The sequence below is a fragment of the Sturnira hondurensis genome, unplaced genomic scaffold (genome assembly GCF_014824575.4).
Source record: "Sturnira hondurensis isolate 20B ecotype Veracruz unplaced genomic scaffold, ASM1482457v3 Scaffold0008640, whole genome shotgun sequence".
NCBI lineage: Eukaryota > Metazoa > Chordata > Mammalia > Chiroptera > Phyllostomidae > Sturnira > Sturnira hondurensis.
The window spans coordinates 19985494-20129672 of record NW_028081271.1 but is presented as its reverse complement, the minus strand read 5'-3'; the positions used below and the strand labels follow the sequence as shown (position 1 = coordinate 20129672).

Sequence of the window (144179 nt, the reverse complement as noted above, 5' to 3'; positions counted from 1 at the left end):
TGTAATCATAAGTGTGAATGGTTGCAAAGGATGTATTCTGCACATTGTTCACCAGAGGAATTTTGAAAGAAACAGTTACATCACTCTTTCTCAATGTATCCAATAGAATCTAACTACCATAGTCATGTGACACCATCATCCCTCTTTCAAACTAAACAAGCAATTATTCGACAGTCAGAATGTTAAATCGTCCCCTTTCCCCTGATCTCTGTATTTGCATTCCACATCTCCTCAAGAATTGTATCCAAATGTCACATATTTTTATGACATCACTTATTATTTCATCATCTTTGGTTGATTACCCTATCATATATTCTGAAACAAAATGCATATGTAAATTGATTTCACAATTTAAAAAATATCTTGTGACTATACGCCTCCCGGTGTTCAAACAGTCTTTGAATCATCAGTACAATTATTAGTAACAAAATAAATATATATGTTATTGATCATTAAACATAAAACAGTAAAATGTTAGGCAGTAAAATATAAAATCTCAGTAAAATATAAAATCTCTTAATGAGATGAATGAGGACGGATTTTTAAATGTAATGTATTTATATATATATTTACCCATATATGTATTTACCCGTCCACCCATAGATACGTCCAACTCTCAATTAATATTCCTTTTTGCAAGAATGAGCATGTTACTGATGAATATCATCTTTATCTCTCATGAGAAACCTTGTTCAGCCCTGGCTGGTGTAGCTCAGTGGATTGAGCGCGGGCCTGTGAACCAGACGATCTCAGTTCAATTCCCAGTTAGGGCACGTGCCTGGGTTGCAGGCCAGTTCCCGGCAGGGGCCAGTTCCCAGCAGGGGATGCACGAGAAGCAACCATACATTGATGTTTCTCTTCCTCTCTCCTTCCCTTCCCCTCTAAAGATAAATAAATAAATAAATATTTTTAAAAAAAGAAACCTTGTTCACATTAATAAGTGAGTGGAGGGGGCTGTGGGAGTTTCATCATGACAATGTCCAGGGCTGATGAGAAAGGAGGGAAAACTGGGACGTGTTTCTGGGCTTATGGCTTCAGAGGGTCTGGCGCTGCCTATGAATATGATCCCTATGTGAAGACTTCTAGCCAGTCCACCTCTGCCAGGAAACTTGAATTTGTTTTTCAGCAGGGCTGAATGTGGCAATGTCCTTCCATTCTTTGAACTCCTTCAAGGTGTAGGTCAGATGCCACTTAGAGATCTTCCTTCAGAACTTATTCCAGGGGGAGGCTGTGTGCACGAAGGAACCCATGGGGACCCTCCGTCCTCTCTGCTCGGCTCTGCTGTGAGCCTGAAACGGATCTAAAGAACAAAGCCTATTTTGAAAAGACTATTGTACTGATCTATCAGTGGTCAGCTCAGTTAAGTGTTTCTCCAAGTTTTGTGAAACACCTTAAATTTGAAACTACCTAACTTGTGAAAATGATATGTATCTTTTAAAAAGCCTTTTGCTTTCTCAACATGAACCCAAATATTTCTGATTGCCCCTTGTGTTGGCCCTGGAAGCTTTTACAGCCAAAGGCAATGCCTTTCCCCCCTTTTTTAGAAGTGAGAAAGGGCTGGTGTGAAGGACAGGCAGGAGCAGAGAAGACCTGGTGTGAGCCCAGCTCTCCCTCCAACTCCATCATCCCCTGTGAGCATCTATCACTCAAATATCCCTGGAGTACGGCAATTTAAAAACTACCTCAAATGCACAGAATTGTGACGTCAGTTTTCCTTTAAATTTATTTGCTGCTTATCTGAAGTTCAACTTTGATGGGGTACCCAGTATCAAATCATTCTTTTGAACAGACGAGAAAGAACAAGATGAAAAAACAAGACCTGGAAAGACTGAAGTCCTGGAACAGGGAGCAGAGCCTTTTCTTTCTCCCCTACCTGGGTTTCAGATGTAGTAAGTGCTGCTTCCTCACTTCTCACCCCACGACACCCATCCTTACCTCTGTCCTGACATTTTCCCATTCCTCTTCCCCCAAAAGCAAAAGTATTAGCAAAAACAACCACCAAAATATGGGTGGACAATGTCCGTGAAAGAAGGGCAGCCTGGGAGGAACCAGGGCAAGGAAACGGGGTTGAGAGGAGCAGAGAGGGTGTGTGACTACAGTCTGGGCAAACCAGCTCAGCCGTCAGTCATCTCACGGGCAGAGGCTCATAGAAGGGGAGGGGCCGCCACCACTTCTTTCAGACCAGAAGCCAAATTTACATACAGTTTGTGAATATTCTCTCTTACACTCCAGCCCGTGGGTACACAATGGAAACATTATGCAAGTCCAGCTACATACCTCATACCATTTGGTGCTCCCCTGAGTTGTTCCTTAGGAAAGATACTGGTGGAGGCCTTCCGGTTTTCCTTCCCCCTTCAGTTCCTGCCCTCTCTCACTCCCCTCTCATCTCCCAAGCACCAAAAATAATTTGAATTTCAAGCCTTTTTTTGGCCTTCCTGTGGGTGTGGGAGGGCCTCCTTTGGGAATTGTTCTGGATCTAGTCGGCTCCATCTGTAATTTGGCAAAATCTCTGCCTGTACCCCGCCCCCATCTCTTTTTCTTAATACATGGGGAGTTCGGGTTCCCACCCCCCAAAAAACCTTCTCTACCCAACCTCCGGATAACAAAAGGGAAGGGAGCCCCCGGGGAGCCCCTGTGGGCCTGCAGCCTCCACTTACCCCTCCCGGCTGGGGAAGAACAGAGCTCTCTGCTTCAAAGGACAAGGTGACTTGAGAAGGAGGAAGCAAGATCTGTGCTCTTCGGTTCAGGAGACCCAAGGCGAGTTCCTGATTTAGAGACAGGGCTTTGAAAACTGATTCAGAGAAGGGGGAGTGTGTGGAGGCGTGTTTCCTTCTCCCCAGTTCCCCCACAGGGTCCCCTTGATCTCTCTCAGGGGGGACAACTGATCTACCTTAACAAAAACTCTAGACTTAGCCCCCTGCTCCCCACCCCAGTTCCTCTGCCTTCATCACCATTTCTTAGCTCCTGACTCAATACCCTGGTCAATTTGTTGTTATTGACGAGAAAAAGGAAAGGTAAATAAAAACAAGAAAGAGAAAGGACCACACATCTAAGAGTTTCCTGTGGTTGGAGACCGTTTTAGTTCAAGGTTCTCATGGCGTGTTTTCCCCTCGTCGTCGTCGTCCTTCCTCTCCACGCTGAAGGCAGAGCTCCAACCCACTGCGGGTGACCTAAGGAGCTGGCGGGAGGGGGAGAATGGGGGGCACCCGAGGATGAAGAGCTGGTTTTGGGCAGGATCTTCTGTGCCAGCCAGAGCCTCTGCCTTCAGTGCTGCAGACCACGGACTCCTGAGCCAGAAAGATGGGCGCCTGCCTGGCTGAAGAGGCACCGAAGAGGGATCTCGCCTCTCAGTTTTTTTTTTTAATTTTATTTATTTATTCACCTTTAGAGGGGAAGGGGAGAGGGAGAGAAACATCAATGTATGGTTGCCTTTTGTGCGTCCCCTGCTGGGAGTTGCCCTGCAGGGAGCTGGCCTGCAACCCAGGCATGTGCCCTGACTGGGAATCCAACCGTGATCCTCTGGTTCGCAGGCCTGAGCTCAGTCCACTGAGCCACACCAGCCAGGGTCGCCTCTCAGTTTTAACGGTGCTTGTATATTCCTCTACTGGGGCAGTTTCCTTATATTAAAATGGATATAATAATGCCTGACACAATGTTATTGTAAGGAATAAGTAAAGTCGAAGTGCCGCGTACAGTGCCTGGCATATAGTAGACATTAAGTTAATGTTTATTGAGCACGAAGTATGCGTATCACATTATGTTGTATTCGTTCACCTGTTTGTCTGCCCTGCTGGACTCTGAACATCTTACTCCTTTTTATTTCCTCTTTACCTACCATACCTCAGTGCCTAGAATGTAGTGAACTCTCAATACATATATTTTAATTAATTCATGAATTAATTAATACCTGGTCCCACCCTCAACCTGGACTCATTTCCCTTGCTGGTCAAGAGTGCAGTCTTTGCCCTCTCTAAATATGTGTTCTGGGTCAAGGTTCTGGAACCATCCATTGAGGACCAGCCACTATTTCAGGGAATCCCCCAACGTGAAAGCAAGGTCAGGACAAACAAGTCGGGGTAATATGGGGGGAACTTGGGAAAAACAGAGACAATCCAGAGAAAGAGAAAACTACTATCACACTGAGGTAAAAGAAGACACTGTGTTCATTTTTAAAAATGATGATCATCGAAACAAACACACCAAACAAGCAAAGCCAGGATGCTTTTTAAAGAAAGAGAAAGCATTAAAAGAAGGGGAAAGAACTCATGGAGAGTACAAATCTGTTGGAAACAAATTTCAATAGGAGGGTTGAAATGTAAAGTCAAGGGAAGCTACAAAAAAATAAAGTGGCTAAACTGAAAATGAGACGCAAATCCAGGAAGCTCAATATCTGCTAAACAAAAGTTGCATGAAGAGAAAATGGAGAAACTAATTCAAGATAGGATCCCAGAACTGAGCTGCATCAGTTTCCTATGAAAAGGGTCAATCAGTGCCCAGTGCAGTGAATGAAAAACAGACCCACACCGAAACACATCACTTTAAAATTTCAGAGACAGAGAAGAGGTCTCAGAGAGATCTTTTTCTCTTTTTCCAGAGAAAGAGAAACAGGTTATATTCACAGATGTCAAGGAATTGTAATGACCTCGTCCTCCTGAACAGCAAGACGGGGCTGTAAAAAACAAAGAAAGAGATCAGGGCTTTCAAACAACCTTGAAAAAGAAAAATGTTTTAGAACCTACCCTTCTATACCCAGCCAAAGTATAGCTCCATTATGAAGAAAAACTAAAGGTATTCTTTAGGCACACACTGTCTCAAAAAAAAAATTGTTTCCTATGTACCCAGTCTCAAGAAGCTACCAAAAGATATGCTCCTCTAACACACAGGAGGGGAAAAACTAAGAAGATCCCTGGAAAGGAGAGAAGGGGACGGGGGTGCCCAGGGTGAAGATGACATTTCAAAATAATAGTACATCCAAAGGAGGGAAGAGTCTCTACGTCAGAGCCAGAAGACAGAGAAATTCAGGATTGCTGGATCCCGGAGCTGTTCAAGGGAACGAATAAACTGGCAGATCACCTGATGTGTGTGAATGTTGACAGACCTTGTCATTCTCAATTCTTAGTAATAAAGTTATACTCTTAATTATAAAATTAAACATTGTATACTTCTTAAATTACCATAAGTTATGAAGTTGGGAGAATGAGTTAAGAGAGGTACATAGGAAACCACAGTTATTAATTCCAGGAAAACAGAAAGTTACACAGGAAAGAAAAGTGATCCCAGTGGGCTACGTGGCTTGTCTCTGAACCAGGTTTACATAAATGCTCATGTAAACGGTAGACATTGATTTGATAGAAAGTGTTATGTAACTGGAAGGGAGAGTAGAAAGAGAGCTAAAATCTCATTCCATAATAATAGAAAGAAAAAGCAAACGCTAGCAGCCTGAGTATGATATATGAAAACAAGCAGATAAAAACTGAGTTTAAAGTGAGTGCCTCTCAGGTGAGGGCAGCAATTAAGGCAAGGAGCTATTTTTTTTGTTACAAGCCTTATAGTACTAATTGCATTTTTAAATTGTGTTCATTGATTGCTTGGATCATGGTAATTTGAAAGTCGACAACACAGGCATTCCGAATTCTAGTCCTAGTTTCCTCCCGCCCACTCAATGGATCTGAGTCCACTGCATGCCGAACGCTAAACCAATGATGCCCAGCTCCCCCTTTTCCAAGGTGGGGCACTACTCAGAGCCCAGTGGGTGGAATCTCCTCTCGTTCTCTGAACTCTCCTCTCGTTCTCTGAACTCCTGTTGCTCAATGTCTATCCCTTCCCCACACTAATTGTAATATTATTCAGTGATTTGGGGCATATTTATGGAGATCGAGGAAAGCTTTTATAACATTTTCTTTTATATAAGATGATGATAAGATGCCAAGGGTAAGGGAAGTATCAGGAAGCTTGGTCTCTATCACCTGTTTGCATCTATCACCTGTCTGTGTTCTAACTTCATAGTCTGCTCTCTGGCGCCCTTGCATCCTAAACCTAATCAGGTATTTTTGGCCTCTCTCCCCAAATCATTGAAAACTTTCTGATGGTTGAGATCATAACTAACGTGGTTTTTGTTGTCTGATTGTTTGGTTCGTTGGCTTTGTTTTGTTTTGCTTTGTTTTTGCCTTCCCCACGGAGAGTAATAGTGACTCAATAGCTATCAGCCGAGTGAGCAGGGGGAGGCCTGTCCTGTCTAGCCACGAGGTCCTGCAGTGCATGTGTCCCTAATGGGGACAGACTTATTTTAAAAGAATAAAAAGAACAGGATCACAGCAGGGTATTTTTATCAGAGGGCCCAACGAACTGCTCATCTAGTTCTCTGCACCATCTCTGTTTCTACTTTTTCTTGGTTGCTTTGTCCAATTCCTGGAGACGTCACTGGGTTGGAAATCAGAAAACACGGAGACGTTAGCTATACTCTGCCGCTACTATGCTGGGGACCAGGCTGGAGCATTCAGCCTTATTGTTTCCCCCATAAGAAGAAAGGATTAACCCAGCTGATTACTGGAGGCCCTGCTAGTGCATAGGCTGCAGGAGTCAGGACTGTTTACAACCCGTGGACACACCAGCGGGGCTGCTGGGGGCCCCACGCTGCCCTGCCCAAAGGGAATGGCCTCCATGGTAATGTGTTGTTAGGTATCAGGAAGGGAGAATCATAGAAAACAGCAGGTGGTACAGGGCCAAGCCAGCAACAGATGTGAAAGGGGAAGTAAAATCATGGCCGAGTAAGCTGCAGGTGGAATAATTCATGAGGAAAAGAGCACCTCTGCCCATTTCACTTCAGGTGACTTTGGTCAGAAGGTGCTGTTTGCCTGCACAGTTTGTGCAAAGCTGAATAATTCCAGAAAACAGCAACGAAATTATTTCCATCAGAGTCACTGATTTTGAAGAGATCACTGGTGTAACTATTTGGGGAAAAGCCAGCGAGCATTTGGTGGGAGGGCTGGGAGGGGTGGAGGTGGGAGGCGGGGAGATCTGGAAAGCCGTTGTGTAATCACGGGTTGTGGAGAACGGTTATGGCATCTAGTCTGCCCTGTGTGTGCACACCTTCGTCTTCGGAAGAGGACCTCTCCCCCCGACCCTCCTGAAAAATGCTCCTTCTCCCTTCCCAGCTCCAGAGGGAAATTCTTCGTAACTCCACCTTCCTGGTAGGGCCACTAACTGGGCAGTGCACACCTGCTCTAATTTGAACTCATCATGGTGTCTCCCCCACCTGGCTCAGCTGATAGGTCCAGGGATGAATCTGTGACCCACATCTAGCCAATTTGTCAGTTTATTTGGAGGGTATCTCACATTAGAGCTGGGAAAATAAATCCAGATCCTCTGGCATGTGTTGAAGTTGGATGTGAGACAACCTATGGCTGGTAGAGAAAGTTGCTCTGAGAGAAAGAAGCCCACAGACAGGAAAACACAGAAAAGCCTGGAGAAAAATCACCTAGAAGGAAGAAAAGCCAACCTTAGTATTACTTTTAGAAAATTACTATTTATAGTCTCCTCTGTTTGTTAATGAGTTTAAACTGTTGTTATTTGAATGTGACTTACTCAAATAAACAAGTAAAAGGGACGTACAGAAATGGGCCTATGCACTCTGGTAGAATGTACTCCCACCGGGTAGCGCTGAGACTGAGGATTTGGTTGTCAGTCTCAAGTGCACTGACCACACTGATAAGTTCCCGCCCAAGTGGTAAGAGCAGGTTAAACGCCATGCTCTAGTTCATTCCTTAGCTGGCTTCCCGGGTGACTGAAACTTTTTGTTCTTTCCTTGGAGAGGCCAGGCAAGGGAAGGGGTCTCTCACGTGGCCCTCTGGAAACTCTTTCTTGAGTTCTGGCATCCTGGGCACCTGTGCAGCCAGCAGTGAAGTTTCGAGGAAGGCCTGCAGAGTAGTGACTGCCTGATGTCCCTGTCACCCACATGGACACATGTCCTTAGGAAGAACTGATGCTCATCTTTTGTTTCTCCCGTTCACACCCATACTCCTTCCTCGCCAAATTTAACTGATGCCTTTCCTGTGATTTCAGCTACCATGTGTGTTGACAACTCCTAAGTATGTGCCTGGGGCTTGGATTTTTCTCCTTTACTCTAGATTCCCTTGCTTCCTGATCTCCTATCTTGGAATGTCTGGAACTTTATATACCTGCAACTGACCTCATTGGTAATGCCTCATAAATCTCTCTCCTACTTCCCCTGTCTCTATAAAGGATAACCATCCACTCAGTTGCCCAAGCCAGAATCCCAAATGTCACTCTTTCTCTTACCACCCACATCCATTTAATCATCAAGCCAGATTGATTCTTGCTGCTTCACATCTTTTTTTTCTTTTAAGATTTTATTTATTTATCTTTAGAGGGGAAGAGAAGGAGAGAAGTATCAATGCATGGTTGCCTCTTGTGAGTCCCCTGCTGGGAACTGGCCTGCATCCCAGGCATATGCCCTGACTGGGAATCGAACCTCGATCATGTGGTTCGCAGGCCCGTGCTCAATCCACTGAGCTACGCCAGCCAGGGCTGCTTCACGTCTTCTTATTCCATTCCCTTATCCCCATCACAGTCTTAGTTCAGGCCCTTTTCATCTCTTACTTGATGTATTTATCGTTCATTCATTCACTCATTCAGTGTGTAGGGACATGTTGGTGAAAAAGACCAGGATGACCCCTTCCCTCATGAAGGATATTTGAGGGGGCAAAAGCCAATAATTATACAAACAGAAGAATCATATATTTATAATATAGTAAAGAGATAGGAGGGACATAGTGTCCTCTTGAAGGAGGTGAGATTAAAACTGAGAACTTCTGGTTGAGAAGGAGGAGTCTCGGGGACAGCCAAGGACAAGCACTCTAGGCAAGAGAAACAGAAAATAAATGCAAGGGTCCTGAGGTTAAAAAACCACCTTGTGATGTTTGAGAAGCCCTGTGGCTTTTTGAGTGTTCCTTTGAGAAGGCAGTGCTCTGTGATGGCTGGAGAAGTGAAAGGGGCCTTCTGGACAACCATGAGAAGCCTGGATTTCATTTTAATCTCTTGAAAGATTTTTATTATATTTTATATGAGGATTTTATTTATTCATCCCTAGAGAGAGAGGAAGGGAGGGAGAGAGAGAGGAAGAGAAACATCAATGTGCAGTTGCCTTTCACAAGACCCCCACCAGTGCGGGGAAGGACTTGGCCTGCAACCCAGGCATGTGCCCCAACCAGGAATCGAACCAGCCACCCTGTGGTTCACAGAAGGCTGACACTCAGTCCACTGAGCCACACTAGCCAGGGCTAATCTCTTGGGTGATTCTTTAAATATTGTATTTATTTATTTTTAGAGGGAAAGGGAAGGAGAGAGGAAGAGAAATATCAATGTATGGTTGCCTCTTATGCATCCCCTGCTGGGAACTGGCCTGCAACCCAGGCATGTGCCCTGACTGGGAATTGAACCTTGATCCTTTGGTTTGCAGGCCCGTGCTCAATCCGCTGAGCTACACAAGCCAGGGTGTTGGAAGATTTTTAAGCAGGTGAATGAGATGTCTTCCTGGGCCTACCCCTCCAACCCTCACTCATGGCTTCCGGGTTGATCTTTCTATAACAAAAATGTGGTTATGTGTTTCTGTGGTTTTAAAAACTTGTCCAGGGCTCCCATTTGCCTACAGAACAGCACCCACACTTCTTAGCCTGGTCTATATGGCCCTTCATGATCCTGCCCTGCATTTCTCTCCATTTTTATTTCTCCCTGTGTCTTCTTATCCCCTTTGCTTGGGTTGAGCAAAGTGACTTCCAGATCCCCTAGCAGATTCTGCTATTTCACTGCTATGTCTTTACTCGTGATTTGTTTCTGCTGGGCACCGTGTTCCCTACCGCATCATCAAACAAAAATTGACTCATCCTTCAAGACAAAGATTAAACATCACCTCATCGGCGTCACCTTTCCTGATCACCACCCTCAGCAGAATGGACCAGTCTCTGCTTTGCATCCTCAGTGTGTAGTGGATGAATGTCTGGCACAAGCCCTTTACCATTTATTGGCACTTCTCAGTTCACACGGATCTCTCCCTGGCCACATATGACCCTTTCTGATTCACATTTACTCCCTATCACTTAGAATTGGGCTTGGAATACTTTGGTGTACACAAAGAAAGATTTCCCTCCATTTTGCATATCTGGATTACACACGATTGTTCTGCCACGGGGGTGCTTGAAACTCAGTACGAATTTTAATAAAAATGTCAGGTGAGACTTATAGCAGCTTTACCTGTCTTTGAGCTAATAGTGGCCCCACCATTAGCGGCATCATCGTGTTGATCCCCACTGGTAAAGATGGAACTGGGAATCTGAGCAGGTAAAAATATCTGTGGGTACATGGGGTGCATTGATTTGAAACCTATTGGCTAGTCAAGCACCCCTCGGCATCTACAGCATCCCCATTACCCAACAGCTCTGCAGTGGGCGCTCACCAGTAACAGATGGTACAAGGAGACACACAGCTGGTGGATGCTGGAGACAGAACTCATCACTTCATAATTTCCTGCTAAGTGCTCAGCACCGTGGCATGTGGGCTGGGGAGAACAAAGAAGTAAATAACTCATTCCGCAGATGGGAGGAAGGGAGACCATGACTCTATCCACAGAAGACGCTAATTGATGTTTGTCAGTGGGCACACTGATAGGCAAGACGTAATTAGAAAGTGACCTGGGACGATACAATCAAGTGTTGGCTAGGATGTTACCGGTGGGAAATGCTGTCGACTTTTTTAGTCTCTTCACCTTGGTGTTGAAGGTCATCACGTGGCTTCCACCAGCATGTGTCTGCTTACATGGGGGTGGGCCACAAGTGGGGCTGAACTGGAAGAGGAACAGGCAATGACTCTGCCAAATGCTCACGGTAGCTTCTCTGCTGCTGGTTCAAAGTGCTTGTCATGGACTGAGAAATGCACGTGGATCCTTTGCCCACCCTGCCTCTTCAGTGGCTGCGTCTCAGAAAATCAGACAAAATCGACCTGGACTAGCAAAACGGTGGCAAAGTATGCCGAGCCCTGGGAAATGTGTATGGGACGAGCACTGTCTGTGTGTTCTGCTCTCCGGGGTCAAGAGAACTGTTACCACTGATTACCTTTCTATGAGTTCTCGCTGGAAAAATTCAGCGGGCCCCTCAGGGCACATGGAGGGCCTGTTCGTGAAGAAGACCAATGGCAGTAAATTTTCTCCTGGGCGAACAGCTGCAGCTGCAGAGGTCACACAGAGGTTTTGCCAGGAAGGCTTCATCGCCGGGGCCAGGATCACCACAAACAGGGCTGAGGACAGGGCAGCTGGAGGGAGTGCGGCTGCGATGTCATCATTACCAACGTCTGAAGAAAGATTTGAAAACTTTAAATCAAACCATAAATTGTGATGGCGCTCCCTTCCATAAATCCTAAGTGTGGTGATTTCATTCGGTCTTAAGCAATAAGCAATACGGGGCTTCTCAGTGAAGTTTAAGTCAGTGCATCTCCTCACTCAATGGCACAAAATTCCAGTTGACTCTTTCTCTCTCTTTTTCTTCGCTTTCTGTACATTTGTTTCTTGGCTCGCCGATCTAATTTGATACATAAGACATGTGTTCAGAGCAGGGACCCATGCAATTCACTGTACATAATGAACTTGTACTAAATAAATATCTGGTACTTGACTGACATATTGAAATTTAGCTTTTTCGGGGTAAGCAAGACATTTCATATTGATTAAATATCACCTAATCTGGAGTCCATATGCACATAGCTCCAACTGCACATGAAAAATCCTTTACAGCTATTTTTAGCTAGCTTTTGACCTCTAAACCTCTTAAACCAAGAGAATTTCTCATAGTTCCATTCACTTGTTCATAATCTTCTTTAATCATATTTTCTGCAGAGGTTGAACCTGTGTCCTCAAAGGCTAAGGAGGAGTTCAATTCTACAGCTCTTCTTTGTGGGCCAGAGCTGGCACAATTTGTCAGATCTATTGGGCGCTCAAGGCAATGTTCCGCCTCCAACACAGGTTCCAGGTGAGGTGCGGGAGGGGGAGGCAGGTGGCATTTCAAAGGTTTGCTCAGAAAACATCAGCTGTAAACACAAACTCACTCTGCAGCTAAGACCCTACACTGTGGTTTTGAAAGTAAAACAGAAATGTTAATAGCATTTGATGTTAATACAGGTGTGACCATGTCCCAATTAGCTAATTTGTTTTTTGTTTAGCTGCTTACATTGGCCACATGACCTGAAGCAACTTAGGTCTTTGCCTTCTAACATCAGCTTAGTAGTAGCCTTTCTGTAAGTCAATCAAAGTTTCACTTAAAATGTACCAAAAGACTCAATAATTAAAGACAGAATTAACCACACCAGGTCCAAAAATTATGTACCTCAAATTCAGCTTTTGTGAGTTCTCATCTCCCCACCCCCATCTTCCATATTTAAAATTTTTGAGTGTGTGTGTGTGTTCCAGATGACTCATCCAAGCTGCTCTGGAAGTTGTCTCTGCCGATGACAGTGAAGCCGATCCACCCTCTGCCCACCGCTCTGTCTGGTGAAAATGCAGAGTGTCAGTTCGGCAGCACTGTCCCCAGTGCGCGGTGGCCTTCTTTATTTAGGTACAATGCTCTTCAGCAGCGCACTCCCACGCGGAGCTTTTCATCTCCTGATCGCATTTCCCCATCACTTCCCTCTGCCTGCACCACTCACAGCGTGAGCGCCCTGCAAGAGGGTGAGGACGCAAAGATGCCCAGGGTCCTCAGAGCCCACAGGATGGGCCCCTCCAACAAGTGATGTCCTTGCTCCCTGGTCTGAGTATTTCAAGGGACTAGACACTAACCTATTTCCCAGCTTCCTCAGTACCGGAGCCCTGCTCCCTCTTCCTGCTTCTCTGCAATTCTCCACTGCAAAGGTGCCAGAAATATTTTCTTTGAACTTTCAGTAATTCTGATGCTGCCTATATTAACAGAAATCCTGAAACTCCTGGTGGTACCAGCTCCTAGATTTCTTTTTGCAACATTTAGGGGGCAGATTTGTGTGCCAAGGCGTTCAGGCTAACCAACCTAAAAACAACACGACTTGTGTGGGGATCGCCCTTCCCCCTCCCTTCCCCACTCCTCCATAAATTTTCACATTCTGCAAGAAAACCAGTCTATTTTTTTGTTTGTTTGTTTTAACTGTAGATCTTCAAGCTAGCTGTAGCAGGCTCCCAGCCCTGTCTCCCTCCTCCTTCTTTCTTTCCCCTCCTGGCTCCTGTTCAATGACTAAAGCTCTCCAGGAGTATTTATGGACCAGCGTATCTATTGTGACCTTGTGATTGCACTAATCCCTTGGCTTGAGGCTGCTCTGCTCTGACAGTCACAAGGGTGACGGGGGTGGGAGCGGGAAGGCAGTCGGCGCACCATCCAGGAGAGGAGCGTGTATTTATAGCACAGGCCTTTTCCTGTCCTTCCTAGAGCAGTCCGTTCGTGCCTCTGTGGCCATACCCTCAAACCCTGCCTCACAGAGATAGATGACGGAGGCCCAGCCCTCCAGGGGTAAAGGCTCGAGTCCTAGGACTGAGGATGCCAAGGGCCTGCTTCCTCCACCTTCAGGGGACAAATCCCAGGAGGCCCTGCTTCCCAGGGGTGGCTGACCACAGGACATTGTAACTTCCTCCAAGTCCCAGAGGGACAGCCAGCTGCTTTTGCCTGGGGACACCTTGGGGCAGTGGGAGGCGGGTTGGGGGTGGGGTGAAGGGGTGAATCAAATTTCTGGGACACTCTGACCTCACTCTTGCTGTATTTGGGGTCTGGTAGGACTGACCATCTTTAGGAGGTCTTTGAAAAGCATGCTGGGAAAGTGCTGTTAGAGTAAAAGGGAACGAAGATGAAAGGGGACCTGACTTTGTCTGGTAGAATGGAATTGCCACTATCTGGACTGAGAAAACAGAGAGAGAAAAACCAGGACTTTGGGGAAGGAGTGAGAACAAGGCTCTCTGAACAGAGCTAGAGGAGGGCTCCTGAACTGACAAGTCCTGCTTAGCCTCCTCACAACTCAGCACATGATCGTATCCACATCGGTGACTCTGATTGCTTCTTGTGCTCGATTTTTGACTCAACTAGACTGCAAATCACTTGATGGCAGGAACCTTAGGTCACAGAGCTGGGTGCAGAATTAGTGCTCAGTAAGCCCCGTGAGCTCTTACAAGTGACTGTTGTTAGCATCAAGAAACTTTTGATGACGGTGATGACGATGACTGCAGATTCTACTATAGGCAAGAACCCTACGCCCAGAGGGTGTGATGTGCATGGAAAGCTTTCAAAATGATTTGCTAGATTTTTATTAAATAAATAACTTAAAAGTTCCATGTCTGCCACGTGGACATTGTAACCTGCTTAGTGGTGGCTTTGAGTAGGCTTGAAGCTTTTCTCTCAAAAAACAAAACGAGATTCTCCTGAGCCCGATGTTCTGTTCTCCCAGATGGGCCCTCAGACTGTGATAGCGGAGGGTAGTGGTTCTCCAACTCGAGCCCCGCAGTGGAGCCACCGGGAGACTTGTGGGAACGCCGTAGCTGGGTGGAACTCAGGAATGAGTCCAAATGCACTCCGAAATGAGTACATTTCTTTTTTTTTTTTTAAGATTTTATTTATTTATTTATTTTTAGAAGGGAAGGAGAGAGGGAGAGAAACATCAATGTATGGTTGCCTTTTTGTGCATCCCCTGCTGGTAGTTAGCCTGCAAGAACAGGTTTGCAACCCAGGCATGTGCCCTGACTGGGAATCGAACCGCAATCGTCTGGTTCGCAGGCCCGTGCTCAATCCACTGAGCTATGCCAGCCAGGGCCTGAAATGAGTACATTTCTTATAGTTGGTAGTGTTGTAACAACTCTGCCTGGCATCAGGTGGGTCCTGGAGATACATGCTTTGTAAACTATATGATTATCTAACCACTGGGCTGCACACCTGAAACTAATACAAATAATATTGAATGTAGACTGTAACTGAAACACTTTTTAAAAATTTTTCTAAGAGCTAAAAGAAAAAGAAAGATGTTGTATACATTTACATTTAAAATTTAATTCGGACTTACACAAAATGAATTTGTATAGAGTTAAATCTTTTTTGGAAAGTTTGTTCTGCGAGACTCCTGAGCTGTAGGTGTACTAAAATGTGTATTTCAAAGTTATTAACAAAAATGTGTCCAAATGTATTTATAGCCTATAAAATACTCTTAAGTCCAGTAATAATTGCATCACCAAGAAAATCCTCTCAAAATTAAAAATGAGCAAAAAGTACTTGTGGTCTAGCATTTGCCAAGAAAGACTGAAAAAACTGATGTTGCTTTCAATTTTATCCACTAAAAATAAAGTTACTAGAAGCATAAATTTTGATGGTCTAAAACAAAATCCCTACAAAAGCAAGTCAGAAAAAATCATATGGCCACTCGAGATCCCATTAGTAAAGTGCTTTCATTTATTATATGATAGAAAAATTTGGCACCGAAGAACAGTGTCCTTTGCAAGTTGACATTGTTTTGTGCTCTGTATCTCACTGCTGATCCCCTCTGCTAGCCTCTGCCCTCCGAAGCGCTGCCTGGGCCTCTCTCCCCTGCTGGTCTCCAGTCCAGCCCCCTCCGCTGCCTGATCACCCACTGGGAACATCACCAGCTTTCGGACTCACACCTCCTCACACCTCTGTCTGACTTTGTCATTCAGTGAAGATCGCAGAGCACCTACCATGTGGCAGGCACTGTGTAGTACCTTGGGGTTTTATGGTGACAGACGATGGATTTCCTGCTTCCAAGGAATGCACAAATCCAGTAGGAGGAGACTGATAATGACCAGATAAAGAAATACTAATTGCAAAATATGACCTGTGTTTTTAGGAACACAGCAGGGTGCTGAAATAGAGACCAACGGGAATGAGAGAAAACATATTTCCTCTCTGAGGAAATGGCATTTCAGCCAAGACCTGAAGGATGAAAGAGAGCCAGTACTGTGTGAACAGGGACAAACATTTTGGGCAGAAGGAACAGCATGTACAAAGGCCTGACGGAGACCCTCATAGAGAGCTGTGCAGATTACTCCTGGTGCAAACAGGCCTGGCCCAAGGGTAAGAGGTGCTGAAGTCCAGCCTGTCTCTGCTCCCTCCACCTTGTACCTGGTGAGAGGAAAAGGAGCGGTTTGTTTTCTGATCCTCACAAACACCCCCTCCCCCAGGCTAGCAGTACCCCGTGGCCCTCGGGCACAAAGGGGAGGGCTCTTAGTGCTGTCCTCCCAGCCTGGGGCTCGGTTCACAGGCTGGGATCCTACTCCGCATCCAGATGGGTGTCCACATGCCTGCCCACCGCCCAGTCCATCTTTGCTTTCATCTGTCAAATGGGAACCATTCAAATTTCTGTGGCATTTTACATTTGCTTAAAATCTCATTCCATCTTCCAATATCTCCGTAAGGTAGCGAAGACAGGCGGTTTTTTCCTTAAATGTATGTATGATAAAATGGGTAGATTTTAAAGGTTTGGTTTGCTATGTTTCAATGACTGGAAGCACCTGCCGAAGCAACACCTGGATCAAACCTAGAATATTTCCAACACGCCTGAGAGTTTCCTCCTACACTTCCATCCCAACGCCCCCATCTTAGGCAGCCGCTGCTTTGATTTCCATCTCTGACTATTGGCCAGATCTACCCATTCTTGGTCTTTATAGAAATGTAGTTGTGCAATAAGTATGATATTGTGTTTGGCTTCTTCTTTTTTTTAAATCTTCCGAGGGCATGCTAATTGATGTTAGAGAGAGAGAAGAAGGGAGAAGAGAGAGAGAGAGAAACATCCATTGGTGGGACATGCCCTCTCGTACACGCCCCAACCAGGGACCGAACCCGCCGCCTAGGCGTGCGCCCGACAGGAATCAAACCCGCGACCCTTCAGTTTATGAAACAACCAACGAAGCCACACCAGCCAGGGCAAAGTCTGCCTCCTTTTGTTCAGTATACTGTTTTGGTCTTCTTTCTGAGATTGATTCAGTCACATTGTTATGTGCCTCCCTAGTTCATTCCTTTCGCTTATTGAGTAACGTTCCACTGAAGGAATATATTGCAGTTTGTTGATTTATTATCCTACTGATGACATTTGGACTGCTTCCAGATGGGCTATTTTGACCAAAACTCCTAAAAATATTCTTTTTTTTTTAAAGATTTTTATTTATTTATTTATTTATCTTTAGAGGGGAAGGAGAGAGGGAGAGAAACATCAATGTATGGTTGCCTTTTGTGCGTCCCCTGCTGGGAGTTGGCCTGCAGGGAACTGGCCTGCAACCCAGGCATGTGCCCTGACTGGGAATCGAACTGCGATCCTCTGGTTCGCAGGCCCGTGCTCAATCCACTGAGCTACACCAGCCAGGGCCCTAAAAATATTCTTGTACAAAACCAAACCAAACCAACCCAGCGCACATCTAAAGCTCTCACGGGCTGCTGCTGCTGCTGCTGAGGTGTGTTCAGAAGCAGACAAATGCAGCTTTAAAGGGAGAGCTTTAGGTACTGGCCCATACCCAGGGCAGGCAGTCGAAGGCTTTGCAGAAGAGGAAGGAGGAGGCTCCTGAAACTACAGCAGCTCCCTGCTGGGCCCTTGGCTCACGCCTGCCCAAGCTCCCCTAGCTTCCCTCCTCCCTGGCTGGCTGGCTGCACCTTTCTTGCTCCCTTCTGATCTGATGGCCTTAGATGGTCACAAGTTGTTTTGAGGTCTAGGATTCTGTGTGGCACCTGGGGACACCAGGCTTCTTGTCCTGCATTTACTATAGAAATCATCTTTGAAGCTATTTATAGACTTACAAGGTTGACTTACACTCGGTGGGAATGTTTATAATACAAGAACTAGACTGGGAATTGGGAAACCTGGTTCCTCTCTCTCCTCCCGAGATCAGCTACTTGCTTGCAGTCAGGCAGTTGTATTTTCAACTTCCTTCCGTGCTCAGGCAATGCTTACAAGGACTGCCCACTCAGATTTATGTATGACCCTTCCAAACTGACCGCATAGCTGTTTTCCATTCCTAAGACTGTGCCTTAGAAAACTTGGACCCATTTCCTAAGTCCCCTCAGTGATACGACTCCCTGTGAACTCTAATGGCCAGGAAAGGATGATAAACAAAAGCAACCCCAGAGGGAGTTTCTTAAGTTCCGAATGTTTGATCTCAAAATCTGACTGAATTTATCGGCCCAAAGCGCCACTGACAGACTATTTCTGGCTGACCTCCGTGCCCCCCACACCCACGGCCCCCATTCCGAACACTGAGCTTCTGGGCCCTCCTATTACCATCTGCACAGAACCCTCTCCTGGGGAAAGAGCCTACGCTCTTCCTGGCACCAATTTGAACCCAAAGGAGCCTTTAAAAAGTATATTTAATCGTTGGAGAGGATCCCTCTCCTTTTCACTTGTGAGCTCATTCCCCCTGGGAGCCAAGTGACATTTAGATTCCTGTCTGTGAGTTGTTTTTTCTTTAGATTAGCTTTTGTGTAAACATTCCTCTGCAAATTATTTTCACATTTTAAGGAAACTGCTTTTAAGTGTCCAGTCAGACTGATTCCTACTGTGTTCCCTCCACTCCCCCCACCTCGATTCTCACTCACCCACTTCCCCCTTTCTCAACAACTCAGATCCGAACTGATTCTACTGTTGGTTAAAACATTTCCCCAACCTTCTGGAATTTCCATTTTTAGAGGTTATCTCCCCCAGGCTGCAGCCAAAGGTTGGCCCCCTCAGATGAATGAAGCCAGTGTGGGTCACGAAGGCTGAGTCAGCCTTGTTCCACGCAGGTAGGGGCAGGTCAGCGGGAGGCCAGAGCTGCCCTGAGGAGGGGACTGAGGACCAGCAAGACAGGCTTGAGTGTGAGGCACGGGGCCAGCACCAGGGCCAGCCAGAGTGGGGAGCAGCTTTCTGACAACGAGACTCACAGGAGCCTGGCAGTCACGCACAGAAAAGCAGGCGAATTACATCTTCTTCCCCAGCCTAGAACTCGATAGCTGTTTGTAATCGGCCTACCCGAATAACCTCTCCCCTTGTCTTTTCTTCTCACATTGACGTTGTAAGCTGTGTCTAATTTGGGGCAATTTTCCTTAGAGAGATTCTCAATCTCTCAGTGTCAAAACACGGTTCTTCACCAGGTTACCATGAAAGTTAACCATGTTTCCAGGTTACCTTCTGAAGTTACTATGAATAGTCACGTGGGCTGGTCACAATTCTGGGGATCGCCATCCACATAGCCCACAATATAGTTATCAAAATAACAAGCCATGTCTAAAACTCGGAGCCATCTTTTGTTTTGCTTTCGTAGGTTAAGAAAGGTAAAATGGTTGGGGGAAAGAATACCTAAGGGGGTCTGCTACTGTCGTAAAATCAGCATGTGGCCCTGGACAGGTCACTTTGCTAAAAGCAGGCAGTGGGGACTACATCATCTCTGGCAATTATATTTTGTAATCAGCAGAAAGTGACATTTCTTTGATCAATAAGCTGCATGGTGGGAAGTTTCTGATGAGTCATTTTCTTACATCACCACTGCCACATTTGGAGTTGCTCAGCCTGATTCTGACTTTAGCTCGGGGCTACACTGTGGATTTTGAAGTCCAGTGAATGTGGACTTATCGTGCCCCTTCCCTTCCTTGATTTTCTGAGCTTGACTCTTTTCTGCACCATTAAATACAGAGGCCCTCATTTGAGGAATTAACTGAGGTGGTCACTTGAGGTCATATAGCAGCTGTGGCCCTTCAGGGTCTCACTTTTGCAAAGAAACAACTAAAAAAAGAAAAAGAGGAAAGAAGGTTGACGAGATAACTTGGGAAGCTTAGGAAACAAAGCGTTCCATTCTAAGTTTTTAGCTGTGGGGCCTGAATCACGGCTCCTGGGTTTTGTTCCCTATCAAATCACAACTTGGCTGACATCTGGCATAGGCCATCCCCGGTGCTGTGGAGGGCAGCAGAAAGACACGTACTTGACCGATCCCAGAGAAGTCCTATGATATCCCAATCCAGGAAGAATGTTGCAAAGAGAAGTCTCTTTTTAGTTGCCTGCATCCAACAAGCCTTTGTCAGGAGCTCTGGTTGTGAAGGCCCAAGTGTGGAAACACTACGCCTGAACCTTGAAATTGATCTGTAATCTAACACGTGAGCCAAATCAGAAAATGAGAGCAGTGCCTCTCAATCACTCGGAGCACACCGCAAGCAAGTTATTACTACTGAAACGTAGGGCACTAACGTTTAAAAGTAATTGTTTTGAAAACACGAATTAGAGTGAATTTAAGATCATCTTTCACTATCGAGATTTTTTTTTTCTTTTAAGTCCTCTGCTGGCATCTTTCTGCAGGATGGAATTGTTTTTGTTTAAGAGAATAACTTGAAGATATATGTAGGATTTAAAAGGTAGGACAGAGCCTGAAAAGACAGATCCAGTGGAGGAATTATTGAATTGCTCTGCATAATAAAGAGCAATGGAAAGCAATTTTTTTAGTGGTGGTTGTTTTTGTTGGAAAAGGGCATACCAAGAGATGAATGGCAGGGTGGCCTGAGCGATGTAACTGAAATGGGACCCCAGGGTCCGGTCACCCAGGTTCACATCTATGAAACCCACCACGATGCCTCTTGCAATGAAGCGATGTGGATGTTAGCGAAACGGGACCTGGCTTCCATCCTCTATTTGACTCCAATTCTCAACAAGGGTTGGACCAAGCTTCTTTAAAAAAAAATATATGGCAAAACATACATACAAGAAAATTTACTATTTTAGCCATTTTAAGTGTACGGTTCAGCAGCATTAAGTACATTGACGTTGTTGTGCTGGGCTGAGGTTCTTATTTTCTCTGAGAGAAGAGAATATGGAGGGAAAGGCGACAGAGGCATCCCCAGTGTTCCCCGAGCCCATCTCCTGGCATCGTCTACTGAGGACACTCCTGAGACTGCCACTGCCTTCCTGGAATCCAGCTAACCACAGGACAGCAGGCCGACCCTAACACCATCGAAGCCAGAGTGGATGGTGCCAAACCATAGACTGGAATCAGATAGCAGAGCTGGGCCTCTGGAACACGAGCCAGCAAGGTCCACAAGCTTANGGCGACAGAGGCATCCCCAGTGTTCCCCGAGCCCATCTCCTGGCACCGTCTACCGAGGACACTCCTGAGACTGCCACTGCCTTCCTGGAATCCAGCTAACCACAGGACAGCAGGCCGACCCTAACACCATCGAAGCCAGAGTGGATGGTGCCAAACCATAGACTGGAATCAGATAGCAGAGCTGGGCCTCTGGAACACGAGCCAGCAAGGTCCACAAGCTTATCCCAGTCACCTCATTCCCCTCACCATATGCAATCCTGCATTTTGGGGGAATGAAAATGTTGGACCCCATGTATGTCTCATGGACAGGTTTACTGTGTATACAAATACATAGGTAGTACCTATCCCATAAGCACTCATTAAGTACTAAATATTACCAGGCATGTCTAATATTCAAATTGAAGTTACTGCATGCCTGAGATAGCTTGTTCTGCAATAGTTCTACATCCACAGGACTTCTTTATTATTATTACTTTAGGGAAGATTAAAAAGAAGATGCCATGGTATATATTTGCATCAATGCAACTATAGAGATGTAAAAATAGACATGAGATTCAACGTGAAGAAGATGAATTCACCGGAGGAAGGAAGCTAGGTCCAAAGCTCACTGCAAGAAGGGGGAGCTCTGTGGAATTCTCGGTGATCGGAGGGGAGCACTGCTCTTCCCATGAGCCATGGGGCAGTCGTTCAAGTCAATCTTATCCACAGCACCAAGTGTCCAGGGAGCCCTGGGTGGTAACTAAGCCACCCATACCCGGTGCTTCCTTTAACAGAAGAGAAGGGACTGCCCTATGGGAACTGCGCACTATGAGTGCATGCTGCGGATGAGCACCCTTCACGACACGTGCAGCGTGCGGACACAGAGGCAGCCTGTCTGAATTCTAACTCTGACTCCGCCACATGCCAGCTTGGGTCCTTGATCCAGTTAACTTGGTCTGGATTCCTTGCCTATAAAATAGGGATAATGATACGAGGCCTTCATAAAGTCTGGAGAGATAAGCAAATATACATAATGCCCTCAAGGACATCTTCGATCTATAAAAAAGTGTAATTTATGGACACAATGTCGTACTGACTTCTGCCAAAAGAGTTGTAAAAGACTTTGAAATTGTCAAAAAAAAAAGCTCACTGAGTGTCAGTTTATGTCACTCATCTCTGTTAGCTCCCACCTTCATTTTTGAGCTCCTTTTCAATTCTGTAAACTAGAAAACAAATACTACCGAAAATTATTCTTGTTACCTAATTGAGTTAATAGAAGCATTGGCATGTGTTCATTGTATATACCTGTACAAAAGCCATGGTCATACCCTCTTTTAAAAATTCTCTGAACATCTCAGAGGGTTATTGTGAAGATGAAGCAGGTTAATGGAATATACAGCCCTCAGAGCAGTGCGTGGTACACAGAAAGCAGTAACATCAGCGACTGCTGTGGTCATCGATTCTGCAGCCCTCCGTGCCCCGAGGTGTGATGAAGGGCTCTCTCCCTCACCGACTCCCTCTCACTCTAGCATAAGGTCCCTTAGGGTAGGAACTTGGTGACTCCAGCACAGAGAACAGTAGAACAGCAGGCTGGCATTTTTTAAAATGCTTTAATTTAAAAAAAATGTTTTTGAAGAGCACCAGATAATTGATACTATAGCCTCTGGGGGTCAAAACATCCTCGTCACAAAGGACCTTTTGTCACAAAGCCTCTTGTCACAAAAGAGCCTTTGGTTGGGGCGATGGGCGTAGGGTGCTGTGACGCTGTATGCAGATGCTGTTTTCCTGAGTGGCAGTACGGTTCTGCAAGCCAAGGTCACCCCCACAAATTCAATTAAAAAAAGCCTCTGTTGCAACAACTCAGCTCTGCTGTTGTGGTGTGAAAGCACCATCAACATTAGGTAAGAGAATGAGTGCAGATTTACAATGAAATTTTATCTCTGATCGCTGAAATTTGAGTTTAATATAATTTTCACATAATACAAAACATTGTTCTTTTGATTCTCCCAACCATTCAGAAATGTCAGAACAGTTTTCACCTTGAGGGCCGTAAGAAAGCAGGTGGTTGGCCTGCTTTGGCACCCGCCCGTCGTCTGCTGACCTCTGAACTAGATCACGGCGCCTCGAGGACAAGAACTGGGCCTTATTCAGGCAATCTCGAAGCCAGCGCTTCTCATGTAATAGATGTTCAAATAATGTTTGTCGAATTAAGTGACAAGTGGATAGAGGCAAAAGGGAGGGATGGGAGGAGAGTGACTTGCTAAACTGATTCAGAAACATTCACTGCACAGTGGCCACAGCCTGGCAGTCGCTTGGCCCTGCCTGTCACTTGGGGCAGGTGGCAGGGTTTGTGTACAATGGCGTCAACCAAGTCCTTTGTCATAATCACTCCTGATAAATCTTAAGTGACACCGATGGCTATGCCCCCTGCCTGTAAATTGCCTTGAATTCTTTTGAGAACCAATGGAATTGTGTATAAATCTAAATAACTACTGACCCAAAAAATGTGACCAGATCACATTACAAGAAACCTTCTCCAGAGAATATTGAAAAACTGTCAGACGACATTGTATTGGCATTGGTCCATTTCACAGACGAGAACTGGGAACGTTGCAGAATTAGGAAACCGGCAGATCGGTGTCCAAAAGCACAGCTAGGCCCAGAATCCCATCCACCTACAGAACTCAGTTGGGCCCAGCTGGAATCCACAGATGCACGCCTCCTGGTGTGCACGCCTCCCTCCCCCTCACTCCAATCGTCTCCTAGACAGAACAAAAGCTTTTGCCTCCAGCTAAGCAAACCCTCTCCTCCCCAAAAGGTCATGTGCTCCCATGAACACTGAGCTACAAAGTTACACACACACAGGTACAGCTACATTTCCGCTCAGGAGTTCACAATTCCATTTCTTTGATTTCCTCTCTCTCTGTCTCTCTTTCTCTTTCTGCCTATGATCTGATTTCATTTAGAGCTCAGGCAAACGTTCATTTGCACAGAGGACTTTCAGACAGGAATTCCGTAACAAGGGGCCATTTCTCAATGCAGGACTGTGACCAGATGAATTAGGAGAACAACTCTGTCAGAGGGAACATATACGGAATGAGATGGACATTTGAACAGAAATTGAAAAAGGGCTCAGGTTTTAAATGTAAAATGTTAGAAGGCCCCCACACATGTGGCTTTAGAAAGAACACCGAATCGCAGAGCTAGTCCAGACTTCTGGTGTTCTGTACTTGAGGAAAGAGGTCCCTGGTAACACAGTGACTGTCCAGAGCCCCGTGCATAGGTGAGGTCTTAAACACAGAGCTCTCTTCCGAACCTGACTTGGGCTCTTTGCACAGAAGATGCAGTGAGGAAAAGAAGAAGGGGCTTTTCTTTCATTAAGGTGAATTATTACATTGCGGTTTTTAGCTTTAAAAATATTAAAGTAATACCTTGTTGAAAAAGACACTGTGCATGACACCAGCACCTAGCTATAAGCACAGCAGTGCTTGTTTCTAGGGTGGGGGCGAAGTGCTCACAGTCTCCCCACGTCCCTTTGTGCAACAGACCCCACAAGTGCAGTGATGCTGGAGAGACCAGGGAGATTGCAGGGGCAAAGAAAGGGCAAAGATAGCTTTTTCCCATTGCCACCTACCTGGGACTCAGTACACTCTCAAAGCCTCTAGAGACACTGTGACCACAGGGTAAGATACAGGAAAGGGTAGAGGTAGAGAGCTAACCACAAACGGAAGAAAATTCAAGAGAATCCTTGCAACTTTCCTATAAATGTAAAATGTCCTCCAAAATAACTTGAAAAGTCTAGAGTAAGCGAGTGGTTGTTTCTACAAATATTCCAATTGACCAATCATTGCACCAGCCCTCTGGAACCCTCTGGAACCCTCTGGTTTCAACCTGTGTGACATGGCAGTGAGTCTTCCTCTTTGCTCCTTAGGTTTCTTTCCTTCACCCAAACTCTCGGATCTGACTTCCGTTATCACACTTCTGAAAATATGTGGACACCTCGTGACTTAGTCATGTACTCGTTCGACACTTGTGTAATAAAAATATATTAATTGCTCGGGGTAACAGTAACAGAATATCACCCAAATTCTGTGAAGATTTAAATAGGAGATCTCGTTTACTGTGTATACAAACATGTATCATGTAGAATGGAACTGTGCGAGAGAAGTAGGAGAACTTGTCAGCAAGAATTCTTGCTTCTGACAGAGGAGGTTTCATTTTTTCAAACATGAGTCAGGTACTTAGTCCGTAGCAGCCAAGCAGAAGTCGGGCGTGGAACCCAAGCAGTCTGCCCTCTGCTGCCGCAGGGAGAAAGGGTTTGGGGGAAGGTAAGAATTTGCTTTTCTTCATCTTTTTATAGGCCACTTTTTTTTCCTAGCAGTTTTAGCTCCACAGGCTTTTATGCGCTCTCCTCCTAATGTTCTCTTCCTTCCCTCTCCAATGAGCATTAGACAGGAATGTTTACGTCCTGTTTTCTGAATGCAGCTTCATGTTCCCCTTCTAAAGTTGTGATTTTCAAGTTACTATAAACTGTGGTTGCTGGTTACTAAGTGTTCTGACTCGGCAGATCAACTTGTAAAAGTCAGGGACTCCGATCCTAAATTATTTTTGACTCCCATAAAACCTTTGACTGATTTAACAGCCCTCCTCTCCCACCACTAAAGTGAGTGGCTTTCAAATTCTCAAAACATTTTTCAAAAAAGTTCTTCAGGCCTCCAACATAAGACATTTCAAGTTGTAACCCAGTGCACATATAAACATGTAAGAAGAATAAAATTTCTCAAAACAGTATTTCCCCTCACTGCTTATTCTTCCAAGCACACTTCTCTGTTCTCTCCTGAGTCACATCCTCTAACGGGGTGCAGTTTGAAAAACGGGACCGCGCAGACTGTGAGCCCTTGGGACGGGAGCCCCGCTGACTGTTCCTGCCGACTCACGCTGGAAACTGATGCAAGACATAAAATCATGTTTTAGATGTCTTATTTTTGTCATAAATCGGTGGTGTACAAAGATCAACTAAAAGGGAGAAAGAAAACAAATGTGTCAAGAAAAATCAGGACTTTAGAAAAGACAAGTTACGGGAAGTGCCAGTTTTTTCAGTGAACTGGAAGGCACATTTATTATTACACATCACCCCAAGGTTTACACTCGTCTGTCTGGACTGTAAGATTTTAGTAAAATATTGTAATTATGTCTAAATGCCCCAAATTAGCTACCTGTGCTGTCATTTTGGATGTCTGAGACAAAAATTTCTTTGAGTCTACACAGCTGAGTATTTGTGATTATGACTTTGTGTAATCTTAAGCACTCAATACACTTTTTCAATTTAAATTATTTTCAGAAATTCAGACAAAACATGCTGGCCATCGTTGCTGGGCATGTGACTGAACTACTGAGTCTGGGAGCACGTTACTGTGTGTCAGCTTGAGTGACGGGTATCGGTCATCACAGAGGCGGTGACAGCCCTTCCACTCACATGGACACGACTGAGGTCCAAGTTGGGGTTGTGGGCCTGAGAAGATGAGGACACTGGCTTGGACACTGGTCTGGGAGAAGAGCCCAGGCCTTTCCCCTTCCTGTGTGATGTGGGCCGACACTCACCTCTCCAAATGCTGTAGCCACAGTGGACACAGCAAAGTCCTGTGGACTCGTCATCTTGTAGCAAGTCCACTCGTGTAGGTGCACCTCAAGGCAGGTGTTTGACAGGGAAACGGGGGAACCTTTTGCCTTAGAGATAGCACTTTAGGGGAATATAAAAATCACAGAATCACAGGAAGGGACCTATTATTCTCAGTCCAAATAAGGGCGTTAAGGGACAGACAGAAACTAGGGCTAGAACCCATCTCAGCCTTCCACGCCAAAGCTCTTTCTGCAAGACAAGGAGGCCTGAAAGGAAACAAAATATGAGTTTTCTTTTCCCTTAGCCGTGCCTTTCCAATACAATAATGAATTATGGATCTTTGCTAGGTTTCATGGTCTCACACTATTGAACCTTGGTGATGTGATTCTGCAGAGTTCTCTCTGATCCCATGGAAATATTCCCACTTGAGATAAGACGGGAGCAAGAAAACTCACTTAGTGAATACGAAGTCCTCCTCTGCCCTGTTGAAGAGCACTTGTGTATCCCAAAGTATGCCCCAATACGGGGCAGCCTTGAGGAGAACGGGATTGGAGACCAGAGGGCCCTGGGTTCACACGCCGGCTCCACCTGCGTAGTTAACTAAAGCTGTTGTGTGTTCTTTGGCCTCATTTCCCCCACTGGTAAAGAAACAAAAGACCCCAGTTCCACCTACATGGAATTGTTCATGTGACGTATTTGTAAAGGCACCTGGCACATAAGAAACTCAAATGTCAATTACGCTTTCCTTTAAATTGGCAAAAGAAAAGAATTTCTGTTAACTGAGTTATATCTTCAATCTGTTCTTGCATATGCATTCCCATGGGAACCAAACTTCAAAGGATGTACACTTTTTGGCAAAGGAAAACTAGAGATCACAGAAACCTTTCTTGGCTGGTGCAGGTCTGGGGAGTCTTGGAATGCTCTGGGACACACAGTGACCTCCACTCCCCATTTAATAGCTCGATCACCCCAACACAGGGATCTGTCTGCAGCTAATCCTCCAACCCTCGGCCTTCTAACCAATCTCAAATAAAAGAATGTAGTTAGGTAACCCCTAAATTTCCAAAGCTTTGTTATATTTCAATGTCTAGTAAAACTAGTCACAGAATCATTTGGTTCTTAGAAAATCTGAAAATTTCATGAACTTGAGGTTTTAGGTGCTGATGGTCACTATTGTTTATTAAGGACCTAGGAGGCAGGCCCAATGCTCATCGCCGAGTGCTCCCAACCACTTCAGGTGAGAGCTGTTATCACCAGTGCCAGAAAACTGAAGCCCCGGCAGGTGACATAACTGAGGCAGGGATGTGACGCCCTGCCAAGCTCAGAGTGTGTACCCCGAGCGACCCGGTGCCCTACCAGGTTTGCATGTCCTTCCCTGTCACCCTGCCCCTCCTCCTGGACTCCTTCCACACTTGTCTGTCACATGACTCGACAATTCCACACCACCTTGTCCTGTCCGGAGATTAGATTTATCTCATAATTCACTTATAAGCACCGCTGTGTCCCTATCCTTAAGCTCATGATTTAGATAAAAACCTACAAGTCAGAACTGGGTGAAAGAAACCTAGAATGGGGATGGCTTTCTTCTGGGATTAAAGTTTCAGTCCGCACAGCATTCATATTTCAATGATGCTTCAAACTGGAAAATGATTTCTCTTCAGCTAACTAGCCTCAGAAACTGCAGGTTCCACTTCCAAACTCTGCAAATGCATTAAGTATTTGGTAATTGGTCCTTCAATGTCTATACACTCAGAAAACGATGATTATCCAAATCTGGGAGAAATTGGGTTTAAAGAGCTTGGAAAGGACTAGGTGGCAATGAACTTTGTTGCTCCTCTTGAGTGAGGGGGATAATGTCCACTGATATACAAACTAAGGAGTCTTGGCCACAGTACTTTTCTCTCGGGGCCTTTCTCTTCAATTGAAGAATGATGAACATTCGATCAAGTTTCTTCATCCTCTGACCACTAACCATAGCAAGAAATAATTTTTCGTAATGACCTAGTACATACACATTTATATGTGGAATAAATTTCATGCAGCAATAACTTATCCTTAACTCGTGCAATGCGTTTGGCATTTCTCCTTTTTTCTCTTCCTAAAATACTGATTGCCACCCACTAAAATGATCCTATGATCCCCTATTTGTAAAATCGTGAAAAACACTAAGTGTGCCTCACTGTCTAAGATCAAGACTCTGTCATTTCCATCTTATTCTTCCCTAAAATTCGTAGAAAATGGTGGGATTTGCACCGTCGCCAGCATTCGGCCAATGGCAGCGCCACCTCCTCAGCCGTTTTACTGGACTTCCCTCCTGGCAGCTCAGGAGCACAGCAGCGAAAAACATTTGCAGGGACCTGACACGCCGGAACAGTCTTATAATGCGGCCCGTAGTAAGAAAGTGACAATGCTGATTTTTCTTAGTGACCTTCACTGAGGTTGTAAAACAGAGCCACGTATCTTTTCTTGTAATAAAACTTACAAACTGTCCCGCCCAGTCCCCCAGCCCTTTAAGCAGAGTTGGCCTGGCTGGTCCTGAACAAGCTCTTCCTGGTGTTAACCTCGAAGAGACATAAAACGTCAGCTATTTTCTGCGGGCCATGCTGCAATGTTTACACAGCTCTGGCTTCTTGGGTGACTTAGGCTCTTACGACTTGAAAAATGCCAGGGCAGACAAGCAGTCTCTAAGCAAAACCAACAAGTACCCAATTACTTTGTTTGCACAGATGCAAAAGCATGGAAATTTATATGGTGGGGTCTGAATTCCCCAGTTTGTTTGTTTTGTTTTTAATTACACACCCAACCAAATGCATAAAATCCCACAAAATGAGTGCAGCAAAAAATGTCATCTTTTCTATTTTTAAACTGAAGTATGGAGCCCATAAAAGCAAAGCTGTCATAAATTTTCACTTGGGGACAAAACCACTATACCCAGGAAAAAAATGCATACACACACCCACACTTAACAGCGGTAAACAGTTTTTATTCAGGCAATGAAACATGGAAAAAATATATTAGTAATCATTATAATAATTTCATTTGTGTGAGTATAACTTTTACAAATATTTACCTGACATATAAAAGGGAAATCACTGTGCATATAAAATTTATGTAGATGGCGACTCCACATGACACAGTCCCGTCAGCAGTAGTCAATGCAGCGTCCGGCCCCCCAGGCGGGAGGCTCCTCACACACGTCATGGCACCCGTGGGGACACAGTGGAAGCAGAAGTGCAATGAACATTTACTGGTTGGCACATCAGTACAAACGCTATCTACTGGCAAACACACACTTGCTAAGAGCAACACTGAAACGCTCACTGCTACCTCTGAGATGGAAAAGCGGGGCCTGGGGCCTGCCCGGGGATGAGAGGGGCCGCGGCTGAGGCTACGGTGTGGGGACAGGCTGCCCTGTATCTGGACTGGGGGTGGTTTCCAAGTTCAAATTTGTATAGGTCCACTGGGAAATTCTTCATAGAGAGTATCAGTTAAGAATGTGACTAGGAAATACTGTTTGGAGTATGTTTCAGATACCACTGAAAGGCATAGAGGGAGAGAGACAGTGGCATCTTTATAGTTCTAAAGAATCGATACAGGGAAGGTTCAAGCCACACCTCAGCCTCACACCTGGCTGCCTCCAAATGAGTTAAGACTGTCAGCATCACACACAACATCTCTACACTAGGACTATAACCAGAATATATATATATATGTAATAGCTGTAACCATATTATAGTTAATAAAGTCATTCCTTAGGAATTTTGTTTGTCCAAATCTAACTGCATGCTAAGAGGCACAGAAACGGGACCGTGTGTGGACAGAGAACTATGAAAGTGCAATCTTCAGTCTCCAGGATGCTGGCTCTGGGCACTCGGGAGGGTCCCTCCTGGAAACGCTGCCATTCACTCTACCTCCCAGAGAAGACCCTAGGAGGGAAGTGTCCAATTTCTTCACCTTTACTATATGGGAGACTTTCAAGGTTTGAGTGATAAGTTGCTTTTAAAATCACTGGGATCTGGAGGCCAGTCAAACCTTTCTGGACAGAAGTCTCCTCAAAATATTTGTGTTAAAATCTCTGAAGAAGATGACTTCTTAGACCTTTGGCCTGACATTCTGGGATTCCCAGACTATATTCGTTCTTTAATAAGCAAATAATAATCTGCTATGTTTAAAATTCTTCATAATATATACATCTTTAAAATCCTCTGCCTGAATCATTGAGTCTTTCAATGCCTAGTTTCTCTTTCCAACAAAAAGGCAGAGCAAGACACCCAAGTCCGGGAGCAAGCTCGCAGGGTCACAGCGAAAGGACAACAGTCGTGTGCAGTTCTATGAGACGGCTACTCACTGTAGTGAAAAACCAAAAGGAAATAAAGAGGGAGCTTTGGAGTTTTACACCACTAGGAAAGGGTGTGCTGAATCATTTCTAACTAGTGTACACAAGATTACCAATGCTTGCTCTCTAAAAATTCCATCTTGAGCTTTAGGGCCACCAGCAAGCCCTCAAGTTAAAAGTGAGTGCTCCCCTCCGGCTGCCTTTAGACAGCCCCGGAACGAGGGAACGTGGGGGCAGCTGACTCCTCCTGCTCCCAAACAGTCTGCCCCAGGGCTGTCCAGTGCAGATCTGGGCACCTCCCAGAGTGTGGGGCAGTGCAGAGGGTAACTGGCTGGAAAGAAACTCCAACCTGAGTGAGCCCCCAAAACCAAACATAAATTTTCCCTTAGACTCCGTAGCGTTCTGGAAGGCAGCCAGACCCTCCGAGTTGTGCACCATCACGTGTTTCTGTACTTCCTAATTTGGGCCGGGTCTGAAGAAGCTAGAAACCACACGAGAAAACCGGGCTTCTCAATATTTCCAGAACAGTTTTACAGAACCAAAGCTTTGGGGAGGCCTTTAGGAGCTTCTCCTAATACTAAATACCAGGAGGTCTGACTGTCACTGACCAGCTAACCAAGTGACAAATCGTTCAGTCTCCAATTAAATTGCTTTAAGAGAGAGAGTACCTACCTACACTTTGGTAAAGTCAAAAACCTAAGAAATGGCTCTGGATCCAGAGCCTCAACAAGATCACCTAATACTTCAAAACCGGGATCTAGGCCAGCAACCCGCCCTCATCTGCTTTCATGTTTGGGAAGGGCTCTATCGCTGCCTACCACGTGACCTGGGGGCCCACTGCGGGCTGAAGTCTTACTCTCCAGAGTTCTGAAAGTTTGGGGGGCAGTTGCTTATTTTTAAAGAAAAATAAACAAACATACTTTATTCTGCCCAGTATATTCTCTCGATTTGCCAGCTGCACAAGCCACATTTTTACTCTTGTTGGAGAAGACCCACTACTAAATTAGAAGGAAGAACATATTCTTGTGATGGCCATGACTGAGAGGCCAGTGACAAAGATAACTTGACAAGGGCCCTTTCGTGTTCTCTGTGCAGCAACTTCATTCTAGGATCTAGTGTTTCAGGGCTTTCTTTCAGCAGTGTGCTAGGGAAGGATTGTCGTCACCTGTTTGACACATAGGACCCTTTTTTAATGTGTAGAAGAAGCCTAAAAAGAAAACTAGGAGTTATACTGGAGACTACCATACGCCTTCCATGCTTAAAATAGATCAATAGAAAACAAGTAAACATGGACATGTCACCAAAACACAGCAGCAAAAAGGTTTAGCAAACGTTTCTTTCTGCAAAATGCAAGTTAACTTTCCTTGTAGGAGAGGAAATCAGTAACCTCACTGGGGGCGCCTGTGCTCACCGACACTCAGGCTGCGGCCAAGCACTCATGCTGACCTGCAGTGACTGTCTACAAAGTCCAAATGATTGTCAAGTCACTTCTCCAACCACATCATTTCTGTTGTTTTTTTTTTGTAAAAAAATGGTAAGATAATAGGCTCTAAAATACAGCCTAAGCACCAATTATGATAAATGCATATTGGTAAAACGTGACTTCTGGCTTTAAGAGACATTTTTGACCTCTCTGGGGCTAAAGACTGCACCCGTGTGAATAGGAGACTTCTAAAGCAACTTCATGTAGAAAGACCTAGAGGTCCTCCACGAGGCACAACGCATGGCTGAGGCCGGATCATGCAATACGCCTACAGGAAGAGCACAGAAATTTACACAGACGGAATATAGTGCATATCACCATGAAGACCTTCAAGGTGTGAAGGTTAAGACAAAAGGGTGCTCTAAAACACTTGCAGGGGGTTGGTTCTGCCTGTCAAATGCTAGGGGGTTCACGGGCTGCATGGACGTTTCCCATCTGTGGGGTTCTGGCCCCACCACTCTGAACCAGGGCCAGGGAGAGCCTGAGGAATCTGGTTTGTGAGGGTGCGTCTGCTCCCTGCAGCCCCTTCCTCCACCAGTCCAATGGCCTTTGTTTAAAAATATTCTGAATACAATAATTTTCAGAGTGGTTCACAAGACTTTTACTGCCTGTTTTGCTGAAAATTCTGTCATAAGTTCAAAAGGACTTTTTTTTTGGCCTTGAAATGTCTGAAGAACAAAACATCACAGCCGTGAAAAGCCACCTGCTTCTCCACCTTATATTGCCGGTAGGGTACCGTCACCTTTTCATTATGTAAGATCATCTGAACCTTCTACAAGCAGACCTTCTCGGCATATTTAAAATAGTAAAGAGGAAACACTGGCTATGCAGCAATAAATGAAGCAGAGCAAACGAAATGGCTCTGAGGGAGCCCGCAGCTGTTCACACAGAACGCAGACACTTGGAGGCTGAGGACTGACCCCGAAGGGGCCACACTCCTGCTCGTCAAGGCTGAGCAGCACCCAAATGCCAGGGTGATGGAACATTCCGGCTGAGTCTCCCCTACATGTGAAACCTGAGCCTGGAGCCATGAGTCACGACAGACACGAGTCGGGGTTTTCACATCTTCACTCTCCCAAAATTCTGACATTGGCATTCTGAGCCTAGACTCTTTCAAAACAGGCTTTTACATTTATGGAAATAGGCTCTTCTTCAGAGAAGTTCTTCTTCCACTCTGCTTCAGGGAAGAAGCCGCAGCACGTGTAAACATGCATGAGCGTGTGTGTGCTTGTGGGCGCTTCGAGTCCCTTGCTGTGTATAAATGGGAAGTAACAGCCAAATTCCTACTCAAATAAAACCACTAATACTGGAAATCAAATTTAAAAGATGAAACAAATAGGTCGCAAAACATAATCAAACAGGTGGTGAACAGGAGATGATCCCAAACAGTAGCCATAAAACCACAAATTTCACGCACTTGGAAAAGTAAAGATGGCTTTAGAACAAATTAAACAGAGAGAACTCACGAGGCCACCCCCAGCAGCCCGACTGAGCCTGTGGGTGGCGAGCTGCGACGGACTCGGGACGCCGGGTGATGCCGCTGCTTTAGTGGCCGTGCCCCACTCCCCACTCTGGGCTTTCTCCCAGGGCTGTTGGCGTGGAACGCCAAGCGGGCCGGGCAGCAGTAGGCATGTGCTTTTTCAGTTTTTCCTCTGCAAAGGGGCAATAATTCCTGGGTAAGGCAAGGTAACTGTGGTCACAAGAGAAGCAGCCGAATGCAGATCTGCCCAGCTAACAGCGGAGACTCAGTCAGTCTTCCCCAGCTTTGCAATCAGCTCATCACAGATTTTTGTCAGTTCTTCAATTTCTTGGTTCTGAAAGACAAATGACGTGACAGTGTGGGTCATTTGTGTCCTGAGATAAAGGCAGCTGTGACTAATAGTCCCAACACTGGCTATTCTCTAACTCAGTGGCTCTGAACTTTTCTTCACCAGAGATGATTTGAAGAATGGAGAACTCTGCACCTGCTACCCTGGAAAACACTCATGTGTTCACAGTTACACTTCAGGTGAGTTGGGGGTAAAGGCAGTCACTAGCCCTCTGCTGCTTGACCTCGAACCTCTTAGTTCTCAAATTTTCTTGTTACCATAGGAATTAACTGGGGTGTCTGGGATACTTGTCTTAAAAACACAAGTATCTGGGCCTCATTCAATCCATTAGCATCTCCAGAGACCTGGGATTCTTGCGTCCTTGTATCATGGAACACTTAGGGGTCATCTGACCCCACGGTAAGAACCCTGTTCCAACTGATTGGAGACAAAGGAAGAAAAACACTAGAGGCATACAAAAATTCACGTCCAAGAACCGCTGAGCAGCAAGAAACAGGGACCACTGTTACCACTGATTTTTATTCATCCACAGCAGTCACACCCCCATGTACCAGTGGCGTTTGGGGTGGGTCATGTTTGCTGTGGGGCTGTCCTGTGCATTGTGGGACATTTGGAGCATTTTGGGGCTCCACCCACGAGGTGCCAGTAGCATCTCCTACTTGTGACAACCAAATACACCTCTAGATGCCCCTGGGGGTAAAATCACAATGAAGGGGGAAGATGGCCTCATATACTACTTAAAAAACAAAAAGAATGTCGTGAAGGAAGCCTCAGAGCCTGACTAAGCAGTGTCTGGTCCTGGAACTTCAGTTCCCGCGGCCCCCTCTCTGCAGCCTGCCTTTCGGCAGGGCCCCCCGGAATGCAGGTTTCATACGGGTGTGTCTGGCAGTTTCACGGTTTGCCTTGTCTTCCCCTGGATCATCAGTTCACAAACGAGCTGGATAGAAGTGTCTGGGCAAAAAGGCAAGGCCTCTTTCATGCAGAGCCCCTGCAAGCCAGCCACACGGAAACCAAGTGTCCCTGGTCACACCACACCCCTCTTTGTACCTTCTGCTGAAGGGCCCTTTCCAGGGACTCCACCTTCATCTGCTCCTTCCGGAGTCCCGCGTGGAGAGCCGCACTCTCAGCCTTTGCTTTCGTTCGAACCTGAGCAATCTCTTCATTGGCTCTGTTGATGGTGTTTTGGAGAGCAAAGGGACAAAGAGCAAGTGTCAGTCATCAGTCTGGCTGAGGAGGCAGGAGAGTAACCACCGACGTCTGTGAAACACAGACCGAAGAGAACTGACTCCATGACAGGAGGGGGAAAAGGAATCGGTGACCTAAAGAATTCAATTTTAATTGATAAAAACTCAATTTACACACAACTGCTAAGGAAATTTCCAGGGTGTGAACCAATGCCAGAATTTATCTCAAAGGCCACAAAGTCCTTCAAAATTCATATGGTACTGGAAAATGGAATCGCATGACAGCTTCTCCAAGAATCACAAAAGTGTTTGCTTTTTTTAAACCCAGTACAGTAGCAGACAGGACCATCTTTGGGACCACCACAGCCACAGAGGCAGGATACTAACCACTGACACCTATGACACATAATCCTAAAAGTGACTTCACTCATGAGGTGCAAAAAGAAATTAAAAAAAACAAACAAACATAAATGTCAGTTGGTAAATAGCCAATTAACTGATTAAAGGATGCTGAAAACTCACTAGTAATCAGGGACATGCAAATTAAAGTGATAAACTTTTAAAATGTGTTAGGCTGGGAAAAACGAACAAGGACGGTCTTGTCTGTGGTGGCTGGGATGCAAAGAAACAGACTCGCGCGCCGAGTGGGGGACTGAAGACTGGCGCTGGCTTTGCAGAGGGCGACGTGGCAGCAGCCTCCACAGCGGACACGTGCACACCCCGGAGCCAGCAGCTCCCTCTCAGCCACGCAGCCACGGCCCCCATCCCACGAGGGAGGCGCACGAGGAGGTTCCCTGCAGCGCTGTTTGCACAAGTGTGAAACCGTGCAAATACCTGTCAAGAAGGAATGGACTAGGCCCACAACCTAGTGAAAACAATTAGATTATGCTGTGTATTCTGACTTGGAAAAATGGCCCTGATGTGCTTATTAAGTGAAAAAGGAAACTTGTGTAATATGACTCCAGTATAACTTTTAAAAGAATGAAGTCATTATGATCAGTACCTATAAAGGCACAAAGACTAGGAGGACACACGATCAACTCCAACAGTAGTGCCTCTGGGAGTGAGGATGGGAAGGGGGGACTTAAAAATAAAGTGGGGCACATCCTTCATACCATCCCCCGGGATGAACTCCAAATGCTGGATTTAAGGATTTAAAAAATTAAGCCATAAAAGCACTAAAAGGAAAACAGGAGAATATTTCATATTCAGCACAGGGAAGATTTTTTTACTATGACAGGAAATCTACAAGCTGTAAAAAAAAAAGTAACTGATACATTTTAATACTTCAAAATAAATTTCTGTATATCAAAAAACACTACAGGCAAAGCCAAAAGATAAATGACATGCTGAAAAATGATTCACAACTCATGTCACGAAGCACTGTCGTCCTTACATACGTACATAAACTGACAACAGAACACCAGGTAAACAGGAGTCATTCACAGTAAAGCAAGGACATGAACAAAATGAAAATATGTTTAATGTCACCCATGAGATACACACGAACCAAAACTTCAATGAATAAAATAAATGCTCTGTCACTTGACAAAAAAACACAACACTGTAGCAAAAAACCAAACCAACTAAATTGAAATACCACTTTTGTCTATTAGATTTGCAAGAAAATAAAAAATTCGATGTGTTGGCAAAGCTATAGGAGAAAAAAGACACTCTCATACATGGTATAGGAATATAAATTAATACAAGTCTGAGGAGCGCAATTTGACAATATTCACCCTAGTTATATATTCAAATACTCTTTGGCCCAGCAACTCCTTTTCAATCATACAGATAACTCACATGCAGGCCTAATGACAATCATAAAAGGTTACTTATTGCAGCACTGTTTGTAGCAGAAGATTTTAAATAACCTGAATGTTCAACAGGAGGGGGCGTTCCAACAACGGAATGGTACATCCCAACAACAGAATGCCGTATGGCTGTTAAAACAATAAGGAAGTTCTTCATGGATTGATAATAAAAAGGTTTCAAAATGTACTGCTGAACGAAAACAGCGACGTATGCATCATCTGTATGAAAACAGAGATTCTCACCACATAAAAACATGGTAATTATGTGACAAGACGGAGGTGTTGGCTAACACTACTGTGATACAATATAGAAATATACCAAATGAACACACTGTGTGTCTTAAACTTATACAGTGTTCTGTGTCAATTATTGCCTTAATAAAGCCGGGGGGTGCGTAGAAAAAAGAAAGGGATAAAAATTTATCTGGAGGGATAAAACAGTGAAAAAAATCCCAGGAGAGAAAAGAGGTGGGAACCCAATGAAAGGTGGGTTGGGGTAGATACTGTGTATCTTTTTCATCTTTTTAATGTTAGAACCATGGGAAGATTCTACTTATTCAAAAAAGCAAACAACACACATACAAATGCCATCTGGAGTTGCAAAACAGTAATTTTTTTCTTGTCTCCATCAATCTCACAATATCACAAAAACTAAAATTCTTATGTGCAAGGTCTTACTTGTCTAGTTTTTCTTCCGCGTGGATTTTCAGAGCCTGATAGCGCTGTTCCTCTTGTTTAACTCTGGCCAAGTAATCCTGAGCACATTTTTTCAAGGCTTCTTCATTCTGTTCCAAAAAGACAATTTAAAAGAAAACAGGTCATTTTGTTTTTCTGCTACTGGTGGATGTCATTTTTTTCAAGACTGAGAAAACCTAATTAATTCAGATGACTTTATACAAAGCAACCAAGGAACTTCTACATAATTTTTTCAGCCCTGGCTGGTGTAGCTCAGTGGATTGAGCCCTGGCATGTGAACCAGAAGGTCACTGGTTCGATTCCCAGTCAGGGCATACACCTGGGTTGCAGGCCAGGTCCCCAGTTGGGGGTGTGGAAGAGGCAACCAATCAATGTAGCTCTTGCATATCAATGTTTCTCTCTCTTTCTCCCTCCCCATCTCTATAAAATAAATAAATAAATATATTTTTTAAAAGCCTTGAAAAATTATTTCTTCAGGTATTATTTTTCAAATCATACAGCAAGGTTTAGTTACGTTGGTACACCTACTATGGGAAGGTTTAGTTACGTTGGTATACCTACTATAGTTATTCAAATATGAATGGCAATCTGATTTCCATAGATAAATGGGCTAGTCTCATTTTTAAAAAATATTTATTTATTTATATTTAGAGGGGAAGGGAAGGAGAGGAGAGAAATATCAATGTATGGTTGCCTCTCGTGGGTCCCCTGCTGGGAACTGGCTGCAACCCAGGCATGTGCCCTGACTGGGAATTGAACCGCGTTCCTCTGGTTTGCAGGCCTGCACTGAATCCACTGAGCTACACCAGCCAGGGCGCATTTTTATTTTAATATGGAAAAAAAGAATGGTCACTGCTATAAACATGTCTTACTGATGGTGTGTAACAAAATTAAATCAATATGCCCACTTACATCTAAATTTGAAACATTACTTTTCTCCAGAATACACAGTCTGCATTTTTCAGTGCTGTGTCTAGAATCCCTTTTACTTTTACTCATGCTAAAGTGGTGAACTGTCAAAACGAACATTTCTAGACTTCTCCTAAAGTCTGAGGGTCCCGCAGCTCTTACACCCATGCTGCTCTCTGGCTGTGTCCAGGGCTCACAGGCCTGACTCAGGAGAGGACTGACTAAGATAAGCCACCAACTGGGCCAGATGCCTGAATAACCACAGAAAGAAAAAGGGGGGATTCTCCAGACCAACAGGGGCCCCAAATCCCTTCTTAGAAGACTACCTCCACACCTCTGGCACATATGTCTGAAGACACATTACCAAGAAAACACACTAGTAAGGAGAGTCCAGAAGGAAAGGACACGCTACCTTCTTGAACCCTTCCAGAACACCTTTCAGGTTTTCGTATCTCCTGAAGAGATCAGAAAGGGACCTTTCCACAGAATTAAGGTCGGCCAGGGCCTGCTCCTTCTCCATGGTCAGCTGCTGGAAGCTTTTCTGAGAGGTCATGCTTGTCCTTTGTTCATCTTCTGTGAAGCACAATCAAAAGCAACAGCATATTCAATCAACGCACGGCTGGCAGCTGCCTCCCGTGAGCTACTCGGCGGTGCTCTCGGGGGCGGGACCCAGCAGTGGACATAACTGAGTTCCCGCTCCCAAGGAGGGACATCGTAGTAGGGGAGGCATGTAGCGGCAAGTGATGGGGAAAACAAAGCAGACCAAGAGGGGGATTCCTTTTTTATATAGGACAGCTTCACTCAGGAGTGATCCGAACTGAAAACCCCAAAGAACGAGGGCAGGAGCTCCCTGGGAAAAGAATATTCCACGCAGAGGAGGCGAAGAGCTGTGGCAAAGGCCACGTGCTGGGAAGGCATCACGTGATGTGGACCGTAGAAAACAGCACCTCGATGCTTAAGTGAGGAAAGACCTGACTTTGATTTAGGGAGTCAGTCCTCATAACCTGACTGGCGAGAAGAGGCTCTAAATTCAGCGCAGGAGGACCTGCCACTGTTGTTTGAAAAGGCACCTATGGTTCTGATACAGGGAAGACACAACTGGCAGTGGAGTAAGGCCGCTGCACCACCCGGGCGTATAAACTATGTGGCCAGGCCACCAAGGCTCTGAGTACTGGGCAGAGGGCTTTCACAGAATCCAGGTGTCTGCCAGGCTCTGAAATGGACCCACTGCAGTGCTCCCCAGTGCTCTGAGTCTGTACTTGTGACCCTGCCTACGCACTAAAAGTTACTTGTAACCCCAAATCAGTACTTTGGTGCATCCCTGACCATTCAGAAATGGGCAGAACAGCAAAAAATTTGAGCCACTGGACATGCACGTTCCCAGTCGAGTGTGAACAAGGTGATGCATCCTCGCCTCATACCGTAAACAAGTGTCCTTTTCAGTCTATTTAGTGCCCCAGTTTTTGCATTTTTGTGCTTTCTGTTGGTGATTTTGCTACTTAAAACAGCCCCCAAGTGCAGTGCTGAAGTGCCGTCCCATGCTCCTAAAGGCAGCGAGGCTGTGACGCGCCTCACAGGGGAATGTATTCGATAAGCCTTGCTCACACATGAGCCGTAGTGCCGCTGGCCATCCGTCCAATGCTAACGAATCAACCATCTATCTCTAATAAGATGTCCTTAAACAGAAACACACATAAGATAAGATTATGTATTCACAAAAAAGGTGGCGGCCACTGGCTTGTGTAAAACCTAACCTGCATTTCCTCAGAAGCAATAGGTCTGTGTTCGCAGTAACTTTATACACATGATTACTATGAATAATGAGAATCAACTGTTCTTAAGTGATGGACAAAGGGAAGTTTGTATCCTCATTTTATAAGCAGCTAGAGACCCTATGATTCATATGCTAAAAAAGAAAATTCCTTACCAATCATTTGAGCAATGGTCTTTTCGTATTCAGCCACAATTTTCCTTAAAAATAACAAAAAGTGTATCATCAGAAGAGTTTTTAGATGATGGAAGTTGGAGACAAGCTTCCCTGATCAAACACACTGACATTCGGTTGTTCGCATGGGAAATAATACTAAATAATAATAAAAGAATAAACTCACGTACTCACAACTGAAGTGACTTTTGTCCCCCTGTGCACTGACAAATTTACATAACCCAATTCTCTGCTTTGGGCTCTCTCTCTCTTTTCTTTTACCTTTATGCAAGATTTGTTAATGTTCAAAAAAGATTTTTCTTACAATGTTATGTTTTACAAGCCTTCATTTTATCTGTAGAAACAACTGCCTTCACTTTTTCTCTGCCCCATGACTTCAAAGCCCCAGACTGAGTTTGCTTAAACAAATCAACCTTTTACACAATAAGTTACAGTAGTCCCCGTTATCTGTGGTTTTGCTTTTCAGTTTTGGTTACCCGCAGTCAACCACAGTCCAAAAATATTAAATGGAAAATTCCAGAAGTAAACAATTCTCAGGTTTTAAATCTCACACCAGTCCGGGTAGTGTAACGAAATCATACGCGGTCCCACTCAGTCCTGCCTGGTACGGGAGTCATCTTTGTCCGCCGTGTCCACCGCACACACTACCTGCCCACTTGTCACGTAGTAGCCATCTGGGCGATCAGATCGCCAGTGCCAGTGCTCAAGTCACCCCTATTCTACTTAATAATGGCCCCAAAGCACAAGAGTAGTGAGGCTGACAATTCGGATATGCCAGAGACAAGCCACCGAGTGCTTCCTTCAAGTGAAAAGGTGAGTACAGTACAATATAGTATTTTGAGAGACTACATTCACATAATTTTTATTAGTGTATTGATATCACTGTTCTATTTTATTATAGGTTATTGTTGTTAATCTCTTATTGTGTCTAATATATAAATTAAACTCTGTCATAGGTATGTATGTATAGGAAAAAGTATACATCGGCGTTGGCACCATCTGCAGCTTCAGGCATCTGGGGGGCCTTGCAGCGCACTGGTGGGGTACAAGGGGGGACACTGTACTGCCATTCTGGGGGCTCTTCCTAAGAGATCTAATCGGAGTCCAGGCTGCCCAGCCCCAATCTGCCCTTTCAGGCATCTGTTCCCTCTTACTCACTTACAAGTTTTCTTTTACTGTCGTAATCCCAAAAGTATTTCAAGAACTGAAAAGTATTCAGACTTTGAAGATCACCCTGTTACGGTAACCTTTCTTTTAGCGAAGTGCAATAATGTTGCCCTGACTCTGTCCCCGGACGGGCACTCTTCCTGTGACCGCTCAGGGAGAAACTGTCCTTCCTGAGAGCGCCCATCACGTTGACCCTGCACCCAGGTTTCTAGCAGCGGGCCCTGTAATCTCTCCAAGGGCAGAAGGTCCCTTCCTCTCGCCATCCCAGCATGGGGCCTCATACCCAGTAAATGCTCAAAGAAACAAATAATGCAAGAGACACAAATCAGCTTGAACACACTGAAAATGCTTCTTAATCAGTCAAATGCTGACTGTACACAGTGTATAAACTATTTATGCTTTTCCCTCTTCTTTGACGCCACCTTAGTTATGATACAACTCCCAAGTCTGCTTTCTAGGAAGAGAGCAGCAAAATAAAAAGATTTCAATTTAAAAATGTCAATCAACTCTGTTTCCTGTTAACATGGTTTCTAAAATCTATTTGGTGGTTATGACATCTGAAGCTCCCATGTGTAATTAGTTTTTTAAAAGTATTATGAATTGTAATGCCTCCATAATCCAATGTCAGTAAATCTCATTACTCTGTATTTCAAACAAATATTTTTACGCAAATCTGTCTTTTCAAAAGACAAGAATTATGTGAGTTCTGCCCACTTGTAATGTTCTGAACACTCCAAAATAAACAACAGTATTTAAATATAATAACTGACCAGCAATGCTCATGAAATGCTACTACCAATCACAAGTCAAGGTGTAAACAGCAGAGCCTCAAGTTCTCAACAGCTGGTTCTGTGGTAAGCAAATACTTTCATCACTTCATCTGTATTAAACTTGATAATGCATAAAGGTATCTAGTCCTTAGCCCAAACCTCCAAGCTCACCTCATCTCCAAGACTTCTTGTCGGGTTTCTTCGTACTTTTTCTTCCATTCATTTGCTTCAATCTCTTTCGTGATTATCTAGGTTATAACAGAGAGAAAGCTGGTCTTGCCTACTCAATCCATCACAGTTTGAATTTAAGACTGGAGACTGAGACAACACACAGGTCCACCCAGGGTATTCAACCCACACTGGGAATACAAAACCTCAACACCTATATAATGCTCCTAAGCATTTGGAAAAATAACTCTTAGCCACACAGGGTGCTGGGAATGTAGCCACTAGGATAAAAGTGAGTGAAACATCTCCTGGGAAAATCCTGAGAGGTGATTAAAATCTCTGTAAATGTTACCACAGCCCAGGGTCTCTCAGCTCTGTTGGCCTAGAACACGGATAGGGACAGGACATGAAGAACAGAGCCACTTGGACAACAGAGACTCGCCGGAACCAAAGGAGGTCCCAGGGCACCAATTTTAGTTGGGGAGGGAAGTGAAACTGCCACAAAATTGGGGCATTAGAAGTTGGCGTGACCAACATATTCCCTTTCTATAGAGAGTTGCTTTGTAATTGCTTTGTAAGAGTGGAGTCAGAAGACAGGGTCGAAAGTTCAATGCCTCCAGCCTCCAGCCATCTCACTCAGTGCAGGCAGGGTCTTGTTAGCCAGTGCAGAGCCCATAGTTCTACTTGGAACACCCACGCCAAAGGGAAGGAAATTCTCTAAATTCACTGCCTGATACTCCACTTGCCCTGAACAGGGCTCCAATGGGCACCTGTTGTTCTTTTTTATTTTACTTTTCTGTGTTTCTCTTTCTCATTGGTATGTTTTTACTTTGGTACCTTTAATTAGGATCTCAAGATCCTAGAACCCAGCTTAAGAGCTTTAGTGACTAAACACGTCTGTAGTTTGATCCATTAGGGGGTCATCTGATTATTTAACTCTCAGGAGGAAGATGAAGCCATTCTTCTCATTTATGAGATTTGGGGGGCCCTTCTCACCACTGCTCCCAAGTTTTGACAATAGCATTAGCTGACATCCCTCATTACCAACCTAATGCTATTTTTAATTTTTATTTTTTAAATATATTTTATTGATTATACTATTACAGTTGCCCCATAATTTTTCCCCTTTATTCCCCTCTGCACTGTACCCCCCTCCCACCATCATTCCCCCACCTTAGTTCATGTCCAAGGGTCCTACATATAAATTCTTTGGCTTCTCCATTTCCTATACTATTATTAACCTCCCCTTGTCTATTTTTAACAACAGTTTATGCTTCTTATTCCCTGTACCTTTCCTCCCATTCTCACCCCTCCCCCTCCCCACTAATAACCCTCCATGTGATCTCCATTTCTATGATTCTGTTCCTGTTCTATTGTTTGTTTAGTTCATTTTTGCTTTTGTTTTTTGAGGTTCACCAACCTAATGCTATTTTTTAAAGACCTGTGTCACAGGTACTTAACTACTCTCATCATGTTATAAAAACAAAATTGCTCCACCTTCTCTAAAAAAAGGTGGAGCCATCAAGTAATACAGGAACCAAACACATGAAATATANTTATTCTCTGAACCTTTTCCCCCATTCTCCCCTTTCCTCCTCCCCACTAATAACCCTCCATGTGATCTCCATTTCTATGATTCTGTTCCTGTTCTATTGTTTGTTTAGTTCATTTTTGCTTTTGTTTTTTGAGGTTCACCAACCTAATGCTATTTTTTAAAGACCTGTGTCACAGGTACTTAACTACTCTCATCATGTTATAAAAACAAAATTGCTCCACCTTCTCTAAAAAAAGGTGGAGCCATCAAGTAATACAGGAACCAAACACATGAAATATAGCACAGAAGTATAACCAAGGAGGGTGGTGACCGATCACTAGTACACAACAGTGTCTTTCATATTTTTCAGGTCACCAAGCAGAGGCCTAGCAGTGATTTATTTTGAACAAAGGTTGTCAGGAAACATGATAAAGGCACCTGAGAGTTGAATTAAAGAATGGATGAAGGGGAAAAACAATTTCTAGAATTAAAGGAATTTTTATGTATAAGCATATATCCTCTATAAAATGAAGGCACTGATTTAGATACACATGTGGATAAAGTGGGCAAAATTTGACATTTAAAATTTCAAGGCTAAATACAGAAGAGTACAAAATTCTAGTTTTTTCCCTGGACACCACAATGTCAGGACCCAGCACCAACGTGGCCTTTTGCAGGGAACTCTTTATACGAGCGAAACAGGCTGCAGGAAATGGGAACTTCCAGCCCAGCGTAACTCAGGCCAACAGAGATGGAATCTGCCCGCTGGCACAGGGTCTGTACAAAGAAACGGAGTGATAAGTGGATGGAACAAGAAAGCCTTTACCTCTTCCCTTATCAGGGTGAGCACGGCTGTCTTATCCGACTCACTGAGGCAGATGCCACCCAGGGGGCTCTCGCCACCACAGGCCACGGACACAGGTGCCTTCTCTGTCGGGGACTCCAACAGTCCCTGAGGGGGGAAGAGGCGACATTTAATGCGTTTAATCTTCAGTTTCTTGATCCAAATATATTTCGATAATTCCCTCATTACTACATTGATCACAATCTTTAAAAACATGTTAAAAGTAAAAAAAAAAAAAAGCCCCAGCAAGATTAAAAAAGTAAAATAGAATCTCATTACATTGCTATCTGAAGGAAAAACCTGTTCTAATGATTATCAATGGCGTCCCAGCTTGTCTAAGAGACAGCCTAGAGAAGTTTTCTTCCCTAAAAAAGAGTACAATTATCACAGTGCTCAGTCACCAAAGACTTACAGCAAAAAAGAGAAAACTAAACATGGTTAATGGCTGATATTTCACAGGGTTTCTGGGGATGACTTTTTTTACATATGGATGACTTTGGTGTCTGTGTAGTCACTTTAGATGGAAATGTTTCTAAAATATATTACTAACTTTCAGGCCTAAGAAAGTGGAAATGCTGACCGTGTCTGGCCCGCCCCCGCCCGGGATGTGGGTCCCGCCAGCACTCTGCAGTGACGGTGTGGCCGCTCGGCGACGCGGTCGGGCGCCCGCCACTGTTTGCTCCCGACAAAGGGGCCGTGGACGTCAGGATCTGTGCGCGCACTCCCAGTTCTGGTTCGTCCCTGCTGTTAAGTTTTCAGTTCCCTCTGGCAGGACCTCCCTTTGTGACGCGCCAGCTTGCCTTTATCACAAACTCAGGTTCTGGGAAGCTGCATTTGTATAGTATTTTATTTTTCACAAGAATATAGATGGCGTACTATTTTCCTTCCTAGAAGGCATTTTTGGGCTACTTCCCCCTTACATATATACAAGTAAACTTTTTGTATAAAGGAGAAAACAGCTCACTGAATAGCACCCCAAAAAGCCAGCTAAAATGACCTAAGAATAATCTTAAATGTCACTATAACTGGTCACCTCATTACTGATCATAATCGGTCAGTTCTCTGGTATCTGCTTTGAACCTAGACTGAACATAAAAGCCAAGGTTCACTTAGACCAGTGGTTTTTAAACTTTTCAGGGTCTTTATAGATTCACCCCCTCTCTAGAAAGTACTCAAACACACACAACTGTGCACACAACTGTGCACACAGCTTCACAGACCTCACCCAACACAGAAAGTCTGGGCTCAGGACACAGAAGAGGTAAGTGCAGAGCCACAGCTGGCAGGGCCCACTTCCAGCAGCACGTGGGGCAGGGCAGCCCCTGTGCTGACAAGTCCAAGGTCGGCTCAGAAACACACTCTGTCCTGGGGCAGATCTATCACTACAGCCAGAGGCCATGTACGGTGGGAAGCCTCTCGTGGCCCCAGTGAACCGTCTCCTGATACTAATCTTCTGTGCAGTCTCCTCCCCTTGCGTGCAGGCTGCCCCCGAGGACTCACTCCAAAGGACAGAATATGGTAAAAGTCAGGGATTGTCACATCTAAGATAAGTTTAAAAGAGACTCAGGCTTCCACATGGTGAGAAGCTCCACGGAAAGGTCCATGTGGCAAGGAACTATGGCCCTGTCAACAGCTAGTGAGGACCTGAGTTGTCCCAAAAGCCACATGAGCGAGTCTGGAGGTGACCGCAGCCCTGGTCAGCACCCTGACTGTAGCCTACGAGAGACCCTGAGTCGAAAGCACCCTACAAAGCCATCCAAGATTCCCGATTCAGAAATGATGGCATAATACATTTTGTTGTGGATAACTGATACACTACTGGACATCAGCCTATCCCATTAACTTCCTGTGCTGCGTTTATCATCAAGAAGCTTTCACATAATCTTGCTTTCCATGTAACTTGTGTATAGGAAGATAATGCACTAAATTGAGCAAACAGATTTATTTTGCTGTTACACTTCCGATTCTAAATGAATACACTTTAAAATCTTTCTCTTGTGAGTGTTTATTATTCTACACTAGACCCAGCAACTCCACTGAACTCTGGGAACCAGCCCCCTGTGCCTCCTCTGACCCTCACGTTAGCAACGTTAGCAGGAACTTGGTAAATGAACCAGAAGTCTTCACAGTAAGGACCACATCCACATCCGCTCTGGAGTTCAGCATCTCACTCACGTGTTGGGGGTCTGACTACTTGTTTGCAAGGTTACAAGCATGGTGTCTGGAGGAGGCAGCACTCTGACTTGGAGGTACCAGCTTAGACATAAGAGGGTGGCAAACATTTCCAGACGAGCGGGCTCTGCAGCCCGCAGTTCTCCCCTGGGTCACTCCCCTCCACCTGGCCACGTGCCAGGAGCCCCATGACTCAAAATGCAAGAGTTCTTATGAGATAAGGGCAGGAACTAATGCCGGGGCCTATTTCAGCCGCCTCTTCCAATCCCCTAGGATTTAACTTTTTACATTCCCCAGTCCTTTACATTGTTTATCAAAAGCACAAAAAACCTCCAGAACGCACCTTCACAAAGCACTGGCCTCACAATCTCTTCCTGGGCTAGGTAATCTTGTATGTGCTTAACAAAGATGCTAAATCAGCTCTGGCTGGTGTGGCTCAGTGGATTGAGTGCTAGTCTACAGGCCAAGGGGTCCCCAGTTTGACTCCCAGTCAGGGCACATGCCAGGATGTGGGCCGAGTTCCTAGAAGGGTGTGCATGAGAGGCAACCATACATTGATATTCCCCTCTCTCCCTCCCTTCTCCTCTCTCTAAAAATAAATAGAATCTAAGTTGTTAAATCGATCAGTCATGTCCTTCCACAGGTCCCCTGACACTTTTCCTGGTCCCACAAAGCACGAACCAACAAAGACCTTTCTATCGACAGTGGGAATCCACGGAGTCCTAGTGGCAAGTTTACAATGAGCACAGCTGCCACAAAGTAATTCTTGCTCATGTCCTTGCTGTGGAATAATCAGCATCACTCAGTGTGCTCGCCCCGTCACCTGTCCCTGCCCCACGGGAGCAGGGCCACCCTGCCACTTCTCTAACAGAGTCAGACTTGGAAAAGCCAGACAAACTCAACTTTTAACAAGTTTAAGGCTTCATTAAAAAACAGACCCCTAAGTAAAAGATGCTGCAGAAGAACAGCTGAGAAGCCAGACGGGGGACTTAACGCCCACTCACCTGCCCAGGCCACCACCTGTGTCGGGCATGAGACTGCAAAAGGAACGTGCTTCGAAGCAACCTCGAGAGGCTTCAACTCCACACTGGACCTGGGAGGAGGTCAGCATAGCTTCCGCTTACTCCTCCGCCATCTTGGATCTCCAAGAGGCTTTAAAAACTAAATGCTAGGTGAAACAGATTTCCTTATTCAATGTTTTGAATACTGAAATTTCTTTATGCAACACTTACTCAACATTCTAAGGAAACAGATTAATTTATTTCAGGAAGTTCAACTGGGGTTACTTTTAAAAGATCACATGTCGTATGTTCTTCACCACCTGGCTCTAGAGACAAGTGTTCTCCATTTTTCTTCTTCATTCTCCCACCCTTTTCCTATCAACATCACACCACCTTACACCGCCCTTGCACTTTACCACTTCAATCTTTCATGCTGTCATTTCGTTTTACGCTCACACCACTCTGATGAGGCATATAGGTGCTGCTAATATTGGAAAATGGATAAATAAGCTGGGAACCCAAAAGTTTAACCAGTTTATTTCAAGAATGGGACTAACTAACCACCTGAATCTGCAGCCACATACAACAGTGCTTGGTCCACTCAATGCATCCTTCTTCAATCATCCTTTTGCTACTTTTTACACTGAAAATACTCCATCGGAGTCCCATAGCGCTTGGAAAGCCTGAAAAGGAACGGGTTCCCTCAGGTGCTCAACCAGGCTGCTCCCTCTGCTGGTGCAGCATGGAGTCCCACCCACTCATCGAGGGGAAGGAAGGCACCCCTCTCTCTGACAGATGAGGAAACCTGGGTATGAGCCCGTATATGGCTGCACTACGATTAGATGGCCTAGCTCCCAAAATGCTGAGGATCAAATGAGTTTCCAAGAAAAAGTGATTTTGTCCAGAAACAAATGTCACTAACGTGTGAAGCCCTTGTTAGAGGACAATGCTGCCTAGTTCCTATGTGCTATGAGCACATCTTCCTTCAGCTCCTGCTCCCACAGGCTCCTCCCCCACACGTCCACCTACACATTTGCACACTCTACCTCCTTTAGGGAAATACCAGGGTCGCTGCACAACAGTGAGTCTCAAAAACATCCTACAAAACTGACCACTAGTCTTCAAAAGTGTCACGGTCAGGAAGGACAAAGAAAGACTATAGTTGTGACAGGCTAAAGGAGACTAAGGAGATGAGAATTAAAAATAACAGAGGATCCTGCACCACAGAGAGACATTCCTGGGACAACTGATAAAATGTGCAGACGGTTTATGGATTAGATGACACTGTATCAGTGTTGGCTGATTTTGATAACTGTGCTGAGTATATAAATTGTGAACATTTGAATATAGGTGAAAGATACGCAGTTATTCTTTGTACTATTTTTGTAAGTCTAAAACTTGAAAAAATTTTTTTGTTTTTCTTTGGCTCAGACTCAGCCTTCCTGACACCTGCTGGTAGCCCTGGCTGCCACGGCCTCAGGCACACGCCACTCTACTGTGACACCCAGCACAGGTACACCGGGGGGCATTTTGTGCCTACTGCCAGTACTATTCAAAAGAAATACAATGAAGCCACATGCAGCTTAAAAATTCTCGGGAGCCACATTTAAAAAGTAAAAACAAACAGGTGAGATTAATAATACAGTTCAGTTAGCCCAAGACATCCAAAATATCATTTCAACATGCAATCAAAGACATTTGCCCTGGCTGGTATAGCTCAATGGATTGAGCATGAGCCTGGGAACCAAAGGATTGCCGTTCGATTCCCAGTCAGGGCACATGCCTGGGTTGCAGGCCAGTTCCCAGTAGGGGATGCATGAGAGGCAACCATACATTGATATTTCTCTCCCTCTCTCCTTCCCTTCCCCTGTAAAGATAAAATAACTAAAATCTTTAAAGTTAAAGACATTTTATTTCCCTTCTTTTTGCACTACATTGTCAAAAACTGGTTGTTTTATTCACACTTACACATCTCAGTTCCAACTAGCTACAGTTCAAGTGCTAAGTAGCAGAGGCAGCTAGCAGTGTGCTGGCTGGAAATCTTCAGATAGACTTTGAGATGCTCAAGTGAAGTCGTGTTTTATTTATGTTTCGTCCCCATCACCAAACACTGATCAGAATTTATTTAAAGATTGAACACAGGTTTCAAAACAAATGCTGAAAAAAACTGCTCCTCACACCCGCCCCTCCCATGTTTAGGAACTTACAGGCACAGCAGACCCATCTTTCTCCATCTTCTGGCACGGATCTTTTTCTATGCCTAGAACACAGAGAGTCATTTCTGCAGTTATCCCAGGAGTCAGTTCCCTTCCCTCCTAGTGAAGACACTTGGAAACCCCCACACAGCCCAGAGTGACATCTGTGAACACATGCACTGCATGTCAAGGTTTTCGAAGGAGCACTGGCGCTCTGTTGACTGCTGTGTTGTCCATGTTAAGAGCCCAACATATTCAGAAGAAGGATGAGAGCACAGTTAGCCACAAAGAAATGCACAGTCTTCAGTTGGAAAGAACAGCAAGGCTGCCCTCTTGTGTCCATGTACTAACAACGGGATTATGTCAGAAAGAGGAACCTGAACCTTAATGTTGTTCGTTATTACCAAGTCTCAGTGACTCTAAACTCCAGCTCAAAAGGGTAGTCTCATTAGTGTAGCAGTAGCAGATAAGACAATATGTTCCAAATGCAATGCGCACAAAACTAAAGGCACTCTCTACCTCCCACTGTCCCACCAGAGGCAACATTCTAAAAATCCAACACTACGCTTTTTCTAATTAAAGAAATATGCTCTCACTGAAGACAATTTTAAAATATGAAAAAGCACATAAAAATTTAAAGACTACAATCTCCCACAAAGCCATAATGAATTACTATTTTGGCATATGATCTGTCAACAATGAATTATTTTAAAAACACAAATGAATTATTTTTAAAGCCTTCTACTTAAAAACCCTTCAATGGCCCTGGCTGGTGTAGCTCAGTAGATTGAGTGTCGGCCTGAGAACCAAAGGGTCACCCAGTCAGGACACATGCCGGGGTTGTGGGCCAGGTCACCAGTAGAGGGTGCTCAAGAGGCAACTATACATTGATGTTTCCCTCTCTCCTTCCCTTCCCCTCTCTCTAAAAAATAAATAAATAAAATCTTTAAAAACAACAACAAAAACCTTTGAGGCTCCCCTATACCCATAGGATCAAGCCCAGTTCCTCAGCACCCTTCATTTTCCTGCACACCCTGTTGCTCACAGAGAGCTACTGGGCATTTTTTACCCCCATGTAGGTCTTTCCCATCCCTGAGAGAGATTTTTGTTTTCTGGTACACATCTATGCCTGTATCTATCAAGACCTACCTCAGGGGTGAGTTTCCCCAGGAAATGTTCTCTGATTCCCCTCACAGCACCAGTACGCCCGTCCACCTCCACCCCTCACCTGCACGACCACAGCCACTGCTTGCTCCCTTGAAATGGCTGGTCAGTTACACACAGTGACACACCACCGACCAGAATCCCAGCTCCCTACACTTCTGCTGAAGGGCTTCCCTCCAAGTGAGGAAGAACATAATTCAGCAAACATCTACCGTACACCTGCACCCAAGGAAATTCAAAGATGAATCACTCATCATCCTTAACCTTTAGAAGTTTATCAAAGACACCCTTCTGTAGTTCATAACACAAAACAGGAACGGTAAGGAGAAATGCGTTGGGAGCATGAAGCCTGGTAGGAGCCAAGTGACATTTCTGAATCAGACCCAAGAGGACAGGCAGAATTTTTATAGGGGATGGCAAAGAAAGGCACATCAAGTAAAAGAAGTAAGTATAGCCTACACACTCGGACAAGAGGGTATACAGGAAATGGCAAATGAGATCTTGGGAAAGAAGCTGGGGCAGAAGAAGGCCTGGAAAGAAATCTGAACAGTGTCTGGCACATTGATTTTGTAGATAAAACATCGAGACATGAAGGCACAGGAGAGGGGGAGAATAACGCTCACAAAATCCTGATTTTCACCTGCTTCCCTGATTTGATGATAGGTCATGATTTCTTGAATTCTAAGTATAAAAGCCCCAAATTAAATTACACTGTAGAAGATGTTTTTAATAATGTTTAATGTAGCCAGGACGGTGGTTCTAAATATTTCATAAGTCAAGTTTAAGGCCACAGATGTAACTTGGGACCTAGAAAGATAGCCTCAGCCCTAGAATGTTCTAACAGTCCAACAGCAAGAAGCTTCAGCACAGGTTAGTCGAGCTAGGTTTGCTCTTATTTGAGCATCAGGAAGGATTTTATATGCCATTGGTCAATTTCAGTTGACCACATATCTGAGCAGGAAAATCTACAATAGTCTAACATGACAAAAACCACCTCTTCACACTGTAGCACTGCAGCTAAAGGGTCATGGAACAGACTGCTGAGGTCGGAACCCCAGTTCTACCATTTCCTAGCCACTTACTAGTGACCTTGGCCGAATTACCTGTGTCTCACTTTCCTCTTTGAAAAATGGGGAAAAATAACGCCTAGCAAGGAGTGATGAGTCAATACATGTAAAGAACTCAGAACAATGCTTGCACATGGCAAGGAGTTCCACCTGTTAGTTATTATTATTTTGGTTAAATTGCATAAGGAACACAATAATCACAACACGGTTATGGGCCACTACACATTGAGATGTGGCTGCATTAAAATAAATAATAAAAAATGTCAAGTAGTCCCACACATTAGTGTCTCCTGTACATCCTCCACACTTATCCATATGTCCCTGGTGTTTCATAAGATACCCCTTTGCATTTCTTTTCTAGGTAAAGAAGCAAAGTACAGATCAGCACCCTAAATCCATCCTGCAGGTGATCCAATTCTCTAATCTCTCTAAGGCGTCTCCAAGTCTAGGCTTTCAGGCATTTCTATGCTTATGTACATTAGAAAGATGAAGATATGCTTCCATACCTGCTTCTGAGGATGAAAACGCATGATTTATGGTAGACACAGGAACATTGGAACATTCAAAGTACTCCAGGTCTTCCTCTGGCTCACCTTTCACCTCGGCCCCAGCTGATTTCTGACCAGATGAAGTGGATGCCAGTTTCTCCTCATCGGTAGCATGGCCGTCCCTACTAGAAATGCCTGAAATCTGGGCGATCACTGCTCCTTCATCCTGGGAGACGCAACAGAGAAGAGGCCACCATTTAGGGGAACAAACCAGGGGCAAGGGGACAGACATCTCAGAGCAAACACTATTCCATACACACACTTGATAAGAATTAACCATAGATGTGAGTACTAATCAAGGAAGAATCTGGAGCTTCTCAATCTCAAAATGTTGTATTTTCTAGAATCTAGCTGAATCTGATTCAAATCTGAAGTTTGACAAATTACTTTTTCTAGTCTAAATTTATAAGTAAGAAGTTTAAGTGGTCCAAGGCAGTGTTTTTCAAATATACCTAATTTAAAAAAACATCTACTTACCCCATTGTACTTTCAAGTGACATCTAAAAACTTTTCAGCATAAGTTTAAATAATTGCAAAGGATGTAATATCTGGTATCGTTTAAATATTGACCTTGCTTAATTCAATATAGTTATTCTAATGATTTGATACCCTACAATATATTTAAAGTCAGACATGAACAACCTCTTTAACAGTCAAATTTACACCATCCCTTTTCCTCTCTGAGTTGGTATTTCCAGTCAACTTCCATCAACTCAGGTGCTCCTATTTTGTTGAAAGTAATGAGTGAAAAACTATCTGAATTTATAAAAAAACATTATCCAGTCACTGGAGCCAAACATCTCCTTAAAACCTACATCAGTATTTCAAATCTCCCCTCGGTTTGGTGGCCCAGAGATTTCACATCCAATGGTAATGCACCTTAAAAAGATTTAGAATAGGTGAGAGGGAACTTTGAAAAAAAGGGGGGGAAATGGCCATTGTGAAAAGGTTCCCTCGTCCTGAGGGGCCTTTTCAGATCAGTTTAGGAAGTTGGCTTTCTTTTCTTTAAGATCTTATTTATTTGTTTTTAGAGAGAGGAGAAGGGAGAAGGAGAGGGAGCGAAACATCAGCTGCCTCTCTCGGGCCCCCAACTGGGGACCTGGCCGAGAATCGAACTAGAGACCTTTCAGTTGGCAGGGCCGGCGCTCAAAATCCACTAAGTCACAGCAGCCAGGGCAGAAACCGGTTTTCTTAAAGCCGAGTACTCCAGTATCTAGTGGGAAGTCTTCATTAACCACCGCCCCTCACTCTGGGGAATGCAATCACCAGTTTGGAGCCCGCTGGTTTAAGAGGCGTTCCGGTGATTGACAGACTTACCTGCGAACATCCATCCAAAGCAAGAGACTGTGTTTCGTATTTCTTCACCTTACAGCCACTCCTGGAAGGAAAACAAAACCAAGGCTGGTTTGGAATCTCACCGACCACTTCCAAGCCATGAGATGAAGCGGAGTTAGCAGTGTGAGCAGCTAGAAGCCAAGGCATACAGAGCCGCACAAGTCAAACATCTACACGTCAGAGGTAGGGACGCCTTTTATGTCTCTGCATCTTCTCTCAAGGGACAGGACAAGCAAAGAACTACAGTTCATTTTCTGAAAACACTTCCTCGTAAGCATCTGTGGGATATGAAACACCAGTTCTCTGACCGCCACAGTTTCTAGCTGCACACCATCAGAAGCCTTTCAGGGAGCGGCCTCGGCACCTGGAGACACTCAGTTCACTTGATCCTCACCCACTCGGGCTTTGACGTTCATTAGAAAAATTACCACGCTTGACCAGATTCTTTAAAAAGTCTTTATTGCCCTAAAAGCCATAAAAGTTGGATAAGAGAGCTCCAGACCTGTGTGCTAACAGAGTTGAATTGTGGTCAATGGAATGTATAAAAAGAAAAATATCTGTGTAAACTGTTACCATTCCTACTAGGTAGTAAGATAGAAAGGAATGTCATGGCTGGAACTAGAGAAAACTCAAACCACATGTTATTTTTAAACCAGCACATAACTTGTGATCCAAAGACTAGTTCAAAGTTTGTTTGAATGAACTTAAAATTTTCAGTAATGTTACTTTGACAAAATAGTAATAATAATAATAATTTGCAATTTTTTAAATTCTTGTGTGGGACAAAAAGGGCAAGCATATATGTTACCAAAATGTACGCAATCACTATCTGTTTCATGATTTTTCTTTCCTATATCTGAGTGCGATCCCACAACCAAACTCAAGTTGGTCCACAAAGACCCCAATCATAGTATGATATCTCCCTTTTTCCCCCCACTCCAACCCAGCAGCCTTCTCCTATCAAAAAAGCCAGTTATTTCCAGCCCTGGCTGGTATAGCTCAGTGGATTGAGTGCAGGCCTGTGAACCACACGATCGCGGTTTGATTCCCAGTCAGGGCACATGCCTGGGTTGCAGGCCGGTTCCCATCAGGGGACTCACAAGGGGCAACCGTACATTGATATTTCTCTCCCTCTCTCCTTCCTTTCCCCTCTAAAGAAAAATAAATATTTTTTAAAAAGCCAGTTATTTTCAGCATGAAATAGAAGAGCAGTCCCTGAAACCACTGCTGGAAGGGAGCCAAGCCAGCACCGGGCATCGAAGCACCACGCGAGGCGTGCCAAGGCAGGGAGCGCAAGCTCTCGCACCCAAGGTGGGAAGGCCCACCTCCACTCCTTTAGGTACAGACAATTGCAAGGCTAAGCTGACTCATGAAGTGGCAAATGAAATGCAAAAAATAACCCAGAGGTCCAACTCAGAAACAGAAGCCAACATGCTATGGAGGGATGGTCTGGGGAGGGTGGGGGCGGAACTGCAATGGTTCCAGGGACAAACAAACAACAGCAGGAGTACTTACAACAGAAAACAGAGAAATTTCACTTGTTCAGTAGTCCTGATGCACCAACAAAATCAGAGACAGAAAAGAGACAGACAGATGGAGAAAAAAATCATGTAAAGCCTGGAATATTTATCTCTAGTCTGGTAGATGTAAAGGCTGCGAAGTTCTTTCTATGAGGTGAGATACAAATTAAAAATGTCATAATCATGAATGTATCACTGGTGAGTGAATGATTCTCAGGAACCTCAACTCTAAGAGCAAGGGCAATAGAAACATTCAGAAATGCCATATATTCACACTTACAGATGAAAAAGTAAATAACATTTCACTGCTGAACACATTTACTCTTAAACATTTATACTGGTCCAGACTATGGCAACGCATAAATTAAAATATAGTTGGAAATGTCTGCTTATATCAACTGTGGGTATGTGTCACTAAAATACCTAAAATGACTTCACATAATGTATCTCATCTGGCCCACAAACACCCTAATCATAGTATGATGTCTCCATTTTACAGAAGAAGAACCTGGGACACCAATTCCACATCTTTTGAAAAGTCACACAAGTCACTGGCTAACAGACCTCTAACTCCCCACGAGAGCCTACCAACATACTTACATTTTCAGTCTTTCGTACCAATGAAGGGATTTGTTAAACAAAATCTGAATTACAGAGGTCAATCGCCCTTCTCAGAGACAAGAGTTCTGACTGCACTGAGCTTTAAAAAAATCTGTATGGATCAAGGAGTCCATTCGCCAAAAACAGAGTAGGAGAAACTTGCTACCAGGTGAGGGCGGTAGGACTCAAGAGAGTGTGCTTCTTGCTACTGAAATAAGATGTGGGATAAATTTCCCCACACTTCAGCCCAGATTTAATCTTATCTAACATGAATGAATGCACTGGCTACTGGCCTTCAACATGTAACTGAGAGGAAGGCTCCCAAGTGACTGATCAACCTTGCCGGGCAGAAGCGCCCTCTATATATAGGCCACTCCGTAGCAGGAAGCACCAAGCAATGCCCTGGACAACACACTGTCTCAGACAACACTAACTAGCCTTCGCCACCAAAGAGCACTTTGAAGACACCTGATCGATCATATTTTTCAGCAGCCATTTAGCTGCTCACACATAGTCAAAGAACAATTGCCAATGCCAATGCCATGGACAACTGCCAATGCCATTTTAGTCCCCTAGACACTTTGAAGTTGCTGCAGGACTGATGCCTCCACTGCTTACGCATCTTGGTTCTGATCAGTACTTTCTGTTCTTCATACCTTTCCCTTTAGTGTAATTCACCAAGCCACCCAGCATTTTTCTTGAAGTCACAGTAATGCTAAAAATTATTTCTATATTGATCTACAGTGACAACTAAAACTGTGATATCTCTTTTCATCCCTCTTTTCGTATTTCACCCTCCACGCCACCGTTCTTTATATTCTTAGCAAAATGCCACAGGGTCACAAAGGGGTATATTGCCATCACTCAATTGAGTGTTGGGGTAAGGTAACCCTGCAACAAATTTAAGCTGCAACTTCACGGGGACTATGGCCTGAGGTCACTGCACTGAGAACTCCAAGAACCTTGTAAGAGCGGCTCCAGACTGCCAGGGGCCAGGGGCAGGGAGGACAGAGGGGTCACAAAACACAACAAAGGACTAGTCAGATTTATGTCATTGTTAAAAATACTCTTGATCCTCATTAGAAATTCACCTCCTTGCTGATGGAACCAAAAACTAAAGCATAAAGACACAAGAATTCTCACCAACTTTCAGCAGTCTTCTGTTTTAAGTAGAAAACTTCTATGAGTCCCTCTGGACCGTTTTCTACAAGCCCTTGCTACTAGGCAGGAAATCTGTAAGCTTGGAATTTTTGTTTTGTCCATAGAGAATCTGAAGATGGTGGCTAACATGACACATGAATTCTACATAAAGTGATTACTGACAGCCCAGACAGGGTTTCTGAAAACCATCAAATCTCTACCCGCCTATCTTGTGCCATTTTTTAAAAAATAGGGAAAAAGTACCCAAGGTAGATGGTGAGGGGGCGTGGGGTAGGGAAAGAGCTTGGCTGAATAGGCTGAGGATTCAGAAACCAGGCAGACACCTAAAAAGGAAACCCCTGGGATTTCTGATTTCCCACAAGAGTTTGCTTCAAAACAGGGCAGACTGCAATGTAAGGTTGTAGGCTTTGTGTCTGCCCAGCTGCATCTCAAAGACTTCAATTCAACAAACCCAAAGTGGCCAAACGCTCAGCGTGTACACAGAACACAACACCCACATCCATCGTCACTCACGTTATTAAACGCGACTTTGCCTTCTTGGGTGATTCTAAGATTTCATTAACATGATTACCAGCAGGAGAACAAAAGTCGCTGTTTGTTAACGTTGTAGTTGGTTTAAAGGGATCCATGGATTCATCAAAATGGTAGGAGCCCTTAGAGGAGAGGGGAGGGGAGTTCTGCGGTGTGGACTGGCCCCCAACGGGACTGACGCTGGGGCGATCACACAGACTGGGGTCAAGCTTAGAAGATGCTTGGGAGAGAGGAGCATCGTCCGCAGGTGGGTCCGGAGGCGGTTCTGCACTTCTGGGGCCCACCGGCTTACTGACGCCTTCTTTCTGTACCTTGGGAGTCAGTTTGTTACTCAGTTTCCTGCCAACTTTTCGTGGAAGACCTTTCCTGGACTCCACATTTTCCACATCTTCTGTGAAATCAAACTCGAGCTTCATAGGGGAGCTCCTCGGCTCCTCCAGCAGCTCAACCCCCGAGTCATTGGTATCACTACTGGGAGTGCTGCTAGATGTCTCCTGCACGTCAGGGGCAGGTTTGGGGATCCTGGCATCCCCTAGCAAAGGATTTGCGTTCCCATCCATTTCATCAGTGTCGGATGCCGTGGGGAGAGGCATGCCCTCCACAGAAGTTTCTGTTTCTGAGGACTCTCCAGCTGTTTTCCTCCTCAAAGAGACGGGCTTGGGCTTTCTCAGCTTGCTTCTGCTGCGCGCTGGCTCCAGACAGGCGTTCGCACGCTGTAGGTCAGCTTCTGTGGAAGCCTCCAGCACAACCCCCATGGTGCTTTCTGTCATCGCCTCCTCCTGGATGGCTTCTGGCGAGCTGGAGGGCAGAGCCTGGCCTGAGACAGCAGTCACACAGCCATAGGCCGCTTCTGTTCCTAGAGCCGCCGAGATGTCCGTGGAATTCTTGATTCCTACGGAAAAGGGCCTCACTACTGAAACTTTGCTAATATCATGTTCGGGTTCTCCTTTGAAAGCCTTGACTGAGTAAGAATCAATAGCTTGCTGTGACACCTCATTTTCTGAGCATCTAGAACAAGTCTCAGATGAACGTTTTTCAACCACTTCTGCTATCAGCTGTTCGTCAGCTTCTTGTGAGTCTAAAACAAAACACAAAAGCCATCTATTAAAGAATTATCTTTTTGGCATTGGTAAATATGCTGCACTTGCTGACCCCAAACAGACAAACAGCAGGCTGTTCCTTCTTCGCTTTTCTTAAGCATCTTTAAGGGCAGGCAAGTATGGCAGTGCAGCCTCGAAAGGAGGAGCCAATACTGCACCCGAAAATGAACTTCCCCATTCCAAACAGTGTCTGTGTATTACCCAAGTTATACAAATAATAATTATACCAAACAGAGCTACTCAGGAAGAGGCTAAATAGATCATGGCTGTACTGCAAAGCATAGTGATACGATGTGAAGCTTCCGTAAGTTGAAATGACTGGTTGAAAGAAGTTTAGACACTGACGGCCCAGGTGCAGGGACCCGCCCTGGCCCTGGCAAGGCTCCCAGGCACTACCTGGCAGTTTCAGGGTCTGAATTTTACACAGCAAGCAGATTTTAATTTTTCGATGTTAAAAAAAAAGTACTCCCTCTTTCCCAGAAATGAATTTTAGTAATCAATTTGTTTCAAAAGCAGATAGAAAACCCACCATGGGCAGCTCAGAGTAACTTCTCTATAGACTTAAAAACTAAAAGAACCAAATTAAAGAAAAATAATTTGAAAAAGCAGATACAGAAATGGCTTAAAAAATAGCCCTTATTTTAAGGGCTATGGCAGAAATCATAAAACAATACGGTTATTTTTTCTTTAGAAGCTTCTCTAAGTTGGGCCAGGAATTCTCTTAAATCGCTTGTAAAAAAATGAAGATCCTTTTTCGTTGGGGTCTTATTGGGAAGTCATAATGAGGGTATTTCTTTAAAGCACAAACTAAGACAGTGCTTTCCTTAGATATCTGAAATAACAATAGCTCGGCAGCAAAAACCGAACAAAGTGGTTATTATCATTTTAAAGGAAATTCAGAGATGACCTTCTAACCCTACTTACTAATCCTAATCTAGGATCAAAATCCTGAGCGTCATTGCAAGAGTTTTGGAAAACCCTCACACATCTTTTTGTAGGACTCTTTTATGACTGGAATTGGTCAGTGGTTTCCACCTACAGCTCGAAGGAATAAAGGATTTCACCCACGTATCGGAAAGCATGCGGCCTACTATGGCGACATGGGGAAGGAAAACAAACACCCCTCATCTGAATTCAGTCCTCCCCGCCCTGAGCAGATAGTAAAGGAGCGAGAAGATACCCAGCCCAGGCATTTCTTGGCTGGCTCAGTCCAGGCTCCAGGTAAGGACACTCGCCAGCCCTACACCTCGTCACTGCAGACCCCATCTTGTCTATACCTTCGGTCAGCAGCAGAAAGGACTGATGGGGAGGGAGGGAGTGGTGGGAGAGGACCACACATTGACTTAAACCTGTTTTAAGAGTTGTCAGAACATAGAACAAGAAAAGAAATTAATCACAGCACTCAATAAAGTATGTTTGAGTCAGATTTTTTTTCATTTACACTCTACATCGGCAAGTGTCCTAGTCCCAACTAGGGGACTAGGCCCCTAGACCCCACACAGCTACCTGCTGCCCAGCAGCAGAACCCAAACTTCAAGTACCACACCACAGGTAACTTCCAGTAAGCAGCACAACTCCCATTCTCAGTGGGCTCCAGGTGCCAAGCCTCCATCCAAGTTCTAGCCACAGTTGCCAGTCCCTGTTTTCACTCTGAAAACCCTGTTGTGTAACTAACCTACTTCCATTCATCCTTCCATTTTTACAAAAATCCTGTATTCCTTCAAAACCTCTCTCCAGGGCACTGATGGACTCTCTCCCTGGAACGAGTCTGAGGAGTTGGATAAGCACAGCAGTGCCTGGTAGCTGGGTGAACACGGAGATTAGATCAGTGGATGAATTCAAAGCAAACGCAGAGGAAATCCAAAAACAAACCAACATTTCCACTTCTCACACTTGCTGCTGTGAACGAAACCCTTCCGTTCCACTGTCAGCCTCCCAATAGCCTAAAAGGGTGTGTGCCTCGCCAATGGATGCTCTGAGACAGCAGATGTCTTTTACGCTTGTTTGGGATACAGGCTCCTCCTGCAAAAAGAAAGGTTCCCCTGCTCCTTCGTAAGAAAAGGCATGAAATGCCCCAAATTTAAAGACTGAGATAACAACCTGACATTGTGGTTTGTACTCCAGTATAGAGAAAATATACTGGGTTAAAATGCAAGTTTTCAAAAAAAAACCTTGAAAGCCTTAGAAGAGGCGAAATGCCATGATCACAAAACATATTTGAAACTCGGAAATGTATTCAACTAACATCTGGGAGGCCCCATTGACTAGCTGCTTTCACACGTGTCATCTTGTTTCAGAAGAGGGAAACCGGCAGCCACTTGGAAAACAATGTATATGGCTTCAGATTTGGCATTATTCTCGAGTATGCTTGACTTTTTCCCCTCAGATTTTAACTTTTTGGTGTAACACTGTCTGCGAGCTCCTTTTAGACCTATCTTTTCTGTCCTTTAGCTAAAAATGATCCCTTTTAGGGGGTTCTAAATACCGTGCGGGTAAAGTGAGAAAGTTGCCAAAATTTAACAGGCTTCCGGTCTGGCACAGACGTGTGGCCTTTTGTTCTAACCTCAAAATCCACAAATAGCATCTGGTATCCAAGTCTAAGACACAGGTCTGACTCCAAGGCAGAATCCTTAAAACGAAATCTCAGAACCAACACATGAAACTGAATGTCTTTTATAGTAATTCAGGAAGGGTTCATAGATAAATTTTCAGAGGGCCCACACAATGGACCTGAAACGCAACGAAGAATCACGCGAGAGCACCCATGGTGCAGCAAATCCACAGCCGCCCGGCCAGGAGCCACCGCTCCAGGAAGGCTGGCTGCAGTCAGGGTCCACAAAGGGGCTCCTCTCATTACTTACAGTTATAACTTCAACACCCACCCCCAAGCACTACACTGGGGTTTAAAAGCCCTTAAGCCACTGAGAGAGAAAAAAAATCTCAACATCAAAGAATGAAAGTTGTCACCTCTAAGGAAATGTGTTGCAAGCGCCGTTTTAGGCAATTTTAAGTGGGGAGTAAATGCTTGAGAGGGAACACTCACTAAAACACAAATTCAAATAAGTCTGTTTTAACAAAATTCGATCACCTTCATGCATGTTGACACCGAGACTGGGCTGAGTGTGAACTAAAGGACATGTAGTATCAAGTGGAAGCTGGATGGGGAGATGGTCCATCGGTTCATTGGGTGTGAGAGGAAGGGCCTCGGGCAGACTACCTGGGCAGAGAATCAAACCCCTAGGGACAAGCTTTAGACAATACGGTAACTTCCTTCTATGGAGGGTGGTTCAGGTTTGTGGTAAAGTCAGAAGGTCAGGAGACAGGCAAAATTTGGCCTGTCTGCAGACCATTTTCCACTTTTTTACTACATGAAGCTCTTCTCCTATAGTAACACTACTGGACATTTAAAATACATTGATTTGAAGGGGGAACCAAATTGCCAGCCTTCCCAGTGACCGTGGCCTTGGGTGGGCCCCATCCAGAGAGCTCAGGCAGTGTGAGGCCCTACCTGGTAGGCAGGCTCATACACCAGATGTGCAGGAAATGCCAGAGTCACTGTCACTAGACACCAGACGAGCCGCCTCCCACAAAATCTGGTGTAAGGTGAGAAAACAACATGGAGGAAGGGAAGGGAGGAAGTCGAGTACTGACTACTGTTGTCAGGCATGATGACTGGGCATTTCACAAAGAAAACCTCATAAAATCAACAGGAAAGTTAAAGAGAACACACAGAGAGATTTTTGTGTCTTCGGGCCTTTACAAACTGCAGACAGTGAGCAAGCAGACCATATCACCTCCTCCCCATTTCCCATGTAAAATAATCCTGTCCCTGGTGTCTTTGGTTGAACTAAAATGAATAAACTCTGTATGATAAAGAGTATACAGCAAGCCATTTTTTAAAAATTACCAAAACATATTTGAAAAATATGCTCACTTTCAATTCATACACAATTAATAAACAGAATACAGTTTTTAACTCATCAGATTTGTAAAAATTAAAAGATCGATGACAGTAGCAGCTGCTAGGCAAGGGGGCCAGCAGGCACGCTCATACATGTCATGGGAACGTGTATCATGGGAATCTTTCAGAAGTATTTAGCAACACCTACCAAAATCTACATGAATTGATTCTTTAACTCATCAATTCCACTGCTAGGAATTTATTTTAATTATGCCAAAGAGGGCCAAACACACACATGTACAAGGATAAGGATGTCCATTCACAAGTGTGGGTTCCTACCCTTTTTTGTGCTATTGTAAGGCGCGTAGAGGACGGACAGAAAATTCAAGGTGCAACATTACACTGGAACACTGTATGGGTGTTAACAATGATGCAGACCTATATGAGCTAATACAGGAGGATCTCAAAGACACATTATAGGGAAAAAGCAAAGAACAGCGTGCAAGGAGTGCATCCTTATTTGATTTAAACACATGCAGATATAAAACTATATTTAGAAGCCCAGAATCCTTCTTAGTCAAGACACAAATCTCTTCCACTCAAAAGCGAATCCCATCCCACCCACTCCTCTCCTCTCCATTGCACCACAGGGTTTTTACTTCCACCCCACCGTGCTCTACCTCCGCTTCTCCCAAGACTGCAGGCCAGGCAGTCTTCTCAGATACGACACCAATGAATAACATGACCTTCATCAAAACTAAAACATTTTTACACTTCAATTGTTACCCTAAAACAAAACAAAACAAACAAACAACAACAACAAAAAAAACCCAGCCCTGGCTGGTGTAGCTCAGTGGATTGAACTTAGGGTTCGAACCAAAGGGTCCCTGGTTCAATTCCCAGTCAAGGCACATACCTGGGTTGCGGGCCAGGTCCCCAGTTGGGGTGTGTGAGAGACAACCATGCATTGATGTTTCTCTCCCTCTCCGTCTCCCTCCCTTCCCCTCTCTCTAAAAATAAATAAATAAAATGAATTTTAAAAAACCAAGCCACAGAATAGAAACCATTGGCAATCATATCTAACAAAGGACTTGTATCTAGAATACACAGAGTACTTTTACAACTCAACACAAAAACATAAATAACCCAATTAAAAAGTAAGCAAAGAACCTGAATAAACATTTTGCTTAAAAAGCTGTATGAACAGACAACAAGTACATGAAGCTATGCTCAACATTGTTAGCCATTAGAGAAATTCCAAATCAAAACCGAATCAAATGAAAACCACAAGATACCACTCCACACCTACTGCGAGGGCCCCAATCAGATAGACAACACGTATCATCAAGACATGGAGAAACTGAAACTCTTATATGCTGTTGGTAGGAATATAAATGGTATAATAACTGTAAAAGTTTGACAATTCCTCAGAGTGTTAGAGATAGTTACCTTGTAATCCCACGATTCCACTACTAGGTATATACCCAAGAGAAACAAAAACAAACATCTACACAAAAACTCGAACACAAACATTCCCAGCAGTATTATTCATAATAGCCCAAATGCTCATAAACTGATGGATGGGTAAACAAAATGTGGTATATCCATACAGTGGAGTATTAATTAATAACAAAAAGGAATGAAGTAGTAATACATACAACAGCATAATTAGCATTGATAACATTGTGGCAAGTGAACAAAGCCAGTCAAAAAAGACTACATGTTTAGATGAAATGTCCAGAACAAGCAAATCTACTGAGACACAAAGTTAGATTATCAGTAGCTTAGTACTGGAGGGTAGAATGGGGGTGGAGGGAGGTGACTGATAATAGGGTGAGAGTTTCTTTGAGGAGTGATAAAATTATGTAAAAATTAGATTCTAAACATTAGATTGAGGCAAGAGTTGCACAATTTTGTTCATATACTAAAAACCATTAAGCCCTGGTGGTATGGCTCAGTGGTTGAGCACCGGCCTGTGAACCAAAGGGTCATGGGTTCGATTCCCAGTCAGGGCACATGCCTAGGTTGCAGGCCAGGTCCCCAATGTATAACACATGAGAAGCAACCACACATTGATGCTTCTCTCCTCTCTTTCCTCTCCCTGTCAAAAAATAGATAAGAAAATAAATAAAATCTTTTTTAAAATGAATCAAGGCAATGGAAACAAAGTAAATTTAAAAAACAAATAAATAAAAACCATTCAACCATACTTCCTTTAAATGGGTAAATTGTATGGCATGTGAATTATATCTCAATGAAACTGGTTAAAAAACAAAACAAAACATGGAAACTCAGAGGGTAACAGAACAGGAGCGCTGCCGTGAAATACCTAATAAAATGTTCCACCACACCACAGACTTACATTTCAGAAAATGCTTTAAATAGTCTCTTATGTGTGTCACTTGTAGGGACCCGTACCTGAGAAAGGTGGTAGGTCTCACCATCACATCAGTTGGGGATTTTAAATTTCTCATAAGGAAGCCTACAATGTACTAGGTAAATTCTATTTACAAAAAGGAGGTGGAAAAAAATGACATCACTCCCCTCTCCTATAACAGATATAGCCAAGTATACAAATCATCTTAGAAACATGACCACTGTCAAGCTCAAAAGGCTTTCATGTTTTTTCATATTTTATTGATTATGCTGTTATAGTTGTCCCAATGTTCCCCCTTTGCTCCCTTCTGCCCAGTACCCCCATTCTCTCTGGCAATCCCCTACCTTAGTTCATGTCCATGGGTCGTGCCTGTAAGTTCTTTGGCTTCTCCATTTCCTATACTTTTCTTAACATCCCATTGTCTATTTTGTACCTACCATTTATGCTTCTTAATCCCTACATCTTTTTCTCCATTCTGTTCACTTCCCCTCCCCACTGATATCACCTAAATTATCCCCTTACCTATGATTTTATTCCTGTTCTAGTTGTTTGCTTGGTTTGTTTTTGGTTATCTATTTTTAGGTTCAGCTGTTGATAGTTGTGAATTTGTTGCCATTTTAATGTTCACAGTTTTGATCTTTTTCTTTTTCTTCCTTATGTTCCAAACTGTTGATTTGACTCAGCTTTATCACTAATGGTTCCCTGTAGATTTTTCTTTATTTCACTTAGTGTAACCTTCATTTCTTCCTGGCTCTTTTTTATTTTGTTCTTGTACTCAATGAGTTCTTTGAGCATCCTGATCACCAGTGTTTTAAACTCTGCATCTGGTAGGTTGATTATCTCCACTTTGTTTAGTTCTTTTTCTGGGGTTTTGTTCTGTTCTCTCATTTGGGCCATATTTCTTCGTCTCCTCAATTAGGTAGCCTCCCTGTGTTTGCTTCTGTGTATTTGGTAGAGCTGCTCTGACTCCCTGTCTTCCTAGCGTGGCCTATTGTAGAAACGGCACCTGTACAATGAGTGGGGCAGAGCCTTAGGTAATCACCAGGGTAGGGCAGCCTGCTTCACTGCTTTGTGGCTCTGCATGTGGGCTGGCTGAGAGAGGGGACAGTGCTACTGCCTGGCTTCTGCAGGTTTGCCCAGCACTCACCCTGTGTGACTGGCACCCTTCCAGTTGTTGCCCTGATGCTGAATCCCAGAGGGATGTGCTTATATTTTAAGACCCACAGGCCCATTACCTAGAAAGGTACTTGTTTTGTTTTAGGGTAACAATTGAAGTGTAAAAATGTTTTAGTTTTTCAGATTTGCAGATTCTCCTGCAAATCTGGCAGTTTCTTCTGACGCCCCAACCCCTACTGGTTTTTTACAGCCAGAAGTTATGGGAATTTATTTTCTAGGTACTGGAACCCTGGGCTCCGTGGTCTGACCTGGGGCTGGGATCACTCACTCCCAAGGCATCCCTCCTGATTTTTATCTGTCGCCTGTAAATATAGGACTGCTTATTCGGCAGCCATCACATCTCCACGCCCCTCTGCCCATCCCCACATCCCCATCCCTCCTACCCGCCTGGATACGTGAGGTTTCTTTAAATCCTTGTTTGTCAGACTTCCATACAATTTTCTGATGGTTCTAGGAGCCATTTGTTGTGAGCTCTAGTTGTAACTCTTTCTGTGACTGCACAAGGAGGCAAAGTGTGTTACCTACACCTCCATCTTGACCCGAAGCCAGGCTTTTGTGTTTTTGTTGTTGTTGGGAGAGGCAGGGTTTTTTTAATTCTAATTTTTAACATCTTTCCTTTTCCAAGAACTCTCTCACACATTCCCTTGCTAAACTGCTGTGAAAATTAGCTCTCTGCTGCTAACACATCTGGGGCAACCAGGAAGTCCGGGGAATGGGAGGCGCCAGCTCCCTCCAGACTCTGAGCTCCGCAGGGGCCTCCTTCCTGCCCCAGAGCAAAAACCAAGCACTCAAAACGGTGTTGAAGCTCAGTCAGTGCCCACGGCCCAGGGAATGCCTGATACATAAATGATGCCCTTCTCACACGATTATCTTTTTTATATAGAAAAAAAGTATGTGTAAGTTATGATAAAGCCATTCAGCTCTACACAATAGTTGCCAAGGATCAACCTTTGTCTTCCTCTGACCCCTTCCCTCTGAAGATCCCTTCCTCTTTAAACAGATGCTTGGTCTTGCCCTCCCACTCCAATCTCTCAGGTTTGAATCAAGGGCTTCGGGAAGGAAACAATTGTGATTCTGACACTGTGTCACCCTTGCTGCTAGTGGTCTGCCCTGAGGAGACTGTTAATAGGGTACACATTAGCATGTAGGCAGGTTTGAGGTTTTTTCCCGTTTCATGCCTCAGAGTTCCTAGTCCCACTGATTCCCCCAAAGCTGAAATATATTGTATGTATGTATGTTCTCAGACACTTAGTCAAGGACATCAGCCCTAAGATGGAGCTGAAGTGGCCCTGGCCTGATAGCTCAGTTGGTTAGAGCATCATCCTCATACGCTAAGGTAGCAGCTGCATCCCCAGGTTAGAGCACATACGAGAACCAACCAGTGAATGCATAAATAAGTGGAACAACAAATTGATCTCTCTCTCTCCAAAATCAATCAATTTCATAATGGAGTGGAAGTGAGCACTAAGTATTGTCCAGTGACAGGACCACAGGACAAGAAGGCTTTTTCCAGGAAGGCTGGGTAGAACCTAAGGGTGTGGGCTATAGGGCTCCCATTCACCTGACAACCACTGGGCCTCAGGTCAAGGTTCCAAGTAGGTGAGTCAAGGCAGGAAAAAGCAGAGCATCCTCATAGGTAAGCCAGAATTTTAAGATGTTAATACTTAAAGCATAAAATCAACACCAACACACACATACACCCCTGACCCAACCCAAATAATAAATTAACTATCCAGCCCTGACTGGTGTGGCTGAGTGCCTTGGGTGTCCTCCCAAGCTCAAAAGATCACCAGCTCAATTCCCAGTCAGGGCACATGCCTGGGCTGCAGGCCAGGTCCCTGATCGGGGACGTACAGGAAGCAACCACCTGATGTTGTTTCTGTCTCTTTCTCCCTCTTTTCCTCTCTAAAAATTAATGAAATCTTTTTTTAAAATAAAATAAAATAGCTACCCAAACCTCCTCCTCCCCACCCTCTAACAAAATTAAACAAAAACATTACCAGGAACTGAGGTTTGAAAGCAGTGGGCAGGGGAGGGTGGTTGCCTTTGAGAGAGACAGTGCACCAGGTGCCACGTTGTTCTCCCAAGAGAAGAGATAGCCTTCTAACTCCAGAGAGAGGCTCATTCTAAAATATAAGACTCCACAGGTAGAGAATCATCTGGAAAGCCATTTGATAAACTGAAAAGGCTGGCACTACGGATTAAGAAGTACTTCAAATTTCCAAACCAGCACCACAGACTGCTTTGTTTGAAAGAGAGCCACACTCTATCCTCCGAAGGACAGGCTGTATGAAGGTAAGAAAGCCGGGCCCACTCTCCATGAAGTATCTGTCAGGAAGCCAAAGCCTTCTCCAGAGAAGGGGTTGTCTGAGGTTACATGTCAAACAGAGGTGAAGCCCCCAGACGGAAATCACAGAGTGCCCTCCCCGCAGGACGGCGACGCCCCCAAGCCACTGCAGCAGGAAGAGCAAGGGGAGAAAAAGCGCGTGCTGCCAGACGGGACTCCATCGCAGAGATCTGAGATTGCGTAACTCCACTCTGCGGCTGCCAAACAACCACCATGTGCATCTCTTCAGAAATAATTACTGGAGAATTCAAAATACCAACTGCCTCTCTCACTAAGGAGCAACCGCCTACTGGGAAGCTGATGCAGGATAGAGAGTCAGCAAGACAGGAGCCCCCAGAAAGCAGCTGTGGCCAGTACATGGGCCACACGAGACACCCAGCACAAGAGGATAGGGATGCTGGCTAAAGGCTACATCACGTTCCTGCCACTTCTGCTCATGCACTCTAAGAAAAGGGGCGGCAGAAAGGAGTGGGGGAAGCAGTGAAGGGGGCCCAAAGGAAGTGAGTAATGAAGAAAACTTTGCAGTCTTTGAAATTACACCCTTTAGTATTTTTTTAAGTAGGAAAGGGCCTTGAGGTAGCCAGCCTCCAAGATGTCCCCCAATTAAGTCCCACCTCCTGGCATTCATATCCTTGGACTGACCCGGTAACCAAAATGATATTGTGGAAACAACAGAGTGTGGCTTCTGACACTAAGTCATAAAAGACACTGCAACTTCCATCTTGCTCCTGGACTGCCCCTCTGTGGGCACTTAGCCGCTAGACCAGAAGCACACTGCAGCAATCCCCCCGAGGCAGAGGTGCATCCACACGGGGAGACAGAGGCCTCGCAGCAACAGCCAGCCCTAACCTGCCAGACGCAGGGAGCCGCCTGGGGAGAGGATCCTCTAGCCCCAGTCAAGCCTTCAGATGACGACAGTCCCGGCCAGCATGGTGGCTGAGTTCTTATAAGTAACCCTATGCCAGGCCACCCAGCTAAGCTGCTTCTAAATTCCAGACCTATGAAAGCTACGTGAGATAGCAACTGGTTATTGTTTTAAGCTACTAATAAGTTTTGGAGTAACCTGTCACGCAGCAACAGAGAACTAATTCGGGCCTCTTAGAAATACCTCTTCCTACCCCGACACAGGTGCAGAGTCCAGAGTCCCAGGAGGAGTCTGTACACATTTTCATGCACTTGTCTCTCCTCACCCACATATGACTCACTGCAGGACAGGGAAGCAAAACTTATTACTCAGTGTGTCCATTTCCTCTTTGTTTCTCATTGATGAGCTGAAGCTAAGCATTAAGAGGGCAAACTATTTTCAGTCCACAGCACTGCTTACCTAGTGATGTTTTTTCGCTTCTGATTCTAACTAAATTATGCTGTAAACTTCCAAAGATCTCATATCAAAATTCCTAAAATACATTTTATACTTCATATATTACATATACCAAGTTAACACATGTGGACGATGTACCCCCTGCTGAACTTTTTTTTAACTATCACTTAAAAGGATAATTAAGAGACTGCTTCTTCCCATCACACTATCCTGTCAACACTTCAAGTATCTTGCCCTGGCTTGTGTGGCTGGTTCAGTGGATTGAGTGCTGGCCTACAAACCAAAGAGTCACTGGTTCAATTCCCAGGTAGGGGACATGCCTGGGTTGTGGGCCAGATCCCCAGTAGCAGATACGTGAGAGGCAACCACACATTGATGTCTCTCTCTCTCCCCTTCCCTTCCCCTTTCTCTAAAAAGGAATAAATAAAACCTTTTTTAAAAAAGCATCTCTATTTCCTGTTATAAGTCTTCGGCTCAGCCAGTGAAGAGAGAGACCCACACTTCCCTGGGGAGAGAAGCTGTATGACAAGAGTGCTGGATCCATGACCTTAAAGGCTGGGTTTAAGACCCCACTCCAGTACCGGCAGTAAAGGCTCTGGCCTCTCGCTATCTGTGGGACTGAAATCACATGTGTCCTGTCTTGAGCACCATTGTTATAAAAATAAAATTAGATGCTATAAAAAAATGACTTATTTCCAATACATCTAATAACTACAGCTGAAACAGAAGGTTAGTGGTCTTCTAGGTAGAAGTTCTTATAATGGGAAAGCTGGAGATCAATAATTTGTTGTTACATTTCCAGCAATGACACAGGAAAGAGGGTACCTGGAGAGTATTCGTATCTGCCAAAGAGAACTGTCAACTTGCATTTTTTATTTGTGAATTAATGAAATACTCCATTTGGTTACTATTCCCTGGAGTTTGGCCATCATCAGACTAACCCGGAGATCTAATCATGTTTGTGGGAACTCAAAATCAGGTTCAGCTACATGGAATCCCTTTCTAGGCTCAACTTTAACAATTATTGGACAATTCGGCAACCCTCAGTTGTCAAATCCCCACTGTTCTGGGTGGGTAAACCATGATGGTCCCATCACTAATCTAAGTGCAGGAAGCCATGACAGATGATCACTTCCGGGGCTTCCTATGAACAGTATTACTGGTCACTTGGAAAAGACACTGTAACTGCTCTTCAACTGAAATGTTTAGATGGCTTTAGACCACATCCCTTTTTTCTGGTACAGTATTAAATGGTAACAGCACAATTTTAGAAGGGTTGGCCCTCCCCACCGCCAGACAGACACACCCGGAAAATGTCTCCACCACTAGAAACTGTTAAAGTGAACTCTATCGCTTCATTTGATCCTCATCTAAGCCCCAAACTGGGGAGTGCGAGTCTGAAATTAGTCTAATCATTGTAACAGTTTGTAAAAAGATCTTAAATTTACTATCATCTTAAAAAAAATACTGCTTTGACAGTTGCTAAAATCTTTACTTTCGGCAGATTGACTCCGCCCTGGCCCCTGAGTTTTTTATTTCAACACTGTGATTCTGCCCTCTCTGAGGTCTTTGCTAAAAACGCAATACTGTTTCCCCGAGACACTCTCTTTAGGTGCAGCACCGTGCAGAAGCAGAGGTGGTCCCTCCAGCCTATTTACACTGGGGTAAATACAACGGCAAAGAAACATGGCTCTGAGACCAACTGGTGGGAATCTCCAAGCTGAGAGCTAAAAATATTACATGGCGGGGAATGAAATTCTATCATGCTGCTGGAGTTTTCAAGTCTTAAACATCTTACGATAATATCAAACAATATAATACAAAAATTTAAGCTGTGAAAGAGTCAATCATATACAAAAGTTAAAAAATAAATAAAAGCATTAATTAGCCTGTATGTTGTAGAAGGAGCCACGTGGGTTGAACTGTTTAACTAGGTGCGTGTTAAAAGTCCTTACTAGTCCTTATTTCTAGGGAATTCTAATAAAGGAATCCCAGTGGTAGGGGCAGGGAGGGGATGTTAGACTAAGCCCCTAGGAGAACCACTAAACACTCCAATGTATACCTAACGAGAAATGTTTGCGTAGCATTTAATTATACATTCCACCCAAAGTGTCAGAATCGAAACTCTAAGGCTTATTTTAACAAGATCTTCTATGCCTTACATATGTAGTCTAAAACACTCCAATAAATATGCTATACCAACCATACAATTCCAACAATACAGCATATCAACAATATACCATATCAGACATCCAGTAAATGATTCCAAAATGCTCTCCATTTTGTCCCTAGTTTCCTTTTGCGATAACTCTCAGATCTTTAGTGAACGGAGAATCGAGCACACTGACAGACCAATTACATAATTTCCATTTGCAAAGCAGACAAATAGCTAGCCCAGGGCAGTCTCTCTCTGAAGCCTTACCTGACTCAGAGGCCCACAGGAATGGCACCCAGTGCCCTCAGTTCACTGTTAATTATTCAGGTATAGCTGCACTGCTTCTTTGAAGTCATTATCCCAAACTACTTAAACTTTCTATTTTTGACCAAAATCGCTGTATGTAAGTTGGCAAACCCTCCTGTTCAGCTTTTCTGGTCATTCAGTCCCAGCTCCAAGTGCTTGACCTTGCTATTGCAGCGTGAAGGCAGCCGCAGACAGCATCCGAAGGAGCAGTTGTGGCTAGCCGCCTTCCCACAAAACTTCATTTACGAGCTCTGAGATTTGAATTTCATAATTTTCACACATCATAAAATATTTTTTGAAAATGTTTTTTAAATGTAAAAACAATTCCTAGCTCTTGGGCAGAAAAATAACAGGCGAGAGCAGGTGGCAGGCCAGATTTGGTCTTGGAGCCAGTTTGCTGATTTCAGATCTCGACTACCAAAACTGGGTCATCGAGCAGCTCCGCGTTCTCCCCATGGCCCCCAGGACTGAACTACCTGTGGATCAAGCCTGTTCATCTCTTTCCTTCTATCCTGGAAGGCTACAGCCTTGATATGCCTTTGAAATACTTAGGCACTTAATTACCACATCAAACACGGTAGGTTTAACTAGTTGTTTCAAGGGCAATCAGAGCGTCAGTATGTACTAGGATTCTCTTTCTCAAAGAAGAGTAACAATCTGTAAGTAAAGGTGGATGTGTAGTAGGGATGTGTCTCAGGGAGCAGGAACAGCCAATGGATCTTTCAGAGGCTGAAGAAACACCAGACAAAGATCAGGCCACAAGCACCACCCCTTCCGTCAAGAAGAGAGGAACATCAGACTGTACCTCTTCCAAAGGTCCTCTCCTAGGTGATGCCTCCTCGCCAACACACCTCCCAGCAGAAAAAGTACTGTAACAGCAGCAGCTTAAACCCCCTTTGCGGGGGAATGCAGACAAACGGCAAACACAGAACTGCCAGCACAAACATTACAGCTGTCACTCAGGTATTTTCAAGAAACCTCTCTGGCTATAGTTTTATTTTGCCAGAAATAAAAAGTCTGAAATGGTCTTCCATTTGTGGCTAAAACAACAAAGCAGCCCTGGCTGGGTAGCTAAGTTGGTTAGAGCATCGTCCCAATATGCCAAGGATGCATAAATAAGGGGAACAAAAATGGATGTTTCTCTCTCTCTCAAAACAAAACAAAACAAAAACAAAAACAAAAACCACAGCCTCATCCAATGTTAATTTCTAGAATGGCATACAACTCTGTCTTAAGAAGAGTTACTACATGCCCTGGCTGGTGTGACTCAGTGGAATGAGCTCTGGCCTGCAAACCAAAGGCTTGCCAGTTCAATTCCCATTAGGGGCACAGGCGTGGGTTGCAGCCACAGGCCAGTCTCCGGGTTGGGGATGTGCAAGAAGCAGCCAGTTAATGTTTCTCTCACACATCAATATTTCTCTCCCTCTTTCTCCCTTTCTTCTCTTCTGTAAAAAAATAAACAAATAAAATATTTTTTAAGTTAGTATAGAGTTCAAATACCTTAAGTCCCTAAAAAACTTCCAGTAAAGAGAAAATTAACTTCAAAATAGAGGTAGACATTTCTCTGAGTTCATGGGGCGGAGGCCATGGGTGTGGTGTATGGGTTAGAGCTCATACATCTGAGGGCCCTTACACACCAGGAAGCCAGGATCTTTCCACGTTAGCATCAGCTCCTGACTGGCTAACTTATAAATCATCCCTCCAAAAGATACAGGCTTTGGTAGGACACCTGGTGTCCTACCATGTCCTAGAACCACAGAAATATGAAAGACTAACTTGGTCAGGAGTTGAATAATCAACAATTTGGGAAGAAAGAGAACCATTCAGGTCCAGGAATTAGACTTCAATTAGAAATGACTCTCTGGGAATTTGTGTCCACTCACACTGTCCTTGGTCAGACCTATGCTTCGGCTGTACTCACATTTACTGGGTACACATGACAAAGCTGTCAACGGGACTCTGGCCCAGCTCTACATGCTGGGCAGAAGGAGCCCTAGAAGGCAGGCTGCTATCAGACCGAAGAGCAATCATCCTCTACAAAGACCCTAAACTGATGGATCTCACAGTACGTAGCGGCTGTTTCTCAGGCTCTACAACCCACCTGGCCCGCACCACACACCCGGTCTGCAATCACGAACTACTACTTCAGAGTTTTCCTGGTCCATGAAGGAAAATTTGTAGAGAGTTTAAAAGAGAATGTACGTTACCAAAACTTGTAATAATGAGTCAGTGGCACAGGAAGGACCAAACAATTGGGTCTCTATGGCTCTGGGGGCCAGGCTTGGGCCATTCAGGCCACCGTTCAATTAGCAAAGAATGTGTCAGGAAGACTCAGACTGCCAGCTGATAGAATGGTGGGGGGAGGGGCCGCCCAAACTGAGCGCAAGTCAAAGAGGCTTCCAAATATCAACTTAACAAGTCTTGTGAGCTTTATTTAAATTCGATGGGAAGGCAACAAAATAGACCTTTCAAGCTTTTAAATCTCCCTTCTGACCTGCCAATCTTGAGGGAAAAGGGAAGCTACGAAGAACAGGTGGCGTCTCCAGGCACTGAGAGTGATGCAAATGAAAAGCAAAGAGCACACAGAAGTTCTGCAACACACAAACTCGCTGTTCCCAGGCGGTCTCTGCCCAAAACAAGGGTGAAGGCAGCTGGGACTGGTAGAGGGCACTCTCAGTTCTCAGCAGGGGAGGCACAGCATGGAGCTCGTGATTTAAGGCAAAACCAAATCACAAAAAGCTGGTATTTCACTGATAACCCAGCTCTACCCCCCTGTGATGTTTACCACAGAGAACTCGACTTCCCTAGGCAACCTGTGAGGAAGTTACTACGAAATAAAATAACCATTAAGAGTCAAAAAAATAAAAAATAGGTAACTGGCTAACTGAAGGCTGGCTCTGTCTGCCTCTACAGGGTGACAGTGGCAAACAAAGATGGCAGAAAGGACATCCATCCTAGAGTCCCTTCTCCAGCCAGCCGCCAGCAAACCTTTCCAAAAGGAAGTCAAAGCACAATCCTTCTGTGTTCAAGTCTGCGGTTGTGAGTTGAACTGGGTTCCCTCAAAAAGCTGTGCCGAAGCCCTGACTCCCAGTATCTGCTAATCGCAGATGTAACCAAATTAAGAGGTCACGCTGGATTAGTATGGACCCTAAGCCCAATGAGTGGTGTCCTTGTAAGAATGCAGAGTGAAAACAGACAAGCAGGGAGAAAGAAGGTGGCCACATGGCACAGGAGGCAGAGACTGGAGTTACGTGTTCACAAGGCAAGGAACACTAAGTTTCTTGAAGCTAGAAAGAGACAAGGAAAAAAATTCTTCTCTGGAAACGCTGGAGATGGAGACTGTGGCCCTGCAGACACCCTGATTTCAGACTTCTAGCCTTCAGAACTTTGAGAGAACACATTCCTGTCATTGTAAGCCACCCAGTTTGTGGTACTCTGTCAAGGCAGCCCTGGAAGCTAACGTACCCTCCAGTGGGCTTCTATCTCACTCAGGGAGAAAATCAGGGCATCATTACAATAGGATCCAGACTGCCCCTTACTTGGCTGACGTCAGCAACTACTGCTCCCTGCCTAGTCCCTCCACTCCAGCCACACTGGGCCGTTCCTGCGTGCTCAGACATGCTGCCACCCTGCTACCTGCCCACCACAGGGCTCACTCAGTCACAGGCTGGTCCTGTTTCAGACCTTTGCAGATGCCATTCCCTCTGCTGGAAGGGTTCTGTGCCCAGACATCTGCAGGGCTGTTCCCTCAATCTCTCTTCAGGGCTCTGCTCAAGTCTCCTTATCATTAAGCCTTCCCCTACATACCCTTCAGCATTTCCTACGCCTACCCCATACACCTATTCCTCCTTCCCCTGCTTTGTTTTTCTCCATAATACTTAAGACAAGCTGACGTGTATATTTCACTTAACCCTTAAAAGGCCCATCATACCCTGATTGGTGTGGCTCAGTTGGTTGGCCACTGGTTCGATTCCCAGTCAGGGCACATAGGAGAGGCAACCAATCAAGGTTTCTTTCTCTCCTACATAGATGTTTCTGACCCTCTCCCTCCCTTCCTCTCTCTCTAAAAATAAATAAACAGAATCTTAAAAAGTAAAATAAGTTAATAAAAGGTCCATCACCCGCTAAGATGTTAGATGGGTTAGATCCACTACTGAATCACAGTGCACTCTATCAAGTAGATAAATAAATTCTATCAGAACAGGTGAAATTTTACTCAAAACTGGCTGTGTGACAAAAAAGATTTCTACTAATTAAGTGGAACAGCAGAAGCTTGTATACATGAAGGGCGGGCTCAAGGTTAGGATCCAAGGGGCTAGCAGAGAACCTCTGTACCAGGTTTTCTTAGGTAGGCTGAGGACTCACCACCATTCCTGTATAGAACAGCAATTTTGAAACAGCCTAAGATTCCACATCTAAAAAACATCTAAAAAACATCTAAAAAACTCTTACCTGTAATTTTTGTCTCCAGCCACACCCCTGCAGAAGGCTATTTAGCCTGAGAAATTTGTGAAGCCAAATCTAAACATACCTTCACCAGTGCATCCTACACACATTTTTGTTTTTAAGAGGCTGCAGCGGAGGGCCCAGCAGGAAGGTTTGATAATGATAATCTCATACTGTAAGTGTACTAACTACCTGGGGAAGAAACCTCTGACTACCAATCCACAAAGACAAAAATTTCAAATAAACCAGGAGCTTTGAAACAGCCTTTTCTCAACCAGGAGACAAGCTAAACCTTTTTAAATGGCTCTAGGTTAGCACTTTTCCTTCCCTCATTTACATTTCCAGAACTTTAAAACAGAAGAGGCAGAAAATGAAAGTCTCCTTACCTTGGGTTCCAGACCCAGGTCCTGCCAATCCTAGTGATGACTCACAGGATTCCTTGAGAGGTGACCTGATGGGTGTTTCAACTTCAGGGGTCTCAAAATTCCCTTCAGAATCCGAGCTGCCAAGGGGGAAAAATGAGGAATTACCACTTTCAACGGTATTTCCAACACCCTTTACAATCCATATATCCAAAATGGCTAAAGTCCAGGATTTTTGCCTAACTTTACAACCCACTGGTCCTCAGCCCGGATTGGCCTGTGGGTGATGCTGCAGGTTTTCTAGTGGGGGCCTCCACGGGCTTCCGTCCGGTGTCCTGTCCCCCTGACATCACCATCCTCCGGGCCTTTCCTCCAGCACCGTTTCTTTTGATGCCATCCTTCCCTCTGACACCCAGAAGAAAGCTCTTTTCAACCGACTCCTCTTCTCACAAGAGCCCTTTCCCAGAGCCTTAAAAATTAAGACTGTCCCCTCCCCCTAAAAAATTAAGCCAATTCTCGCCATGATGCTTTTTCTCTGGCAGGCCTCTCTACCTGTTATAACTCACTGGGCCCTAGGCTGAGAATGCTGTCACCTGCCTTCCGCAATCACATGGGTGACAGCTCAGCAGAGACCACCATTTCTCACCAGCTGCCAGGGGCCTGTCATCAAGCGACCTCCTCTACCAAGACTGCATTTTTGGGACACGGCTGGAGCGACTCCTTCCCCACAGGGAAGGCCCCAAGTTCCACCGGGTGTGATCAATGACACTGAGGGACCGGGGCGGGGGGTAGGTAGATCGAAGCTTAGGCAAGACCGGGATGCGGAGAAACTGCGGATTCTCGGTTAGGTTCAGAAAGCTCATACTTAAACGGGAGAAAAGAAAATGCATGGGAGGACAGATAATCCTGAACTTTCGAATGCACAGCGGGGACCTGGTTACAGGCCGGGTCGTGGCATTGCCATGAGCATGGTTACGCGGCGGGCGACCACACACATGCACACAGAAAGCGCCGCGATGGGTGGATGGGTGGATGGATGGATGGATGGCAGCACGTTTGCATCTCTGCGGGGATGCGTGTACTTGCCTGAAACTCAAGGATTTGGTCTCGGCTTGCGAGTCCTCCTCCTCGGGGTCGCCCTCCGGCCCTCCGGCCTCGTCCTCCCCGGCGCCCCCGCCGCGCACCGCGGACCACGTCCATTTCGCCCACTGCACGGGGGACAGGATCTGCCAAGGGCTGAACGCCATGAGCGCGGATCCTCCGGCTCCAGGTCCTAAGAGTAGGGGAAGGGGGAGAGCCTTTTTTCCCTTTCAAAATGGAGGGAACCGGTGACAGGCGCCTGTTAGCGTTTCCAGCGGAGGCGCGGATGTGGTTAAACGAGCGCCGTCGGGGGCCGGGGTGAAAGCGCTTCCTCTCGCCGGCAGGCAGTGCCGCTTCCTCCAATTCCTCCTTCCCGAATGGGGCGGCCGAGGCGCCCCTCCGCGCCCGGCGGCTTCCGCCGGGAAGATGCCTCTCCTGGGGCCTCCTCAGGGCCCCGGCCCGCGGCGCCCGGCAGCTCGGAGACTCTGGGGTTCGGGATCCCAGATCCCCCTTCCCCGCCGGCGCGGCGCGCATCAGCTGCGGCGGGAGCCGCGCCCCAGGAGCCGCCCCCTCGGACCGTACTACTCGCGCGCGCTGGCGGGGGCGGCCGCGGCGGCAGGACTTTGATGTCTGCAGCGCTCCCGCCGGATCCCCCCGCAGCCGCGCCACGCTGGTCTCGCCTGGACTGAGGGAAGGGGGCTTCCCGGCGGCGACTCTGGCTGCGCGCGGAGGACTCTAGCGCCTTTACGAGTCCTTGAGTATCCGGACCTGGGAAGATCCATTTTTCTGCGTCCGTGCTTGCTGGACTGTCCCTTTTTGTTTGTTTGTTTTTGCTTCCCTTTGTCTACTCCTGGAGAATCCACTCCCACAACTTTACTGAAACTGCTGGCCTATTTATTTTTATTTTTTCATTTTGTTACGTTGATTTAATGGCGTTGGCGATGTTGGATCATACAGCAGTTAAGCCCATATAAGTATATATTTAAAACTTTGGTCTTTATCTCCGCCCTGGTGTTGACAGCCTGNCACGCTGGTCTCGCCTGGACTGCGGGAAGGGGGCTTCCCGGCGGCGACTCTGGCTGCGCGCGGAGGACTCTAGCGCCTTTACGAGTCCTTCAGTACCCGGACCTGGGAAGATCCATTTTTCTGCGTCCGTGCTTGCTGGACTGTCCCTTTTTGTTTGTTTGTTTTTTCTTCCCTTTGTCTACTCCTGGAGAATCCACTCCCACAACTTTACTGAAACTGCTGGCCTATTTATTTTTATTTTTTCATTTTGTTACGTTGATTTAATGGCGTTGGCGATGTTGGATCATGCAGCAGTTAAGCCCATATAAGTATATATTTAAAACTTTGGTCTTTATCTCCGCCCTGGTGTTGACAGCCTGGAAGATTTCAGCCTGATCACCTTCAACCCTGTTACCCCCAGGATTTGGATAATCCGTCAGCCACGCTCCTATGGGAGCCAAGTGCAGGAAACTTAGATGCTTTGTCCCTCCCAAGCCGCACTCTTGGACGCTTTGTGGCCAGGTCTTGGGCAAAGGGTGCTAAATTACCCTGTGAAATTATAGCCTGGTCGGTTTCCCATCGTCCTTTTTGAGACTTTCTTTTCATAACGTCCAAGGCTTTGATTTCTGACTTCGTTTGCTACTTCTGAAGTATGCCAACAGGCCTGGTGATGGCAGCCTTAAAATAAAAACCCTCCTAATGCTTGAAGGCGGAGCTCTCTGAGGATTTCTTCGTTTTCCACCCAGGGATTGATTCTCTTGGAATCACCAGTGCTGCCTCAAACGCCAGGCTTAATGATCTCCTTGCGTGGCTGCATAAGACGTTGCTTGTTCTATTATAATTTCCCAGGGTATGGTTACAGGTTCCCACGGAGAGACCAGGTCCAGAATTTAGGAACAAGTCATTGGCACGTATGTTGCTGGCGAACCCTGACTGTTTTACACATTTGGTAACAAAAACAAAAGCAAACATAATGCAAGGTAATAGGTGGATAGTTGCCTCACCATAACAGAAGGGCGGGGTTTGCCGGAAGTCTAGGTGAAAGGGCTGGGAGTGTCCGGAGGTTACAGAATCCATCCAGCTTCTTCCCATTAGTAAGCACAGCTGTCGTGAGTACTCTGGAGACGACGATGTGAAGTAAGCGGGACTAATTTTTTTTTACGTTCACATGAACATGCCACAACTCTATCCAACTGTATTTTTAGGTTTATGGTTCACCACATAACCATCAGATTATACGGTCCCCCAGGGTCCTGTATTTAACAAAATGTTTTGTTGCCTGGAAATAATCACTCCATGCAAATCGGTAACTGGCATGTACTAGCTACTGTGAGAACTATTCTTCCTCCTGAATAGTTCTTAAATCTTTGCATTTCTCTGCACCGCCCCCCCCCCCCTTTTCACAGTTCTACCATAAATACCTCCCAACTGGTTCTGCCTCAGGTTTTTCTCAGCCGGGGTCACCCTGCCTGGCTTGTCTGTGATGGGTACTCTCATCTTGCTGTTCCTGTCCCCCAAATTCCCAGCCTTTTGTGTTCTTAGCCATGATCAGTGGAGAATTGGTACTGAACTTTTAATATAGCCAAGAATCATGGGGGGAGGGGCATCTGTAAAAACACATTCAAACTGCCAGCCGGATCGGAAATCTGTATTTTTACCAAGGTCCTGGCGAATTTTTTCCACAGGATAAATTTGGGAAACAATGACTAGGTTGAAACAACTACTCGCTTCCTCCTGAACAATCTCCCTTTTGCCTGCAGTTTTGTGTACAGTCCTCCCCTCTGCCCCTGCCTTGAACTCCCTGACCTTGACAGCCTAAACTTCCTTCATCACCCAGCTCAGGGAAAGCAGACTAATTTTCCCTTCCTTTCTAACATCTCTGTACACCAAACATCCAGAAAAGATTTACTGTGGCCCTTAGTTTTGAAAGGGGGCATTATTAATAGCTATACCAGGACAACAGGCATAAACCAGGATATCCCAGGTGGCAAGGCCACCCTGCACTTAGCACACTATATATAATGTGTTTGTTTACTTATCTGTCCCACTTCTGGACCATACGCTTTAAATGGCAGGGACCACATTGTATTTATGATTCATTTCTGTTTCCTCAGAGATTAGGACAGGGCCACACATTCAGTAGATGTTTAGTACATACAAAGAAAAGGAATATTCTAGTTTACAACTAGACCCTATAAGTTTGGCTAGGGTGACATAAATTCCTAAAGTCTGACTCATCCCAAAGAAATCCAGTTTTTGAACCAGCACAGACCGGAACTTGGGATGAGTAAGATAAAGTCTGACCCACACAGCAATTTCTTGAAACTGGAGGAGCAAATGCTCAGGGTCTGAAAAATCACTCCTCTAAGCACCCAGACTTAGTGAGCACAGCAATAAAGTAAGTAACTACTCAATGGCTTGAATTGATTTTATTGGCTGGAAGTACAAGTGATGAAGCTAATGGATACGTGCATTTTCCTGTAATTCTGGGAAAGAACGGGCAATGTTTAACAACAGATATCCTAACCAAGGTAAGTAATTGTTTTTGCTGCTATGTCCTCAACTTCATGGAGCAAAATGTCTGCAAATACATGACCAAATAACCAGATGAAATGCATTTATTTGCTTTGTAAATAAGCATAAATAAACCCTGAAAGGGCCCCATCCGTTCTCTTCCTGCCTATGTTTCTTGCCCTTCACAGAAGCTCTGGACCAATATACCATGAAAACCTAAAATTGTAACTAGCGGGACAAACCTGTGTGCTAGATTGGCCCATGGAGCCTGATGGACAGAGTGAAGTCTTTGAGAAAGGCTTTAAGGCTTTCAAGGCTTCAGGGCTTCAGGTTTTGAGAGAGTAAGTAACACTGCCATTTAGAAAGATTGTTCTGTACTGGCCAAGTAGCTCAGTTGGTTAGAGCATTGTCTGGAGACTCCAGGATTGGGGGTTCAGTCCCTGGTCCAGGCACAGGCAAGAATCAACCAAAGAATGCATCTATGAGCGGAGCAAGAGATTGATGTTAGTCTCTCTCTCTAAAATCCATGAATAAAAATTTTAGAAATAAAATAAAATAGAAAGTTCCCTCTGGCAACAACCTGGGGGCTATACAACTGCTATTTTCCCTGCTCCGACTGCTTAGAGAAGGGCGCAGCTTCTCCCCAGAGGGTAAAAGAAGCAGAACTGGAACGAGAGTCCTTATCTTTCACTCCATTCGTTCGCTAAGTAGCGGTGCTGTAAGCAAGCCAAGCACAGCAGGAACACTTGAAAATAAAGGGAAAAGAAAACCAACGGCTAGGAAAATGGAGCTCCTGACAGCCAGTGAAATGAGGAGGCATCTGTGAGATGATGCCGAGAGAGCGGAGGCGGTGGGGGGTGGGGAGGTTGGGCAGGGAGGGACCGGATAGCTTTAAGGAGTCCCAGAGACAAAATACCCAGCAAGAAACCAGAAAGGTCAGGCAGACAGACAAACCTGTCAGCTCATCCGTGCTTTCTAACAGCTTAAGAATTTGATGAGTGAAAGTTAAATCTACTTCACCTAAGATTAAATGCCAGATTGATGTTGTAACCAGGGTGGGCGGGCAGCCTTGAAGGGCCTCGGGAAAGCACTGGCCCACAGAGCACTGAAACTGCCAAGGGCAACTAGGTTGAGGTGCTTCAGTGGAACCTCAAGGGACCATCTTCCATTTCCCCAGCCCTGCTTTCTGAGAGACATCTGTTCATGGGGTGAAGTTTCCAAAACATGGCGGGGACCTCTGTGCCCGTGGTTACTCCATCAACCTGACCACTGAATGTCTTCTCCCCACTCACCCAGCCAAACAGTCTCAATTCTGAACTTTGTTTTCTTGACTATTTAAATGAAGGTCTCTGAGATGTAATAACAGTACTATGCCTTGTATGGATGAAGTGTCATTCTCTCTTGCAGCAGGGCAGGCTTTCTCATTCTCAATTTGTGATAAAGTAACTGAACCAGAAAGGGCAGCCCCCGGCCAGAAGTCACGCAGCTAACGAACACCACACCAAACCTAGAATCCTTGCCTCCCGCTTTTCAGGGCCGCTGCACACGGTGTCAGACCGCAAGAAAGCAGAATGCCCTCGCAGCTACCCTGGAGCTAGTGATTCTATCAGACATTCCTCGCAAATTGCTGCTGCTTCCAGCTTCTCTGGCCCTGGCTGCAAAATCACAACTAGGAATGCCTCCCTCCCTGCGTCAAAAACAGCCACTGTCAATAGGAGGCCTGCTCTTCTGACTTTCCTCAGTCTAACCACGCAAGAACCCGCTGATGTCTGTTCAAGACAATGTTGCCAATAATGGTATCTGACGACATTCAACGATTTTAATGTTACAGTCTTCACCTTGCAAGATCTGAGTTACCCTTTACCTGTAGGCCATAGTCACCTATAGAACCTCCCCTCCACCACCTGAACCCACCCAAATCAGGGAATTGGCACTACCCATTTACACTCAAAATTATAAAGAGGCCCTCCTTTTTAATTTTTAAAAGAGAAAAGCCGGATTTCTGTCTGTAGCTAATCAATACTTTTTCAGAGCTCCAGGAAGAACAGAAGGGACCAGAATGCATCCACTAGAGACCTGGTGGGGCTCCCCACGGGGGCTGCTGAAAGGCCCTTGTCCAGGTTTTGTTCGGGAAACAACTCTTGTCAGACCCCACTCTGATCTATTTCATTCTGTATCAGAAAGTGAAGTTTGACTTCTCCAGAAAGTGTGCCATCCAACCTTGGCCACAGGGAGACCTGTAACAGGGCAGCCGTCCTGTGTCAGCTTTCAAAGAAGGGGGGGCAGGGGGGACCCCGTATATTTTATGATGTGTATACTACATTGGTGGTGTTTTAGAGCCATTTTACGAGGTTCTCTCTATCTATGCTGTCCCCATGGAATAGCATGAGGATATGTTTATTGACTTTATGAGAAAGTTCGTGTTAGTTCTCTGCCCTGGAATGTGAGAGTATTAGAGAAACAGTTGTTGAGTACACAAGACATAAACAGAATTGGGTCAGTCTGTCCATTCCATCTGGGGAAAATAACCCCAATGTTATTCCTCATTCTTCCCACCAACTACCGCAAATCCAAAGTTGAAAACAAGTGAACCACAAATAAACAAAAGGTCCACCTAAAACAGTAAACTATCTTTAAACTTAAAAATACCTTCTATTCCAGTAGATATGTTTGGTTTTTCCTGCTAAACGACACTGCAGTTACAGAGCCTGTTCAACAGGTATGTCATCTTGTAAAACAACTGTTACCGATTTAGCACATTTTGTTGTTTTCTGTTGAACTTACATTCCTTTTTAGCAGATTAGGCAATAAGAAAAGAGGGTGTTCCTTTATATGTAAAGCCTCACACAAAAACCCTTTCTAAGTTGCTTATGAATTTCCGTTTCTAACAACAAACATTACCCTACTTTGGAGAAATCTACTCTACTTCATTTACTCGGGCTATGGGGAGGTGGAATCTAAGGCTTGAGTTAAAAAGGTTGACAGAATTTAGGAATGAATCTGAAATAGAATAATATTCCTTTCCCCCCAGCCATTTTATTCCCTCTCCTCTACCCCACCCCCACAATAAAACAAAACTCCCAATGTATCTGGAAGCCTAGAAGGACATCAATGACAGGGCCCAGATTTTCTGAGGTCATCCTGATATCCAATATCCTACCCACTCTCCTGGCAACTACATGTCCCGTTTTCAATCCGTGAAACATTGTCGCTGAGACGTTAGAAGGTAACAGACTGGGAAGGCACAGGAAAGGGCGGCAGAGACTCCCTGGTGGGGGCGTGTGAGGAGCCGTGTTCACCAGGGGAAAGAATAAAAGCACAAAAAGAGTTGCTAAATAATTGGCACCCCCACTCTGCCTCCATCCTCCCTCCGGGGATCTGGGGCATTTCATTACAGTAACTTGTGCGTTTGCCACCGATATCCTCCCGGTGTTTCTAGGAGATAAGAAGGTGGGAAACTAGGAAGCAAACTCCAGGACATGATATGAGTGAGGCCTTCTTCTGTCGCTTCCAGCTTTATCTCTTTAGGGGAACAGGTTAACTGCCATTTTTTTTTGTTCTGAAACGACGTGTGAGTGAAAATTGAAGGAAAATATGCCCTTTTCCTTCTCTGTTATACTACAAAATAGGGAGAGGGGAAACCTGTTTTCTTCATATCAGTTTTAAAACTCCAAATATTAAAATATCATTTTATTAACTCATGAATATAAGCTAAACAACTAGCTGAATAAATGGAAAGATATTACAATGTTCCAGGTTGGTAAAACTAAATACTTTAAAGGTAGAAATACTGCACCATTAATTTATAAGTCTGATGCAATTTTCATTCAAAATTCTTAGGCGATTTTTATTGGGAATTGTCAATATTAAAAAAATAAGACAGAGTCAAGAAGGGGATTGGATCTACAAGATACTGACACATTTATGCAAAAATAGGCATATCTGTGTTCTGTAAAACAGAATGGAAAGCCCAGAAAAAGACCTTATAAGATATAGGAAATTAGCCCTAGCTGGTGTGGCTCAGTGGATTGAGCACAGGCCTGGGAGCCAGAGAATCGAGGTTCAATTCCCAGTCAGGGCATGTGCCTGGGTTGCAGGCCAGTTCCCAGCAGGGGACACACGGGAGGCAGCCATACATTGATGTTTCTCTCCCTCTCTCCTTCCCTTCCCCTCTAAAGATAAATAAATAAATTTTTTAAAAAGATATATGAATTTATTGTGATTTTTAATTTTAGTTATTTATTTTTAGAGGGGAAGGAAAGGAGAGAGGGAGACAAATACCAATGTATTGGTTGCCTCTTGTGCATCCCCTGCTGGGAACTGGCCTGCAACCCAGGCTTGTGCCCCGACTGGGAACCGAACCTTGATCCTTTTGTTCGCAGGTCCACACTCAATCCACTGAGCTACACCAGCCAGGGCAGGAATTCATTATGATTTTTAAAAATGCTACGATACAGTGGGGAAGGGAAGATTGTTTAATAAACGATTGGAAAGTAATTGGTGGTATGAGTGAGAAAAGGCTATGTAATAACCCTGATAAGCTCAGGGGCCCCATGACAGGTCTGACGAGCCCAGTTACAGAAAGTAACCACCCAGGCTGGAAGCTCCGGAATCCCGAACTGGCAGGTCTCGGTGGGTAGTCATGTCCCAGGCCTAGAGCTTCCCTAGCAAAGGTTAGTCTTCACCGTGAGCAAGCCCTGTACACTGTTCTTCTGCATCTAGGACACCATAACTTTTGAAAGAATAATTTTCTTTTGCAGGTGCAACTGCAGACACCAAACCACAGAACAGGAGACCACAAAACTCTTCACCTGTGGCCTGCGTGTCTCCTCCCTCGACTGACTGTTAATATTAACTTCTGTACCCACCAATGTAAAAAACAAATACATATGTTCGTCCATTTTGCATTTTAGCCAGTCCTAGAGATTTCGTCTTTGGTTTCTCCCACCCCCTAACCTACCCCCCAGTGGATTTCTTGTAGTCTGCAACAAAAGAACTGTAGAATTGCCAATTTCTGGACCATTTTCTCTATCTGCTGAGATCTTGCTTCTGGGCATGTCCTCAATATTTTGGCTCAAATAAAGTCTTGTAAACATTTTCTATAGATTTGGATGTTCTCTTATCATTGACAGTTGGCAATCAGGAAAAAAAAAAGATCAAGTGAAAATAAACCCTTACCTCAGAGCATATACCAAGATAAATTCCAGATGGATTAGATGGATAAATAATAAAAATCAAATCATGGGAAGAAAATAATCTGGAAGCAACAGAATCTGTCAGAGCTCTGTTAGAAGGATAACTGTCCAAACTTCGAGGTAATTAATGAAATCACACACAAAATAAAGATTGCAGACTTGGCTACACAAGAAGAATAACGTTTCTAAATGTTTGCCTTCAAATTAAAGAGCAAGTCGACAGGCTGTGAAAAATAGTAGCGACCAAGAGCCAAGACTGGATTATATCCTAAGGCAGCAATTTTCAACCTTTTTCATCTCACGGCACACATAAACTAATTAGTGAAATTCTGTGACATCAAAAAATGGGGTTTTTTGCCTATCTGACAAAAAAATAGGTATAATTTTGATTCATTCACACCTGACTACTATTGTTGTGTTGGCTATTGTCATTTTTTTTTTTGACAATCCAAGGGAACAGAGGTCAGTGCCCCTGACTAAATAGTCAGGTATTGCATGTTTTAAAAGTTGTTGCAGCACAGCAGTTGTGAATCACTGCCCTGAGGAACTCGTGATAACTGGTAAGATCATCCAGACCCTAAGGGAGAAGTGAGTGATTGTAACTGCTCAGTATGCACCAGACCCTATGCTAAGTGCTTTGCATTTAATCCCCACTGTCTTGCCCCATAGTCTCAGGAGGAAGATTTCAGACTGGTTAAGTTGTGTTATGAACCGCTCTGCCTGGTTTCAGGAATTGTAACTACCTCCCGTAGCTAAGGATGAGCAAGTGACCTCTGGAATGCGAGCCACAAGGAGACAAAGTGTGTCTCTGGTAGCAAATGCTGGCTCAGTTTCTTTCCTGCCCCCAAAGCATGGTCAGAAGTCCATGACGGGTTAAGTCTCCTCACAGCGAGGAGCAACCTAGGCCAGACACGATCACTTGGGAGGCCATCATGGAAGGACTCGGGGAGCTATGACAAAGAGGGAGCAATGGACCCTCGTCCCCCAGCTATTGTGACATAGCCTGAGTCCCCATATCCATTGGGGAGAAGCACTTCCTGGCTCTAATCCACTTAAGCCTAAAAGCATATGATGAGAAAGGCAGTGCAGCCCTGTGCTGGAAAGGGCGGGTATCCGGGGTAAATCAGGAATAAGAAAGAATGTGTAAAAATCCTGTGAAACCTGCTTTGTTTAGAATGCTTCATTTAAATGATAAGGATCCAAGCAAGAAGTTTGTTTCTCAAAGTTTTATGGCTGGTTAGCTATCTGACCCTGACTGAGAACAAGCCCTCATAGTTCTTTGAATGCTTTCTATTGCTTGATCCTCACCTGTATTCTTGTGCAAATGAACTCAATAAAAGCCCTTTGAGCAGGGGGCTCTGGGCCCTCCCCCTTTGAGGGATCAGCCACCTTTCCGCCCCAAGCAAATCATGTCTTGGTAGTGTTTACTTTCAGCGGTGGCGGACGGGGAGACTTTGTGGGCAAAGTTGCCCCCACAAAGTTGGTTACATTTTCTGGGTTTAGCAAAGAAGCGTATCAGAAGATCCTAATCTTCTTGAAATTGTATGCAAATTATGTGCGTGCATATTCGCATCCTCTCACCCCTTCTTCCCCACATACAGTCAGACTCTATTCCAGGAATAATGCTTTAGGCTGATAAAAGATTAAAGCTCTAATCTGTAAGTGGAACAAGAAGATTCCCTTTTTCTAGCAGTTACAAGGACATTCTAACTGAAAGGACTCTACTCAGAGAACTCAGACCTGCCAGAAATTCATACAAGTAGCAGCTTGGATGTCACGCAGGGGGTGGAAAGGAAAGAAAATGTCCAGTGGGCAGCCTGGGAATCCAATCTAAGTGACCTGCTGGTGACTAAAGTGTGACACCCATATTACTCAGAGGCATTTGCCTGGAGAGCCATGAAAATGGGAGCCCTGTTTAAGAGAAATGCAAAAGGGCCTCATGAACGCAGTGCCAGGGCCCCTCTGGAGACCTAGGAAGAAGGCTATGAGTGAAGAGTCCAGAAATTTAAGCTTCATTAGCTTCAGGGTAAATTCAGCCTGGCCCAGAGGGCAAGAGAGACCCTCCTGTCTCAGGAGGGGTGTAGCTGGCTTTACCCCTGAGGGAATATGCTGAGGGAAGGAGGCACACTGACCTTTTCTATCTTCCTAGAGGAAATGAAACACTTTAACCATTGGAAACTTGAGATCTACAGGAATTGTGAAACATAACTCATAGCCTTACTCCTTTTATACCAGTGGACACACACACACACACACAATTGAATTAACATAAAAAAGAAAAACTGTAATGTTTCTCTAGCATTGTATGCCTTCTGCGCCCTCATCCTTTAAATTTCTACAAGACCACCATGGAAGAGTCTAACTGTCCCCTCACATTCATTATTTTCCTATTTCTTTTGGTGAATGAACCCCTGAGTTTTTGCTGGGCACCTGGCCACCCAGCTAGACACCACATTTCCCAGCTGGAGCCCTCCTTGGCAGCCAGGTGGGGCCTCGTGGCTCAGTTCTGGCCTGTGAGATGTGAGCCCATAGCAGATGCAATTTGGGGGCAATGTCTTTAAAACAAAAATGGTTTGTCTTGTACCCTCCTCCCCCCATCCCCTAGCCTGGGGGTGAGCCTGCTTCTCCTGTATAGATGAGGGTGAAGGGGAACAGAAAATGCCACCCCAAACGTGCCCTTTGGCATGTGGATTATTTTGAACTAAAGTCAATCAAGACCCAGTAGACTCAAGGAAAACGTTTACCCCTTCTTTCACTACCTATAGGGCGGCTGGCTCAAAAAGAAAGCTGTTATGAGAATAACTGTGTGTCAGGGCAAACTTCTCTTTACCAAACACCCGCTCTTCTATCTTCACATGAGTTACTTCCCTCCCTCCGAAGCCCCAGGGCCCCTAAGGCATTCCTTAGTCCAGGACGGCACATAAGCCTCTACGTGAGAGACAGATGAAAGTCCATCTTCTTTGCACTCCCGTACCAGTGGGCCTCTGTCATAGCAGCCTCACCTCCCCATTGACAACATAACCTCTCTGGGGGCATTTTCAGCATCTACACTCCCTTCGATAGTGACACAGGAAGACCCTGCCTTAATTTCATTCCACATCAATGTGAGGAGGATTATGTTTATATTCCTCCAAAAATTCATCTCATATCTCAGTGGTGGCCTTTTCCTAAAGCCAAAAACTTCCCCAGCCATGAGACTCAAGACTGCCATGTGGACAAGGTGGCCTAACAGTCCTGAAAACAGGATGAGTCCACATTTCCCCCTCCAGAAATGTCTTCCATTATAATACTGCCTTTCTGGAAATGAGGCAGTTGTGCCTTTAAAGATGAGAAGTGTAGACAAAAAAGCCGAAGGGAGCAGGGAGCCAACACGCAGCTTCCCACAAAGGCCAAGTCTTCCGGGTAGAATGGATGTGAATATTGTACAAAGGACATTATCTTCTTTGTGAAGAAAACAATGTGATTTTAGAAGTCCAGAAATGGACTGTCAGCTAAATGACTATTTTCCCAATTCAGAGGCTAAAATAAAAACTGACCCACATTCCATACATGAATTAATCATTATTGTTCTTTGGCTTTAATGCTAACTGGTGTTAGTGATGACTGATTTCCAGCACTTAGGCACAGAATATTTTTTAGAAATTGTTTTCTTATTGCCTCATAATTCATCAAGTCACTTTGCTGTATTACAGAGCTACCATAGGCAAGGTGATTTGCCACCCTAAAGCTATTCTTTGGGGTGTTGATTTTAAGCTGGTTAGTAGGAAAGAAAAGATGCAGAAAAAATGTTTGACCCTCCTTTCCTGCCCAAAAGATTCAGATGGAAAAGCCTGCTCCAGGAGGGAGATCTTCAGATGTTCGCCTCAGCCTCATTTGAGCTGAGTATGGTGGGTGGGAGGGGTCCAGGAAGGAGACCAGCCCGGTAACTATTTCCTGTGTCCCACTGAAGCAAGACTGCCCACCACGTGTCTCCCGCTCTGCCTCAACTACCTGCAAGTTGCCCGTGTTCACTTTTGAATTCTAACATCCCATCCCCAGTAAGTGCCCAATGTTGCCTCACTGCCTTTGGAATGGCTTATGTGAATTCCCTATGCACACCTATTAAAATTTGATTTTCTCCTGTTAATCGATCTCTCAATTGATCATTAGCCCAGCTAGAAAAACTCAGAAGGCAGGAGGAAAAGCATTTTTTTAGCCCCCACAATGAAGTAATAGCATATATATTTCCTTTGGCCAAGGTGTAGATAGCTGCTGAGGAAAATGTATTTGTTTTATTTTTTAATTTTTATTTATTAATTTTTAGAGAGAGAGGAAGGGAGGGAGAAAGAGAGAAAGACATTGACGTGAGAGAGAAACATGTATCGGTTGCCTCTGGCATGCGCCCCAACCGGGGACTGAACCCAAAACCTAGGCATGTGCCCCGACTGGAAATCTAACCGGTGACCTTTCTGTTTGTGGGATGACAACCAGCCAAAAGATCCCCACCAGTCAGGGCAGCGGGTGTTTGTTTGAAATTGTTTCCTGAACCATTTGAATGATGAGTCACTGACTCCAAACCTAAGCATCCACCCTAGATCTCACAAGGCACAGGAATTTGGGGTTGGAAAGGACCTCTGACAAAGATCCCCAGCCCGATATCCTCCTGGCTTTCAGACGAGCAGACGAACCCCCGAGTCACCCAGGAGCGAGAGCTCAGGCACCCGCGCTCGCACCCGCGCTTGCACTAGGGCTCACAACTCCTGGGCAGGGAGCACGAGTCCCAGACTTTCTCCCCCGCCCCGCGGGAGACGCACACCTGGTATGTGTAACAGAGACACAACTCCCCCTCACCCAATTCACCTCATTTTAAAAAGCAACAGGAGCTATTTTAAAAAGCAAAGAATTCTTTTGTATACAAAAAATTGTGATTTGTTTTTTAAATATTTTAAAGACCTTTTTTTAAAGGCAAAATAATGTATACGGTCATTCTTTCCTTCAGTGATTCCACCAATGTTACAAATGACAAAGCAGCCCCAGTTCCTGCCCTTGTGGAACATGCATATTAGTGAACTGAGTGGGCAAAGAAATGAATATGTGACTCACAAACGGCCATGCATGATAGATAAGAAAAGTGCAGGGGGCACCGAGGAAGGCCAAGGCAGGTGCGATGATGAGGGCATCATTGGAGATAAACCGGGAGTGGGGGCCGGGCTGCTCTGAGGAAGGGCTGAGCCAGGGAAGGGTGGAGGGTCACGGCGTCCCTCAGAGGGACCCGCAGGAGCCTGTTTCAGAGCAAAGGTGGCTAAAGTGGGGGAGGGGAAGAACCGTCAGGCTCAGGTTGCTGAAGTGGGAAACGAAGACGCAGGGGGCCACGTTCAGGGTGATGGTGTTTGTCAAAGTGAATTTACGATGACACAGGAAAGTACAAAGGTGAAAGGAAAACTTACCCATAGTCACGCTTTTGGTAAGTAGCCACTGTTACAATGTTGGGGAACAATACCTCCCTGCCTGCATCTTTCCATTACACCTGGAATAAAGTTATTTATACTTTTCCACTTATTGCCTGCCTTTCCCGACTAGGAATGCCGTCTGTGAAACTTGTCTACCTTGTTCTGTCTGACCATTCATATTTGGTGGCTAAATGGACAGACAAACCCCCAAATTCTCCTCGCACTGGCTTGGGTGGGTAGAGATAGATAGACAGGTAAGATAAAAAATACTTATAAACAAATGAGATTTAAGTATCTGTGCTGTCCTCTGATACAGGTGAGGACCTATTCCCCACTCCTCCTGTTTTCACTACAATCTCTGCTGCCGTGGGGGTCCTCCCACAGGAGAGGACCTGGGGAACGGGGATGTGCAGCCAAAACCATCTCTGATCTGCCCGAGCCCCAGTGTTTGATTGCCTTCTCTTAGCTGCTTACCAAGCCTTTGTTTATTCGAATCATTCCCATCATTTGCTCCCCATGGAGGGATATTTAGGAGGTTCATTGTTCCTTATTATAAGAAAACTACGAGGAACTACACTATGCATATATTTTCTCACACATGCAAGATTATCTCTTAAGAGTTAAAACTCTAGCAGTGGGATTGCAGTGCTAAAAACCTTGTTTCATATTTGGATACACAGAGCCAAACTGCCCTGCAGAAAGGGCATCCAAATGTCCCTTTCTAAACGACAGCTTGTGAGACACTTTCCCCTAAACTTTAATCAGCACTGAGTTGAGTGAGTCTTCTAAAACTTTGGCAAACAGGTGGAAATGATATATGCTATCGTCAGTGTTGTTTGAGCACATTTGATTAACAGTAAAGTCTGAACATCTTGTATTTATTGAAACGCAGGCTGACTTCCTCCCTTCCTCCCCTCCCTTTCTTTCATTCTTTCTTTCCTGCTTCCTTGTAAGCAGAGTGTTTAAACCCTGTGCTTAACCCCATAGTACCACATGTGTGGTCCCTGGGCCAGCAGCGGCAGCCTCACCTGCAAATTAGAAATGCAACTCCTGGAGTCCCACCCCAGACCTATCAACTCAGGAGCTCTGGGGGTGGCCTGGCCATCTGTGCGCCTCCCAGGTGGTGACGCCAATGCAGGAAGCAAGCTCAAAAGCCTATATCATTGTTTTCTCCAGTACACTGTTGTGGAAGGAAACAGGTCCTTGTGAAGTGATTTCAGGGACACTGCCCACACGAACAACGCTATTGACCCTCATTCTCTATATGAGAACCATGTCTCTAATTTCTAAACTAGAGACAAAAGGCTTTTTGGCGAAGAGCAAGTTCAACATGTCCTCCTCCAAATGGTATGCATGGACTGAATATCATTTGCTAGTTACTTTCATCCAAAATATTCCGAGTTACCTCAACAATACCCATGAGTCCTCAGCATCACTAAGGGCCTTAACTCACAACAGCCAAATTGTAGTTTTAAGAGGTCTTTCCTTACTCTTGTCTGTCTGACATCATTCCCCCTCCTCTGAGCAAAGATTCACCTTTTCCTTGAGGAGCCAGCCCCTCCCACTCTCCGGGGTCAGTGGTTTGGATGTCAGGGCTCCTGATGCAGGGGTGGGAAAGTGACTCTGACCCAAATGAACGTCCATTCCACCAACACTCCCCTACCCCCTCCCTCCTCCCTGACAACTTAGTTCAGCGCAACCTCCATAAACTTTTCACCACTAACCCCTCCCCACTTTCTGCATCAAATCTGCAGTTTTTGGCAGGATTCTAAAGAAACTCCAGCATTCTCAGGGGCAGACACAGGTGAAAGAACAGCCACCCACAGGAGCCAATGGCCTCTTCTGCGGGAGCTGCGGCGTATCCAGCAGGCATCCCAGGGTCAGGCGGAGTCCGTTCAGTGAATCAGCCTGTGCAAAACTGTGACTCTGCACTGGGACAGGCTGACATGGCGGGCACTTGCATTAGTCCCTGGCCTCTTGGTTCAAGAACCACTTAATTTTAAGTGCTCTGTGAGCCTCCAGTAATGACAGCTGGCAGACACATTTCTGGGACTGCTGGTGCGGAGTGGACACACAGAGACACTCTTCAGCCTCATTGCACAGCTCCTGGTGCATGGGTGTGCTACAAAGCTGCCTCAGGTGCTCCCAGAATCACTCTCCCTCACACCGGCTGAGCTTAAAGAAATACCTTAACTCTCAGCTATTAGAGTGTCTTTAGAAGTGTAAAATACTGTGCCGGAATCTTTCTCCCGCTGGATGCTGACTTCTTTTTCTCAAGTAAGACATTGAGAATTGTGTTATCTTCTACATCCACACTTCAACTAAATCCCCTCCTTGGAAAGGCGCCTACTGAGTGGCTCTCAGTGCGGACCGGGGGCACCAAGGCCCTGATCGTTCCCTCTGAACTCGCCCTACAAAAGGGCACATTACAGACAGCATAATGCCGGGGGCTGAGGCGCTTTACATAATCCCAGCCTCCCTGGAGTGATGAACTGGAGGGAAGCTCAAGTATGACCAAAAAAGGGAACAACACGCTAGCAGGAGAGGGAGAAAGGAGGGAGGGAGGGGCACCTGAGGGCGGTGACGCCACTGGCTGCGAAAGAGAGATGCACAAGAAGCTGCTGCTCCCGGGAGACAGTTGCATGCTGACGAACGAGGCCGCATCAAATAAGCCTCCCTGCTTTGCAAAGAACGTGAGAAATCGGGGATTCGAGGCTGCCAGCGAGAGCAGTCACGCTCTGTACAGACACAATACAGCCCTGAATGGAGCTCTCTGGCTCGGCAGGGAAACCATAGTCTTCTGACATCTCTATGTGTGAAACTGCCCCTGCTTTGTGAGGAAGGATTTGTGGGAAAGTGTGGGCTGGCAGCAGAGGTGCGTGCTCGTGCACACCCCCCCTCCCCCACACACCTGTGTGCACACATGCCTCCTCATACTTGTGCAAATACACACATAGATACACATACATGTCACACACCATGCACATGCAGTCACACAGAAATGCATACAGTCACACACACCACACACATACATACTCAGTCACAGACACCCCTCAAGCTCTCCAGTTCCAACACCAGACGCTCCCCTGGCCCACTGACCGTTTTATACAGGGATATGGAATCGATTAAACAAGACAAGCAGTTAGCAGGGGTACAAAAACAACTTTTACTTAAAAGAAAAAGGTCATAAACTGGAAAGGACAGCCAAACACCAGGAGAAATTTAAAAGTGTAAACTAAGAATAATAAAGACTGACAAAAAGAGATGTTGGAAGAGCCAGTCGAGTAAGGATTGGAGTGGTCTGGGTGTAGGTCTCTGGAGACTGTGCCCCAGGTGCAGGGACACCCACCCCCTTTTATTAGGGAAGATGCGCACCCTGCTGGGTGGGGAAGCGCCGGTCTCCCGCTTCTCTCTGAATAGAACTTTCGCTGCAGGCACACATCCGCCAGCCGGGAGCTACGGCAGCCACCAGAGGGCACCAGAAAGTCCTGTCACAAATCCAATCAACAATTTTTTTAGGAGAATTTCTTCAAGATTTATATTTGTGTAAATACAGAAGTCACAATTAGCCTCCCCTGCATCCAACACAAGGTGTTTATGGCACAATTCAGCCAGTGAACACCAACGAACAACAGGAAGGAGGACTGAGGCTTCCAACTTATCAGAAGCCATAAAACAAAACAAAACAAAACAAAACACCCCGCTCTGAACCGTGCAATCCGCAGGAATGAACAGAAACAACACACCCGTGAGAGGCAGGATCCAGGCAGCAGCAGGAAACAAGTATCAAAAACTTCAGTGTGTCCTCCCTCGCTTCCTGAGCCGTCCTTTTCCCCAAATGTACTATAATGGTACCAGACGATTCCCTCATTCTATCCCACCCCGAAGAGGGTTTGGCTGGAGAGTCTTGCTCACTCCAGACCAGCCCCGGCCAAAAACGAAGCAGATGGTGGCTGGCGCCCCCTGACGGGAGGACTGGAGAACAGCGCCTTTTACCTGACAAAGCAGGGAGGAGGTGGACAGCAGGCAAGAGGCCCACTCCAGGCTATACCTATTAGCTCTTTCTCTCTCCATCCTCGCTATTGTCAGCTACTTCTGAAACTTGGACACACATCTCACTTCTAACCTTGTCCTCAAGGGTACCTCCCAACCTACACGTGGGGGACCAACTGAAAAGGTGGCCCATGTTATTCAGAGCCTGACCTGTGTTCCCAAATGTCATCATTATGGGTCACTGGACATTAATGAAGCACCACGGCTTCGCACATGGTGAAACCAGTGCATACACAGGTTTAAACGGCAAAGGAAGGAACGGGGGAGGGACAGGCACTGGCAGACACTGCTAGACCCAGAGAAACGCTTAGAAGAGGCTTAGATGTCTGGCAGGTAAAATGCCTGGCGCTTCCCACCATTATATCTTGTCTAAGCCTTTCCTAGGTTTTTTTTTTCCCCAAACCCCTATTTAGGAACAGTTTCCATGTAGCCATGGAAACCTAACATCTTGCAGTTGTTAGGAAAGCAAGATTCAGGCGCAAATGATTCAGCAAGGAAACCCAGGAGAGGCATTCTACCTGCTCTGTGTAAACACAATACAGCATGTAAGTATTTACCTACAGAATGGGTTGGACAATATTTTCTCAAACATTGACTTTCCTGAAAGTGTTATCAGAAGGAAAAGAGCCATAAAAACTTACTTCTAGCAGATAAACAGAAACCTCTGCTGGTTAACGAGTTGCCTCTGTGGCAGACCCACCCTGGAAGGGGCTGGGAATGTCGTTTCCGCTGCTGCAGCCAGTTCCCTAGACCTGAATCCCAGCTCGGCCATTTAGCAGCCCTGTGGACTTCGTATGTAACCTTTCCAAGCCCCAGTTTATTCATCTCTCAAATGGGTTAGGTACATACTTCACAGGGTCTGTGGAAGCATTAAATGAGATGGCGATAGGCCTCAGGATCGCCCACACTCCTAACTCTTGTATATTGTGTCGGTGTGTATTTTCGTTTGGAAAACTCTATACGATTTTTATTGCTTTATCAAGGGACCTATGGTCACAGTGTTAGGAGCTATTGCTCTAAACAAAGCATCTTTGCAAGGTTCCTGGAAGCTCTCATCTGTGACAGAACGTGCTGTCAGACTTTTACGGGGACACGCAGTGCAGACAGACAAATGGGTCATATTAGAAACAGGACTGCCCTGCTCTCAGAAGACAGATAGGACCCTAAAGCTTATACGTAATACCCCTAAATTTCACCAAGCCAAATATAATTTCTATGGTATAATATTATATTATAATATATAATATTTATGTATACTATAATAATTGTTATTCGTAATATTTGCAGCAGACATACCATAAGATTGGCCATAAGAAATTGTACTATGTACAGGCAAGAAAATTATATCCAAAATACTCCTGAAAGTGAGACTTCTGATAATCAAGAACTTGAAAGTGAGGGATCCTCTCACTGTCCAAGGTCGCCAAGTTGCCACAGGTAGAGGAAACAAAAGACACACGAGGAGAAGAGAATTGTGTTTTGCCACTTGCAGAATCTTACAGAATCTGCTAGAACTTTATATCACGTTACTGCAAAAAAATAAAATCAAGACTGTACAGGAAAAATGTAAGCCTGAGAAAGCTTGCAGATCACCTGAGAGCATTCGAAGGCACCCCCTTTCCATACAGGAAGCCAAACTGTTTAAAATAAAACTCTCAGATGGCCTGCAGACTGTTGTAGGGCAATGTAAAATCTATGAGAAAAGCTCAGTCATGAATGTCCTTTTTTTCCAAGCTCTATTCACAAGGTCACCTCCACTTCTCTGACTGGCAAATGTCCAGTGCCTGATATTATTAAAAAAATTTTAGATTTTGTACATTTCAAAAGGCTCTCCTCTGCTCATATTAATTTCCACATAAATAATAAATAACATTCACAGTACCTGAACATAAGACTGTAGTCAATTAATATTTACTGAGTGCATGAGAAAGGAAAGAGAAAAACCATCAAGGGTTAAAACAGAAGGAAAGAGAGATTATAATATTGAATTTGGAAAAATGGTATTACCAATTTGTGGGAAAAGAAAGGATTGTTTAATACTCCATGCCCCATACCAGTACTGGAGTAACTGGTTAGCTATTTTGAAAAAAAAAGTTAGAGCCTTATCTTACACTGGAGAGTCTCGAAATTTCAGGTTCAGTAAATGGTTTGTTACAAAGAGAAGGAAGTCATAACAACTGGGAGAAAAAGTTTTCCCATCTTCGGATACGAGGAGCTAACTATGCCCACGGGCAGAGCCGGAAACCACGAAGGAAAACAGGACAGGTTTATTTATATTAAAAAATAAATGCAACGTGGTACCCTGGGACAGAAAGGGGATATCAGGTAAAAATGAAGGAACGCTGAATAAAGTTCAGACTTTAGTTGATAATAATATACCAATGATGGCTCCATTAATTGAAACAAAAGTACCACTCTAATGTAATATGTTAATAGGGGAAACCACTTGTGGGGTCTCGGGGAACTCTCAGTATATCTGCCTAAAGTTCCTGTAAATCCAAAACTATTCTAAAATAAAAAGCCCACTAAAAAACTCCCTCTCAAAACCAAGCCAAGCCAACAAAATGGCAGCCAAGGGTTAATGGTTTTACGTAACAAAACAGCCAGGCTTGTTGGTCTCTGGATTCAGGCCACTAGGTTAAAATCTCAGTGTTGTCACTCTGGCTGTGAGACCTCCGGCAGGCTACCGAATCTCTCTGGGCCTGTTTCCTCACGCAGAAATCGGGAATGTGACCCTGTACCCACCTTATGGGGTTATTGGGAGAATCATATAAAAAGTTAATGCATGTACAAGACGAACTTTTCCTAGCTCATGGTAAGTGCTCAGTAAATATAAGCTGGCTTCATCACGAAGCATTCTCACAAACGAACATTTTAAATTTTAGCATCTCTGTACAAAATTGGCAAAAAGAAACAAAGAATTAAGTAACTACAAATGGCTAGTAAGCAGATGGGGAAGTTTACTCTCATTGATAATGAATTAAAAAGTTGGAACGAGATAATACTTTTTCTCTTACCAAGTTGGCAAAGACTTAAAATGCCAGGGCCGGGCACTGGGAGGGGTGCTGTGAACTTCTGGAGAGGACGCCGCGCCGCTGCAGGCGGTTGGGGGGGGGGGGCGGGGGGGCGGGACGGGGAGTACGGTTTGGTGCGACACTTGTAGGCGTAATTTGACAATATGGAGTAATACATAACAAAATATAACCAAAAGGATGTTCACATCCTTTGACCCTGTAATTAAATTTCTAGGAATGTAGCCTGCTATTAATCAGAGATGCAAAAAGAGTTATAAAGATACGTATTAACTGTGTTGTTTATGTGAGCAAAAACTGTGACCAAGCTAAATGTCAACCACTTAGGAAAAAATAAATAAATGATGGAACAGGCAGATGATGTACCATTAAGCAAGCAATAAAATGATATTTTTGAACTCAGCAAATGATACAGAGGAATGGTTATAATGTTAAGTGAAAAAAAAAGAATGAAAAATACATTTACTGAAAAAAAAAAAGAAATTGTAATAAAACGTACCACTCACCCACCACATTAATGGTCCTCCCTGGGTGATGAGGTTACCAGTGGTTGATTTTCTTTACAGTTCTCTGTGTTTTATACATTTTCAGATTCTTTAAAATCTGAAATACTTTATGATTATCAAAGGAATATATGTGTGTTATAGAACATTTGGAATGTCAGAAAAAATGAAAGTGCTTCCACATGCTACTGAACTGCTAACATACAAAAATAAAGACAAGGGAAGATGCTCATAAAGGAAAACCTGGCTCCCTCTGGGTGCGGCCTGGGGTAGGCGGTGAGGTGCTGGGGAGAATGACCAGAAGCTGTGGTTTCAAGTACCCCCACCATGGGGTTGAGCCCTCTGCGAGATCACATCTCCCCAGTTCAGTCCAGGGGTGCCATGGTGCCTTGGCCAACCCCTTGGCTGGAAACTCCATCTGAGGCTCCTGGGAGTTCAGCCCAAACTTCCACATGACCACGAAGACCTCAGCACCCAGCCCATACCCACCTCTCCAGCCTCATGGCTTCCCAGTGCTCCCCAGCCCCTTCCGTACCCACCCCACCCCCAGAAGCTCACCACTCCTCAGCTCTGGAGGAGCTGCTTCACACAGACTAGGTCCTGCTTCACACAGACTAGGTCATGCTTCACACAGACAGTGTGAAACCGGCATTAGAACAGACTGATAGATCAATGGAATAGAACTGAAAACCCACAAACACACCCTCACATATATGGTCCATTGGTTTTCCACAAGGGTGGCAAAACCATTCAATGGGGAAAGAATAATCTATTCAATGAATGGTTCTGGGAACCCTGGGTCCACATGCAGAAGAACAAAGAGGCCCTTACCATACACCATCTGCAAACATAACTACCAAGGAATAAAAAGTCTAAAATGATAAAGCTCTCAGGATAAGACATAATGGAAAAACTCCATGACATTGGGCCTGGCAATGATTTCTTTTTTTTAATATTGTTTAACAAGTTTATTTATTTATTTTTAGAGAGAGAGGAAAGGAGGGAGAAAGAGAGGGAGAGAAACATCCACGTGTGGGAGATACATTGATTTTGGCTCCCTCTCACACGCCCCCTACTAGGGACCTGGCCGGCAACCCAGGCGTGTGCCCAAACTGGGAACTGAACCAGTAACCTTTCAGTTTACAGGCCAGCACTCAATCCGCTGATCCACACCAGCCAGGGCTAATATATTTTTTAAATTGATTTGAGAGAGAAAGAAATGAAAGGAGTGAGAGAACATCAATTTGTTGTTTCACTTATTTATGCATTCATTGGTTGCTTTTTAAAAAATCCTCACTTGAGTACATGCTTATTAATTTTAGAAAGAATGTTAGAAAGAATTTAGAGAGAAACATGGACCAGTGGCCTCTCACACAGCAACCCTATTGGGGACCGACCTTGCAAACCGGGCATGTGCCCTGACTGGGAGTCAAACCCACAACCTCCGGTATATGGGTAGACGCTCCTACTAGCTAAGCCATGCTGGCCAGGGCAATCGGTTGCTTCTTGTATGTCCCCTGACCAGGGATTGAAACCACAACCTGGCATATCAGAGCGATGCTTTAACCAACAGAGCTACCTATCCAGGGTTGGCAATGTTTTTGTTTTCATTTTTTTAAATCCTCACCTGAGGACATATTCACTGTCTTAGAGAGAACAGGGGGTTAGGGGGCAGAGAGAGCGAGCAAGAGAGACATAGATGTGAGAGAGAAACATCAGTTGGCCACCACCCATCCAAACCCTGACCTACTATCGAACCTACAACCTAGGTATGTGCCCCGTACCTGGGATTGAACCCGCACCCCCTTCGTGTATAGAAGGATGCTCCAACCAACCGAGCCACCTGACCAGGAGTGGCAATGATTTGCTGGTATTAACACTAAAAGCAGAAAGCGGGGACTTCCGCCAAGATGGAGGCATAGGTGGAAACACTGTGCCTTCTCCCACAACCAAGTTTGGATACAACAAAAGTTTTGGAGAACTAAGACACACCCAGAGACCAGAAAACCGAATTATACGGAAGTCCGACAGCTACGAACCGTTCAACGGGGACGGTAAGAGAGGCAGAGCCAGCAGCAGAGCAGGGTCAGGAAGGACAGACCTAGGAGCGCAGGCAGCCCGGACCTAGTGGGGGTGCGGGGCAGACTGACCAAGGTCGCACATTCGCGCGCAGTGAGACGGACCACGCAGGCCCCAGGGGGCGAACCCAGTGGTGGAGGGCTGACGGCGGTGGCACACTCGAGTGCAGTGGAGCGGGGCGCGTGGCCCTGGTGACGGTGGTGGCTGCGGTGCTGGTGGGGGTCGCGGAGGCGGGCACCGGAGGGAAGCCATTGTCCCTCTTTGACCCCGCCCCCACATACAACGTCACAACCCAGCGACTCAGTTGCCCTGCTCTGGTGAAAACCTAGGGCTCCGTTCCTGCTACTTAACAGGCACAAACAGCCCAAAAGATGGTGCAAGAACTCAAAGTCCCAGAGCCAATAACTCTAAGCGACCAACAGATTGCCAGCCTCTCAGAAGCCCAATTTAAAACACTACTTATCAGGATGCTCACAGAATTGGTAGAGTACAGTCACAAATTAGAGGAACTTAGTCACAAATTAGAGGAACATATGAAGGCTAAACTAATTGAAATGAAGGGAGATGTCCAGGAAACCAATAGCGATGGAAAGGAAAATGGGACTCAAATCAAGGGAGTGGACCAGAAGGAAGAACGAAACATCCAACCAGAAAATAGTAAAGAAACAAGAATTCAAAAAAATGAGGAGAGGCTTAGGAACCTCCAGGACATCTTTAAACGTTCCAACATCCGGATTATAGGGGTACCAGAAGGGGGAAAGAAACAGCCACGAGTGGAAAATGTATTTGAACAAATAATAAAGGAGAACTTCCCCAGTCTGGCAAAGGAAATAGACTTCCAGGAAATCCAGGAAGCTCAGAGAGTGCCAAAGAAGTTGGACCCAAGAAGGAACACACCAAGGCACATCATAATTACATTAGCCAAGACTAAAATGAAGGAGAGAATCCTAGAAGCAGCAAGGGATAAGGGGACAGTCACCTACAAAGGAGTAGCCATCAGACTGTCAGCGGATTTCTCAAAAGAGACCTCACAGGCAAGAAGGGGCTGGAAAGAAGTATTCCAAGTCATGAAATCCAAAGACCTACAGCCAAGATTGCTTTATCCAGCAAAACTTTCATTTAGAATGGAAGGACAGATAAAGTGCTTCTCAGATAAGGTCAAGTTCAAGGAGTTCATCATCAGCAAGCCCTTATTATATGAAGTGCTAAAGGGACTTATATAAGAAAGAGATGATGAAAAATATGAACAGTGAAAGGACAGCAAACACACAGTTATTAACAACCAAACCTAAAACAAAAGCAAACCAAGAGGACAGCTAGATCAGGAGTGGAACCATAGAAATGGAGATCACATGGAGGGTTAGAAACAGGGGAGTGGGAGGAGGAGAAGGGGGGAGAAGGCACAGAAAATAGCATAGATGGTAGGTAGAAAATAGATAGGGGGAGGGTGAGAATAGTGGGGGAAATATAGAATCTAAAGAAGTTGAGACACGTGGTTATAAACTAAGAGGGGAGAAGGGTGGGGGAGGGAGTGTGCGGGTGGAGGGGAATGAAGGGGGGGAATAGAACAACTGTAATGGTATAATCAATAAACTATATTTAAAAAAATAAAAAATAAAAGCAGAAAGCAATGAAAGGAAAAATACATAAATTGACTTCATCAAAATTAAAAACGCGTCTGCATCAAAGAACATTGTCAGTGCAGTGAGAAGGAAACCCACAGAATGGGAGAAAATATTTGCAAGTCATGTATCTGATGGGAGTGAATACCCAGAACATATAAAAAACTCGTATGACTCAACAGCAAGACAAACAACCTATTTGAAAACTGGGCAAAGTTTGAGACATTCAGAGAATGAACAGTTCTCCAAAGAAGATACAGAAATGGCCAAAACACACACAAAAAGATGATTGACATCACTAACTATTAGTGAAATGTAATCAAAGCAAAATGAGATTCCGCTTCCCACCCTTGGAGATAGCTATTAATGTTTTTAAAAAGAAAAAAATGTCTCAGAAAATAGCAAGTGTTGGAAAGAATGGGGATAAACTGGAACCATCATACATTGCTGGTGAGAATGTCAAATGGCGAAGTCCTGTGGGAAACCGTTTGGCAGGGCCTCGGTAAGTCAGACGTGGGGTCACCCTGTGATCCTCATTCCTGGGCCCACACACCAACAAAGTGGGAGGCAGAGGTTCACTACTTGTGTGCCCATGTTCACAGCAGAATTACCCACAGGAGCCAAAAGGTGGAGCAACCCAAGTGCCCATCCACAGGTGAGTGGATACACAAACTATGATATGTGTGTGTCGTATACACACACACACACCCCCATATTATTCAACCCTAAAAAGGAAGGACATTCTGATACATGCTACAATGTGGGTGAATCATTGAGGGCATTATGCTAAGTAAGCCAACACAGAAGGGCAAATATTCTATGATGCCACTTATAGGAGAGGCCTATAGGCAGATAGAGACAGAAAGTGGAATAAAGGGTGGCCAGGGGCCGGTGGAGGTGAGAAGGCAGAGCTGATGTTTAATGGGTGCCAAGTTTCTGGCTGATGTGATGCAAAAGTTCCAGAAATCGATAGTCGTCATGGTTTCACTATACTGAGAGTATACTTAATGCCACCAAATTGTAACACTTAAAAATAATTAAAAGGGTGAATTTTATGTTATATATATTTTACCACAGTAAAAAATGCAGAAAAATAGCACCCCATAATAGCTACAATGAGCTGCCTCAGAAGATGAACCTCCGAGTTCCATGACCATTCAAGACACTACAAGTTCATTTCCTGACCTTGGGTTAACAAATTCACAGACCCTGCAGCCCGCTCCAGCTACTAACCAACTCAGACATTAGATATTCTACTTTGCCAGCTCGGTACACCAGCAGCTGTGCCCCCATTTCCCCCCTTTTGTCTTCTTGAATTTTAACCCTGAAACAGGTACCAGCTGGTGGAAGCTGTGGGGTGGGGGTGGGGGTGGGACACAATTGACCACTGAAGCTAAAAACAGGGGAGAAACTGTGGAGCAAAACTATACTTGAACCCCTTAGAGTTTCAATCCTCGAGAGAGTATCTATCTTAACCTTGTAATGATTTTCAGAGGGACTCTTTTTCTCTTATCAACTCTCTTTGCTGTTTTAAGTACCCTCACAGTCTAGAGGTTATGATATCTAAACTCAACACACACACACACACACACACTAGTAATTCCCTTGTCATGTCATTCCAACCACTTCCTTTCAGATTGGCTTCACTGGAGGTGGAGCTAGCCAACATCCCCTAAAATATATATATATATATATATATATATATATATATATATATATATATATATATATTCCACATCTCTCAAGCCCCTCCTTCAAGTTAAACATTATAATTCTTTGTACTTTTCTTCATATAGCTGGTTTTCCTGGGTCTTTTCCACCAACTTTCTTTAAGTCTCTCTTAATTGTACACTAAAACATCTTACATGGACAGTTAAAATTTCCTACAGCAATTGGGAACTTAAGCATTTTTAGTGACAACCGAAACTGTGTGGCAAGAAGGTGGTGAACAGTACCATGAACTTGAAAGCAACGGTTGTCAGAAATATTGTTCCCTAAGTTTACTTCTTTTGAGTCATGTTTTCCTGTACTTGAAACTTCAAAGCCAGCACCGTCCTCTTCATGTCAGAGACATCTGTCCCACAGTGACTTGCCTGTGAAGAGGCATTTCAGCTTAGTTGCTGCTGACTTTGAAGTTCACCAGAACATTGTAGAACCTGCATTTAATTCACATGATTGGAAGTTTCACAGCAAAAACACTCCAGACCTCAGAAACTCTTCCTGACTTTGCCACTGACCTATTCCATTACTCTATATTCCAAAAGCAAACAGAGACTGGACCAGAAATACAATAAGAATTGACAGCAGGTGCACATTTTACATTCCAGGCACACAAGCTCAAGAAGTACTAGATGAATTCGTTATACACCGTATTCCTTAATGAATATGGTTTCTGCTTTACGTCATTCTCCAATTCTCTCCACAGATTATTTACTGCTCTTAGAAGTCCACCTGGACTCATTGTTGAAAATAATCAACTAAGGAATCAGTGATTTCAAATGTTTCACCAAACTACCATCTCCCCAAACACATGTCCAGCCTCTTGATCTTTCTAGAAAATGGAAATTAACTGAGGAGAAAATTGACTTGAAAAAGTTATTGCCTTGCTTCTTTAAGATGCCTTGCTGAGGCCCTGGCTGGTGTAGCTCAGTGGATTGAGCACAGGCCTGAGAACCAGAGGATTGCGGTTCGATTCCCAGTCAGGGCACATGCCTGGGTTGCAGGCCGGTTCCCTGAAGGCCAACTCCCAGCAGGGGATGCACAAAAGGCAACCATATATTGATGTTTCTCTCCCTCTAAAGGTAAATAAATAAATAAATAAAATCTTTATTAAAAAAAAGATGCTTTGCTGAACCCTGGTTGCTGTGGCTCAGTGGATTGAGCCAGGGCCAGTGCCCACCTGCAAGCCAAAGGGTTGCAGGTTCAATTCCCAGTGAGGGCACATGCCTAGGTTGAGTGCCAGGTCCCAGTAGGAGGTGTGTGAGAGGCAACCACACATTGATGTTTCTCTCCTTCTCTTTCTTCTCCCCTTCCTCTCTCTCTAAAAAAATATATAAAATCTTTTTTTAAAAGATGGTGAGTTAGGACACAGGTTCACCTCTTCAGAAGGGACCCTGCCTTACTCAAAAGTGTGTGTACATTCCCTGGGGACAGTTTCTCCAGGCATTCAGAATAGTCCAGTATCTGACTTGTGGCTAGAGGCTGCCCTGTAATACAGCCTCTCTACAACCAGACTGTCCTGAACCCCTGGTAACAGGGTTGTTTACCTTCACACCAAGAAGGTGGGGAAAGCACCAAAATCTACGTGTGCCCAGGTCAACTATGAGGAGCATGTGCGGTGAGACCCAGAGTTTGGATGAGATCGTCTGAAACAAAAAACCTGACAGCAGGGCCTGTGGTGGGCCCACGCATGCCAAATGCGCCACCGTGACAGGGTCAGGTGAGTGTGCTCTCCTTACTGAGGGGCGAAAAAACCTCAGTGAAGGCGTCACAAACACTGGCACAAATCAGAAAGCTAAACAACAACAACAAAAAACACAAAGATTTTCTGAGTAATAAAAACAATTAAAAGGCCAGTATCCCAAAGAACCATATCCCAAAGAACCCAGCACAGCGTGCACTTCCTAGGCACATGTCCATGAAAATGCATTAGAAATGATTCAGGTGCTGATCACTCATTCAGTACCAGGCCCTGCACGAACAGCACACACCACCTCAAAAAGTAGGTATCACTACTACTGACACTTTAAAGATGCGGAAATCTGCCCAGCTGAAGAGTTAAACTATTTCCCAAAGCTTCCTGAACTAAGTTGGCATGCAGTCTAGCTGGAAGTTCACCCCAGGTTGAAATTCCATTCTCCAGCTTCTGCATTTGACCACTGTGTTGGACGGCCCCCCTGAATAAATGAAGTGAGACTTCTCCTGGCTTTTACCAAAGCCAGCTTGTTCGTTTCCTTGGGTTTGGGGAAGGAAGACAACTACGATATTAAAAAATAATGAGTTTTGCCCTGGCTGGTGTAGCTCAGTGGATTGAGCGCAAGCCTGCAAGCCTGCAATCCACACGATCGCGGTTCGATTCCCAGTCAGGGCACATGCCTGGGTTGCAGGCCAGTTCCCAGCAGGGGACTCACAAGAGGCAACCATACATTGATATTTCTCCCCCTCTCTCCTTCCCTTCCTCTCTAAAGATAAATAAATAAAATCTTTTAAAAAATTACAAAATATTATTTAAACAATAATGAGTTTTATCTTAAAGTCAGACTTGATTTTCATGAACCTCCATACTTGTTTGTATCTCACAATAGAGCTCTGCTTGGAGGTTTATCTGGTTACATTTAGTACTTGATTAAATTACTCTGAAAAGTACATTGGGAACACTCTGAAACATCATTTCTCCCTCAAAAGACAAATGCCCGCAGTAATGCTCTACTTGTGAGAGTTTCACATATTTATTTATAAAAAGGAACAATAGGTTTTAAAATGCAACAGCCGGAGTAGGAGAACTTCCTTGAGGTCAGTGTTATCCCCGATGGCCACATGTCCGGCAGGAAATCTGCAGCTGGGTGACATTAACAATGAATCCTCCACTTTCTTGGACCCTGGAGAGACGTGGCTCACACGTCTGAACAAGGCAGGACTTGGATAACAGCATACATTTTGCTTCTCATGTATATTACCAGCATGGAATCATATTTCTGAAGAGACTTTCACCAGCTACGTGCCAACTGCTTTGTAGGCTTGCATCATCAAGCATCGCTCACATGCCCTGATGAGGCTAATTAATAATCCCAACACTGCCTGCGTGGGTTTATGTGCTTCTTAATGTATTCGCTTGAGGAGGGTAGGGATCCCGGGCTGTGTTCCCAGGTGAAGACCAAGGATGAGCTTTTGTGTTGATCTTTGTTAGGTAAGATTTGCTAAACACATGAGGCACATGCAGAACCTCACTGGTGAGAGAGATCCTCTATCTATTGCCAAACCACTGGGTAATTTAGCAACTCAGAATCCAAATTCCTCACCCTAATGACAGAGTCCTGCGGAGAAGGCACTGAGTTCACCTATTCAGCTACCAGTGAATGGTTCCAATATTTATTTTCAAGATACACATATATACACAAAAATGGCCACATGTTCACAAAGATTAAATAGTTAATTTTTATCCTGGGCTAAAGCAATATATTGCTCAGAGATAAAACTATAACTTGTTATGCATATACACATGATCTTATGTCATCCTCAGAACAGCCCATGAAGCAGACATTGTATGCACTCCCCTTTCACCAACAAGGAAACAGACACTGGGAGGTTAAGGAACAGATGAAAGCTCTCCAGCTGTTAAGGAGTGGAGGCTAGAATTACACTCACTGCCATCTGCCCCCAAAACATTTTACTTCATCTCGGTGTTCTACTGCCTCTTATGTTTGTTTCTTAAAAAGTTAAGTCAACTTTGGCACTTTCCTATTTGGTCTGAAGCGCTGCTAATTCAGATTTCTCCCTTATTCGGGGAGAAATAAATGGGGTGTGTTCTGCCAGCAGAGATAAACATTTGTTTCTGCCCTGGCCAGGTAGCTTGGTTGGTTAGAGCATCCTCCTCCTATACCAAGGTCGTGGGTTTGATCCCCGGTCAGGGCACATACAAGAAGCAACCAGCAAATACATAAACGGATGGAACATTAAATCAATGTGTGTCTCTCTCACCTCTCTGTCCACCCCTCACTCCCCCTACTCCTCTCTCCCCCTCCCTCACTCTTTTTCAAATCAATCAATAATTTTTGTTTGTTTCCTAGGATAGTCCCAACTCTCCTATAGGAGGCAGCAGCAGCACAAGCTCTGGAGTTAGACCTGGTTTCACCATATCTAGCTGTGTGACCTTGGACAGGTCACTTGATTTCTCTGAACTTCCGTTTCCTCGCCAGTAAAATGAGGCAATAATAGAAACTCAGTGTTCCTGCAGATTAAACAATATGATATTTAGAACAAGGTTTCTCACATTTTATGTGTTCAGTCGTTCTCAGCTAATCTTATGATTAATGAGCTACCTGAATTAAGTTTAGATTAATGATCATATATAAAGAACAGAAGGCACAACTAAAACATCTATCATCTAGTTACTTGGGAAGCTACTTCGCCTTGAAAAGATGACCAAAAATTCCTTCCATGGCCCGGGCTGCCTATATGTGGTGGCTAACTGTCTCTCTCAAATTAAATAGCGTTGGCATTGGCTGATTTAAAATAGACTGTGGAATCCTTGACATTACCTCATCTCCAAGGCTCATACAGTCTAAAAGTTTTTGAAATTAAACACTTAAAAGTTTGTTTGGGTGCTCAAATAAATAGGTGTCAACGCGTCCTCTCTGGCAAGAAGTATGGCCATCTTTTAAATCGTGCAACTTGCTCTAATCACTTTCTCTAAAAAATGCTTGCATTTCAGTACTTGGCGTCCCCAATTGTTGCTGTCCCCGAACAAAAGCCTAATTGCTACTAGTACAATACAGCCCTTTCTCTGAGATCACCATGAAGACCTCGGAACAAACAGGAGAGGGAGTTCTCGGGAGCAGCAAGCATTGCTTCAAAATCCCGGGACGCTGCAGGCCAACACGAGCTGAGTTATCTTTGAGACTCGAGTCCCATGCCACTGTCTCCCCTCTCTTCGAGTAGCTCTATCTCCGCACATGCGTTTTGCTTCTTGAACGAGTCTGGAAAACTCGAGGTCCCCTTCTCCCACCCACGCAGCAAGAACAGGACGGCAGCAGCCCTGCTTGGGTGCGATTATGTCATGGTGGGGTTGTGGCCGGGCGGGAGCCCTCAGGGCCCCACAGGGCGAGGCTCCGGGCTGCATGTCCCACCAAGCTGACCCGGAGTCCCTGTGCCCCCGCGGGAGCGAGCGGGAACCCCAACTTCCCAGACCTTGAGGGACAGGGGCCGGGCGTTTCACTCCCGGCTAGCACGCAAACCCCCAAACGGCGGCCTCGGGGAGGCCTCTGGGACTCACGCGGTTTCTCTGGGTCTCGGGGGCCTCTCCCCGGCCGGCTCCCGGCCCCTCGGGGTCTGAGAATGGGAACCTCCCATGGCTTGGAGCTCGTGCCCAGGCTTACGCCCGCCTGTGCTCCGTGGTGCGTTGGCGGGACCCGGACCCTAGGCGGGGAGGAGGCGCCAGGGCGGGAGGGTGGGTGGGGCCGAGGGGTGGGCGGGGAGCCCTCCTTCGGGGTCCCGGGCGTGGAGAGCCGCCCAGAGGACCGTGCTGGAGACGCGGCCGTTCTCAGCCAATTGCAGGGTTCAGTCTGCGCTGCCGCCCAGGTCACCCGCGAGGGGCACCACAGAGCAGCGCTGATGCCCAGGTCACACCCGCACCCGGGCAGCGGGCGCCACATATCCCAGCCAGGGCGCCCCACGGCGGCGGAGGGCCACTGGTGGAGAGGATTGGCGGCCCGGGCGCGACCCTCGAGCCCCCGGACCACGGAAACGTCGCTCTCTCTGCCCCTGCCAGCCCGGGAGGTCGGGCGACCCTGGGGCAGTGGGCAGGAGCCTGAAAGTGGAGTCGCGGGGAAGAGGCAGCTCTGCGGAGAGGCACCGGTAGCCAGCGGTGTGCGCCCGAACCGAACCGCAGACTCAGGCTATGCTTCCAAGCCTGGCCTTGGAGGAAGGCCTGGGCTGAGTTCTACAGAAAACTGAGTTAATCCTGGTTCTGCCCTTGACTAGCTGGGTGATTTGGAACAAGCCACTTCACCCTCTCCGAATCATTTCTCGATTAATCAAATAACGGAGTATATTTATTTTTGCCCCCCAGCATCCTTTCCGATTTCGACAACGAATGAATTGAATGTTCTTCCACACCCAGAGGAAAAATGCACCCTGTCCCTCCCATTGCGCCGAATAACTCCCTTTTTGGACTATTTCATGCTTTCTCGCCCATTCCTGCCTCCACTTCTCTCCAGCCATCTCTCCTCCACCCCCAGCGTTTTTGCTTTTTTGTGTAGGAGGGGTACCTAGATTGGTGTGCCTTAAAAAAAAGAAAGAAAGAAAACAAACTAACACCTATTTACCGTTCCAAACCCAACACAAAGCTCTCGTCTATAGCATTATCCTGAATCCTGACGTCACGTCCTTTTTTGTTATTGTCTGTCTCCTGCACTGGAATAGAAACTCCATGAAGACAGAAAATTAAATTTTGTTGCCTGTTCCTGCTTGGCGCTCAACCGTTGATAAATGCGTTTGTCCTACACGCAGGAGATCAACCTTTCTTCCCGGGGTTCCCGCAGCACTCGTTAGTTTCGATAACATAGCATTGACCAATCCTATTTTGTCGTTGTCTCTTCACTGGTTCATCTTTCCAGTAGAACCTGAGTTCTTCAATGGCAAAGAACGCTGTCTTATCTCTGCACCAAAACTCAGTGCCTGGCACAGTGCCTGTACCCCGGCCTGCGGTGTGTGCTGAATGCGTGCACCCTGTGGGTACGCGGCACGGGGAATGGTGTTCATTCAGCATTAGCTGTCATTCTGGGTGGGAAGGTCTAGGAAAATAAAGAGGCCTGTGGCTACACTTTAATGTTTCCAGAAAACTCATAATAAAGACATGTATGAATATATATTTATAAATATATACAAATAGAGACTTACAGCTGATCTCTCTTTTTTAATGTCAATTTTTGACTTCTTGTTTATATGTTATACATTATCTTCACTCTGTTATGGCCAGAAGGTTCCTAGAGTTTGGGATGCGGCCACATTGTTGACATGTACATCCAAGTATTTGGGGGTGGGAAAAGAAACATTAATCTGTAAAAATGTAGTGAGACCAAATTGAGGTCTTATGGGAAGCATTTCAAATAGCTAAGGAAAAGCTGACTCTTGGCAGATAACTTTTTTAAGTTCAAGTGCTTCACACATTCTATCGGGAATACTTCAGCAGTGTGATTGAAGAGCCAACGATACCACAAACACAACCCTGTCAAAGCCACAGTCCCCTCCGGAGGAACACACAGCCCCTCCCAGTGAGAAAGGTCTGCATTCCCGTGGGTCCTCCCAAGGAAAAATGGGAGGGGAGACAGGAGAGGAGGGTAAGGAAGAAAACATTGTCTTCCCACTCCGTGGACAAGACAGTCAGTCGGGAAGGGTTTTATTACCGTAAGTTCAGAGAGGCCCAGACTATGCCACTCAAGTGGTTTAAAGGAAAAGGGAAACGTGAAGCCCATGCCCTGCTGCAGGGCAGAGAAACTGAGATGAAGGGGGGAGAAAGAGTCTCTAGAACAATGTGAAAGGTTGCCTGTAGGGGACACAAATGTGTCTCTGCAGAGACGCTTGTGTGCACTGATCGGCTGTCCTACCTGGTCCAGACAGGAGCAGCTGGGGCTTCAGACCCAGGGATGTGAAGACACTGAAGGAGACAGCTTGTCTTTGGGAAGTAAACTTAAGAGAGCTTTCCAGAGAAAATGCCCAGGATAGACCCGAGAGCCCCACATACGTGACGTTTGTCCCTTTCACGGAGGCAGAGCTGAGTTCTGTTTTTCCATCCCAGAGGTGGCTCACAGATCGCCAATGAGGGAACAGACTACACGATATCTGCTAATCCTCTGCTTAACATCCCTTGGTTTTAAATTCTTCTTGCTTTTTATGTTTCAATTACAAAACAAAGTCAAAGCCTTCGCATTCCTAATGAAGATACAGACTTGTTACCATGCGATCACAAGCTGTCTGAGGAAACCTACTGAACCTATGGGAGCGTCTCCTCCCCGCCACCTGTGGTTCTGTGGTGGTGCAGTCAGAGGCCAGGTGAAAGTGCGGGGACCCTGCTGTCACCTGACCTGCTGACTGAGCACAGAATGCCAGTTCCAGGGGTCAGACCCAATCACGCAGGTGAAGAGTTCTCTTTTAAGCAGAGGATAATAGCTAGACCACTCGGTGTTGCCTTCAATAAGGAGTAAAGGGAAAAGAAAACCTGGCTATTATATGCTGTGCTGTAGTTTCTGTCTAATGTGACCAAAAAGAAGAAAGAGAAGGAGAGAGGAGGGAGGCAGCCCACCTTTCTCAGTGTCTGGTCGGTGGGCTACTGCAACACGATAGCCAGTCAGGGTGGGAGGAGACATATGGCCAGTGATGGAGTCTAGGAGAGGTACTACGTGATATCTAGTATTAAGGTTTTCATTTGGACATTATAATTCTGCCAGTAAGTCATTTTTAAATGTTGAAAAAATAGTAAAGAAAGAAAATTTAAGAAACTGAAATTCAGGATTGCCCATCTGAGTTGCAGAATCTCCCCCTTCCACAAAACGCTTTGTCGAAGGACGGCAGCCAACAGGTATGAGATACCAGGTTCAGTGGGCAATGACGATAAGAGTAGTTAGGAGTTGCTGAGCACTTTCTATGCACCAGCCCCTGTTCTAAGTGCTTTTGATTTACTAACTCATTCAATGTTCATGAGAATGCTTTGGGTAGGCATGTTTAGTGTCCTTAATTTACAAATGAGCAAAGTGAGGCATGGGAAGGTTAAACATGCCCACGGCCACACAGCTAGGAAACCGCAGGGCCAGGACTCGGAGTCGGGCAGGGTAGCCGCAGAGCTCTCACACGGAGCTCAGCCTCCAGGCTGCACCTCTTTCATTTTTACACTGCGGTAAGTGGTGTCTGCAGTGTTTCAAACCGGTTCAGTCTGGATCACAAACTTGACGCTCAGCATGGATTGTTTTCCCCTCAGCAATCATGGCAAATGAGTGTTACCCTTCAAAGCAGCTGCCTTGGGAAGCTACATACTTATCTCAGAGCTGCCCCTTCTTGCCCATTTTGGAAATTGTTTAAATGCCAAATTTATGATACAATTGGATTTACTACTGAAGAGCCACATACTGTTCTTGAAATCAGGTGATATAAGTGCTCAACGTTGTTCTCCTTCTTCAAGATCCTTTTGGCTATTCTAATGGGACAGCTGTCTATAGATAAAATAGACAAACTTCATTTTTCCCTATAACATTTAAAACAAACTTGTTAATTTCCTTTAGAGGAGAGGTCCATGGGGATTTTTTTAAAGTTTTGGTCAGTGGGATAAAAACAGATGTATCAAGTTCAACTCCCAGGAAGTATCATTAATGGAGAGTGAGGAGGTACCACAGTCTGAATGTAGGTGTCCCTCCAGATTTTGTGTTTTTACCTGCACAGGTGATGCTATTAGATAACGGGGCCTTTGGTAGATGGCTAATTCATGAGTGTGGAGCACTCAGCAATGGGATGAGTGTCTTTATAAAGATGCTCCAGGGAGATGAGATCCCTTCCCTTCTCCCATGTGAGGACACAGAAGACACTGGGTGCGAACCAGGAAAACGGCTTCACCGAAGTGCCACCATGCTAGTGTGCTGCTGTTGGAATTCTAGGCCTTAAAACCAAGAGAAACAAATTTCTGGGCTTTTAAAAATATATTTATTGATTTTAGAGAGGGGGGAAGAGAGAGGGAAACATCAATGTGAGAGAGAAACTTCAACCAGTTGCCTCTTGTACACTCCCTGACTGTCATGAATCCGCATCCCAGGCCTGTGCCCTGATCAGGAATCCAACCCCCAAGCTTTGGATGTGTACACGATGATGCTCCAACCAACTGAGCTGCACCAGCCAGGGCTAAATTTCTGTGTGTGTTTTTTTAAAGCTACCCGGTTTGTAGTATGTTGTTATAGAAGCCCAAATGGACTAACACAGGAAGTGAGCCCTTTGGGGGCTCTTTGTTTTTCCTGCCAGCTGGAATGCTGGTGGGCCAAGCTGGATTCACACAGCCACACTTAATCCTGAGGTTGAAAGAGCCTGAGTCCTTTACACCCAGGAGCCTCTGAGCATGCCCTGGATTGCCTATGCACAGATTACGTTTACGTGAGAAAAAAGTGAATAACACATTGGTTAGCCACTAACACTTTGGACTTCTGTGAGACTCAGACGATGCAAATCCTAATCAATATTCTGCTCACTAAATCGGGGAGAAAGAGAGTCCCATTACCTGTGCCTGGAAGAACTGTACGTCTGCCTGCAGTCACTCCATCTCACTCTGTAGATGAAGAGTGTTATGAACCTAATGCAGGTGTGCCTCATTTCATTGCACTGTGTTCTGTTGCACTTCACAGATGTTGCATTTTTTATACACTGAAGGCTTGTGGCCACCCCGAGTTGCACAAGTCAACCAACCGTCACCATTTTCCCAACACTGTTTTCTCACTCAATGGCTCTGTGTCACAGTTTGGCGATTATCACAGTGTTTCAAGGTTTTTCATAATTATTATTATTTTTTAAAAATATATTTTATTGATTATGCCATTACAGTTCTTCTAATTCCCCCCTTCATTTCCCTCCACCCTGCACACCCCCTCCCCCACCATTCCCCCTCTTTAGTTTATGTCCACGTGTCTCAAGTTCTTTAGATTCTATATTTCCCCTACTATTCTTGCCCTCCCCCCTGTCTATTTTCTGTCTACTGTCTATGCTACTTATCCTCTGTACCTTCTCCCCCCTTCTCCTCCTCCCACTCCCCTGTTGCTAACCCTTCATGTGATCTCCATTTCTGTGGTTCTGTTCCTCTTCTAGTTGTTTGCTTAGTTTGCTTCTGTTTTTGTTTTAGGTGTGGTTGTTAATAATTGTGAGTTTGCTGTCATTTTACTGTACGTGATTTTTTATCTTCTTTTTCTTAGATAAGTCCCTTTAACATTTTATATAATAAGGGCTTGGTGATGATGAACTCCTTGAATTTGATCTTATCTGAGAAGCACTTTATCTGTCCTTCCATTCTAAATGAAAGTTTTGCTGGATAGAGCAATCTTGGATGTAATGACTTGGAATACTTCTTTCCAGCCCCTTCTTGCCTGGAAGGTCTCTTTTGAGAAATCCGCTGACAGTCTGATGGGAACTCCTTTGTAGGTCACTGTCCCTTTATCTCTTGCTGTTTCTAGGATTCTCTCCTTCACTTTAATCTTGGCTAATGTAATTATGATGTGCCTTGGTGTGTTCCTTCTTGTGTCCAACTTCTTTGGGACTCTCTAAGCTTCCTGGACTTCCTGGAAGTCTATTTCCTTTGCCAGATTTGGGACGTTCTCCTTTATTATTTGTTCAAATATGTCTTCCCCTTGCTCTTTCTCTTCCCCTTCTGGTACCCCTATAATTCGGATGTTGGAACGTTTAAAGATGTCCTGGAGGTTCCTAAGCCTCTCCTCATTTTTTTGGATTCTTGTTTCTTCATATTTCTCTGGTCATTTTTTCTTCTTTCTGGTCTACTCCCTTGATTTGAGTCCCAGTTTCCTTTCCATCACTATTGGTTTCCTGTGCATTTCCCTTCATTTCAATTAGTTTAGCCTTCATTTGTTCCTCTAATTTGTGACTAAAATCGACCAATTCTGTGAGCATCCTGATCACCAGTATTTTGAACTGTGCATTTGATAGGTTGGCTATTTCTTGGTCACTTAGAGTTATTGGCTCTGGGGCTTTAAGTTCTTCTTGAGCCATGTTTTGGTCTGTTTCCACCTGTTATGTACGTATGAGGAGCAGAGCCCTAGGTGTTCACCAGGGCGGGGGGACCCAGTTGCTGGGTTGTGACGCTGTATGTGGGGGCAGGGTCCAAGAGGGGCAATGGCGGTCCCCTCTGCTGCTTCTCTCCGCTGGGGCCTGTGCGGTCTGTCTCACTGCTTGCTCCTTTGCTGGTTTATCTGTGCGCCAATGTGTGACTGGGGTCAGCCTGCCGCCCTGCACCCTCACTGGGTTCACCCGTTGCTACCCCACACCTGGGATCTGCCCACGGCTGCCTGCGGGCCTGGGTCCGGGGATCTTTCCTGCCTGACTCCGCTCCGCTGCTGGCTCTGCCCCTCTTACCGATCTGGGTGAACGGATTATTGTTGTCGGACTTCTGTATAGTTCAATTTTCTGTGTTTTGGCTGTGTTTTTGTTACTGAAACTTTGTTGACTTTAAACTTGGTTGTGAGAGGAGGCACAGTGTTTCCACCTATGGCTCCATCTTGGCAGAAGTCCAGTTTTTCATAATTATTATATCTGTTATGGCGATCTCACTGATTGTAGTTGTTTTAGGGCACCAGGAACCATGTCCATATGCAATGGCAAACTCGATCGACAAATATTGTCCGTGTCCTGACTGCCCCACTGGCTGGTCGTCCCTCCCCCTCTCTCCCTCGCTTCAGGCCTCCCTATTCCCTGAGATGCAATGATATTGAAATCAGGCCAATCAATAACCCTCCAGTGGCCTCTACGTGTTCAAGTGAAAGGAGGAGTCACGTTTCTCACTTTAAAACAAAAGGTAGGAAGGATTAAATTTAGTGAGAAAGACATGTCAAAAGCTGGGACAGGCCAACACCTAGGCCTCTTGTACCAAACACTGAGCCAAGCTGTGAGTGCAAAGGGAAAGTTCTTGGAGAAAATTAAAAGTGCTTCTCCAGCGAACGCATGAATGATCAGCAAGGGAAACGGCCTTATTGCTGCCGATGTGAACGAAGTTCGAGCGGTCTGGTTGGAAGGCCGACCAACCACGACATTCCCTCAAACCGGAGCCTAATCCAGAGCAAGGCCCTAACTCTCTTCAATTCTGTGGTGGCTGAGAGAGGTGAGGACGCTGCAAAAGAAAAACATGAAGCTAGCAGAGGCCGTTTTGTGAGGTTTAAGGAAAGAAGCCATTTTCATAACATAGACGTGCAAGGTGAAGCAGTGAGTGCTGACAGTGAGGTGGCAGCGGGCCACCCAGAAGATCTAGCCAAGGCAATTCATGAAGGTGGCTACACCACACGGCAGATTTTCCAGGTAGACGAAACTGTCCTATGTTGGAAGAAGATGCCCTCTAGGACTTTCACAGCTAGAGAGAAGTCAATGCCTGGCTTCAAAGCTTCAAAGGACAGGCTGACTGTCTTGTTAGCAACTTGAAGCCACTGCTAGGGCCCTTAAAAATTAGGCTCAACCCACTGCGCCTGTGCTCCGTACGTGAAACAACAAGGCCTGGATGAGAGTGCATCTGTTTACAACATGGTTTACTGAATCTTTTAGGCCCACTGTTGAGATTTACTACTCAGAAAAAAGATTCCTTTCAAAATTATTACTACTTATTGACAATATACTTGGTCACCCAGGAGCTCTGAGAGAGAGGCACAAGACTAATGTTGTTTTCCTGCCTGCTAACACTACATTCATTCTGCAGCCCATAGATCAAGGAGTAATTCTGACTTTCAAGTATTATTGTTTAAGAAATACATTTCATAAGGCTATACCTGCCGCAGATAGTAATTCTTTTGATGGATGTTGACAAAGTAAATCCTTCAGGAAAGGATTCACTATTCTAGGTGCCATTAAGAACATTTGTGATTCATGGGAGGAGATCAAAATAGCAATATTAGCACGAGTTTGAAAGAAGCTGATTGCAACCCTCGTGGATTACTCTGAGGGGTTCAAGACTTCAGGGGTTCAGTGGAGGAAGCAACTGCAGATGTGGTTTAAATAGCAAGAGAATTAGAATTAGAAGTGGAGCCTGAAGAGGTGAATGAGTTGCTGCAATCTTGTGATAAAACTTTAATGCAGCAGTCCCCCAACATTTTTGGCACCAGGGACCGATTTCGTGGGAGACAATGAGCTCAAGCAGTAATGAGAAGTTTTGCTGGCTTATCCTATGCTCACCTCTTGCCGTGAGGCCTGCTTACTAACAGGCCACAGACCTGTATGTCCCCGGCCTTGAGGTTAGGGACCTATGAGTTAATGGATGAGGAATTCCTTCTCATGAATGAGTTTTAAAAAATGGATTCTTGAGATGGAAACTACTCCTGATAAAGATGCTATGGAGACTGTTGAAATGACAACAGAGGATTTAGAATATTATATAAACCTTCTGGTAAAGCAGCAGCAGGTTTTGAGAGTGCTGACTCCCGTTCTGAAGGACGTTCTACCGTGTGTAGAATGCTTCCAAGCAGCATTACATGCTCAGGGAAACAGGCCATGAAAAGAAGCGTCACTTGATGCCGCAAACGTCATTGTTCTCGTATTTTAAGGAATTGCCTCAGGCCCCCCAGCCTTCAGCAACCACCGCCCTGATCATTCAGCAGCTGCTAACATCAAGGCAAGACCCTTCCCACTAGCAAAATGATTATGACTTGCTGAAAGCTCAGCAAACATTTGGTTATGGTTAGTGTTTTTTAGCAGTCGAGTATTTTTAAATCAAGGCATGTACATTGGTTTTTAGAGATAATGTAAATGCACAATTAATAGACTATAGTGTAGCTCTGGCTGGTGTGGTTGGGTGGATTGAGTACCGGCCTGGGAACCAAGGAGTTGCCAGTTGGATTCCCAGTCAGAGCACATACCTAGGTTGCAGGTACCAGGTCCCCAGTAGGGGGCGTGCAATAGGCAACCACACATTGATGTTTCTCTCCTTCTCCTTCCCTTCCCATTGCTATAAAAATAAATAGAATCTTTTAAAAAATACACTGTAGTTTAGTGTATGCATAGCTTTTATATGCACTGGGAAACCAAAAAGATTGTGACTTGCTTTATTGTGATATTTGCTTTATTGTGGTCGTCTGAAATTGAACCCACATTATATCCAAGGTATGTCTGTACTTCCTCAAATTTAGCTCTGGCCAGATCTGTCCATAAAACCTCCCCTCAGCCATCATTGCTAAGCAAAATCATGCCCTATTCCAAACAAACTTCCTCCAACTAAATGCTTTCATTCTTTTCTCCCTTAACGCTCTCCTGAGTGCTTCATTCATTCATTCACACAATAGATGTATTTATAAATGCCTGCTCGTATGACTGTCCATTTGAATTCATCATCGCAAAAATGTTGGATGAAATGAGGGCTGCCTGAGGCTTGCTACCAGCCTCAAGATGACCCTCTTGCAAATCTACGCCCTAATTCTGCCTCCCATCATTGTTTTGGCACTGCCTAACACAGAAAAATTACAACGGAGAGACTGATTCCTAGAACAAAGCTGGAAAGGCTCCTAGAGGCCATCTAGTTCCACCTTCTTATATTTATATAAGTGAACCAAGGCCGTGATGCTGGAGACGTGCCCAAGGTTGCAGACACCGTACCAAAGCCGGAGCCAGGGCTCAGATTTCCCCACTCCTACCCAGTCCTTTGTTCTTCCCTCGGTCCTTATTTCCTTCATTCACACTTAACCCAGATACAAAGATTACATACACGCTATTTTGATTAGAAAATTTTAGTACATTACTTTAAAAACCATCCCCGTTATACTTGGTGTCAAAGAGAGAAATTCCCTTTGGTGATTTGTCTTTGAGTTTATCCTCAATTTACACTGAAGAGTGAACACGCCAACAACCCGGGTGAGAACCTTTTCTCTGGCCTTGAAACCCTTGGGGCTGAAGAAAATTAAGTCAGGTGAAAGTCACATGCTAACTTACAAGGCAGGTTTTCAGTGCAAGTTTCTAGCCAAATGCCTTTGACCTGAAGGCTGATTCTCAGAAATCCCTCTATAATTCTACCAGCCACACTGTGAGCGACTGTTCCCTAACACTTTGTGCCAGCAAAACTGAATTCTGCCAAAAAAAGAAAGTCTTTGTTCCCTGTTTCAAGGTGATGCAACTGTCAACTCTAATAAGTTGGCAGTTTCCAGAAGAGAGCTTGTGCTTCTGACCTGTGACCCCGTTCTTCTGCTGTGGGAACAGCTCCAAGTTCACAATTTCAATCTGTATTCTCAGGGAGTGGAATGCAAGCACTTAAAAAAAACTTCTTTCCTTTTACATTTCATTTACTTGTCATTTCTATTCCTACACAATGGTTCGAAACAGTGCACCTTTGTGTGCTTTTTATTGATTTGTTTAAAAGCAGGCTAGTTTTTCTGCACTGGTGTTTTCAGAGATCCTGCCTATACTTCAAACACCCTGGACTCAGTAATCCCAAGTGTCATCTTGGAATATTAACTCGTGGCACTTTTGGGGGTCTCATGTCTCGTGCAGGTTTGGAGTAGTGACCCAGAGCGACCTTCGGGTATTTAAGCACGGATTCCAACCCCACTGTCTGGTCTTGGTGGTGGAAGGTAAGGAGAGTTCTTCCACCAATAGTTTATTTGCACTCTCTGGCCCAGTAGCATCTGGCTGTAGCCTTCCCACTAAGAAATGATGACGCAGACAGGAAAACCAGAAGGCTGGCAAGAGTCCTGAGGGCCTGGGTTCAAGGCAGGATTTTAATTGGTGAAACTTTGATATTAAAACTGGTGTGCCTGACCCACTGTACAAAAATACCATGAATATAAAAAATGCTACTGTTCTCTGGCTGGGCAAAACAAACAGGGTCTGTGAACTTGGAGTGCGCTACAAAGAAAGCAGAAGCGAATGTCTGCTCTAGACACTTCAAAAGAAGTCTAAAGAGAGACAAAGTAAACATAAAAATGCCCTTAGGTTTAGAAGGAAAGACTGTCCTAAGAGGCCATGTGAAGACTCTAATTATGCATCTTAGGACATTGGGAGCCAGACTGAGCCGTCAAGTTTTGAGAATAAAACAGGCCTTTAACCTTAAGCAGGTAAAACAAAAGGAAGAGAGCACAGGTAGAAGAGAACGCCAGAGCCGCTCTTTCTTCAGAAAGTCCGAATGGTTTCCACCTTCCTGCAGAGAAAGACCGGATTGAACTGGAATGACCCTGCATCTGCAGGTGAAAACCCCAGGGCACCCATGGGTGTGGGAGTTGGGATGGAAGGAAATGAAGCCATCAAACCTTGCTAGGTCAGTGGGGAGTACGGTTGTTTCACTTTTCCCATGTTCCAGAGAGAGGACAAGTCCCATCAGGATTTGGTGTTTCAACTCTCAACTCACAAGCTTCTGGTCTGTCTGCCACAGTGAAAAGTCCCTGAAGAAAGGAGGAAATCTGATCCTACTTGCAGGTCAGAGCAGGAAATGAAATGGCCAGTGCAAGAAGCAAAGCAGAGGCCTGAGCGAGATGGAATGAACGTAAGAAACGGATACATGGGTTGCCTGGATCAAACCTTGCCCAGCGGCGACAGCCTTGGGGCCCAAGAGCTGGAAGGGAGGGGCTGATGGGATCATCCGTTCCCAAATCCTACCTGATGCAGGAATCCTTTCCTCAGGATTCCTGACCTATGGTTGGCCAACCTGTGTTTGGAATTTTCGAAGATATTTCTGGCAGACACAGAGTTGCAGCACTCAGATCCCTCTCCAAGAAAGGACTCAGCAACCGAGCTCCGAGGAATGTGGTTAGCTGAGCATCTCCAGCTGTTAGTGCCTTCAGGGTCTGCTTCTGCTTTTGAGCTGAGATCAGTCTCCTGTGGCAGTCCCCAGCCAGTGGCTAAGCAAGGTAGTAGTATAAAAGGCCTGACCATTTCTGACTAGCATGGAACCTCTCTAATTGGCCATCTTTGCCTCGGAGCTCCGCATTGGTCAGGCAGGGACTAAGTCTCACCCGCATCACAGGTGAAGGCTTTCCTGCTCAAACTTGCTTTCACCCCTTTTTCTTTCCCAGGTGTTGTCCCTCCACAAGCCTTGATATATACAGCACAGGGGTTATTTTTAAGGTGTGAAACTATTCTATATGATACCATATGGTGGGAGCAGGACACCACTGATTTGTCAAAACCCATAGAACTTTACAGCTCAAAGAGTGAACCTAGTGCATGCAAATTAAAGAAAAAATCATTTAAAAGATCAGAGGATCCGGGATGGAATGCATGCTATGACAAAGCAATCTAACTATTGCAAATGTTTGAAACAACATCCCTGAAGGGGCTGACCTAGCCAGCTTTGGAGATGAGTGGCGTCTGTAGGACTAAGGGCAAAGGAAATGGTGCATAAGCATTAAGTCCAGCTGATAAAGTCGGTTCCCATGGGAGTGCAGGTTAACGACTCTAAAGCCACTATACCTGTATACTGAAATTGATGTAAATGGATAACAGATGGTGGGAGCCAGATTCCTCATGGCTGGGATGGGAACTTAGAGATAAGAAAAGGGAAGTCTAGAGAGATCCATGTGGTAATGAATTAGAGTTGGAGACATCAGCATCAATTCATGTTTTGTTTAATATAGAGTCAGGTGGTCACACACAGAAATAGTTATGAATGTGTGTATATACACAGGTTAGTGTACACACATCTATCTTCTTGCTCTATTAACTGAAAGGGACTAGAAGCAACAACTCCTCAGTAGCAACAAGCACACCTGACACCCAGATCTTGGTTTTCAATGCGATTCTCTAATGAAAGGAGCCAAGGGTACTTAAGTAATGGCTGATTCTAGGCCTGGGGCAGGGAATACACAAGATGAGCCTTGAGCATTTTACATCACCAGGATGTAAACGAGTGCACAAGAAAATTTAAAAAAATTTAAAAACACACCAAAACTCACATTGATGGTAGTATGACAAAGGGACACAGAAGTCGATTGAAAAAGTTCCCCATGGCCAAAGCTTGGGCAAACTGAACTGAACAATAATTTATTAATTATTAATATAATCAATAAATTAGTATTGGAATATAACCTTAAGTGTAAAATAAAATGCATGAGTTTATACTATATAAATAAATAATTTAACAAATAAATGAATCAAGAGAAGAGGCATATTCCTGAAGAAGAATTCCAGACAATTTACACAGATAGTCCACCCTCCAAGAGGCAAATGCCTCACTCCCCACTCCCTTAGCGTGAGCTGTGTGTGCATAGTAACTTCCTTCCAGAGCGCACCACTTGGAAAGGAGGAAAGGAGTGACTTCGCAGTGGAGAAGCCCATGACCACCGCTTCCGTCAGGAAATCGAGGTTAACACCAACAGGGACAAGTCATGTGGATAGTAGGCCCCCTTGACGTGATGCAGTGAAATGACACTTCCCTTCTGTGACATTCCCCAGAACTCACTGCTGTATGCAGTGAGAAAAACAGAAGACAAATCCCACCTGAGAAACATCCTACAAATACTGGATGAACAGATTGACAGTCCTCAAACTTTCAAGGTATCAAAAAAAGAAAGAGAAAGAGAAAGAAGGAAGGAAGGAAGGAAAAAAAGAAAGAAAGAAGGAGGAAGAGAAGGGGGGAGGGAGGAAGGAAGGAGAGGAAAGGAGAGGAGGGAAAGAGGGATGAAGGGAGGCAAGGGAGGGAGGAAAGTCTGAGAAACTGTCAAGCCGAGAGTGATATAAAAAGTCATGTCTATAGATTTTTCTTTCTCTAATAAACAAAGATGCGTGTGTCAGTCGGGACCCCGGCAGGACACACTCTCCAGTTTGAGAATGTGATAAAGGGACTGTTTACAAATGTAGATGTGAGTAGAGTCTGAGAGACCTCAAGAGAGAGCAGTTTTCCAGGGCTATTTAGTGAAGGACGTGGCTGTGTGCAGAAGGCTGCCTGGAAGGAGCTGGGGTCTTCAGTTGGAGGACACAACCAGCCCGGGACAACCCAGCAGGAACAGCACAAGAGGAACAAATACCTTTGTGTCACTCTACCCCCACCCCCACCCCCCAATTTCCAGCTGTGGCCTCCATTGGCTAAACCTAACCGGAACTCAGGACGGCCGTGCAGGACGGCCGTTTAGATCAGCCTCCTGGACACAGAGGAGAGTGGAAAAGGGTGGAGAGCGGATTTACAAGGGTAAATGGAAATACCAGCTCCACATCGTTTTAATCCCCTTTCAAGACTATCCTCATAACAGATTGGTTCCGAGACCCAGAGGGACTCCTGGGTCTCCTTGAGGAAGTCGCTGCTTCTCTGAGTCTCATTCTCTTCATCTGTAAAACGAAGGGTTTGTCCTGGGACGTCTCTGAGATCCCTTTCAGGCCTGATGTACATGATTCTAGAAGCAGCGAAATGCCTTACCAGGCTGTGGCTGATACATGCCCGGAGCCCTGACAGCTGTTTATTGACTGAAGTATGTGCAGACCTCGTTTCTCCATGACGTGTCTCTACATCTGCGCCGGGCTGTGCAGCGCTCGTTGGCTAGTGAGCCGCTCCAAGGAAAGGAGCGGGCTTTGCTCCCTGCTGTCTGCAGACATATCGCAGGCCTGCTGGTAGAGGAAACCTGAGTCTGGGAATCCAGACTGGGCTCTGGACAAACAACTGCAAGAGGCGACGAGGTAGGCTGAAGGGCAAGCCACTCACCGACGTCAGGGTCAGCAGTCAGTGGGCATGCCTGCTTGTTCCTGAAGAAAACTCGAGGGGGCCTCCGCAGCTGGCAGCAGCTGATGCAGCCCCCGGGCTGGCCCGGCAACTCAACTGGCAGAGCCAGCAACATCTCGGCTGCCAGCAACCACGCAGATGGTAATAATTAGCCAGAAAGTCAAACTATGGAAAGTTCCAAGGGTCCAAGAGAGCCTCGCGTTGAACAATGAACACACGGGCCTTCCCCTGCTGTCTTGGCACATTTTCTTCTGTATTGTGTCTGCTTTTTCAACTACGGCCTGCTTCAGCCTCTTCAAACCTCGTTGTGAAAATAAGGCTGAGGCTAAGGAAGGGGATATCCCTGTATTCCTGTCCAGGGCTGAAAGTACAGACGTTGTAAGCCCTCTCTCCTAACCTCGTATACCACAGGTGACCTGGGTATGCGGCCGACTTCCTCCTTTTTCCTAAATCCACCTGTAGTCATTAAACCAGGACCCTCCATAACCACTGATGGGCCCCACATGACTACTGGTTTAAAGTGTGATTGAGGTGTCTAGGAAAAACCTATGTTCCAAAATCCTTTAAAACTCTCCCAAAACATTGGACAGATACATGGGAAAAAAATGAAACTAGGCCCTGGCTGGTGTAGCTCAGTAGATTGAGCACAGGCCTGCGAACCAGACGATCGCAGTTCAATTCCCAGTCAGGGCACATGCCTGGGTTGCAGGCCAGTTACCTGCAAGGCCAACTCCCAGCAGGTGACGCACAAAAGGCAACCATACATTGATGTTTCGCTCCCTCTCTCCTTCCCCTCTAAAGATAAATAAATAAATAAATATTTTTTAAAAAATGAAACTAGACCATCTTGTTATACCATATGCAAGAATAAACTCAAAATGGACTAAAGGCTAAAATGTAATGTTCAAAACCATAAAACTTGTAGGAAAAAACATAAGTAGTAAAATCTTTGACGTTTCTCTTAGCGATATTTTTTTCTGACATCTCTTGAGCAAAGAAAACAAAAAAATGGTAAGTGAATGGGACCACATCTAACTAAAAAGATTTTGCACAACAAAGGAAACCATCAACAAACTAAATGACAACCTACTGCATGGGAGACGATATCTGCCAATTATGTAATCCATAAGGGGTTAATGTCCAAAATTTATAAAGAACTCATACAACTTAACTGCCAAAAACCAAACAACTTCACTTAAAAATGAGCAGAGGACCTAAACAGATGCTTTTCCAAAGACGGCATACAGATGGTCAATAGACATATGAAAAGATGCTCCAAGGCCTGGCTGGTGTAGCTCAGTGGATTGAGTGCAGGCCTGCGAACCAGAGGATCGCGGTTCGATTCCCACTCAGGGCACATGCCTGGGTTGCAGGCCAGTTCCCTGCAGGCCAATTCCAGCAGGGGACACACTAGAGGCAACCATACATTGATGTTCCTCTCCTTCTCTCCTTCCCCTCTAAAGATAAATAAATAAAAATCTTTTTTAAAAGATGCTCCATATCACTAATCATCAGAGAAATAAAAATTAAAACCACAATGAGATACCACTTCACATTGGTGAGAATGGCCATCCTAAACAAATCAACAAACAACAAGTGCTGGTGAGAATGTGGAGAAAAGAGAACCCTAGTGCACTGTTGGTGGGAATCCAGACTGGTGTAGCCAGTGTGGAAAACAGTATGAAGTTACTTCAAAAAATTAAAAATGGAACTGCCTTATGGCCCAATGACTCCACTTTTGTGTATTTCTCTAAAGAAACCCAAAACACTAATTCGAAAGAATATATGCACCCCTGTGCTCATTGCAGCCTTGTTTACGATAGCCAATGGAAGCAGCCCGAGTGTTCATCAGTGGACGAGTGGATCAAAAAGCTGTGACACACACACGGTGGAATACCACTCAGCCATGAAAAAGAATGAAATCTTGCCATTTGTGACAGCGTGGACAGACCTAGAGGGTGGTACACTAAGTGAAATAAGTCAGTTACAGAAGGACAAATTATACCGTATAATTTCAATTGTATGTAAAATCGAAAGAACAAAATAGACAGAAACAGACACAGACTCACAGATACAGAGAACAGATAGTTGCCAAAGCGGAGGGGGTTTGAGGGCTGGGTGAAACAGGTGACGGGATTAAGAAGTACAGTTTGGCCCTGGCTGGTGTAGTGTAGTGGATTGAGCACGGGCCTGTGAAGCAAAGGGTTGCCGGTTCAATTCCCAGTCAGGGCACATGCCTGGGTTGCAGGCCAGGTCCCCAGTGGGGGACACATGAGAGGCAACCACACACTGATGTTTCTCTTCTACTCTTTCTCCTTCCCTTCCCCTCTCTCTAAAAATAAATAAAAAATATTTTTTAAAAAAGAAGTACAGTTTGGTAGTTACAGAATAGTCACGTGGATGTAAGTTACAGCATCGGGTGTAATATCTATGAATGGTGCCAGCTCAGTGCTGGAAATGCCATGGGGAACATTTTGTAAAATATATGGTTGTCTAACCACTACGCTATACAGCAGAAATGTATACAAAATAGTATTGAATATAAACACTAATCGAAAAATAAACCTTACATTTTAAAAACTGTCCCCAAACGGCTGATTTCTAAATCCTATTGTTGTTTCCAGCCCCAATAAATAAATGAATAAATCAATAAATAAGAAGAAACGGAGAGAAAAGAAAAACTGATTTTTGTCGTAAGCACGCGCAGCCTTGGGGGACGAGTGCCGTAAGGTTGTTCGGTGAGTTCAGGGCCTCAAGGCCGTCCGACAGATGAGGAAGGAAGGGGAGTCCAGAAGTGAGAGGCGAGAAGGAGGGAGGGGAAAGGGCCTCTAGGGAAACGGAAAGGACAAAGACAGGGCTCTGAGCACCTAGGAAGAACATCACACACTTCAACTGCTGCCTAGAGCTGACCAGGTCAAGACAGTGCTCTGAATGTTTTAAAATTTCAGAAAAGTGTCTTCTCTATCAAGTGACCCCAGGACAAGCTTTCGGTCTGGACTTTGGACCCTCAGGAAGGAGTTTGTCTTCCCAGCTTTGGAGAGATTAATGAGCTAATCACTGTGGTGTGTGGCTAGGGGTACCTAGGAAGTCTCCTTTCTCCAAAACGCTTTTCCTCTTCACAATGACAGAGAAATCTAAGTCTCCCATTGGAGCTGCACCTGCATATCAATTCTCATATTAATCGCTGTCCAGTGGCCTGCTGAAAGTCAGGCACTGGTCAGAGGAGGCTTGAATGAACAGCGGATAGGATTAACTTTAGGTATGGGATGCTGGGGGTTAGGGCCAGAGCGGGGCTCAGTGCGAGGCCACCACTGGGCCCTTCTCTGTGGGGTTAGAGAGTGCCTGAGATCCCTTCAGAAGAGGGGAGAGCAGTCCTGGAGACAGGGGGCCTCTGGGAGGGCACCAGAGTTCATTTGTAAATCACTATCTCCTTATTGTGTTTTTAATCAGCTTTACTTAGCTCTTAAATATGATATCTCAGCTTGAAATCCTAAAATCATCCTTCCAAAAACACAAGTGGTTCAGCCAAAGTCACTTAATCACTGATAAAAGCAAGCATTAAAAAAATAACAATAGGTCCAATGGTTGTCGCTAATTTCCATAACTATGATGATCAATAAATTATATTTCATTTCATCAAAAGACCTGGCTTGGCAAATCCAACCCTAAAGATGAGTTGTTTCGGTTCTCCCTCTTTAATCCCTGGCACAACCTCTAAACTCTTTTTCGTGGGTCCTAAGCCATCTGTCCGAGATGCTGCATCGCCCCTGGCCAGACCCGGGCACTACCCTCACAGCCATAGCTCACCGTTCAAACCATGGGTGCCCATTTTACCGTCTCAGACACCAGTTATGTCTTGTTTCTAGACCGACACCCAACTGCCTTACCTAAAAGTAACCCAGCCACCTCGTTTACACAGAGTAACATATTTACTGACTGCTAACTGTGTGCCAGGCACAGTTCCCAATGCTTTCTGTGGTCATAGAGATCATAATATCTCTGAGAAATAAGCAGTTATTTTCATCTCTCTACCTCGAATGTCATTTTTTGATAATATTGATAAGACGACCTAGCTAACACGTGGTAGAGCTGGGATTTGAACCGGGGCAGTCTGTCTCCAGAGCTGGCTCTTGGCCACAGAATCCTACCACCTCTCAGAGGGGAGATCAAGTTGATCAGAGATACAGCTTGGACAAGAACCCTGACTCCGCCTTATCACAGAGGTGCCCTTCCTTCCAGGGAACATTTTGTCCTGGTCCTGTCAGTGTTCCTCCCACACTGTTCTCGGAGCATCCTTTGCCAAAAATATGAAAGAGCTGTACTCACAATATTCCTTACACATAGGCTATGAAAATACTCAAGGCAGTTTGCTCAGACTCAGGGGATACGGCTTCGGTCCCACCTTTACCACCACTAACTGGCTGGGTGACCTTGAGCAAATCACTTAATGTCTCTGCCTTTAGATTCCTCAGCAGCAGAGTGGGCATCATGCCAAAGGCTGCCTTATAGGGCTTTTGTGGGAGGTTCATGAACTATGTGTCATGTGCTCAGCACCAGGTCTCAGTAAGGAAGCCATTATATTTAAGAGAGATCTATAATAACCATTATGATTATTGATCACACAGCCCATAACTGTGAGAAGTGGGAAGGGCACATTCAGAAAAGACTCAGAGAGAGGCCAGGCTGTAATCTCAGCTGTCCGGGGCCCCCCGCCCCTCGTCCGCCACTGCGTGAGGGAAGGCTGCCTGAGAGGGGAACACTCACCTCGGGAGCCTGGCAGCACATGCCTCCCCAGAGCAGGAGGTGGTCATTAAGTAGGAGGCAGATGAGGAGGGCCAAGCTAGAAATCCGTCTGTAAACCAGCTCTGTTCCATAAGCCATCATTTCAGTCTAGACAGAGCATTCCTTGTTCCAGGTCAGCAGTGGAAAGTTTTTCATAACTTTCAGCCAGGCATCCCACCATATATGTCAGGTAAAGACATAGCTGCTTTCTTGGGAAGGAGAAAAAGCGGGTCCCACAGGCTCCTGGTGGAACTCCTCCCCAAAGGGGATCCTGTACCCCTTCTGAAGGGCAATGATGTTCTTAGACTGCTGCTAAAGAAACATTTTCTAAGAGACACAAATGTGTATAAAACACGAACCGTGTCCTAGGGAGCTAGAGTCTAGTGAGCTGGCAGCTGCAGTCTTGCACTGGCTGGCCCCTGAGCCCCAATGGGCCTGGTGGAAGGTACAGTCCTAAAAAGGCACTGTGGCTTCCCCTGCAGAACCCGAGGCTTTTTGCTGCTAAGTGATCCCTCCATCCATAAGACACACTCCCAGGATTGGGGAGAGCATGCTTGCCTTGTTCACCTGCTTCAGAAAAATACTCCTTTACAATGCATTTACCTTTCACAACACCTGCCCAAGGTGGGTGTATTACTACCCCATTTCCCAGATAAGGAAACTGAGGCTGAGAACAGTGAACCTGTCCAAAGTCACTCAGCTAGACAAGGCTGGAACTGCTCAGCAGACTGGGGCTACTTCAGTTCAGATCCCTCCTCTGCCACTTACTAGCTGTAATCTCCTCGTCTGTAAGATGTGGATGCTGCTGCTGGTACTTACCACCCTTAGGCATATAGCAAGTGCTCAGCAAGGGTTAGTGGCTGCCTTGCGATCACCAACTGATAAGTTATGACTAGTTTTGTTCAATTCATTCCCCCAGTTGTTTAGCCTCTTAGAGAACAGTGCACAGCAGCATGTGGCTGAAGACAAAAATGTGTGATTTAGAGAAACCAGTGCCGCAGAAGAGCAGAGAAAGGGTATTTGAAAGGCTCTGTGATCGCTTTGTAAATTTTGGAGTGCTCCTTGTGCAGAAACCATGCTAAGCCCTCTGAGTCACTCCAATGTCAGCATACATGTTACCAGAGGTAGCCTTTCAGCGCTGACAGCTTAGGAGCATGTCCCCAAGGAAGCCAAGGGCACATGCAGCTTTCTGGGTAAACCAGTGAGCTCTGTCCCAGACAGCTAAGTCCCACACAGCACCTGGGCTCTGCCCATAAATGCACAGCACTAGTGCTCAAGGTGCCCCATTTCCTTGCCTAGAGGGGCAACTCAAGGTGTGTGTTCCCATCCATGACAGTGGGTGGGAGAGAGGGAAGGAGAGAGCATTGGGAGAGAAAGAAGGATATGTGGTCCAGGTGCTGGGAAACAGCTCCACCCCAGTTCATCACAGCAAAGATGCCCCTTCCTAGACTTTCCTTTCAGTCACTTCTCTCTGAAGGTATTCAGAGCTGAAAGTATTTATAAATGCTCCTTGACATTCCAGGGAAAAAGAGAAAGGAAAAGAAAGAAAAGGAAAGGAAAGGAAAGGAAAGGAAAGGAAAGGAAAGGAAAGGAAAGGAAGAAAGAGAGAGAGAAAGAAAGAAAGAAAGAAAGAAAGAAAGAAAGAAAGAAAGAAAGAAAGAAAGAAAGAAGAAATGAAGGAAGGAAAAAAAGGATGGAGGGAAAGGGAGAGAGTAAGAGGAAGGAAGGAAGCAAGCAAGGAAGGAAGGAAGGAGAGAGAAAAGAAGGAAGAAAGAAAATCAGGAATTTCTCAGAATTTGGCCATAACACTTTTCACATCAGAACTCAAACAAAACGTGTGCTTCCAGGGACCCAGGAATTAAAGTTAAGTTTGGACAGATGGTGGGAAAAGAAATGCCTGACCTCATCCCCTGAGTCCATCCACCCACGACACACACCCATCGGTGCATATGCCCTCAGCCCAAGGCTTAAAGGACAAGCATCTCGTTTTGCTCAATAAATGTCAAACGATCGCAAGAATGTCCAGTCCCTCAGCTCCTACCTCTTCGGCCGTGGTCCCAGGGTCGTTTCTCTCTGGCTCTGGCACCACCTGCGACAGATCCATCATCTCTTCTTGGGAAGCCCAGCCGCTGGTCAGGGAGGGGTTCCGAGGAAGGAAGGGGAGGGCAGGACTGAGATCAGCAGCGTGTGGGGGGGGGGGATGGTCTCTGAATCAAGCACTTGGTTACAGAGAAAAGGATGTTTTGCAATTTGGGGCTTTAATTTCCAGAAGCAGAACAGGAAATGTCCACTGGGGCTGGGAGCTCAAGAGAGAACTCGACTCGCCTGCCTGCAGAGGGGGATCTTCGAGAAGCCTCTGTCCGGTGGCCCGTCTGGAATTGAAAACTCCGTCTGCATTCCAGTGGCTTCCCCTCCTCACTCTTTCCTCTGGCCCCTTTTTTTCCCCTTAATGGAATGTCAGCTTCATTCCTGACATGCTGGAAAAATTTTCCTCTGCCTAAACTTGGCTCAGGAACACCCCCTCCTTGTGAGAGAATTTCTCCTGTTACACAGTTCAGCTTTTTTTTTTTTCCCCTAACAGAACTATTTGTTTTGCCAACTTTTGCGCTAGGGACATTTTTTATGGATGGTCCCTCCCTCCTGAACCTCTGAATTCCAAGAAATATACACACCCACATCCCTCTTGACTGTTTGTTTCCCCTTCTAATTAAAAAAGTAACAACAACAATAATATTAACTAGTAAGAGGTTGCAGTGAAAATGTCAAGCTACGGGCTCAGGAGGGTCCTGTCCGGGTCAGACTTCTGCATGTGTCCATCGGGGCCCACAGTGCAGTGCGTGGTGTGTGTGTGTGTGGGGGGCAATGATTCTTTTCAAGGCCCTCTCTCAGTTCCAGGTCTTTCTATGATGGTCACGTAGGAATTAACTACCTTTCCTAAACAGGATCCAATCCCAAGTTATGAACTCTGTCTCCTTGTGCCCCACCCCCCGCCGCCCCCGCCCCAGCCCCGCAGGAGTCTGAAACATTTGTGATTTGACTCTTGAAGGTGCTGGGGTGGAGGTATGGGGCGGGGTGGGGGGGGGGGGCGAGGCCGTTGAAGATGCAGTTGTTGATTACTGCCTGGAGGGTGGCGTGTCTGTGAGTCATCAAATGCCACCACCAATTGGGACCCTTAGGGCACTTGTTGACCCCTGCCCATAAAACTGGGTCGTTCTCATGGCGCTAATTAGAGATGTGTTCCCAACAGGAAATGACAATGCCTCCTCTGTTCTATTATTTTAAAAGGGGGGTAATAAAGAAATGAATAGTGTAAGCAAGATTATAAGAAAAAAATTTGCCCATTCGTCAAATTAGAAAGTTTCAAATGTTTTAGAAACATCCTTAATTTCAAAAACTACACCGAGACCAGTCATTTTTGAACTGTTGATTTGATGTGCTGATTACATATTATTTTCTACCCAGTCCGCAAAGCAGGACTGACCGAGGTGACGTTTTTCTGTTCTGGCTTGAGTTTTGTACCTGAACTTGAAAGTAATTGAAATGTGTTCATGTTCTAAAATGTAGAGATTCTATCATTTTTAAGTCATTTTAGTGTGGAAATAATCTTAATAAAATGTAACCTGTCATTAAAAGTATTTAACTCGATGCCTATTTTTAAACATATTTAAACATAACAGTAAAATAAAATAGAACTCCCGCACGTGGTGTTTGCCTGCAAATGGTGTGAAGAATCACAATCTGAAAAGAGGTGGGCAGATTGAGTCTATCTGATATCTAAAAATAGACGACACATGTTTTTAAAAGACTGATCATGTCCCAGCTGAGGGCAAAAATCACAGACTTGAAGAGTGGGCAGCTCGGCGGGCACAGCTCACCACAAGGGTGTGGGGACGTTGTCAGGCAGAACTGGTGAGGTGGCAGTTCTAACTCTCATCTTGAGAGCGAGATTTGTGAGATCGGTCAGCTCTTTTCACCTGTTAAACTAGCTGCTTTGAGGTCATGAATAGAGACACAAGCATAATGATCTCATATGGGCAGCAAAAGGCAGAGCTGAAGGTGAGGTGAAAACCCAATCTTTTTTAGGTTAAAGCGAGACCGTGTTTCACAGAAGAACGAAGCTTGGATTGGCTAGTGGATGCGGGAGCATAATCCACTTAACTGCCCACCAAACGCTGACTGAACACCTACTCCGTGTGCCAGGTCTCTCTGCCTCCTCCTCAGATGGAAACAATTTCAACACGACAGCTCTGTGAGGTATGGTTGCCGTCATTACACAGACAAGGGGCCAGGGTGCTGGGAAGTGTATTTTGCAATTTTACCTGTCAGTGTTAAAACTGTCCACAATTTTAGTGACACTAACTTTAGTTGAGTTCTGATAACCCACTACCATCGGACCAGCCAAAACTGTCCACGATTTTAGTTTTTAAGAAAGAGTCATTTTATTCATGTCTAGTGTCCTAACCCCCCAGCATGTGTCACGTTGGAATTGCAAACGTCATCTATTCGTGTGTTCCAGTCAGTACGCGGGGAACTGCACGTCTCAAACTAGGACAGGAGACGAATGCTCCAAGCTCTGTCCCGAGATGTTTTTAATCTGGGGGAGGGACACAGACATACTTGTGTTATTTCATGCAGCAATTCCACTCCTGGATGCACACCCAAGAGAACTACATGCCCACACAAAAACATGCACACGAGTGTTCACAGTCGCCTTATACATAATAGCTGCCATGGAAACAACCCAAATATCCACGAACAGATGAAAGGACAAACCAAATGTGATATTGCCATACTCCAGAACTTAGCCACAGAAAGGGACAAATGCATGCTACGACATGAATGAGCTTTGACTATGTTATACTAAGAAGCCAGTCACAAAACACCACATATTATATAATTACACTTATATGCAATGTCTATAGTAGGCAAATCCATGGAGACAGAAAGTAGATAAGTGGTTTGCCAGGGGCTGGGGTAGTGGTGTGTCAGTAGCAGGAACTTGAGGGTTGATAGATAGTTAAAGGGTGTGGGGTTTCTTTGGGAGCCGATGCAAAGTTCTAGAACTGATTGTGGCTAATAGGTGCACAACTTTGGGAATATACTAAAACCCACTAAATTGTATACTGTAAAAGGAATGTAAATACTTAAAAAAATTTATTTATTTATTTTTAGACAGAGGGGAAGGGAGAGAGAAAGAGACGGAGAGAAACATCAATGTGCAGTTGCCTCTCATGAGTCCCCTTACTGGGAACCTGACCTGTAACCCAGGCATGTGCCCTGACTGGGAATCAAACCCACAACCCTTTGGTTCGCAGGGCGGCACTCTATCTATTGAGCCACACCAGCCAGGGCAAAGGAATGTAAACTTCACCTATATAATGTTATTAGAAAATAATACAAATACCTGAAAAAATTTATACCTGTTTATTTTGTAACCCATCCTAACTTCTTAAGTACCATATTCCTTATACAGTTTTTTTTATTTCCATGAATAATTCATTTTGAGGTTTTATTTTGAGAAATTCAAGACACTGAGAAAAGATGATGTGGGAAATTCAAGGAAAGTATCATTTCTTATAGGAACAAATTATTCTGCATATTGTGATTCTTTGACAACCTTCCTTCTTTAGGGAAACAAATGTCTCCAAGCTCCAAGCTCTTTCCATCCCTTCTTCTACCAAAATTCATATTCAATAGATTTTAAAAAGTGTGATTACACTGAGATTTAGAAGGCTGACAATGATCATATGCATTTAATGAATAAGTGTTTGAGTGTCTTAAGGTAATGAAATACATTTACTCTAACTTTTCTCTCAGAAATGACCAAACCCCCTTTATATTCTAGATACCCTGAAAGGCGCAGGAGCTACCAGCATGCAGAGGAAGGAAGCAGACACAAACGCAGGAGGCAGCTCCTACTGTGACAGACGATACGCGGTAAGGTTCCAGAGACAGCAAGAAGTGCATTGGGTGGAGGACACAGCCGGTCCCCCCCACGTGGTGACCAGGAGGTACTGAGAACGGTGAAACTGGCACTTCCACTCTAGAACTCCTGGTAAGTAGAAGTTTCATTATCCTTGTCATTATTTTAAGGATGTATTCTGTGCGGGTAGTTTACAAGCAGCTTCCTGGCTTCTAAAATGTGATTGGACAGTTACCTAAGGAGAAGACAATTCAGCCGCTTTTCTTAAGGATCCAGTATTGGGACAAGTTTCGTTTCTCCGTGAGGGTCAGATGTCATTCCTGCATATGTCCAGTAGATGGAAGCATTGCTCTCTTACCAAACTTGGTCTTCCCGATGGCTCCAGGCCGTTGAGCACCAGAAACGGCTGCCCACGAGACAGAAGCCCAAAACTGCGCAGTAGCAAGAGCGTGGGCTTCGGGGTTGGCTGGGGCTGTGTCGTCATCCGGACTCTTTGCTTTAGTGAAGTGATCTTGGGCACGCTACGTCAGTTCTCTGAACCTCAGGTGCCTCACCCAAAAAGTGAGGATTTTACAGACCCAGTCTCATTCGTATCCACCGTGGCCGAAGTCCCCCATTCTGAAAACAAGAGGCATTTCGTACCTCACTCGGTAACAAGACCTGGCCGAAACTGATCTGCGATGATGTATCTTCCTACATGTTGGGAGTGTTCTTACATTTCATTGGGAAGAGGATTTGTGTGCTTCCTTACAAGGTGCTCCTCTGCTCACTGGGAGTTTGACGAATAAAACTTATATTATGCAGTATATATGTTTTTATTATTTTTCCAACATCTGAAAAAGACCAGAGTCCTGAAGCACACCTGACTTTTAGGCTAAAAGATTGAGGGCCTGCGATGCTGACTACAAGGGTGTGGTAAGGATGGAAGGAGGTGGCTTTTGTAAAGCTCCTGGCATAACTTTGTCTCTCAGGGGCCCTTCTCTCTCCCTCCTGAACCATCAGATTTGGGGGCTGCAAAATAAGAGAGAGCCCAGGTGGAAGAAAGGCAAAGAATTCCTCCTGATGTCTTATTATCATTCACTCATACAACTGAGATTTATTAAGCACCTACTATGTGCCAGATACTCTGTGATTAATATTGGGCTTATAGTCTTTTGTTACACTTGGGCCCTCCTTAGGGGTAAGCTCAGAGGTTGTCTTGGTTGGGTTCCACGCATTACTTAGGCCAGAGGGTCACTGGGCGGGGCAAAAGTAAGACAAAGAAGGAGGCGGCTGCACCAGATACTATGGAAAGAGAAGAGAGAGGTCCTGCTTCTAGGACTCAGTCCACACTGTGGCTGCCTTTGCCACCCATTTCTAAACTTTTCTTACCATCTTTGATATTCACTCTGAAAAGTTCACCTGGTTAACCTTCTGCCCTGGAGGAGGGGTGAATGATGGAGTCAGAGGTCCAAAGATGGACTTCAAATGCAGCTCACCTCCAGGCAGTGCATAGCAGGAAGAAGCCCTGGAATCGCACTTTGCTGCAGATTAATGTCTGTCATAGACTCGCCGCTGGTGCAATGAAGGTAATACCTGGCTCTGCCCACGTTACTGTCTTCCTGTCTCTGGCTTCTCCCTCCCTGCTTGTCTGTGCTCCATTAATGCCAGGGGCTTGCAGTTCTCCAAACACACCACATCCAGCCTTCCCTCTTTGCCTTTGCACATGCTGTTCCCTTTGCCTGACACTGCCTTTGCCACACCTCCCTTCTCTCCTGTTTAATTCCCGGTAGTTCCTCAGCACAGTCCATGGCTCAGTTGCTTCAGATACCTTACCTGCCCTTCCTTTCCTGGAAGGCCTGAGTCATCCCAAGTGACCCTGTGCACATGACCATCACGGCACCGAACACGCTGCATCAGCGTCATCAAGGTTGGTGAGAGTCATCAAGGTCAGTGCCTTCCCAACCCTCACCCCACCCACCACGCACGTGCACCGGCAGCACCTCGAGGGCGCACCCTATTCTTCTCTGTGTCCTTAAACCGCTGGGCTGGCTGCTCAGGTGGCTGTTGGTGGGTTGAATCAATGGCGGTGCAGATCAGTGTTACCGTACTTATGAAAGAGCTTTGAGCTCTTGGGACACATCAGATAATGACATAAATCTGCACTCATTGCAAGAAGGAATCGGAGATCTCTTTTAGTGTCCGGCCCTCACCTTGCACGACCCATTGCTTCATCCTTAGGACAGAGACCTTGCTTGTGGGAAGCACACTGGGCTGGAAGTCCCAAAGCTGGGGGCTCAGGACCCACATCTGTCCCTAGCCAATTGTGTGATCACATCACTGACCGTCACATAGCAGCTTAGCCTCCTTCTTGGGGTAACGAAGGGCCAGAGAAGCTGTGCCCTAAAGTTTTAATCTCCTGTGGCTTTATTTGAGTGCTAGAGCCGTGGGGTCACTGAACATACAATGACATTTAACTTAACGGGCTAGCTCTAAAAGTGTGACACACACGTGATGTGTGCCCAAGTGTGTACAGAGACAGGAGTGTGGGCAAGGGTGCCAGCAGTGTGCTCGGTGGCCAGTTGGAAGGCTGCCACTCAAACATTCTACCTCCGCAGACTGCATCCTCCTCTGTCTTTAGGCAGTCTCCTTCTAACATTCAGATACTTCTGGTTCCCACTCTTTTACCTTAAAATTATAAAATTTCAAGGCTAGAAAGGAGTGTAGTCGATAACAGCTCAGTTATCTTGTCAAAACTTTGCAGCAGCCCTGGCTGGTGTAGCTCAGTGGATTGAGCACCTGCCTTCAAACCAAAAATCGTTGGTTTGATTCCCAGTCAGGGCACATGCCTGGGTTGCAGGCCAGGTTGCCAGTGGGGTGCATGAGAGGCAACCACGCATTGATGCTTCTCTCCCTCTTTTTCGTCCTCCCTTCTCCTCTCTCTAAAAAAAATAATAAAATATTTTGGATCCAGTTGGATCCTTATTTTGGACATTTGGACCCTTAATATTATCTCATGTTGCCTACCTTTTAGTTTCTCCTGTAGCCGTTGTCAGTCATGCAAACACTTCTACAAAAGCAGAACGTCCGTCCCAAACACAAGGGATTCTCCACTTCCCCATTCTGCTCTCCAGGCCCCCTTCCACCACACATCAGTTGCTCAAACCAGAGACCTGCAATCATTCTCTCTTCCCTGCCTCGAACACTACTGGATCCTGTCGAGTGTTCCTCCAAACATATTCTCTTCCTCCAAACATATTCTCCACCTGCGAACTTCCCACAAACCTCACTGCTGAAACCCCAATCAAAATCTGTTTAAAGCCCTCAATGGCTTCCCATGGTGTATAGGAAGATCAAAACCGCTGACCACGTACGTCCCAAGGCTGCCGCCCCCTCCCCAACCTCTCATTCTGGGCCACACCACACCCACTTTTCTGTGGCTTCCACATGCCAAGCGTTTTACTGTTTCAGGACCTTTGACGGCATTGTAGCTTCTTCCTCCGGATCTCCCCACACAGGCCCACCCCTAATGTTAGCCGGGCCCAGGCACGTTGGAGGCCCACACACCACTAGCAACTGTCACGTAAGACGCTCCCTCTCCTCTTACCAAATACCTTCATAATGAAAAAACGGAAAAGGCTGTGTGCATGTATGGCTTTTATGACTGTAAGCTGGTGAAATATGAGGGACAATTTAATTTCATTATTTTTGTGCATATTTGAGTGTTCTCTTGGGATATTTAAATGAGTAACAGACAGACATTGTTCATAACATATATTTATTTCACAAAAATTTATTTTTTTGGTTTTCACTTAAGTGAAATCAGGAAAAAATCATTTTCAAACAATTGTTTTCTATTGCGCTGAATGATATAAAAGATTTTTAATTTTTATTTTATTATTTTTATTTTTAAAAAATATTTTAGTTATTTATCTTTAGAGGGGAAGGGGAAGGAGAGAGGGAGAGAAATATCAATGTATGGTTGCCTCTCGTGTGCCCCCTGCTGGGGACTGGCCTGCAACCCAGGTATGTGCCCTGACTGGGAATCGAACCACAATCCTTTTATTTGCAGGCCCACACTCTATCCACTGAGCTACACCAGCCAGGGCAAAGATTTTTTAAATGTTATTATCTTCAAGTGTACAACATTTAAATTTATAATCCTTAAAAACATAACTGAAAGTAAATATAAAAAATAAAAAGCAAAAATGTTTTCATGAGTGCTTTCAAAAAAGTTATTTTTCTCAAACAATTAAAATGATTTGAAATTAAATACATACATATTATAATTAGTGAATACAAATCGTTTAACTTAGTGTTATTTAAATAAGAGTGAAGACATTTTTTGGAAATTTTATGTACATTATATTAAACATTCTTATCAACCAAATGAATCTCAATATGAGTATTCAATGTTCACATGGCTGTCGAAGTAGAGAATCAGGTTTCTGTATGCACCTTATATCTAGACCAGCACACCTACGAATTTAAGGGAAGTCCGAATCACTGAACAGTATGAATGTTCCTCACACGCCCTGTGCAAATGTTGCAACGCCATTCTCATTCATGAGCAAGTCCAAAAACAAAGAAGAGCAACCACAGCAGCAGCAAGGGCAGGTGTCAGGGCTCTGGGAAACGACTCCCTATGCCCTCGTTCACTGCACTGGTGCTCCCTGAGAAGGGCACCCCAAACTCATCAGTCTTTTACCTAAGCACTCGGCCACACTCACCCTCTCCACGCTGATTTTTGTCTGGATACAGAGGTGGAAAAGCATTTCTCTGCAGCCCAAGCAGAGTTAAATAATGAGGATGCTCAGTCTTCTCACACAGGGCGCAGGGGCCCCTATTGCCTTGGCCCAAGGGTAGCTCCGTGAAGAGGGTCACTTCCTTCCTGGCTTCCCAGCCCTAGAAAGGCCTTCCCTGACCATGATGACTAACTGAAGAGATGCCCACCTGCTCCTCCCAGTCATTCTCTATCCGTTGTCCTAGTTGCTCTTCATCATAGCAACGACCACTCTCTGGAATTACATGATCTCTTACTTGTTGACTGTTTATGAAAATTGTCTGAAAAAATCCAGCCATTGTTAATACAATGAGAACAGTTTGCATGACATCGATGTAACCTGGCAGCCAAGGAGAGAGGACTGGAATGTGCATGTGTGAACAATGACACCTTCAATGTACTGGTTGGTGGGGGTGGTAGACACCACTGAGTGAGCGTGTGCACTGTGTGGCTGTCACATTCAAAATGACTGAGCAAGCAGAGCAATGAATCTGCATTAAATTTTGCATGAAGCTTGAACATTCCTCCATGGAAACTATTCCAGTGATTCAGAAGGCCACATCTATGGGCAGCTGGTGATTGGCAACTTCACCATGACCATGGGCACACTCATGCATCACGTCTCGTGCTTAGTTTTTTTTGTGTGAAACATCATATCATCCAGGTGACTCAGCCCCTGTACAACCCAGATTTGGCATCCTGCAACTTCTGGTTTTCCCAAAACTAAAATCACCTTTGGAAGGGAAGAGATTTCAGACCATGGATGAGATTCAGTAAAATGCGACAGTTCAGCTGATGGCGACTGGGAGAACTGTGTGAGGTCCTAAAGTGCCTCCTTTGAAGGGGACTGAGGCATCATTGTCCCATGTACAATGTTCCTTGTACCTTGTGTCTTCTTCAATAAATGTCTCTATCTTTCATGTGACATGGCTGGATCCCTTCTGGACAGACCTTATGTTATTGCCCTCCACCACGGTTTTTGTCACATCTACTTTGTATACTCGGCCCTTACAAGGGAGTGTGGCACATGATAGGCCTCAATAACTACTAATTAATAATTATTGATTCCCAGTCAGCGCACATGCCTGGGTTGCAGGCCAGTTCCCAGCAGGGGATACACAGGAGGCAACCATACACTGATATTACTCTCCCTCTCTCCTTCCCTTCCTCCCTAAAGATAAATAAATAAAATCTTTTAAAAGAAAAAAATAATTAAACATCTCCAATCTCGTAATTCTAGAAGCACGATAGCAATGTCCCTTTACTTACACGATGCTGGTTCACCCTTACCTAGTTTCTGCTCACTCATGCCCACAACCTGTGAAGTACAAACGGCTCGACCTGGGCTCGGAAAGGTTTGGAGGTTTGTCAGTGTGAGCATGTGGTAGAGCCGGGGCTTGAAACCAGTCTCCTAACCATAAAATCAGGTTTTACGTACCGCTGGAGTGAAGAACGGGCCTTGAAGGTTTATCACTGGGCCTCGAAACGTACACCTCTGGTGTGTGCTGTGTGCATTTCTTCCTCTAGAGGGCAGTCGGTGCACACGCATGGACGCCTGACTGATGGGCTGCCCTTTAGGCAGTGACGGGCGCCCACATCTTCACCCAGATTCTGGAAGACCCTGGAGACAGTCCGATCACACCAATACTGTCCTGCCAGTGCGATAGATCTTGTTACCTCTCCGTGTTTCCAGAGAGTCAGAACTTCCTGCTATGAACCCCCTGGCCCCCACAGGCCTTTGCCCCTGTTTTTCCAAGTGAAAGAATTTAAAGCCCATACATCTCATCCCTCTCCCTCCTGCTTTGGGCTACCTTACTACCAGCCTTTCTCAATCTTCACACCACCGACACTCAGGGTTGGAAAACGTTCTGTGGCGGAGCGTGTTGTAGGATGTCTAACCGCATCCCTGACCTTCACCCACCAGCTGCTGAGAGTACTTGCCACCCTCTCTCCCCCACCAACACACACACACACACACACACACAC

General features: G+C 45.1%; 2 protein-coding genes across 9 annotated transcripts in view; both read right to left on the bottom strand.

The window, feature by feature from the left end:
* The window catches only part of PLEKHA2 (pleckstrin homology domain containing A2), a 69836-nt gene extending 67085 nt beyond the window's left edge, over positions 1-2751 (bottom strand). Inside the window, exon 1 of the mRNA XM_037055420.1 lies at positions 2658-2751. The gene's annotated coding sequence lies outside the window, so the exon portion shown is untranslated. The remainder of the gene's footprint in view (positions 1-2657) is intronic.
* A 29063-nt stretch (positions 2752-31814) lies between these two features.
* On the bottom strand, positions 31815-133925 carry TACC1 (transforming acidic coiled-coil containing protein 1). Of its 8 annotated transcripts, none has more exons than XM_037055411.1 (14): positions 133550-133925; positions 79220-79406; positions 78158-78273; positions 58625-59720; positions 54813-54873; positions 53454-53661; positions 50729-50781; positions 45331-45456; positions 42974-43050; positions 40848-40891; positions 39333-39493; positions 37994-38100; positions 35365-35485; positions 31815-34302 (listed from the first exon to the last, which is right to left on the bottom strand). In XM_037055411.1, exons 2-14 carry the CDS (start codon positions 79378-79380, stop codon positions 34234-34236), a joined length of 2400 nt encoding a protein of 799 aa, XP_036911306.1. In that variant the 5' UTR covers positions 79381-79406; positions 133550-133925; the 3' UTR covers positions 31815-34233. The 8 variants fall into 8 exon arrangements, with proteins under 8 accessions (XP_036911306.1, XP_036911304.1, XP_036911305.1 ...); XM_037055409.1 differs by lacking the exon at positions 133550-133925 and adding an exon at positions 126709-126846; XM_037055410.1 differs by lacking the exon at positions 133550-133925 and adding an exon at positions 126709-126846 and having other exon boundaries at positions 53541-53661.
* Between the last annotated feature and the right edge of the window lie 10254 nt (positions 133926-144179).

Bases quoted from the DNA above. Each gene is read 5' to 3' on its own strand.
- TACC1 (XM_037055409.1), bottom strand. From the start codon at position 126,841: ATGTTGCTGGCTCTGCCAGTTGAGTTGCCGGGCCAGCCCGGGGGCTGC. The intron at 78,274-79,219 runs GCAAGTACACGC...CCCCCTTGGCAG, and splicing joins ACCAAATCCTTGAGTTTCAG to CTCGGATTCTGAAGGGAATT. The intron at 59,721-78,157 runs GTAAGGAGACTT...GTTTTGTTTTAG, and splicing joins ACCTGGGTCTGGAACCCAAG to ACTCACAAGAAGCTGACGAA.